This window comes from Hibiscus syriacus, unplaced genomic scaffold, assembly GCF_006381635.1.
Source record: "Hibiscus syriacus cultivar Baekdansim isolate YM2019G1 unplaced genomic scaffold, ASM638163v2 tig00008146_pilon, whole genome shotgun sequence".
Classification (NCBI taxonomy): Eukaryota; Viridiplantae; Streptophyta; class Magnoliopsida; order Malvales; family Malvaceae; genus Hibiscus; species Hibiscus syriacus.
This window is the reverse complement of record NW_024062154.1, coordinates 1,149,043-1,293,221: the sequence shown is the minus strand read 5'-3', so window position 1 is coordinate 1,293,221 and position 144,179 is coordinate 1,149,043. Positions and strand designations below refer to the sequence as shown.

Sequence of the window (144,179 nt, the reverse complement as noted above, 5' to 3'; positions counted from 1 at the left end):
ATCAAGTAATTTCCTTTCTTTCTTTCTGGCCATTTAAAATGTTTCCTTTTCGAACCCATCAAGTGAATGTTATTTTCCCTATAAATATCGGGTTTAAGTAACCGTGTCTGCAATTTGTGTATGTGTTATCAATAGTTAAGAAAGATTTTGAATATATGCTACTTTTAATCATTTCAAATTATTAAAAAAACGCTTGCTGATTATACCATAATCGAATTGGATTTAGATCAAGAATCTTTAATTTAAATGAGCACAGCTTGAATTTGAATAAAATAATAAAAATATTTTTATTTAAACCTGATTATAAAAAAATTAATTTATAATGAATCGAAAAAATAATTAGATCAGGCTAAAATGGAACGATTCAATCCATGAATGGACCTACGATGTTCTAGTGCTGCTAAGAGTACAGACCCAATGTCAAGGTGGATCAACTCTACCCCCCATCTGTCCAAATGGGCATAGCCCAATTTTTGTGCTGGGCAGTTTGTTCCCTATATACCATTATCCAGCCTCATTGTTTATTCAATTTGCATGATTAAAATTAAGAATATTGAATCCAAGAAAAGGGTGGTATGTTTCCCTTAGGTGACTTGGAATTCGAGTAATATAGACTATAAGACGTGTGTGAGTTTATCCAAGCTAAAAACATAGCATAAATCTTTGATTTTGTTACAAAATGAATACCATGTCGTTAACTGCCCTTAATCCATGTTAAAGGGATATGGTGACACAGTAAAATAATGAATAATATCTCATATGACCCCTTCATTATAACTAAAATTTTATTTTAATATTTTTATAACATTTTTAGATAATAATTTGAAAAAAATTAGAAAACTTTTAAAAATATAAGAAAATTCATAATTTATTTTTTAAAAATTATAAAATTATTATTTTGAGAATTTTTTTAAAACCATTAAAATTTTAATAAAATCCTTCATATTTCTCATTACTTACACTCCTACCCTCTCTATAACCTATAACAAAGTTTATGATCATTATTATACATTTCTTGTAATCATAACGGACTTATTCTTATCTTCTCTAAAGGTTTGATGAATCATGTCTGTAAAAACTAGATATATCGAATTGGTTGTAACAATACTTAATGATAAATCTAAGTGTTTGCTGCTAAACTTCTTATTATATTAGATTTTTCGAAAGATTTAGCATGTTTGTATGCAAACCTATGCACATATACATGGAATAAGGTTGAAATGAATAATCATTATAATTAATCATAAATAATGAACCAATTAAATCCCCAAAACATGCTAAAACTTTTCATTTTCTTTTGTGGTCAATATGTACGTTGTTAAATACTAAAATATAAGGAAATAAATAATTTGATATTATCTTTGTTCTTACTACGAAAAGTAAATAATTCATCGACATCATTACAATTAAAAGAGAAAATGAATGATATATTTACCAATTATTCAGTGCAACTAATTTAAGAGTATATGCTAAATCTTTTGAAAAATCTATTACAACTTAAAGTTTACTAATAAGCAACTACGGTTTATTATTAAGTATTACCATAATTAATTGGACATGTTAAATATTTACAAATAATTACAGGATTAAATAAAATATATGTCAAAATATCAACACAGATGTATTAATTAAATTTATATTATACTTTAATAAATGTTAGAAAGTTTAACTTGTAAACTTTAATAGTTTATTTAATGATGTTCTTTGCCTACAAAAAGACGCTTTATGCTAACTTTCAAATCACACCAAATAAAATCAAGTGCTATTCCATTCAATTTTTTGTTTCTTCCTCTAATTGTTTTGACTTTTGTTGGCATGTGTGATATTCAACAATTGATATTAGAGCCTTGGTGAGGGTCATTCGGATTGTTCGGTTATTGCTAGAGTAGTGTGATAGTGCAATCTAGGAAAATAATGGAAATACTTGGTATTTAAGCGATCAGTGTGATTCACTTCTCTTTCTTGGGGGACTTACCTACTGTATTGTTCACAAACTAATTCTACTATTTCATTTTGTGAGAATCATTTGTCGACAATATGACTGATTACATACGTCGATGGAATAAAGAAGCTTAACAATGAGAACTACAATACATGGTCAACTTGCATGATGTCATTTATACGGGGACAAGACCTATGGGAGATTGTCAATGGAAATGAAGGGAGAAATCATAAGTAGATGATGCAAATGGCATACTAAGAAAATAGAAGATAAAGGTAGACAAAGCAATGTTCGCCCTCAAGACAACAGTGAAGGAAGATATGCTAGAACATATTCATGGTGCCAAAACCACAAATGAAACCTGGGACACATTTGCCTAGTTTTTCTTTAAGAAGAATGATAAAAAGCTCCAACTTTTGGAGAATGAGTTGTTATCTATGAAGCAAGGCAACATGACCAACAAACAATACTTTCACAAAGTAAAGTTGTTATGCCGAGAGATTTCTGAGTTGGATCCAACAGCCTTGGATCATATTGGTTATACCAGGATGAAACGTATCATTATCCATGGAATAAAGCCAAAATTCAAGAGTTTTGTGGTTGTAATACAAGGATGGAAAAATCAACCATCACTTCTAGAGTTCAAAAATTTGTTAGCTAATCAAGAAGCCTTAGCTATACAAATGGGAGGATTCATGTTAAAAAAATAAGAAGAGGCACCCAAAATTTCAAGCAACGTGATAATGGTAGGTTCAATAGAAATCAAGGGGAAGAGACCTCTCGTGATGGGGGAGGTTCCAAAAACCATGACAATAATAAAAGGTTTGAAGGGAAGTGTTACAACTGGGGAAAAAAGGTCACATGACAAAAGCTTGTTAGTCGAAGAAAAGACTCATGAAGCGTAACGTTGTTACTTCCAACAATGAAGAAGAATGGGATGCAGAGGCATTCTTCGTAGTAGAAGAGGAAGAGCTAGCTCTCACAACGAAAACCTACAAAATTAATTATAAAAATATTTGGTTCATTGACTCAAGTTGTTCAAATCATATGACAGGTGATAAGGAGAAACTACATAATCTTTAAGAATACGTATAGTGGTCATAACAAATAACTCAACATTACCAATAGCACATACTGGTAACATAGTGGTCTCTCCCAGAACAATAATACTAAGAAGCCACATCAAAATGTCTACCATTTGCTAAGAATGAAAAAAAAATCTTCTTTAAGTAGCATGATTAACATCTTTGGGCCATGTTGTTCTATTCGGTCCACAAGATGTGAAGGCATGCCATAACCTTGAGATTACAGAATAACCAGTGATGAAGGGAAGAAGATTGGAGTCTATCTATGTGATTACTATAGAAACCGCATATGTTTACAAAACAAGAAGAAATGAGACAACAAACTTGTGGCATATGCGGTTAAGTCTCGTCAGCAACTTCAAGCTAGATATGATGATGATGAAGTCAATGTTAAATGGGCTTCAAAACTTGAAGTGAGAACAAACAAAATATATGCATGTTGTCATTATGGAAAAGCACATCAATTACCATATGAAGAGTCTAAATATAGACCAGAGGAGCCATTACAGTTGATCCACTCTGATGTGTTTGGACTTGTTAAACAAACTTCCATTGGTGGGATGAAGTACATGGTGATTTTCATTGATATTTTTACATATATGTGTGGATCTATTTTATTAAGGAAAATTTGAGACTTTTTCAAATTTTAAATAATTTAAAGGGGTTGCAGAAGCAGAAATTGGCAAAAAGGTTTGTTGTCTTTGAATATATAATAGAGGGGAGTATACTTCAAACGAGTTTTTAGACTTTCTTCAAGTGTGTCGAGTACGCCATCAATTCACGTGTGGATTCACTCCACAAAAATGGTATAGCTTAAAGGAAGAATAGACATTTGGTAGAAATATGTCGAAGTATGCTTCATGCAAGAAACATTTCAGGTCGTTTTTAGGTGGAAGCAATGAAAATTACAACGTTTGTGATCAACATACTTCCTCAACAAAGTTCCACTTTCTTTCACCTTTTAAAAAATTATGGAAAATGAAACCAACAATTAGCTATTTTTGAGTTTTTGGAAGTGTTTGTTATGTATTTTACCTGACCACTTACGTAGCAAAATGGACAAAAAAGATGTTAGGTGTATTTTTGTAGGATACAACAGCTAGAGAAAATGGTAGAGATGTTGTGATCCTACAACTAAAAAATTCTATGTGTCTCTCAATACAGTGTTTGGTGAAGCATCTTCATGGCGGTCCTCAGAAAAAGAGTTATTACCATACTCATATACTCTAAAAAAAGATTTACAATATTCTGAAGTTCAATTGAGTCTAAATAAAACTGAAATTGTTGATGATAATGGAGGAGAAGGCATAATTCAAAGTCCATGGCAAACTGGTGTTCACCAGCAATCAATCAAATATGGTGAGCGTAGTGAAATAGAAGAACTAACACCACTTAGAAGATCAAAAGGATCAGAAAGCCAAATCCAAAATATGCTAACACTGACATAGTTTAAAAATGTGACAGAAAAGAACTAGACACTTTTGAAGAAGCTTCTTAGAAGGTAGAATGGATTGAAGCAATGAGAGACTAGATTATTTCAAATGATCAGAATCAGACGTGGGAGCTGTAACATTTCAAAATCAAGGCTAGTGAATAAAATGTAAATTTTGGAAACTTTGTGCTCAATTTCGAAATAAATCAAAAGTACAAGGATTTAATCAGAAATTATGTGAGTAGGATTTATTAGTTAATATGGAAAGAAAGAAGGGTAAAATGGTCATTTGACAAGAAAGATTTTTATCTTTCTTTTATGGGCTATAAAAACGTGGGATTAAGAGGAAAAATGAGAGATTTCTCCAGAAACTTTCTTCTTCTTCTTCTTCAGCCGTGAACTTCAAGAGTAATAGGTAAGTTAATTTCAGCTGGTTAATTATTAGATTTTTAAGTTGAGTTTTATTCCTTGGTTGCTATATAAGCTTAGGGAAAGCTTTATAAGCTTAAAACGTCAAGAATGAAGATATAGAAAGGAAATTTTATTAAGTGTTTAGGAATGAACTTTTGATATAAAGAGGGTTTTTAAGTTCTAATGATGAATTTGACTTGTCAAGGGTCTAACTAAGAGATATGAAATGTTTGAATTGGATTTAGAACATGTTGGAAATTTAGTATGATTATTGAATTCTATGTAGATGATAGGATTTTGAGGTTAGAGATGTGATAAATGAGTAGAAATGAGTTTAAATATGTATATGTGAGTTAAGAATATGATAGGGGATGAAATATGAAATGTTTAAGTAAAATTGAAGTGATTTTCGGGCTTAGATGTGAATTCTGGGCTATGGTGTATCGGTACACATTCAATATGTACCGATACATCAAGAGTAAAATGCAGAAAAATATTCAAGTGTACCAATACATAGTAAGTGTATTGATACACCCATTATAATAAAAAACATGGAATGTAATTTGTGTATCAATATATAGGTAGTGTATCGATACACACGTTAAGGGATGTACCGATACACTATAGAGTGTACCGATACCTACCTTAAATAAAAGATGAAAGTAGCCTTTCTTTTAGTTTAAGAAATGAAAATTAGAGTATGCCAAGTGGAATACTAATATGTATCATGTATGATTATGTAGACATCGAGTGTAAGCAAGTTTCGGATCGAGCACCGAGTTAAGATTTGATCGAACGAAAGGAAATCATAAAAGTGGATTTGGAACTTAATGAGGCCAAGGTGAGTGCATACTAGCTAATATATGATGTGTGATGGAAATAAGACTTGTGATAAGTCTATTTTCCCTTTATGTGTCATATGTTATTGAAAGAGTTACATGATACATTATGTATGTTAAATGTGTGATGTGTTTGTTATGATTCATATGTGTACATGAGTATATATTGACATGTTACAGTATATATTACATGAGAAGTGACATATAAGTTAAAAGTATAGGGATTTAATTGAAATTATGTGAGTACGATTGATTAGTTAATATGGAAAGAAAGAAGGGTAAAATGGTCATTTGACAAGAAATATTTTTATCTTTCTTTTATGGGCTATAAAAACGTGGGATTAAGAGGAAAATGAGAGATTTCTCTAAAAACTTTCTTCTTCTTCTTCTTCTTCTTCAGCCATGGACTTCAAGAGTAATAGGTGAGTTAATTTCAGCTGGTTAATTCTTAGATTTTTAGGTTGGGTTTTATTCCTTGGTTGCTATATAAGCTTAGGGAAATCTTGTATAAGCTTAAACATGAGATATATGAATATGAATGAGATGATATGGTTATATGAATATGAGGAAAGGTATATGTGACTATGTGATCATATGAACATGTGATAAAGAGCTATGCGAAAGAACTATGGGATATGAATGTGTGAATGTGTAATAAGATAAAATTTAATGCCCATGATATGTGTTATGAGAGCTATAGATATAGTTGGCATGCCAAGAGTCGAGAGTTACCTATGTCCTTCGGGACATATGGACAGTTTACCTATGTCCTTCGGGATATATGGACAGGTTACCTATGTTCTTCGGAACATATGGATAGTGGTCCTTCGGGACACAGATTTCACATGCCGCTCAGTGGACCTTATACGAGCTGTGGTGACAACATAGTGCACAACCTCTATGTACTCATACATTAAGTTCTCAATAATATACATGGGCATTATAGATAATAAAGAAGTTGATATGAAATTATGTGTGTTCCTTTGTGCAATGGTATCTGTGCTATATGACGTGCATAAATGATAAGTTCAAGATCATAGAATAATAAACATAAAGATAATAATATAATTACATAGGTGTATTTGTTATATTAGGTTGGTAATGGTTCATGTATTGGTGTGATTTAGAGTTTAAATTATATGCTGATATGGTGTAAAAGGAAATTGGTGATGATAAAATAAGTAATGATAAGCATGTGAATGATGGGATTAAGTATGTATATACTTATGATGTTATGTTACATGATATGTGCATGTGTGTATATGTTATAGGGAAGAACATATGCTTTTGTATGATATGGTAATATTAAATGTTCATGCATTGTAGAAGTTACAATTGTATCATAATTTTATTTTTGCCTTACTAAGTCATCGACTTAGCGTGTGAGTGTTTCACACGTAGGTTATGGAAAACGAGAAGAGGAGCAAGACATGTTAGCATCTCCGTTACAAAGTTCAGATCAGAAAATTAAAGAGATTATTTAGTTGTATTTAGTTATTTTGAATATAGTTAGCATGTACTAATTGATTGAATTAAATACGCTCTGATATGTTTTGTAAACCATTTGATTTGATTAATGTAAAATATTCATTTTCTTGAAATGTGAATTTAAAATTTTAATCAGTTTGTAAAGGAAAATGCTTTGAAAAATCAATGTGACACCTCAGACTCGAATCTGGGTCGGATATGGGTTGGGGGTATTACATTTAATGGTATTAGAGCTAAAGTTTAGTTGATTCTAGGCTTAAACTGAAGGTAAAAGAGTTTTAAAAATGTGTACATACCAACTCAGAGTGAAAATTTCTGATCTAATAGTGTAAGGAGTATGTTATATTGCTAAAAGAATAAGATTAGTATGAGATAATTATGAGAATAGAATGGCTAAAGTGAATTGAGAGGCGATAAACCTGATGGTGGTAGTAATTCACCTGCCCTGGCTAGGCAGAATGAATAGCGGACACCTCAGGAAGTGTCTCATAAGATCAAAGGTTGATTTCAAAAGTTGAAATCATATTAGAATTGTGATAGAAGATTTTCACTGTTTTGATTTGGAAAAGTGATATGGAGTAGTTCTGTTATTAGGTAGATAAGATAGAATATGGTGTACAAGTGTCACCATAAGAACGTTAAAAGAGCAAATGATGTGGTGAGAATTGTAGAAGAGTTCAAGAATAAGTGAATCAGTGATAAGTGTATAAGATATATATAGTTAGAGCTTATGAGTTTGAAACATGGGAATTGTAATGTGTATGGATAAGAGTACAGTTTGATAAGTTAAGTGAATAGTTGTTAAGTTAATCTAAAGGAAAATGATGTACGTCAGTGGTTTGTGGAAGAGTTGTGCTAAAGTTCTAGAGAGAGAGCTCAGAATGATTAAGAGAATTAGTATTTCATAGAATCGATACTATTAAAGAGAGACAAAGATTATAATTTTTCAACTACAGACTCGGTTTGAATCAGTTGTATTCCATTTTAAAAGACCAAATTTGATGAAAGCCAGACTCACTTAAGTAGTAGAGTATGGTACTGGAAAAGTAAATAAGGAGTTAAATAGAGATATGAAGTTAAGATATGAAAGTGGGGGAATGGATTAAGAGTTCTGTTAGAAATGATATAAATTGACAAAGAAAAAGTATTTGAAATGGATCAAGAAATGTGAATATTATTTCGGAAGAGTTTAAGAATGTGTACATCGGTAACTAGCCTACAAGACAAAAGAAGCTGGAAAGTTAAGTTTGAGTAAAGGAAATTGCATAGTGTATGAGTAAGAATGTGGGTTTGATAAGTTAAGTAAATTATTGGTGGATTAATTTTGATTGGAAAAAATGTGTATAAATGGTTCGAGGAAAGTTTGCACTCTAGATTGGAAGTATTGGTGTTGGCTAACTAAATTATGTGATAGTAGGTATATTATAGTTAAAGAATTAGAAGATGATGTCAGGGTAAGTTAACCAAGTATGATGTGGATTTGGATATGGTGGTGTATTCTGAGTATGGAAATGTAAGGTAATAAAGGAGTTAAGAATTGATAAAGAGAAAAAGATTGAGTTTAAAGGATCAGATATGATAAAGGTTATATGGAAGTGTAAATGATAAGTTTGATATAGAAATAAGAAAAATGTGCAAGGTAATGTGAAAATATTGTTTGATTCCATAAAGTATATGTTTAATTACATTTGAAGAAGATTTAAGGTTGTGTGCTTGGTCAAATGATGATGGAATAAGAGTTTGGTTATTGTTGTAAGGTAATTAGAGATGAATTTATGATGTTGAGTGATGAAAATGGATGTTACTGTCTACGTGATGAGTGACATTATATGGATTTTAAAAAAGGTCAAAAGAAAAGGCAGAATCAAAGGAGAGGAAAGACAAAAATGGATTGAGTTTACTGTGTAGATAATAAGCGATAGTAGATGAATGTATAAAGGAAAGATTAAGTAAAGGAGACAACATGAGAACATTAGAATATATGTTTTAATCAATATGTGCAATGAAAATTTGAGGACAAATTTTCTTAAAAGGAGGAGAGATTTGTAACATTCCAAAATCAGGGCTAGTGACTAAAATATAAATTTTGGAAACTTTGTGCTCAATTTTGAAATAAGTTAAAAGTATAGGATTTAATTGTAAATTATGTGAGTACGATTGATTAGTTAATATGGAAAGAAAGAAGGGTAAAATGGTCATTTGATAAGAAATATTTTTATCTTTCTTTTATGGGCTATAGAAACATGGGATTAAGAGGAAAAATGAGAGATTTCTCTAAAAACTTTCTTCTTCTTCTTCTTCTTCTTCAGCCGTGGACTTCAAGAGTAATAGGTGAATTAATTTTAGCTGGTTAATTCTTAGATTTTTATGTTGGGTTTTATTCCTTGGTTGCTATATAAGCTCAGGGAAAGCTTGTATAAGCTTAAACATGAGATATATGAATATGAATGAGATGATATGGTTATATGAATATGAGAAAAGGTATATGTGACTATATGATCATATGAACATGTGATAAAGAGCTATGCGAAAGAACTATGGGATATGAATGTGTGAATGTGTAATAAGATAAAAGTTAATGCCCATGATATGTGTTATGAGAGCTATAGATATAGTTGGCATGCCAAGAGTCGAGAGTTACCTATGTCCTTCGGGACATATGGACAGTTTACCTATGTCCTTCGGGATATATGGACAGGTTACCTATGTTCTTCGGAACATATGGATAGTGGTCCTTCGGGACATATACATATGTCCTTTGGGACACAGATCTCACATACCACTCAGTGGACCTTATACGAGCTGTGGTGATAGCATAGTGCGCAACCTCTATGTACTCACATACCTTAAGTTCTCAACAGTATATATGGGTTTTAAAGATAATAAAGAACTTGATATGAAATTATCTGTGTTCTTTTGTGGAATGGTATATGTGCTATATGACGTGCATAAATGATAAGTTCAGGATCATAAATAATAAACATGAAGATAATAATATAATTACATACGTGTATTTGTTATATTAGGTTGGTAATGGTTCATGTGTTGGTGTGATTTAGAGTTTACATTATATGTTGATATTGTGTAAAAGGAAATTAGTGATGATAAAATAAGTAATGATAAGCATGTGAATGATGGGATTAAGTATGTATATACTTATGATGTTATGTAACATGATATGTGTATGTGTATATGTTATAGGGAAGAACATATGCTTTTGTATGATATGGAAGTATTAAATGTTCATGCATTGTAGAAGTTACAGTTGTATCATAATTTTATTTATGCCTCACTAAGTCATTAACTTAGCGTGTGCGTGTTTCACACGTAGGTTATGGAAAGCGAGAAGAGAAGCTAAGAGGAGCAAGACAGGTTAGCATCTCCCTTACAAAGTTCAGATCATAAAATCAAAGAGATGATTTAGTTGTATTTGGTTATTTTGAATATAGATGGCATGTACTAATTGATTGAATTGAATATGCTCTGATATGTTTTGTAAACCAATTGATTTGATTAATGTAAAATATTCATTTTCTTGAAATGTGAATTTAAAATTTTAATCAGTTTGTAAAGGAAAATGCTTTGAAAATCAATGTGACACCTCGGACTCGAATCCGGGTCGGATACGGGTTGGGGGTGTTACATTTAATCGTACTAAAGCCAAGAGATACGAAGTTTATTTCTTGTAAATGGATCTATAAGATAAAATGTCGCACAAATATATCAATTGAGAGACATAAAGCTCAATTGCTAGCTCGAGGATTCTCTTAACAATATGGACTAGACTATGATGAAACGTTTAGTCCAGTGCCAAAGCTTACAACAGTTTGAGTCCTACTAGCACTAGCAGCTAGTAAGGATTGGAAAATATGTCAAATGGATGTGAAGAATGCATTTTTTTCATGGGAATCTATATCATGAGATTTGCATGGGCCAAACAATAGGTTTTCAAAGTCAAGTCATCCTTATTATGTCTACAAGCTTTGAAAGGCGCTTAATGGATTGAGCCAAGCACCCAGGGTTTGGTATGGGAAGATAGCTGAGCACTACAACAAAACATATTTTTAGTGGCATTTTCTTAGCTCTATATCGGCGTTTTTAAACACCGCTAAAATCTTTCTCGGCGCCAGTAAAAGCACTACAAGAAGCACCACTAAAACCAATACTGCAACAGTTAGCAGCGTTTGTGAACAAAAAATACCGCAAAAGTCAAGCTCTATAGCGGTGTTTTTAAGAAAAAGGTCGCTAATTACCTTGTCTTCAATGGCATTTATTTTCTCAAACACCGCTATATGTTATGATATTTAGTAATGTTTGTGGTAAAAAAATGTCATTATTAATTATGTATATAGTAGCATTTTTATTTACAAGAGTCGGAAAAGTGTATACCATTAGTGGCGTTTCCTTTATAAAAAGCCGTAAAAGAACCTGACTTCTGGTGACTTTTATTTACAAAAGCCGCTATGATTAATTAATTTCGCATATATCATTTTCTATTTTATATTACCCAAATTTAATATCCTGTAGCATTATCTAATAACAATAAAACTTAAAATTTAATTATGACACAAATTATGTACTAAAATATATCAAAATTTCTAAAATTAAAATAAAATGTAACATAGTTCAACATTGTTCACTAGAATTTATTATAGGTTCTTTCTCTTTCAATTAAAAAAAACATTGCTCACTAGAATAAAAAAAAATTCTTCTAGTTGCAATTTCAAGCATTGATTTGCAACTTTAGTCGATTCTTTTCATTAGGAACGAACGTTCAATTTAAACAACAGAGAAAATAATGGATTTAGGGACAATATATTACAAGGAGATAAGCTGGAAGAAAAGTCATGATAAGATATTTACTCGTATACACGGGCAAGACAATATCATGACTTGGGTCCAACATACTCAGGCACGTTTACAATTTCAAGAATACTTGGATCCCTCAAACGAAGATGAACCAGCTGATCATGGCTATTAATTGTACAAGCACTCTGGTGCAAAATATTCGATATACTCATTTTTTTGGGATTTCTGCACAAGATATCAAACTTTTAAGTAAGTTTCTCAATATAACAACCAGTGAAATATATTAAAGCAGTTGTCTACCAAAACCATACCTACATACACAATAAGTCCAAAAAAAACTGAACAAGAACTTAAAAATCTCAGTTCTCACGCCAAGTTCTGTATCAAAAAAACTCATGTTTCAAAAGTCCAACAACGTGCAAAATTTTCAACAGCATAAACAACATATCATTATTTAGACATCTAGCAGCACAAATTTAAAGAACTTGTGACTGAACACAGATTATGACAACTAAGGGCTTAGTATAGTGTTTCGACGAACCCTTTTTGCTTCTATTGCACATTTAGTTTCAATTGGAAATCGAATTGCCTAACTGGGAAAAAGGAAGAGTATATAGTTCAAGTTTGTCAATTTTTTTCAACTATACAGGTGAAATCAGTGCCTTCTTTCACTCTTCAAGGAGGCAGGAAAGAGATCTAATCAGGATCACGATAAAACATCAGCAAATGTTGGTATTCGTAGGTGTTTACCCTCGCAACTTAAAAATTCAGATTTTCATTCATCAACACATATCAAGATATAAAGAAAAAGAAAACTAGAAAGTACGACACTAAATCATGAAAAACAAGAACAACTAGTGATGGCAAAAATGTCATCTAATCAAAATCTCAGAGGGAAAAAGTACGCTCTGAAATATGTAAGCTTAGCACTTACTCATAAATAACATGATGCAGCATGCTGAACCCAAATAATACCAAGGAGACCTAACAATGATCTCATCACATATTTTAACCGGTACTTATCTATCGTATATCAGCAGATGGACTCAAAACAGTATATTGTATAAATGTGTTTAAACCTCAATAGAAAAATGAAAAAAAAAACAATATTAAGGAACAAAAAGTTCAACTCATTCACCAACGTACTATCAAAATTTTAGCAAACAAGCAAGAGTTTCTCTAAAACTATTTAACCAAACACATTCCATTATCCAATGCTAGATAGAACAATGTTTTTTTAATTTTCTAGTTAACAAATAAACACATTACAATCCATATATAGTAAATATATATAAGTTTAGCGTTTTTCTGTGAAATGCTCAGATCCATTCTTTTGTGTCAATCATCTGAAAATTAAAAAAGAGAAAAAAGAATGTGCAAAATGAGAGATCTGCACCTGTAGAAATCGATGGATTTGATCTTGGTGGAAGAAATCATGGTTGTTGTTATTAATGAAAATCATATTTCTTTAGAGAGAAATGTATAAAAAATAAAGAATTAAAAATTCAATGGCAACCAGCATCATTTCACAACAGCCAACTTAAACTCAAACCATCAGCTTTAGCAGCGATCAATACAGAACAAGCAATAGAAATCAGCAGATACAAGCCGCAACTTCAATGTTAGTTCTCACCAGATGAACACCAAATCAACGTTAGCAAAGTGAATGCAGAATAATTTACAAACACCACCATCTACTAATTGCAGGCAGATCTAACAACTTAATGTTGCAAATTATTGAAAAACAGTGTTGTAGTATTATAATCTAAAAATTTCGTTTCAACAATAAAGTTAAAAAATATGAAATTAAAATAGAACCTGTAATCAGATGGAACTGAATAAATAGAAGAAGAGTTTTGTTGAGGCCTGAATGAACAGTTTCCTTAAGACAGATTCATCCTCTCCTCGGTACTTTGAGTAACGTTGGACGTCGGTCTCCCAGGATACAACAACAAACGTTCACAACAGTCATCACAATCGTAGAGAACAATCGAACACAATCTTTTTCTTTATCTATCACCGGAAAATGACTTTGGTAGAATCGGAGAATTGAAAGGAAAGTGTTTGAAAGAAAATAGTAAAAAGTTGTGTGTTGAGATGTGTCACAACTTAGCATTTTATAGGGAGAGGAATCTGTATTGAAAGGTTAAGACCTTTAAATGAAATGACTTAACCATTTGATTAAAAGTTATAACCTTTTGATCAAAAGGTTAACATGAAAATACATGACTTTTGGGATGAAATGAAATAACTATTTTTCATGAAAAGACTTGACTATTTTTCATGAATAGTCATGATTGAATAAATCAATTTATTCATATTTTTCCAATAATCCCCCACATGAATGAATTTGATTGTTTAAATTATCAGTTGGAATTCTTGCACCTGATTCACAATAGTTTTAGAATCAACCATTACAAAGTTTAAGAATTTGGCAACTAAGAATTTTTAGCACCAGCATCTTCAGTTTTGTATTTATGGTCCAATGATTCCCATAGTTCCTTAGCCGTTTTCATTACGTTGTATACTTCATAAAGTGCATCAGATAAACCATTCAAGATGTAGTTACGGCATAGGAAATCAGAATGCTTCCATGCTTCGGTAATGTTGAATGCGGTTCCAACATCCACTTCATCCTCTCTAATAGTAGGAGGATTATCCTTAAAAAATTTGGCCAGATTCAATGTCGTCAAATAAAACAACATTTTCTGTTGCCATCCTTTGAAATTCTCTCCATTGAATTTCGCAGGTTTTTCATTATGACTCATGGTTATAAGTAATGTTTGGCTCGCAGCCTGAGTCTATCTAGCGACAATCGCATTAGATTGTGAATTGGATGAAGTATCGGACATTTTTCTGTAATCGAAATCAAAACCGAAATAATAAATATAATATGAAACGAAATATATATTAACCTAAATATATTACCACGGTAATCTGTTTGAGTTTAGATTGAAGTATAACACAATAAATATGTCTTAATATTGTTGCAAATTATTGAAAAACAGCATTGTAGTATTATAATCTAAAAATTTTGTTTCAATAATAAAGTAAAAAAATGTGAAATTAAAATAGAACATGTAATTGGATGGAACTGAATAAATAGAAGAAGAGTTTTGTTGAGGCCTAAATGAACATATTACTTAAGACAAATTCGTCTTCTCCTCGGTGCTTTGAATAACGTTGGACGTTGGTATCCCATGATACAACAACAAACGTTCACAGCAGTAAGCACAACCGTAGTGAACAATCGAACACAATCTTTGCCTTTATATATCACCAGAAAATGACTTTGGAAGAATCGAAGAATTGAAAAGAAAATATTTGAAAGAAAATAGTAAAAAAGTTGTGTGTTGAGATGTGTCACAACTTAGCCTTTATATAGGGAGAGGAATTTGTATTGAAAGGTTAAGACCTTTAAATGAAATGACTTAACCATTTGATTAAAAATTATAACCTTTTTGATCAAAAGGTTAACATGAAAATACATGAATTTTGGGGTGAAATGAAATAAATATTTCTCATGAAAAGACTTAATTATTTTTCATGAATAGTCATGATTGAATAAATCAATTCATTCATATTTTTCCAACACTTAAACTAATTCTAAAAATTCTTGCTCAATACAGCTCTAAACGTAAAAATCGATTCACCATGACAGAATATCAATCACCAAACTAATAACCAAGTTTCAAATCAACTAATTAGTATTTTTTTAATTGCAAAGGAATTGAGAGAAATCTATTTTTTTTAATCACCAAGGCTCACAAAATCTCAAAGCTCACTAAGGCATTTTGTCAAACAGTTGTATGACTTGTAAAAAAATAGTTACACCAAATTACACATATCAAGTTGAACTAGACCCCAACGGAAGAAAACTATAGTGGTAGCGTAGAGAAACTAGGGAATTGGAATGAAAGATGGAGCAACAAACACCAAACTGACGCAACAAAAAGAATAATCAGTTTTAGATTTAAGATCTGAAAGAAGCAATCACAATTCATGAGAGAAGATCAATCGATGGTGAATTGAAATGGATGATAAAGTCGTAAAGTCAACTGAATATCACATACAATAACAATAAAGATAACAATCGATAAACGATTGAAATTACAACAGCGACAATGGAAAAAATGATGCAGTGAACTTTGGCGGCAGTGAAGAAGCAGTTATTCCAGTGATAAAGATTTATTGAAGATTTTCAGTTGGAGAGACAAAATAATCGGTGGCGAGACAATGGTGACTACCGACTAGTGAATAGTGAAATTGATGAAGAACCCTACTTAATAAAGTTGGTAGACTGAGGATAGAGGAAGAAGAGGTTAAAAAGAAAAATTAGGGATCAGGCAAGAGAAAAATGGGGATATGTAAATCTTATAGCAGCGTTTATAAGACAAAAGCCAATAATATATAAGGATATAATGGCGTTTGTTTGACAAACGCCACTATTATATGAGTCTCTAATAATGTAGTCAAATGCCACTAATAAGCATCTATAGCGGCATTTGTCTTACAAATGCAACTAATATTTGAGGATAAAAAATCGTTTGTTATAAAACGTCACTAATGTATGCATCTATAGCAGCACATTCACGTAAATGCTGCTAATTTCTCCATTTGGTAGCATTTTGGGTGTAAATGTCACGAGATGTACAAAATTAATGGTGTTTTTTTAGTAAATGTCGCTAAATACCAAGCTTCCTATAGTGCGAAGTTTTTACTTATAGTGGCTATTATGTGGTTCCTTCATATTCTAATTCGTTCGTGGAAGTATATGACGAAAAACTAGCTATCGTACTAGTGTATATGGATGATTTAATCATAACCGGAGATTATGAGGAAGAAATTCTCTGAATTAGGGAGAATTTATCAGTTCCCTTGCAAATGAAAGAACTTAGAAAACTTAGACATTTCCTTGGTCTAGAGATCGATCACGCTGAGGATTGAATTTTTCCCTATCAGAGAAAGTATTCTAATGATTTATTGAAAGAATTTGGAATGCTTAATTGCAAGCAAATTTCTATGACAATGGATCTAAATGCCAAAATTTGTGCTAATGAAGAAAAAGATTTAGAGGATGCTACAATGTATTGACAATTAGTTTGTAGTATTGTCTACTTAACTTTAACAAGACCATATGTAATATCCTAAAAATCGGGTTAGTGACCAAATTATAAAACTTCATAATTTAGTAATTAAAGAAGATAAATTGAAAAGTTCAAGGACTTATATGAAAACTTTTGTGTATGATTGAATTGCAAAGAATGATGAATAGAAGGACAAAGTGGTCATTTGGTAAAGAAAATAATTAAATTTGGTAGTGGTTATATTTAAACCACGTGGAATTAGGGAGGCAAGAAGCCAAGTTTCCAGAGAACTCATCTTTCTCTTCTTCCTTCAAGCGTGAAAGCTAATTGGAAAATGTGAGTTCCTTGCTAAGTGATTATTCAATGAATTTAAGTTCGGGTTATATTCTTTAGATGATACTTAAGATTAAGAAAACCTTAAGTTATCTTAAAACGAAAAGATGAGGGAGTTAGGAAGGATTAAAGATAAGAGGGGGATAAGAGAAATCTTGGAAAAGAGTTAGTAAATAAAGTTTGAGACAAGAATTGACTTGTCATCAACTTAATTAGGAAGAATGAAGTGTTAGAATTAAAATTAGAACATGTTGGAAATTTGGTAGGATTCTTAATTTCAAGATATAGGAGGAGATTTTAAAGATAAAAATGTGTTAGATGAATATAAATTGTGTGAGTATGTGTACTTAAGTTAAGAGTATAAAAGAGAATAATACATTAAGGATTTAAGCTGATATGGGTTAATTTTAGGGTTTAAAAAGTGAAATATGGGCTATGGGTATGATACTGCTTCATCCAGTACCGATACTTCAATCATAAAGAGTGAGATTTGGTATAGGCGTATCGATACCATAAGTCTGAATTTGACAAAGTTATTTATGGGGTATCGATACTTGGGTAGGTAGTATCGATACCAAGGGTACAGATACTATAAGGTTAGTATCGATACCATTTTTGAAACAAGGATTCCATAATGCAAATTGGGTTTCGATACCCAAGCTCGGTATCGATACCATAGCTAGGAAAGTATCGATACCCTACAGGGGGTACCGATACTACTTTAAATAGAAACTGAAATTAAGCCTTTCTTTTAGTTTAAGAAATTAAGTATCAAATCATGATATTTGGAATGTTGATATATATAAATGTATGATTATGTAGATATCGAGCATAAGCAAGTTCTGGAACAATCGAAGAATTAGAAATGGTCAAGAGAGAGATACAGTTCTAGAATTGATTTGATTCAAGTGAGGCTAAGGTGAGTGCATATCATAGTTAGTATAGATATTGTTTTATGGAAATAAGACTTGTGATAAGTCTATTTCCTATATTAGATTTCATGATTTCATATTCATGTACATGCATTTGTTATGATTATAATGAGTATATGCATAACTCATACATGTTTTAATATGATATAATATGTGATATATGCAACCATAAGAGAACAAATCCAAGTTATGTATTATAAGACAAGTGATCACATGTGAACATAGGAAGTATGTGATGTATTTATATGAAATATGATAGAAGAGATATGAAAATGTGAAATGTATCTATATTTAAGCCCATGTTATATGATAAGAGAGTTGTAGGTATAATTGGCATGCCAAGAGTCGAGGGTTTTATGTGGTCTTTCAGGATATATATTTAATCCTTGGGAAGATATATGCGATTCTTCGGAACACATATTTGATCCTTTGGAATATATATGTGATCCTTAAGGAGTGGTCCTTTGGGACATTTATGTGATCCTTAGGGACATATAAGTGTGGTATTTCGGGACAAATTTTAAGTGCCCCTAGTGGAAATTTATTTGAGTTGTGGTGACAACATATGTGCACAACCTCAGTGTACTCACGTACCTCATGTTCTCAATAATGTACATGGGCATCCAAAAGATAATTTAAATTAAAACCCTTAAAAGAAGATATGTTTCAATTGTGCACTTTATAATTATACATGTTATAGTTTAGTAAATATATACAATTTGTAATGTCATAATGGAATGATAGAAGTGTATGTTTCATGAATTCATTGTTACATGTCATCACTTCATAATTATATATGTTATAGTTTAGTAAATATATACAATTTGTAATGTCATAATGGAATGATAGAAGTGTATGTTTCATGAATTCATTGTTACATGTCATATTATGCCTCACTAAGTCTGTGACTTAGCGTGTAAGTGGTTTACACGTAGGTACCAAGAAACAAGAATACCAAAGTTAAAGTTTAGGAAGGCAACATCTTCTTTGATGCGATCAGATCATAAGTGATTTAAAATAGTATGCTATTTTGTAGTAATATTTATGTTGGCATGTAATTACAGTTTAAATCATATATGCTCGGATCGATTTTGTAATCATTTTGATGGTATTTATGTAAATTATTACACTGATGATTCAATAAAAGTTTTAAATTTTATGAGATTTTGTAATAGTAAACGTTTTGAAAAGTCAATATGACACCTCGGATTCGTATCCGGGTCGGATACAGATTGTAGATGTTACATTTTATGGTGTCAAGCCTAGGTTTAGCCGATTCAGGCATAAACTGAAGTTTATAATGTCTTTAGATGCATACATGCCAACAAAATAGTGAGAACTTCTGATCTGATAGAATAATGAGTATAATGTCTTATTAATAGAATTATATAGTTGTGTCTTATTAGATGTCCAGACATGATAGCTTTCGAAGTGAAGTGAGAGATGATAGGCCCACTGAGAGTAGTAATTCACCTACCCTGGCCAGGAAGGTGAAGGACAGGCACCTTCTGGAGTGCATATAGGAGATCAAGATGTTTTCTTTAGGACGTTGGACTCTATCCTAACGCGTTTCCAGTCTCTTACCTATTAAACTCAGAGAATGAATGTTGCGAAAGAGTTGAAGGGATTAGGAGCTCCAGAATTTAAGGGTGAAGCCGAGGAAGGTCCTGTTGTTACGAACCTTTGGCTCAATGATTTGAAATTGATGCTTGGTGGGATTCATTGTTCTAATACGGAGAAGCTGGATAGAGTTATCTCCTTTCTCCGAGGGCAAGCGAGAATATGGTGGACCAATGTTACCCTGAAGATGACTGGTGATCAGGTAGCTTGGTCCTTGTTGTTAGAAGAATTTAAGCATAAGTACATATGATATCAGTTTATCCGACAAATGAAGCAATAGTTTATGAATCTGAAGCAATGGAATCGTACGGTATATGAATATGAGTGTGAGTTCATCAAGTTAAGCCGTTTTGCTGCCAAACTTATTCCTACAGAGAATGATGCTTGTGAGTGGTTTGTGGAGGGATTGCGTCCTCGATTGAAAGAGATGCTGATTGTGTTGAACCTATCCTTATTTCAAGAAGTAGTAACCGTGCCAAAGCTCTGGAAAGAGCTCAGAATGAAAGGTTTGGAGATCAAAGAGCCCATACGTCTAAAAGAACGGGTGCTTCTTCGAGTTCTGCACTAGCAAAAAGGGGTAGAGATACTGGTTCTCGACCTCAGGCGAGATCAGAGTCAATTGCATCATCTGCTAGATGATCAAATCCGATGAGAGCTAGACAAACTCAGCCTGTGGGATCTGGAACTGGGAGATCTAACCAGGGCCAAGCTAGACAATGTCCACATTGTGGAATCATCCGGGGATTTGTTGAATAATTTCGGGAGCTTATTTTAAATGTGGGGACACCGACATTTTATTCGAGACTGTCCAATTATAGCCGGGGAGCCTATACAGCTGGAGAGGTTGCTTCTATGACTCAGAGATGAAGGGGTAGAGGTAGAGGAAGAAATTAATTTGAATTCTTGACTCAACAGGAGATCGCTCGACGGCTCGGGTTTATAATCTAAAGACTAATGAAGATCGAGATGACCTGAGATTATTGCAGGTATTTTTCAATTTTATGATAAGCGTGTCTTTGTACTGATTGATTCGGGTTTTACCTATTCTTACATTAGTAGTAAACTGGTGAGGGAATTAAAAATTCAGTTAAAAGCTACTAGTAGTGATGTGATAGTGACGAATCCATTAGGGTATAGTGCTCGAGTAAATAGGGTGTGTCGGGGTGTCTCATACAGATTCAGGGAATTGAATTCCCTACTAATATGATGGAATTACCCTTTGACGAATTCGAAGTGATACTGGAATGGACTGGTTATATCATTATGATGTTAATGTTGATTGTAGACTGAAAAGGGTAACTTTGCTCAATTAATAAAGTGTGGAAGTTATGGTATTCAGTAAGATGGAATCCATTGGCAAATGTAATATCATTGATGTCAGCAAAGAAATTAATGCTACATGGATGTCAGGGTTTCATTGCTAATGTGTTGGATATTAGAACCAGGGAGAAAGGGATTGAAGAAATTCCCATAGTCAGAGAGTTCCCAGATGTCTTTCCTGTAGAGTTCCCAGGTTTACCTCCGGATAGAGAGGTGGAATTTCATATTGAGATAATGCCTGAAACAGCGCCCATTGCAATGGCACCATACAAAATGGCTCCAAAAGAGTTGCAGGAATTAAAGATTCAATTATAGGAACTGATGGAAAAAGGGTTTATTAGACCAAGTGTATCACCTTGGGGAGCTCCAGTTTTGTTTATTAAGAAGAAAGATGGTTCAATGCGTCTATGCATTGATTATAGCAGCTCAATATGGTGACTATCAAGAATAAGTATCCCCTCCCTAGAATTAACTATTTATTTGATCAGTTGAAGAGAGCTTCAGTTTTCTATAAGATTGATTTGCAGTCGATATATCATCAATTGAAGATACAGGAGAAAGACATTCCAAAAATGGCTTTTAGAACCAAGTATGGTCACTATGAGTTTATCGTTATGTCGTTTGGGGTTATAAATACACTTGTTATTTTTATGGACCTAATGAATAGAATATTTCAACCCTATTTGGACCAGTTCGTAGTAGTATTCATTAACGATATATTGGTGTATTCGAAGTCAAAGAAGAGCATAGTATACATCTAAGATAGTTTTGCATATTTTACAGGATAATAAACTATATGCCAAACTATCTAAATGTGAATTCTGGTTAAATGAAGTGACATTCCTTGGACATGTAATTTCTGCATATGGAATTCGGGTTGATTCCCAAATGATAAAATTTATTCTAGAATGGGAAGTTTCAAAGAATGTGTCGGAAGTTTGAAAGTTTTCTGGGGTTAACAGGTTATTATCGAATATTCGTTAAAACTTTTCGATGATAGCTTTACCCTTAACTAGGTTGATGAGGAATGATGTAAAATTTACTTGGACTCAAGAATGCCAAGAAAGTTTCGAAATGTTAAAGAAGATTTTGATAGAAGCTCTCGTATTAGTTCAACCTGAATCTGGTAAGAACTACATGGTTTACAGTGACGCGTCCCATAATGGTTTGGGATGTTTATTAATGCAAGAAGGAAAAGTAGTGGCTTATGTATCTAAATAATTGAAACCATAAGAAAAGAACTATCCAAATCACGATCTAGAGTTGGTTGCAGTAGTGTTTGCTATTAAGATTTGGTGTCACTACTTAAATGGTGAACGTTACAATTTATATACCGATCATAAGAGCTTGAAATATTTGATGACCCAAAAAGAATTGAATTTAAACATAGGAGATGGATGGAATTTCTAAAATATTATGATGTGGTAATCAACTTCCATCCTGGAAAAGCAAATATGGTAGCAGATGCTTTAAGTCGGAAGACATTTGCAGCCTTACGAGCTCTAGATGCCAGGTTGTCATTAGATGGAGAGTGTGCAATATATGTAGAATTGAAGCTTAAACCATCATGGTTGAATCGAATTAAAGAGTTAAAAGTTAAAGATGAAAAGTGTTTGAAGAAATTACAACAAGTTAACAATGAGGAGATGAAAGATTATAGATCAAGTCTGATGGGAATCTGTATTACCGAGGGAGATTAGTGATTCTGAATGATGATGAGTTAAAGAAGGAGTTGTTAACAGAAACTCACTATAGTCCATTGACGATGCACCCTGGTGGAAAAAATGTATATGGATCTCAAGAGTCGATAGTGGTGGCCTGGAATGAAGAAGAATATTATGGAATTTGTATCCAAGTGTTTGACTCGCTAGCAAGTCAAACTGAGCATCAGCTTTCGTCAGGACTATTACAACCAATGTCTATTCCTTAATGGAAATGAGGGAATGTAACGATGGATTTTGTGACGGTATTGCCTTTGACTCGAACAAAAGAGATTATGTTTGGGTGATCGTGGATAGATTAACTAAGTCAGCTCATTTCATTCCGGTACGAGTTGATTTCTCTATGGATAAATATGTTAAATTGTATATCAGGGAGATTATACGACTGCATGGGGCACCTATTTCAATTGTTTTTGATCGAGATCATAGATTCATATTGAGGTTTTGGAAGACTTTGCATGGAGCGTTAGGAACTCGATTAAACTTTAGCACATCATTTTATCCTCAAACCGATGGACAGTTAGAGCAAACTATTCAAATTTTTTGAAGATATGTTGAGAGCTTGTGTAATAGAATTCAAGAGGTCCTGGGAAAAATATTTGCCACTTGCTGAATTCGCTTACAACAATAGCTACCAGTCAAGTATCAAAAAGGCTCCCTATGAGGCTCTATATGAGAGGAAGTGTTGTATGCCTACGAGCTTAGGGATCAAAAAGTTCTTGGTCCTGAGTTGATTCAGGAAGTGAAAGAAAAGGTTCTAATTATTCAGAACAATATGAAAGTAGTAGCTGATAGACATAAATCATATGCGGATCTGAAGAGGAAAGAAATAGAGTATCAAATTAGAGATAAAGTGTTTTTAAAAATATCTCCTTAGAAGAAGGTATTGAGATTTCGATGAAAAGGAAAGTTTAGTCCTAGGTTTATTGGACCCTATGATATCATTAAGAAAGTGGGACCAGTGGCATATCAATTAATTTTACCACCTGAAATGGAGAAAATACATGATGTTTTTCTCGTTTCAATGCTTCGGAGATATAGGTATGATCCCTCCCATATTGTATCACTAAAAGAGATAGAGGTTCAACCTGACCTGACTTATGAGGAAGAACCTATCCAAAGTTTAGCTCACGAGGTAAAGCAACTAAGAAACAATACTAATCCATTGGTCAAAGTATTGTGGAGGAATCACAAGGTAGAGGAAGCAACGTGGGAACGTGAAGAGGACATGAGAAATCAGTACCCTATCTCTTTGTGCAGTGAAAATTTGAGGACGAATTTTCTTAAGGGGAAAGATTTGTAACATCCTAAAAATTGGGTTAGTGACCAAATTGTAAAACTCCAGAATTTAGTAACTAAAGTAGATAAATTGAAAAGTTCAAGGACTTATATAGAAATTTTTGTGCATGATTGAATTGCAAAGAATGATGAATATAAGGACAAAGAGGTCATTTGGTAAAGAAAATAATTAAATTTAGTAGTGGTTATATTTAAACCACGTGGAATTAGGAGGCAAAAAGAAAAGTTTCTAGAGAACTCTTCTTCTTATTCTTCATTCAGGCGTGAAAGCTAATTGGAAAAGGTGAGTTCCTTGCTAAGTGATTATTCATTGAATTTAAGTTCGGGATATGTTCTTTAGACGATACTTAAGCTTAAGGAAAGTTTAAGTTATCTTAAAATCAAAAGATGAGAGAGTTAGGAATGATTAAAATAAGAGAAATCTTGGAAGAGAGTTAGTAAATAAAGTTTGAGACTAGAATTAACTTGCCATCAACTGAATTACAAAGTATAAAGTGTTAGAATTGAAATTAGAACATCTTGAAATTTGGTAGTATTCTTAAATTCAAGTTATAGGAGGAGATTTTGAAGATAAAGATGTGTTAGATGAATATAAATTGGTGTGAGTATGTGTACTTAAGTTAAGAGTCACTACAAGAAAATATACCTTTAATGACACACGAACGATGAAACACGCTAATTTATGACTTACAAAAAAGTGTATCATAAAAAAATGTCATGTTTTTTTAAATTTAAATGATTTATGACTTACAATAATGTGTGTCATATTTAATAGTCATAATCCAAAAAATTTACAAAATCACGGAATACACTTTTTAATTTTGTGTCATCCATAAAAATATCTTTTAATTTCCCCATTATTTTCATCCTTTCCCGTATCTTCCCCTTCTATAATCAGTTCACTCCTAATGTTTTCCACTCTCCTTTTCTCTCCTTATTATCATCCTGATTCTCTTCTTCTTGTTAGGCCGAGTTTGACTGTGATAAGCTAAAAAGTTCACACACAAACCCTATCCCTAAAAATTCCTAAATTTCAGATATCCTTTCATTTATATTTCTTTCAAAAAAATTTAAACAATGGTTGGAGAAGACAACATCTCGAATCTACTAATGGAGGAGATGTGTGCGAACGGCATCGGGGATGTAAACGATGCACCATCATCCTCAACGTCGACAACGGAGCGAAAGTTCTGGCCCATCATTAGTGGCGAACACCTAGAAATTGAGGCCTACGCTGCACTTTACTCTGGCCGTACCAAGATCATGCGGCTTATATTCATCACCGACCACTACGATAATACCGCAATACAATTAGAAGCCCTAAGGATGGCTTACGAAGAGTTCAAAAAGGGGGAGAACAATCAGCTATTCCGTGAAATAGTCCAGAAGATTGACTGTCGATTGGGTCTGAACTATTCGATGGATGCTGCCTGTTGCGCTATGGTTGATCGAAAAGCCGAGAAAAGGAAAGAGAAGCTCGAGAGTGAACTCAATGTCTACAGGGTAATTTTATCTTTCTTACTAAATTTATTTTCTAGAAACTATTTAGTTCTTTTAATTTGTTTGGTTTCTAACTTTCAGACTAATTTAATCAAAGAAAGTATAAGAATGGGTTACAATGATTTTGGAGATTTTTAATATGCTCATGGTGCACTGGGGGGTGTTTTTAAAAGCTACGTTCGAACTCGAGATTGCTGTACTACGTCAAAGCATGTTATTCAAATGTGTTTGAGCGTTATTCTTGTGAGCATTGAGATGGGTCAATTTTCACATTTGAGAAGCTACATTAGTAAGGCTGAGCAAACACCCAAGGCACTTGACCCTCCACTACTGCTAAGCTATGATGTGCCATCGGATTGCCTCATTTGGAGTCTAAGAAGTACAAGCTTGCTGCTCGGAAGGTTTTTCAGCTTATAAATTGTTTTTTGATCTTCCAAAATTCAAATGTTGCAATTTTTCATCCTACAATGATTTAGGATCGTTACATGCACTATCTTTTATTCCTGATATGTTGAATTTGAGATATGGCTGAAGTGTGTAGTATTTACTTATGGTCCTTTACTAAGTCATTTTCTAGAAGTGAGTTCAGAAGCAATTTAAGCCACACAATTTGGTTTGAAATCTTGTCCTATATGATCAAAATATATGTGACTTGATCTTGAGCTCAATAAGTTCAATGAACTTAGTGTAAACAATCTTCATTTTAAGCATGCCCGAAGCATTGATTTCCTCAAAGGAAGCCTGGAATCATTTATGGTGTTGGATTTGGTGGAGGACATTATGGTAGAAAACTTAAAGAGAGTTAATTTGATGGACTCAAAAGAAAACTAGTATTGTAGTGTCGTTCTGATGCTATTACAGTGCGATGGTTGTGTACCTCAAGGATTTAGTTATGCTTCCTTTATCTGGAGCAATCCCTAAAAGTTTGTTGGCCTGATCAATTCCTAGTTTGCCTACTATGCTTTTTGTTGCAGAGGTATCTGTCTGTTGGTCATCTTGTATTGGTTATTAATATGAAATGTAACAGGCGAGATTTTGTGATTAATTTTATTTTGAGCAATTACCATTTCATTGTTGGATTGATTGTCTTTTCTATGCGTGCAGTTCTAAGAAGTGGGTCCTGAATTGGGGAATTCAGACAGTGAAGTCATTGCTCCTCAAGATGTTGCTACTTTGGTGTTCTTTGTGCACTTGCAAGCTTTGGTCGAATTGAACTGAAGACATGAATCTCTCTAGCCCCCTTTCTTTATTTTCTGGTAATCTCTTACTGTTGTTTGATGGATTTGTAGTCATGCAATGTATTTTACTTTGCAGAACAAACTTATTGACAATATCAACTTCAGGGATTTCTTGGAGTTGGTACCTAAAGTAAGGGAGCTTATTAATTATTTTGATTCAAGGTATTATCTATCTTTAAGTAATATGTAGTGAATTTTCTGTGGTTAATATTATAATATACAATTTTTTGTCACGCGACTCTGCATTTCAGACTCCTTACATGTTCGCAATTGATGAGAAACACTTACTTTTAACTTGTGGCTTCATTTTTATTACAGCCATTATGCTTCCTACTTGGGTGTTGGCGGTGATAGATATGAAGCAACAAGTTATTATCATGATTTCTTGGGGCCCACCAATATCCATCAGCAGTTGAAGCAGATTATTAATGCGTAAGTAACATAAATTATCGAAACATTATAGTATATTCTTTGATATATTTCATCAATTTTTATAGGGCAATGATATTGTACACTGCTCAAAGTGGATCTAACAAAAGGGTTAGCCTCAATTGGATCAATGTTTTGGTGAGGACTTTGATCATTCGTTGTTTAAATTGCAGTTTTTATTTTGACTAATCGTTTATTGTAAATTGTTTGTAGTGTCTCCGTCAGTCGGGAGGTACCGAGTGTGGATATTATGTTTGTAAGTTCTTGAAAGAGATAGTCGAGAACGACTTCAAGTACTGGTCAATGAGAATTTAAGCAAACTTTTCTGATACACATCTGTCATATCATACATACACATTAGTCATACAACTATCATATGGACTAGTATATTTTCTTGTAGAATAAAGAATAAAAATATCACACATAAACATTTCTTGTATCATATACACATCTTTCATATCATACATACACATACTCCTGTCTCAACAATATATGCAAATGCAACTAGCTGTAGGAATGCCAATTAAGTTCGTCACAATAAAATGTGTTTTTTTTGTTACATTGTCCCCATTTTCAGAACTTAGTGGTCTCTTTATGACCTGAAACTAAAGATTCATTGTATTTTTTGTGCTTTGTATTTTACCTACAGAGGCGAAATATAAATTTGAGAGCATAGATATTATTTTTCTATGCAAGCTTCATTTTCCATTGTTTTGCCTAGTTTTGTAATGCATTTTCGTCTCCCTCAATCTTGCCATGCATGTTGTAGCTCCTATCAAAATGACATTTGAAATGTAAGTGTTATTATTTATCTAAATAGCTATTATTATTCTCAATTACTGCTTAGCTACAGTATCGATGTTCTCTTTCCTAAACAAATGTTCTCGGTGTTGTAGATATGCAACATGTGCAATACCTATAAGTGCCTTCTTTGCATCAAGTCTTTGGTAAGTATTTAATTGTGGTATGACTGGAATTTGTGTTTGGTGTGTAGTGTAGTGTTTTCCTTATTATGGTGTGGTTTGTGTTGTGCAATGAGTTACTTCTGTCAGCAAAAACTACATACCCGAGACTGAAAACAGAGTATTACTTGTGAACTTGTTGCTTGTTTCAGACTCTTTTTTGTTTTAAGTATAATATTGTTACTTAATGATCTGTCTTCTTTCCTATCCTAATGGTTGTTAAAGATTTACTGCACCCAAGTTGGTAGGTTAACTTGAGTTTGTGAAAATTCTCAACTAAATAAACCTGGATGATTATTGTTAAGCTCAAATCAAGTATAGATGTAGTAGAAATACCTGCTACATGTATTGTTTTATCCTTTATTTTGTTTCTTAAACTTGAACTAAGGTTAAGGGGGTTTCGCGGAGTGGTCAAGTTGTCTTCTCTGCATAATAAAGTTTCTTAATTAAGCAGGATCCTAATTTGTTGAATTACTGCCATTTGTCTTGCTTCGTGTTTTCATATCTTAATGCCTTGCCCTGAAACTGGTTCTGACAACACTAATTTGTTTTTCTTATACTTTTAATGAAAATTAAATTTTAAATGCATTTAAGCCGTTGAGTTGCCAAAAGGTTTATGCTATAGGCTGCAAATTGCTTACACGATATGGAGCTTATTATGTACTGGTTGTGCAAAATTTTGACATCTTTGTTTTATTTTCCTTACCTTTTGTTGATATTGTTTTTGCATATTCTAAGCATCTTAATTTTTTTTGTCAATACAGGTTTGGCAACACTGCTATTTGCACATATTTGTGACTTTTATCTAGATGCTCAAAGCTCTAAGTATGTGAAAACAAAGTGCATTATTGTATATATATAATGATTATATGTTCTTTCTCAATGTCGTATTTTCTTTGTTTTCTTTGACTAATCGTTTATTGTAAACTATTTGTAGTGTGAATATATTATATACAAATGGATTGCTTATATATACTATGATATATATATTTAGTATTATGAGGCATTAAATGTGATTTAGTATGATTATTTGTCAATCTAAAATATATATATATATAATTTATGAAATACAATTACGTCACACGAATGTGTGTCATCTTCATTTATGACAGGGGCTTCAATGACATGCAATGTAAGTCATACATGCGTGTCATAAATTTATGACACACAAATGTGTGTCATCTTCATTTATAACGGGGGCTTCAATGACGCTCAATTCGCATCATAAATGCACGTCATAAATGTATGTCATAAATGCGCGTCATAGATTTATGACACAGAATTGCGCGTCATCAAAATTTCATGTCGGTGGCTTCAACGACAAGCATTTGTGTGTCATCAGTACCATAGATGACGCGCAATGTGTATCATTAAAGGGGTTTTTTCTAGTAGTGAGTATAAAAAGGAATAAGACATGAAGGATTTAAGTTGTATGGGTTAATTTTGGGGTTTAAAAAGTGAAATCTGGGTTATGGGTATCGATACTGCGTCATCTAGTTCCGATACTTCAAGCATAAAGAGTGAGATTTGGTATAGGGGTATTGATATTGGTTGAATATTGATACCATAAGTCTGAATTTGAAAACGTTATTCATGGGGTATCGATACCTGGGTAGTTAATATCGATACCAGGGTACCGATACCATAAGGTCAATATCGGTACTATTTTTGAAATAAGAATTCTATAATGTAAATTGGGTATCGATACCCAAGCTCGGTATCGATACCATAGCTAGGGAAGTATCGACATCCTACAGGGGGTACCGATACTATTTTAAATAAAAACAGAAATTATGCTTTCTTTTAGTTTAAGAAATTAAGGATCGAATCAAGATATTTGGAATGCTGATATGTGTATAAATGTATGATTATATAGATATCTAGCATAAGCAAGTTCCGGAACAATCGAAAAATTAGAAATGGTCGAGAGAGAGATATGGTTCTAGAATTGATTCGAATCAAGTGAGGCTAAGGTGAATGCATATCATAGTTAGTATAGATATTGTTTTATGGAAATAAGACTTGTGATAAGTCTATTTCCTATATTAGATTTCATGGTTTCATATTCATGTACATGCATTTGTTATGATTATAATAAGTATGTGCATAACTCATACAGCTTTAATATGATATAATATGTGATATATGCAACCATAAGAGAACAAATCCAAGTTATGTATTATAAGACAAGTGATCATATGTGAACATGGGAAGTATGTGATGTATTTATATGAAAGATGATAGAAGATGAAAATGTGAAATGTATCCATATTTAAGCCCATGTTATATGATATGAGAGTTATAGGTATAATTGACATGCTAAGAGTCGAGGGTTCAATGTGGTCCTTCGGGATATATATGTAATCATTGGGAACATATATGCGATTCTTCGGAACACATATTGATCCTTTGGAATATATATGTGATCCTTAAGGAGTGGTCATTCGGGACATTTATGTGGTCCTTAGGGACATATAAGTGTGGTCCTTTGAGACAAATTTTAAGTGCCCTTAGTGGGAATTTATTCGAGCTGTGGTGACAGCATATGTGCACAACCTCAGTGTACTCACATACCTCATGTTCTCAATAATGTACATGGGCATCTAAAAGATAAATTGAATTAAAACCCTTATAAGAAGATAGGTTTCAATTGTGCATTTTATGATTATATATGTTATAGTTTAGTAAATATATGCAAATTGTAATGTCATGATGGAATGGTATTAGTGCATGTTTCATGAATTCATTGTTACGTGTCATATTATGCCTTAATAAGTCTGTGACTTAGCGTGTAAGTGGTTTACACGTAGGTACCAAGAAACAGAAAGACCATAGCTAAAGTTTAGGAAGACATCATCTCCTTTGAAGCGATCAGATCAAAAGTGATTTAAAACAATATGTATTTTGTAGTAATAATTATGTTGGCATGTAATTACAGTTTAAATCATATATGCTCTGATCGATTTTGTAATCATTTTGATGGTATTTATGTAAATTATTGCACTATTGATTCAATAAAAGTTTTAAATTTTATGAGATTTTGTATTAGTAAACGTTTTAAAAAGTAAATTGACACATCGGATTCATATCGGGTCAGATACGAGTTGGGGGTGTTACACCATATATTTCTTTTGTAATTGGCATTGTGAGTAGTTACACGAAAAATCCAAAGAAACCTCACTTGGAAGTAGTTTGACGGATTTTAAGATACGTGAAAAGTACAATTGATCAAGGTATTCAGTACAAAAAAGGTTGAGATTGCAAGCTTGTAACACCCAAACCCGTACCAAACCCGAATACGAATCTAAGGTATCACATTGACTTTTAAAACTTTTCCTCTTTGAAAATTCATTAAAAAATTAAACTTTTATTTGTATTTTTATGATGAACCCTTATATAAATATTTATTTTGAAAATTCATAATCACAATGAAAATAAATACATAATATATTTTTTATAAATTTAAAATAGTATAATTACAAAACGGATCAGTGCATCACAATTTAAAACTTTATGATACATGCCAACAAAATTTCAAAATAACAAGAAACCTACATTTCAAATTGTTCTGATCTGATCTTCTTCAAGCGTATGCTGTCTTTTCCTAGCTTTAATCATAGGATCTCTTTGAACCTATGTGTGAAACAATCACATGCTAAGTCGTTGACTTAGTGAGGCAATACGGAGCATAATAACACATTTAAAAACACTTGCATTCATAAAACAAGACGCACTTCATGAAAACCATGTATACTGTTACACATTGCTCAATTTATATCAATTTGTTTTATTAGCCCAACGCATATAACTGAGAACTCAAGGTATGTGAGTACATTGAGGTTGTGCACTATAATTGCAGTCACCATTGCTCATAAAAGTTACACCGAAGTGCCACATAGAATATGCACTGAAGTGTCACATAGATTTGTCCCGAAGAACCGCGTAGAATTTGTCCCGAAGGACCACGTAGAATATGTCCTGAAGGACCGCGTAGAACCCTCGACTCTTAGTATGCCAACTATACCTCTAATTCTCATACATGTACTTTGGGTTTTAACCATATAATTATTTTTCATTTCCTTATTCAAAGCATCTTTTATCCACATAGCACACATTCACATAGAACAATTTCCACGTAGAACACATTCATATATAACATATTCACATACTAATACAATTTAAAACAGTATTTCAAAAAGACAATTTATATAAAACATTATAAAAATATTGCAAAAAATAAATAAATTGTTTTCGATTGAAAAAAATTTGTGGTTGGCTTATCGCAAGCCGTCCTCCTATCTTATATAACATAAATAAATTGCACTCACCTTTGCCTCACATAAGTCCTAAACGAAATCCTTTTTCTTTCGTTCAATCTCTTACTATATTGATTCCTTCGGTACATTTTTTATCCAAATCTGCACATATACATGTCCAATATCAATACCAAATTTCCATTAACGGATAACCAATTAGCACTTACATAAACGGAACGAAAACTCTTAATTTAAATTTTAGACTGAATAGTATCGATACCCCTCCTACAGTACCGATACTTTTCTTCTATGGTACCGATACCCACTTCAGTATTGATACCATTTTGGCATTCTGGAATTTCATCTTCAATTATAGTATCGATATCTCACCATTGGTATCGATACCACCACATCAATATCGATACTACTTTAATCAGTATCGATAATGTTCATAATATACATATTATTTCATTCAGTTTAACCTTATAGTATAGGTAATGTTCTTCCAGTACCGATACCCTTGCTCATAATTCACCTATTTCACTTCGAATTTTACCAACACTTCACATAAATCTCATGCTTTTAGCTCCAATCAAACCCTTAAACTTACTAACATTGATCACAACCAACTTATATCCATTAATTACCTTTTAACATCCAAATTTCTCTATGGAACACTTAAAACTAAAAATCATACCAAATATTCAAACATATTCTCAATCATTTTTAATACTTCAAATACCTTAATTAGACATTTGACAAGTCAAATATGCCTTTAGAATCTAATTACTAACTAAATTTCATCCTTTCACTTAAAAACCCATTTTACTAATTCACCCTTAATTCACCAACTATTAGTTTCTATTCATCTTAAAGCTTTCCTTAAGTTTCTATACCACTCAAGGCTTCAAAACCAACCCAAAAAAGAAAAGATTAACCAACTTCAAAAGAACTCACCTTGGCAATGGAGTTTTACAGTGGAAGAGAAGATGAAGAAGAAGAAGAGAAAATATCCAAAGGTTCTAGGATTTTCCTTCCTTATTTCCACATGCTTTAATATCCTTTAAAATAAAATATTTTAAATTCATTTCATGCTAAAAGACCATAATTCCCTTCCATTATTCAATCTTTGATAATAAGTCCTAGACAAAAATTCTCAAAATCAGTCCTTGAACTTTTCAATTTATTCAAATTAAACCACTAAATTTTAAATTCTTACACTTTAGTCACTGACCCGATGTTTGGTATTACAAAGTTAGTTGGCTATTGTGATGCTGACCATGTAGGTGATCACGATACCTGACTCTCAACTTCAGGGTATGTGTTTTACTTAGATTTGGAGCAATTTCCTAGTGTAGCAAACGACAACCCACATTGTCTTTGTCAACCACTAAAGCAGAGTAGCGTGCATCAACAATGGAAACTTAAGAGAGCACTTGGCTTTTTCAATTGTTGAAGGACTTGCATCAACAAGTGGAGTTTCCATTCACCCTATATTGTCACAACTTGTCAGCCATACGTTAGCTGAGAATCCAATTTTTTATGCAAGAACTAAACATGTGGAGGTACACTACTATTTTGTTAGGGAAAAAGTATTGCACGAACAAATTAAGGTTGAACGTATGAACACAGAAAACCAAGTGGCAGACCTATTCATGAAAGGTTTGGGTGGCAACAAGCTCGAAAGTTTAAGTCTTTAGCTCGGCAAGAAAGTTGATGTTGAGGGGAAGTGTTAAAATATTAACACTAATGTATTAATTAAATTTATGTTATACTTTAATAAATGTTAGAAAGTTTAAGTTGTAAGCTTTAATATTTTATTTAATGTTGCAGGTTGTTCTTTGCCTATAAAATGATGCTTTATGCTAACTTTCAAATCAAGTGCTCTTCCATTCGATTCTTGTTTCTTCCTCTTATTGTTTTGAGCCTTTTTTTGGCCTGTGAGGTATTCAACAATATATGCTTTAGAATCACTACAGGTTTCATAAAAGCTTTAAAGAAGACAATAACAAATTTGCTATGGTCACAAGAAACACGAAATATTGATAATTAAACTTTTGTTATAGGTTGGAGGGAGGGTGAGTGTCTAAGTAGTGAGAAATATATAAAGTTTTTTTAAAAATATATAATTTGTAAATAATTGTCAAAATTATAATTTTAAAAGCAAATTATGATTTTTTATATTTTATGTTTTTAGAATTATTACTTAGATATTAGAAAAATATCAAAATAAAATTGTAGTTTTAAGTGAGGGATTAAATAAGATATTACTCATTAATTTAGTATGTCACATCATCCTCTTAACAACAGTTAAAAACAACTAAGAACGTAATGTCTATTTTGTAATTTTTAAAAGTTTAACGATTGAAAAGATCATTTTAACATAATTTAATGATTATTTTGAAATTTTATCCTACAAGTATCATATTCCAAATTTGATCCACTTTACATCAAGTCATAATCATTCATTTCATCCGTAGGAAGAAAATAAAGAAAGGTTGGATGGCCATTAAGATAGACTTGGAAAAAGTTCTCGACAAACTCGAATGAGATTTTATTGTTGACTCACTCCGAGATGCATATATTCATGACAATCTCATTGGAGTTATTACGCACTGCATCACATCATCTTCCTTTCGCCTCCCTTTTGGCCTGCAAATGGCATCCGTCATGGTGACCCTTTATTGCCTTATCTATTTGTCATCGCTATGGAATGGTTCGGCAATAGCATTAATCGGTCTTTCTCTTAAGATACATGGGATTTGTTTCAATTAGTTTGCCATGGTTTACATTTTTCTCATCTTTTCTTCGCGGAGGATCTCATACTATATGCTAAAGCTAGTCTTGGACAAGCCAATTTGATTTCCTCGTTACTTATGGATTTTCACAAATTCTCCAGTCAAAAGGTCAATGCGAGGAAAACTCAAATTTATTTCTCTCCCAATACAGAGAATACACTAAAGGGTCGTTTGGTTCACGGCATAAGATATTACCGGGGGAATGGAATCTTCATTCCCCCATTTGGTTGGCTGGTAATCTTATTCCGGTAATATTTTATTACCAACAGTGAATTTTTTGGGGTATATTACCGAGAATGTGATTACCCCCTTCCCTTAGATATTGTTGGATTATCGGCATTTTCGACTAAAATGCCCTTAATTTTTTTTTTCAAAATTATCCTTCTTCTATTGTTGAATAATAAAATTCTATGAAGGTTAAATTACAAATTTATCCTTAAACTATTTTAGATTTACAAAAAAAAATCCATAATTAGAATTTTATATGAAGTTTAGGGGTTAAAATAAAATTTTACCATTTCATTAAACCTATTTATCTTTTCAATTTTGTAAAAAAATTATATAAATTTTATGAATTTAAAATTTTTAAAGAAAATATATAAATTAATTATAGTAATATTATAGTAGAATTTAACTTGTTAAAAAAACAAATATATAATAAGAACAATTTGTAAAATATACATTCCAATAATCTTTTATTCTTTTAACCAAACACGATAATCTTACATTCCTACTAAACCAACCAAACACAAAATACAACATTCATAGTAATCCTATTCTCTGGTAATCTTTTATTCCCACTGGTAATCTTACATTTCGTGAACCAAACGCACCCTAAGGGATTCAATTTGTGCTTCGCTTGGATTTCAACAAGTGGATACTTTAGGAAAATACTTTGGGTTTCCTGTCATACATCGGCGTCTTCGTTGTTCGATAGAATGTGAGCCAAGCTAAATGGATGGAAAACCCATACTCTCTTAATGGAAGGATACACAACTCTCGCTAAATCAGTTCTAGCGGCTATCCCTGTTGAAAGCCAAGCCGAATGGGTTTTTTCAAAGTTTGGCACCTCACTTTGAAATTGGTTTTCTAAGTTTGGTATATGTCTGTTGAATTTAGTAATGGTTAAATCATACTTTTAGTCATTGCACTTTAGGGTATTTACAAGATTAATCCCTAATCTTCAACTATAAATACCCTAACCCATTTAGCTTCAAAATCATCCCAAGTCATTTCTTTCTCCCAATACTAGAGAGCTTTCTTGTGAGTAGTGAGTGTTTTGTAAACACCTGTAAATTTTCTCTCTTAGTAAAAGATCTACAGCAGTCTGGAGACATAGGCATAATTGGCTGAAATCCGTTATCAATTTCAGGTATTATTTTTCCGTTTTTATTTCGCATTCTCACTAATCTGGTTATAGGGAAATTACTCGTACTAGGTTTATTTCCTAACAACTGGTATTAGAGCTTTTGGTTGTGAATTTTGTCAATTTTTGTGAGGTTACTATTCATTACTATTCAGTAAATTTCGTGAATATTAAAAATTTTGTTGACGATACAAATTTATCGATGGAGGTGTTCTAATACATGGTGGTTAGCAAGAATTGTCAGAAATGATCCAAACGAAGCCAGAATCGAGTGGGAGCGATGGCTGCAGACGAAGGGAAGGTGAAAATTAAAAAGTTCGATGGTGCGAACTTCGACTTTTGAAAGATACAGATTGAAGATTTTCTGTACCAGAAAAATCTATATCAACCTCTCTTAGGAAAGCAATCAGAGGGCATGAAGAATGAAGACTGGGCTCTTCTCGACAGACAAGCCCTCGAGTTATTCGACTAACGTTGTCCCGCATGTTGCTTTCGACATAGCAAAGGAAAATACCACGGAGGGTCTTATGGCTGCTCTCTCCAGTATGTATGAGAATCCATCAGCCTCAAACAAAGTTTATTTGATGAGGCGATTATTCAATTTGCGAATGGCGAAAAGGCATTAGTGACTCAACACCTAAATGAACTCAACACAATTACAACCCAGTTGAGTTCTGTGGAAATTGAATTTCGATGATGAAGTTTGAGCTTTAATACTCTTATCATCTCTACCAGACAGTTGGAATACTACTGTTACAACAGTTAGCAGCTCGTCGGGAAATATTAAATTGAAATTCGATGATATTCGGGATCTGGTACTGAGCAAAGAAATTCGAGGAGAGAATCGGGTGAAACATCAACCTCCTCAGCCTTGCACACGGAGTCCAGAGGGTGAACTTCAGAAAGAAATTCAAATCGTGGAAGATCCAAATCCATAAGGGGAAAATCAATAACGGGAAAAAAAGATTTTACCTGTTATAACTGCGGCAAGAATGGTCACTTTAAAAGAGATTGCCGAGCACCGAGGAAAAATACCGTCGAACAGGAATCTGCCAACGTGACAGAGGAGACAGGTGATGCCATGATTCTAAGCTTCAACAGTCCAATTGAATCATGGATCTTGGATTCAGGGGCATCTTTCCACTCCACCCCATGCCGAGAAATCATGGAGAACTATGTAAGTTGTGATTTTGGGAAGGTTCATCTAGCTGATGATGAAACCTTGAAGATCGTTGGAAAAGGAGACATCCGATTAAAGTTGCCAAACCAGACCACCTGGAAGCTAAAAGGAGTGAGACGTATTCTGGCCTCAAAAGAAATTTGATTTCTGTATAACAGCTTGATGGATAAGGATATAGTACAACCTTTTCAGGTTGTGAATGGAAATTACCAAAGGAGCACTCGTCATTGCTCGTGGTAAGAAGACTGGTACTCTCTATGTAACCTCAAATTTAGAGAATATCATTGCAGCAGATGTTAATGGAAAATCAAACCTATGGCACCAAAGGCTTGGCCATATAAGCGAGAAAGCGATGAAGATACTTTTGTCAAAAGGGAAGCTGCCGGATCTAAAGAATGTAGATGTCGGACTATGTGAAGATTGCATCTTTGGCAAACAAAAGAAAGTCAGTTTTGCAAAGATTGGCAAGACCCAAGGCTGAAAAATTAGAGTTGGTTCATACTGATGTATGGGACCATCTCCAGTCCCATCTCTTGTAGGCTCACTATATTATTTTACCTTCATCGATGATTCTACAAGGAAGGTGGGTTTATTTTCTAAAGAAGAAATCAAAATTCTTTGATACCTTCAGAAAATGGAAGGTCATGGTGGAAAATGAGACTGGTTTGAAAGTCAAGCGATTGAGGTCTGATAATGGAGGAGAGTACAGAAACAGTAGATTCAGATATTTCTGTGCAAACAATGGGATCAAGATGGAGACAACAGTTCCCATGACACCGCAGCAGAATGGCATAGCAGAGTGCACGAACAGAACTCTAAATGAACGTGCCAGAAGCATGAGGATACATGCCAGATTGCCCAAATTTCTATGGGCTGAAGCTATCAACACTGCAAATTTCCGTGGGCCCTCAGTTCTTTTGGATGGCAGAATACCAGAGGAAGTTTGGAGCAAGAAAGAAATAAACCTTTTACACTTAAGAGTGTTTGGTTGTATTTCTTATGTACACATACCTGCTGAAAGAAGTAAACGTGATGCTAAGTCCAACAAATGTGCCTTTGTTGGTTATGGCGGTGATGAGTTCGGTTACCGGTTTTGGGACTATGAAAATTGGAAGATCATCAGAAGCAGAGATGTCATTTTCAATGAAAATGTGATGTACAAAGGCAGGACAACCATAGAATCAAGTAGCTCCAATACCAAAGCTGAAACAAAGGAATTTGCTGAGTTTAAGGAGATTTCTGGAAATGATGTTCAGATCAATCCTGAAGCAGTTCAAGAAGAACCACGCATACCAAAACTGAGACGCTCCTCCAGAATTCCTAAACTAACCCATCGTTATTCGCCTTCTTTGCACACTTGTTGCTGACTGAAAATGGTGAACCAAAGTGCTATGATAAAGCAATGCAGGTGGAGGATTCAGCCAAGTGGGAGTCTTCCATAAAAGATGAGATGGACTCGCTTATGTTAATCAGACATGGGATTTAGCTGAATTACCACCAGGCAAGAAAGCTCTCTACAACAAGTGGATTTACAGGATCAAAGAAGAGCACGATGGGAGCAAACGCTACAAAGGAAGATTGGTTGTCAAAGGTTTTCAGCAAAAAGAAGGTACTGACTACAATGAAATTTTCTCTCCAACCGTGAAACTGTTTACAATCAGACTGGAGTTGAAAATTGTAGCTGTAGAAAATCTACATCTTAAGAAGTTAGATGTAAAGACAGCTTTCCTTCATGGTGATTTGGAGGAAGAAATCTATATGAGGCAACCAGAAGGCTTCATAGGGGCAGGCAAGAAAAACCTGGTATACAGGTTGAAGAAGAGCTTGTATAGTTTAAAACAAGCTCCTAGACAGTGGTACAAGAAGTTCGATAGTTTCATGGGTAGCAGTGGTTTTACCAGATGCCAAGCAGATCATTGTTCCTACATCAAGAAGTTCGACAACAACTTCATTATTTTATTGTTGTATGTTGATGACATGCTCGTTGTAGGCTCATATGTGCAAGAGATTATAAACTTGAAGTAAAAATTTTCGAAGCAGTTTGCTATGAATGATTGGGCGCTACAAAGCAGATTCTTGAGATGAGGATTAAGAGAGACACAAAGTCGGGGACTTTGATGTTATCACAGGCTGAATACATCAACAAAGTACTCTCCAGGTTCAACATGCAAGATGCTAAACCAGTAAGTACACCTTTAGGTGTTCATTTTAGACTCTCCAAAGAACAGTTACCAAAGACGGAGGAAGAACGTGCACACATGGTGAAGGTGTCGTATGCCTCAGTAATTGGAAGTCTAATGTATGCCATGGTTTGTACTAGACCTATATTGCTCATACAGTGGGAGCTGTTAGCATGTACATGAATAATCCAGGCAAGGTACACTGGAAGCAATCAAATGGATCCTCAGATATTTGTGGGGTACTACAAACAAAGCACTTTGTTTCAAAGGTGGAGATAGATACTGACAGGCTATGTAGATGCTGACTTAGCCGGAAATGTTGACATCAGAAGAAGCACTACAGGGTATATCTATACTCTAGGAGGTACTGCAGTAAGTTGGGTTTCTCAACTACAGAAGATAGTTGCTCTCTCCACAACTGAAGCTGAATATGTCGTTGTTACGGAAGCCAACAAGGAAATGGTATGGCTCCAAAGTTTCTTGGAAGAATTAGGCAAGAAACAAGAAAACAATGTCTTGTATTGCGACAGTCAAAGTGCTATCCATCTAGCAAAGAATACGTCTTTTCATTCTAGGACGAAGAACATACAATTGAGATATCATTTTATCTGGTCTCTTCTGGATGATGGGATTTTGAAACTTGAAAAGATTAGTGGAGCTCAAAATCCGACAGACATGTTGACAAAGACGGTGACCACAGACAAACTGAAGTTGTGTTCAGCTTCAGTTGGCATGCTAGAATAACAATACTAGAAATGTTGATGCATTGATCAAGGTGTGAAGACAGATTTAAATTAGTCTTCAAGTGGGAGATTGTTGAAAGTCAAGCTGAATGGGTTTTTTCAAAGTTTGGCACCTCACTTTGAAATTGGTTTTCAAAGTTTGGTATATGTCTGTTGAATTTGGTAATAGTTAAATAATACTTTTAGTCATTGCACTTTAGGGTATTTACAAGATTAATCCCTAAGCTTCAACTATAAATATCTAACCCATTTAGCTTCAAAATAATCCCAAATCATTTCTTTCTCCCAATACTAGAGAGCTTTCTTGTGAGTAGTGAGTATTTTGTAAACACCTGTAAATTTTCTCTCTTAGTAAAAGATCTGCAGCAGTCTTGAGACGTAGGCATAATTGGATGAACTCCGTGATCAATTTCGGGTATTATTTTTCTGCTTTTAGTTCGCATTCTCACTAATCTGGTTATAGGGAAATTACTTGTACTCGGTTTATTTCCTAACAATCCCGGTCTACTTTATGCAAACTACTAGATTCAAATATGTTCTGAAATTGATAAAAATGTTCGACGTTTTATTTGGGGCTCATCCCTCGTTAATTGGGAGACTATACGCCGACCATTGAATCGATGAGGCCTTGGTATCCATCGAACTCAAGAACATAACATTGCTTTTATTCTTAAAATCGACTATGCACTAGTTTCACAGCCAGTCGATTACTAGGTTCAAGCAAATAAAAATATCGAAAATATTTAAACATTTCCTAAAATTATAAAATTTTAAGTTTTTTAAACTGAATTTTAATATTTTTAAAAGAAATTTTTATGCATATTTTATGATTTTATTTAAAAAACAGTTTTTTACACACGATAATTTTTTGAGTAGATCATAAATAATTTTTTAAACAGAAAGTGTTCAGAAACTAATATGATAACAAAATTAAAAATTGAAGGATCAAAGTGATTGAAAAATAATAAGAAAATCAAAGTGAAATATTGACTCTAGATGGTAAACCTAAAAATATTATCATATCTCCTCTATACTTGTATGATTGAAAAGCCAATATGAAGATTCAACTTATTTTTTCTGTGCACAAATTAAACGATTTGGTGGTTAAGGAATTATTATTATTCTTTAAGGTCCTCTCATTCGAACACGACATATGTAGAGATATATAAACATTCATTGTCAAATGATTGAAAATCTTTTGAACATATACTATCTTATATTCTTCTCATACTAATAAGAAAACTCCCTTTCTCCGTAATTAAAGCAACGACACAACGTAGCTTGAATGAGGATCAATATTCCCCAAATAAACAACGACCATTCAAGTCATCTTCCTACTCGCTTTCATTTTATATATCAGCATCAACTCTTACAACTACAAGCTTCCTACCGAAAATTACTATTTTCATACATATAAATCTAACACTTTTAGCACGAATCAAGCGACCTTAGTGGTAAAAGAATTATTGTTATTTTTTTAGATTTCATGTTCGAACACCATAAATATAAGAGGTGTAAGTCATTCAATATAAAAAAGTTAAAAGTTATTCTTAACATATAATAAATTTTACTTATCCAGATTAATAAAATAAAAAAATAACAATTATAAAATACAATAAATATTATATTGATTTCTAGTTATCTTATTCATGCATATAGTGCAGAAAAGCACATCCTGCTGTTCTACATAATAAATTTGGTCCTACTCTCGCTGCTCCATTCATTTCTGATATTACTTAACAACTACCACTAACAATTCGTTCATTTCCATATCAGTATTATAGGCTTGCAGCATATACACCATTCATATCCCCTCCCTCAGTCTCCAAAAACTAAAAAAAAGACTTAGGGTTGTTAATTGTATGGTATATTTGGCCAGAAAATGTGGGGGTAAATTACCTCACTTTCGAGAAATTATTATATGGACTCTTCCTATCACGTCATATATAGTCTTATTAATTAAAAAATCACATTATTTATATTTTAATAGTAATATTTATTTTAAAGATTTTCAATCATTTGACGATAAAAGCTTAAATACATTTGCAGTCTCTTTGGTGCTCGAACCTATGATCTCTAGAAATAACACTCATCTTTTTAACCACTGAGATAGTTTGATTCGTGCAATTGTTAATGGCTTTATCTCTTAAAAAAGTGTTTTGATTATTATACCCAAAAATAATAGATGTAATGAAAATAATAAATATGGAGAAGGGAAATGAATCTACAAACACTCTTATTAACTGCATATTTTTATTCATTTTTGTTATTCAAAGGTTTTGTTTGAGATTTAGTTTATTAAGAATCCTGTAAATTTGCTTTTAATTTGTCTTTTTTCTTGATATCAGAATTAATTCACAATCCTTTTACCAATTATTTTTCTTGTAATCAATTTTATTATGTGTTATTGGAGAAGATGATGATTTGGAAAGTATAATATTAATATATACATTACATAGAATAATTTTTGGTTTATAGGTGGTTTGTGTCATGACATGATTAATGCCATGTTAATGTTGTAACTTTGAACTCATCGAGTGGTCTTAGTGATAAAAGAGAATGTTGTTCTTTCTAGAGAATCCAAGTTTTGAGCAACTATGTTTGTAAGATATGTGTACATTGTTAATTGACTACTAAAAATTCCGAACACATATTATTTTATAATTACATCATACTATTAAAAAATAATATTACAACTTTTGACCTTGACTTCGGTTTTTGCTTCTATTTTAATATATAATTTCTGCTAAAAATATTTTAGGGACACCATTTTCCTCTTTCTACTATCCAAATTGAGTCTATGTTTGATTTTCGTTTATGAATGATTTTTTAAAAGAGGCTTATCTTCAATAAAAATACTAAATTATTTTTAAAAAATTAAATAAATAGGACAAATCTTTGATTGTTTCTTGACATCTTGAGTATCAATTTTTCCCTTAAGTATTATTTTGGATCTCTAGTTTATTTTTAGAAGTAATCGATATAACAAGAGGATGTTGATTTGAGTTTCTACATTACCATTTAGTCAATTATAATTTTTTATTATTTTAGGCGAATATATTAATAAGAATTTAATTTTATTGTGGAGAAATTTAAATTAGTGTTATCTCATTATATTGATTACATTTGAGAATACAGAAATTTGAGATTCATTCATGAATACCATTTTGGTACAAAATTCTAATATTTTTAAACTATACGAAGGAACCTTAAAAGCTATTGGTACTTTAATACAAGTTGATTCTATTGAAAATATGTTCAAGAAATAGCAGCAGACCTAGGCTGACGAAAGAAAATAAAGACTTTTTTTTATGAAAATATTCAATTCTTAATACTTTATAAATATGTTTTTAAATTTCGATTTTTATATTATATAAAATTTAAATTAATTCCTCAATTTTTTTTAAAAAAAAAGTTAATATTGCCATCGAACATCTTAAAACCTCAAATGTTATTCTTCTATCACATCGACATCGTTAACAATCACATTAATACAATAATAGTTAATGTTAATTTAAAGCAAAAAGGCATACGAGACCCTTGTAGTTTAAAAAAAAAACCAATGTGTCTATCGATTTTTTTTTTCATTCAGTGTGGTCCTCCAACTCAAAAAACAAACTCAATGTGACATTTTGATCAACGTTTTCCATCATGACCATTACAGTACTTACATGACAATCCACGATACAAATGTGGTGGTTCACAGTGCTACCGTGGCAATCCACGATAGATGATGATATGACAAATGAACTAAATTAGTTTTTTGTCTTGTTCGAGGGTAAAATTGGGTTTTTAAAATTTCAAGGGATTATTTATTTTTAAAAAAATTAAAATTATTTTAAATTTTAAATATAAATATAAATATAAATATTCAAAAAAATACTAAAATAAAAATACTAAAATTATTATTAGAAATTAAACAAATGAATACATAACATAAGTTATAAATTGATAAAATTATAAATTATAAAAAAATAAAAACTATTTTTTAGAAATATATATTATACCTAATATATACATGTAAAATATAGTTTATTATCAACACTGTAAAAAAATACTCTGACTGAATTAGTTGAAACTTATAAATTTTATATCTAAATATATCTAGGAAGTATAATAAGTTACACATATCAATATACAAACACTATAAGTTACAAAAATTGTAAGTCTTTATTAATTCAATAACAACACTTTACACAAGTATGAATGATATAACTATACTTTATATGTATATATCATGTATAAATATTTTTAAAAAAAATCAATCACAATCATATTTTCTTGATAATCTAATTCTTAAATCAAACGTAACTACATTTAAGCGATCAAAATACAATACACATATACAAGGAAGGACATTGAGGCATGATCTATGTCCACTTTCAATATATGCTTATATTACAAATAAGTACTTAAAGCATATCATTTTTTTTATCAAAGTATTTAAAATATTTTTTTATCAAAATAAATATTTAAAGTTATCTTTTTGGTCAAATTAGGTACCTAAAATATTTAATTTTTTTATCTAAGTACTTAAAATATTCTTTAATTAATTAAAATATTCTTTAATTAATGTCACGTGGTAACTTTTTCTTTTTAGAATTTAGATTGAATACTTTATGTATTTATTTTAACTTATTTTTAGATATTTGATTTGATCAAAAAATAAATCTGAGTATTTCTTTTGACCAAAAATACTTTAAATACCTAAATGAAAAAGAAAATATACTTTAAGTACTTATTTGTGATATAAGCCTTCAATAAAATACCATTGTAATTCCACAATGAATAAAGGGCATAGGTAGGAATTAGGTGCCTTACACTGATAAGAAAACAACCATAGTTATAACTTATGGGACTCCCAAACCCTCTACTTTAGCCAAAACAAACCACCTCTCCCTTTTTCTCTGCCAACTTCAAAGCTTTCAGCATCGTTATCATTTCCAACAAATTCAAGGCCATGGAAGCCACAACTTCCACCACTACTACTACCAACTGCTCATATTTCTTCAATCTTCGATCGAATAACGTTCAGCCATCATCACCCTCCGCTCATGGCTCACAACCAGCTGCTGCCGGGTCTGGGTGCGGAAAGCTTGACGGTGTTGTTATGTGGTTGATCAACGGCGTATCAACTGTATTCTTCGCATCATTGGATCGATGTTTCTGCATCCGTATAGTGACGGCGGACGATGGCGAGGAAGCAAACGATGTGCCGTTGATTCGGAGTGATGGGAGCGTGAGGCGTGGATATAGAACCTCTAGCAGGAGGAGAGGGAAAGGGGAGAAAGGAGCAGCAACTTTTATTCAAGAATAAAGCTATTCCGATCGATGTATGGTAGTAAATGATGATTGGTTTCTTACATGGATAAGCTACAAGTTTAATAATTAAATTATTACTTTTATTTCGTTTTTTTGTATTCAAACTCTTTTTAAGAAAATCATATATAATATTTAATTTAGATTTTAATTTGATACCTACTATTTAAAAATGAATAGAACTGTTGTCGTGATATTTTTTTTTACTTTTTCAATGATGATTTGATATTACCTTATGGTGACAGTTAACATTTCGTTAAGTTTTTAACGACGTGATACTAAAATAAAACATAAACTAAATGTTAGACATTGTTTTAAAAAATTAAAGTTTAGATATTAAAATAAAATAAAAATAATAATTTAGATACTAAACTTGTAGTTTATCCTTCTTAGATTTATGAGAGTTTTGATGGGGATTTGGGCTATATGCTGAAGTTCCAAAGAAATTAATAATTTTGTTTTTTTATGAACAAGAAATATAAAAACAAAAGGATTTCTCATATCATTTTCCTTGTATGTTTTAACTGATAAGAATCCTCAGACTTAATTGTACCGTTAGTCCTCAAACTATAACTTTTGATTTCAAGTTACTCCTAAACTATAAAATATTCTAATTTCATCTTTAAATTATCAATGTTATACCAATAAAATCTTTTCGTTACTAAAATCGTTAACTTAATTGTTAAATGTCAGGTCACATATGATGTGTATCATGCTATAGCCAATGCGAATGTGAAATATAAAAAGCAATAAAAGAATTAAAGAAAGAAAAAAATGTAAAAAATAAAATTAAAACAAAAATAACGAAACAATCATTTAAATCAAATTAATGGAATATGTAAATTTAGGGACTAAAAATGCTAATAATCCAAAGGTTTAAAAATATTTTCCCTCAAAATTTTGAAAATAAATCATTTTAATCTTTAATTTTTTTATTTAATTCTTCGATTTCTTTTTCTTCATAAAATTAAATCAAATGAATAAATGGATTAAATTAATGTAAAATATTTTGTATTTCATTATTTTTTTCTCATTTTTAATAGAATTTATAAATTTCATTTTTAATAATTTAAATGAATAAATATAAATTGGTATTAACTTCGGTATTTATGTCCAATGTGACACTCAATTTTCTTTGGTGTAGTTAGGTATCGAACATTTTCGTAATCATGTGTGCTCATAGTTGAAATTTAACACCTAATTTTTTTAATAGTTTGAAGTGATTACAATGTAATATTTGTTCATATTTTTTTTAATCAATTAACAACACGCATCATATGGATACAACTACTCAAACCTAGGACATATAGAGAGAACAACATTCTTTTTTATCATTGAAATCATTTCATAAGTTTTTAACACCCAACTTTTAATATAAAACACATATTATCTCTTTAACTAAACTATGTTAAAATTATAAGTAAGAAACTATCATAATTGACAATGTGTAATTAAAAAATGATAAATAATGTCGCAACCGTTTTTCGGGTAGACCCGGAATTGGGCTTCGACTTGAATGAAATGGGTTAGAGTCGCCACCAATAATTTATTTTAAGAACAAAATATAGAAATGTTAGATTTGTAACGAAGTGCATAATCAAATTAAGATAGAAAATGCATAAATATGAAAATAATAAACAAAACGAAAAAAATAACAAAGTCAAATAATAAAATAAATAAAAATAAAAGAATGAAACAAGATAAATACAATGGTAAAATAAAAAAATAAAACAAAAATAAAATGGATAAAAATAAAACAAAAATAAAAACGAAGGGAAAAAGTAATGGAATTAAATTAAAAAAATAGAAACAACAATAAAACAAAAGAAAAAAAAGTAAAAGTAAAAGTAAAAGTAAAAATAAAAATAAAAATAAAAATAATATATATATATATAATGTAGTGTTTAATAAAAATAATATATATATATATATACAAAAACAAATATGTTAAAAAAGAAAACAGGAACAAACAAAAACCGAAAATAAAAATAAAGATGATATATATATATATATATATATATATATATATAATGTTAAAATAATAAAATAAAGGAAGAAAGGAAATATATATATATATATATATATATATATATATAATAATAATAAAGAAAATAATATATATAAAATGTAATATAAAAAATAAAAAAAAATTAAAACACGCAGGGACTCAATCGAAAGATTAATAACTTGGGGGTAATATTTAAAAGTAAATTGGGGTAAAATTCAATTTAAGGGGCAAAATGAAAGCATTAAAAAATGAGGGGACCAAAACTGCAATTCCCCCTTTAACAAAAACATGCGGATCTAGTGGGGTCAGATCGGGTCACGGGTCGGGCGGCGGGTTACTATAAATGCCAACCCCATAAACAAAATTTATAATTTTCCCCCTTTCAAAAGATCAAAACGAAGACCACTATTTTCTCTAGGTGTTCTTGGTGTTCTTCATTTGATGAAGAACACCACCGCCCCAACCCAGAAACCGATCATTCAACACCTCGCCGGCTGCCGTTCATCGGCGACGAAACCCAAAAATTTTTGTTTTTTTAGAAAACTCTTCGTATCCCCATTTCAAAAATTTACTTTGTTTTTGCAAAGCGACCTCAGGGGAGGCTAGATCTGAGAATGAAAGTCTCGAAATGCCTCCACTTCGTTCCTCGATCTTTTATGTTTTTACGAATCCAAAATGAAAGAAAGAAAAAAATATGCAAGCCTCAAAACCAAAAATAAGGTTCGAACTTTTACCTTTATTTCTTTTCGAAATGTTTACAAAGCTTTGATTTTTCTCTTGCAACTGCTTCGTATTTTTTTGTACATTTCGTATGTAATTTCTGAGTATCTTTTTTACTTGCATTTACATCAATTTATAGCCCTAAAAGAACCTATTTTTAGTTCGATTTGTTTGGTTTTAGACTCCTAATAGGATTAATCTACTATTGTTTGTTTGTTTTTGTATCCCACGAGCACACGTCTCCGATGGCCGAGAAATATGGGTGGTTTATGAGTTGCGGCTGGGATGAATATTGTGACCTGGATCGTTGGATGGGTCCAGATATGACGGTGGAGATCAAAGGGCGGCTAACATTGTGAAAAACCCTAATCTATTCTAGGGTTTCAAACTAGGTCGGTTTGAGCATCTTGGATCTCGGGTTGGTTCGTGGGTTACTGGTTCGGGCTGCAGCTTGGGTCTTTTGTTTTGTAATTTGGTGGGTTTGTAACATTTTTGTAATTGGCCTTTTAGATTGTGGGGCCTGTAAAAAACAAAAATGTTAGTGTAATAAAAATAATTATAATAATACATATATATTATAATATATATATATATATATATATAATATATATATATATATATGCTCCTAATTGGTCATAAAAAGTGTGTCTACGGCTGCCCCTCTTTGCCCATAATCGTGTAACGAGAATAGGGCAAAGATTAAAAGACACACTTTTCGTTTAACATGAATGTATCCAAATTCAACACCATCTGTTATAGGGGTCAATCTCCATCTTTATCGAATATCCTCTATTGTAGAGTTGACATCTGATGTCCTAATCATTCTGTTGATTTGGATTTGAATCACATATGACTCACTCGCTATAAGGTTGAGTCGAACTGGAGAATCCTGAGCATGAATTTCTTTATTGTGAAGTTGAAACTGAGCTTAAAGCACTGGAAAGTAGCTTCCAGATCGTCTTCTAGCCCAAGATGCTTCGTTGTGAAGCTGAAACTCGACCTGAAGACTTTGGCATAAGACTGGTTTTTTGTCGTTTTGCTACAAAAGACTCATTCGTCGTGAAGTTTGGTCAATTTTTTTGGTACGATATCCTTCGTTGTGAAGTTGAAATCGTAGGAATCGGAAAGTTGACATTTTTTACATTGGCCTTCTTCTCGGCTTGAAGACCTTGGTGTGAAAATTTTGACCGTAAAGTAGTTCCTTGATGCTACCTTGCGATGAATATGTCCTCGAGCTGAATGATATCGAACTAGACAGTGTTTGTTGATAGATAACTCTTCTTGCCCTTGAGTTATGTTGTACTTGGCTGGGGAATAAACCCATGTTGTTGCAAATGACTTATTTGTTGTGAGATTAAGTCAATCCATTAGGCACGATGTCCTTCATTGTGAAGTTAAAATCGTGGATAGCTCCTTCGTCGTGAAGTTGAGCTTTGAGTTGAATATCATTGGTTGTGAAGTTGAAATCCAAGTATTGTTTCACCAAATTGGCTTTGAGTTGGATATCCTTCGTTGTGAAGTTGAAATCTAATCTTGAGTAAGTTTCACTGAATTCGCTTTGAGTTAGATATCCTTCGTTGTGAAGTTGAAATCTAATCTCTTGTAAGTTGTGTCACTTCGAGTTCATTATCCTTCACAGCGAAGTTGAAATTGACTCTAGCATGAATCTGCAAAAATTATGAATATATGCGATGCTATGGATGCAATACTCTTAGGTGTGCCTAAAATGCATATTCAACATATGTTATTTTGGGCTCTGGAGAGAAATCTCGATCTCCAGTTGCCTGTCTTGGTGACTCTTGATTCTGGAATCTTGAATCTCTGATTCTCGATCTTGAATTTTTCAAATGTTTAAATCTGATGTACATATTTTATTTTTTTCTCCTTGATTTGGGAAATGTTTCTTAACCATCTCAAGTATGTGTATGAGCCTTGATCAGCTTCCGAGTACCTGTACTTTTCAAAAATCTTTGTACAGTAATATGTAATTATCTTTTTCAGAAGTGAATAAATCATTAGGTTTAAATTCAACCCAAGATGCTCAAAAGAAATTGGTTTAGAAAAACGATCGTCTTTATTCATATAGAGTAAAAGAACCAACAATACATGACAAACATTTTGGAAAATGAATACACAAGTGAAGGATGGATGTCTTAGATCTCAATAATGCGGGCGCTTCTGAGCTGATAAGCCGTTAGGCGACCTTAAACACAGCCTTTGTCAAGGGATCTTCGAAAATGCGACAATGTTAAGGAGAGTGCAACCTTTCTCTGACTCGTTAAGTCTGTAGAAGATTCATATCTTGATGCTTTACTATCTGGATTAGGGACCTTTCTTGAATCAATATCCAAATCACCCTTTCAGGTTTTAAATTTGGACCCATCATTGGTTTCAAGATGTGCTTTGCGGTTTTTCATCTTGAACCCACCTTATTTATTTTTTATTTTCTCTTTTCTTTTTCTTTTTCTTTTTCTTTTTCTTTTTCTTTTTCTTTTTTTCAATTTAAGGCGTCCTTTCGGGTTTTTACCCTAAACGTTTTTCTATTTTTCTTTTTATTTTTTCTTTTTCGACTTGGGACGCCCTCTCGGGTTTTCATCCTAAGCGAAGTACTTCTTGAATGCATCCAAATTGAAGGGATTTGGCAGTTTTGGCCCATCCATTTCAGCCAGGATGAGTGCTCCTCTAGAGAAGGCCTTTTTCACGACGTAAGGCCCCTCCCAATTTGGCATCCATTTTACTCTGAAGTCTTTTTTAATTGGCCAAATTCTCTTAAGCACAAGATCTCCTTCACATAATACTCTTGGGCGCACCTACTTTTCATGTGCTCGAATCATTCGTTTCTGGCAAATTTGACCATGATGAATGTCTTTCAATCTTTTTTCCTCTATTGAGTTCAGCTGATCATATCGGGATTGTATAGATTCCGCATCATATAATTTAACTTCTGTCAAGACACGGAATGATGTAATTTCTACCTCAATGGGAAACACACTACTTCCATCCCATATGCCAATGAGAATGGGGTTGCCCCAGTCGAAGATCGTACCGAGGTTCGGTAGGCAAACAAAGCAAAAGGTAATTTCTCGTGCCAATGCTTGTAGGTCTCAGTTGTTTTCTCCACTATCTTCTTGATGTTTTTATTTGCTGCTTTTACTGTTCCGTTCATCTTTGGTCTATAAGTAGTAGGGTTGTGATGCTTTATGTTGAATTGCTCACAAGCAACATCCATCATCTTATTATTCAAGTTTGTAGCATTATCGGTGATGATCCTTTCAGGTAAATCATACCGACATATAATCTCTTTCTTCAAAAGCTTGCAAATAGTGGCTCAGTAACACTATCATATGATGCAGCCTCTACCCATTTCATGAAATAATCAATTGCCACAAGAATGAACCGGTGACCATTCGAAGCCTTCGGATGGATTTTCCCGATAACATCCATGCCTCACATAGAGGAAGACCATGGTGACGTCATCACATGAAGGGGATAAGGTGGAACATTTATTTTATCCTCATAAATTTAACATTTATGACATCTTCTAGTATAGTTGATGCAGTCACTTTCCATTGTGAACCAAAAATATCCGCATCTCATTATCCGCCTTGACATCGTTTATCAATTTGCATATGTTCCACATACTCGTCATGTACCTCTTATACTATCATCTTTGCCTCTTCTGCATCTACACACCTTAACAGGACTTGATCATGGCTTTTCTTGTGCAAGACCTCCCCGTCAAGGATATATGCAGCTGCCATCCTTCTAATGGTTCTTTTGTCAGTTTCGGTGGCTTCCTCTTGATAACTTCGATTCTTGATGTATTATAGAATATCGTGGTACCAAGGCTTAGTGTTTTTCACTTCCTCAATTTGGTAACAATGAGTCGGGTACTCATATGACTGCATGTCAATTGGCATCATTTCAGACTCCCCGACAGCCTTGAATGTGGTTGCCAAGGTGACAAAAGCATCAACCATTGATTTTTTTTCTCTAGGCACATAGTGGAAGGTGACTTCATCGAATTCTTCGAACATATCCAATATTAGTTTTCGGTACTCCACTAGCTTTACATCCTTGGTTTCTCATTCTCCATGGAGCTGATAGATTACTAAAGCCGAATCTCCATATACTCGTAAGGTATTTATGTTTTGCCTCATTGCAACTCGAATTCCTAAAACACAAGCCTCATATTCTGCCATGTTATTGGTGCAATCGAAAATCAGTTTGCTAGTGAATGGGTAATGATTCCCTTCTGGGGAGACCAATATTTCCTCGATTCCATATCCTAATGCATTTGACGTACCATCAAAATGTATTTTCCAGGAATTATCTGTGGAAGTACTTACTTCTTCAACAAACATGGCCATCAAGTCTTCGTCTGGGAAGTCAAAGTCTAGTGGCTCGTAGTTTTCATCAATTCTGCTTGCTAAGAAATCTGATACGACACTTATTTTGATGGCTTTCTGGCTCACATACTCAATGTCAAATTCAGATAACAACATCTGCCATCGGGCTAACCTTCCAGAGATAGTAGACACACCAATTATGTACTTTAGTGGATCTAACCTGGAAATCAGCCAAGTGGTGTGATACAACATGTATTGTATGAGTCTTCTTGTAGCCCAGACTAAAGCACAACAAACCTTTTCGATGGGAGGATATCTGACCTCGCAATCGGTGAACTTCTTGCTCAAGTAATAAAAGGCCCTTTCATTCTTTCTGGATTCATCATGTTGACCTAGGACACACCCCATCAAATTCTCGAATATGGATAGATACAAGAATAGAGACTTGTCATGGATGGGGGACATCAGGATAGGGGTACAAGATAAGTACTCATTTATCTTCTCGAATGCAGTTTGGCAGTTCTCATCCCATTCTCCAGGGTTGTTCTTTCGTAGAAGGTAAAAGATTGGGTTACATTTGTCGATTAACTGAGATATGATCGCGCTATGTATTTCAATCTGCACAGAAAACCTTGAACATCCTTTTACGTTTATGGGGGAAGTAGATTCTAGATAGCCTTAACTTTATCAGGATCGACTTCGATGCCTTTCCTGCTGACCACAAAGCCTAATAGCTTCCAGATGTTACTCCAAAAGTACACTTGCTAGGGTTTAGTCTCAACTGGAACTTTCTTAATCTCTGTAAGAGCTTTCTTAGGTTCTTCACATGTTCATTCTAGGTTTGTGCCTTGACAATCATGGCGTCGACACAAACCTCAATTTCTTTATGCATCATGGTGGAATAGGGTTACCATAGCTCTCTGATACATTACCCCAGTATTCTTTAATTCGAAGGGTATCACTTTGTAGCATAAAGTTCCCCACATTGTGACAAACGTGGTCTTTTCCATGTCTTTAGGATGCATCTTAATCTGATTGTATCCTGAAAATCCGTCCATGAACGATAAGAAAGTGTTTCCGGCTGTATTGTCCACCAAAGTGTCTGTGTGTGGTAGAGGGAAGTTATCTTTAGGGCTTGCCTTGTTAAGGTCCCGATAATCGACACACATGCGTACTTTCCCATCTTTCTTCGAAACCGACACTACGTTGGCCACCCAATCTAGATACTTGACCACTTGAAGGAAACTAGTATCGAATTGCTTCTTGACCTCTTCTTTAATCTTAAAAATCATTTCCGGTCGCATTCTCTTTAGCGTTTGTTGCATGGGTTTGTATTCTAGTTTGATAGGCAGTTTATGGACTACCATGTCTGTGTCTAACCCCGACATGTCTTGATACGACCATGCGAACATATCTCTGTATTCCTGAAGTAAGACTATCAAGTTTTGTCTTGCTTCACCCGAAAAGGTTGTGCCGATTTTAACCTCCTTTCTCTCCTCTTCAGTGCCCAGATTCAAGATTTCGATTTCCTCTTCATGGGGCAATATTTTTTTATCTTCTCTTTCTACCATTCTCAACAATTCGGTAGGCAAGTTGCACTCCTCTTCATTATCTCATTCACCAACTTCCCTGAGACAAATGGCCGACTCAAAATCTACCTTTGGATCAGTATCATCAGTGCATGCATTATCGTTATCTGGGGACCTGAAGGAAAAAGAAAATGTGTATGTGTAAGAGGAAAATATCCCACACAAAACAGCTGAAAATTAAATTCGAAAGAGAAATGAAATGGAGTACTGAAATGAAGAAGATAGAAAAATGAATTCAAAATAAACGAGATAAGAAAACTGTTTGCCATGAATGAAAGAAACTTGCATCTTTTATTGAATTTAAATCAAAATATTTATTCACTCTTACAAAAGATCGCTTATTGCCCCGGGTATAGACAAATAAGGATAGTTTAAATATTACTCTGAAAGACATTTGAAAATCATAAGCAGTTCCTCCACCGACCAGTTGCTAAGCACAGACCCAGGTGGTAGTGGGCAGATTTCGAATCTATCCCCATCTTCAGCATCTTCTGTGTATACGACATTGATACTTAAATCTTTCAGAGCCGCTTCTAAATCTGATGAGGTGGTCTCAAACACATAACCACCTTACTTAAATGTGTCGTAAAGATGTGGGAGTACCATGAGTTCCTGTTGAAATTTAGTTCCAATCAATTCAGCCAATCGTCTCTCTCGGTTCTTATGAATTTCCTTCCTCTTTTCTTGGTGACTGGGCTGAAAACCAAGCCCAAACTGATCGAACTTTGATATAGAAAGGATGAGATTAATCTTTCCTTGCAGTTGCTTCCCAAACCCTCTTCTTGCCTTGACACCTCATCCCAAGGTCTGCTTGATCTCCATCTTGGTATACTCGGAGATCTAGGGTTCAAAAATCTTCCTTCATTCAGCCACAAATATGGCATTCACAAACTCTAAGAAACGGATTGAACATTCTACCACCTCGTCATCTACCTCGATGTATGGAGCGTCCATGGTCACACTCACCACAATGTCTTTCTCAGTGTTAATAATCACCAGGGCTTCATTGATAACAAATTTGACTTTTTGATGCAGCGTGGATAGTATTGCACCATCTTGATAAATCCAAGGCCTTCCCAAAAGACATTTATAGGAAGTCATGATGTCCATCACTAAAAACTCAATGTTTTAGGTGGCCGGTACGATAGTTAACGACACTTAAATCTTGCCAATTACCTCCTTCTTGGTCCCATCAAAGGTTCGGATCACATTCTGGCAGGTTCTCATATGAGATGTATCAATTGCAGCCTTTTCAGTGTAACTAAAGGAATCACGTTCAAGGCTGAACCGTTGTCAATTAATACACTTGGTAAAGTGTGCCCTTTACAGTGGGTGGTGATATGTAACGCCTTAGTTCGGCCTCTCCTTTCAGATGGAATCTCATCATCTGAAAATAACATGAGATTATCGGCTTGAATGTTGTTTACCAGTCAATCCATCTTGTGACTGGTATGTTTTATGGCACGAACGTCTGATTCAAGACCTTCAATAGTGTCTCTCGGTGCTTCTGAGTTCAAAATAGTGCCAACATTGAAGTATGTAGTTCGGCCTCTCCTTTCAGATGAATCTCATCATCTGAAAATAACATGAGATTATCGGCTTGAATGTTGTTTACCAGTCAATCCATCTTGCTGACTGGTATGTTTTATGGCACGAACGTCTGATTCAAGACCTTCAATAGTGTCTCTCGGTGTGCTTCTGAGTTCAATAATAGTGCCAACATTGAAGTATGTGTCGACAAGCTATGCAGCTATTCTACAATGTTGTATTCGCTGTGTTTCAAGAATTTGAGGAACTCTTTAGCTTCTCCATCCTTTATGGTCTCGTTGATAGCTAGCACGTCTTCTTTGAATGGTTCAAGTAGTCTCTGCCCCACTTTGTTATTATCTTTTCTAAAAGTGCTCACCTAACATTCATACTTCCATGGCACTTGTCGGCTGTCCTTTTAAGCAAAAGGTCGGGGTGCTGTGATCACCACCTTTTTTTTGTCATTTCTACTGTCTTTGCTTTAGGGGTAATTATCAAAGGGCTACCACTGTCGTATTTCCTTTCAAATGATTCTCGGTAGCACAAACATCCACTTCCAGAGAATCTTTAACTTTTTCATAAAATTCCAGCTCATTTCTATCCATTATGAGCTGTACCAAAGTTTTGAATTCTGGGTAATCCTGCACCTCATGCCCTTCTTCATTGTGGTAACAATAGTGGTTACCATCTTCATTTCTCTTGTATCCGACTATGGTGTGAGAAGCCCTGTCTTAACCATTTGGCTCCATATCCAAGCCAAACAATATTTTACTTTTGAAACACTAGTTTTGACTCTCATGCCCTTCTCGATGGTGAGTGCGTTAATCCTAGTCTCTTGATGATTAGGCAAGGGATTTTGTGCAACGTTTAGTGCTCCGAATTTAAAGTGGATCCAATTCTGGTTGCATATTCATTGTACAAGTCTCTTGATTGCGAGACAATTTTTGATCGCGTACCCCGACACACTACCATGATATTTGCAGTGAGCGTTCTCATCATACTATCTGGGTTAAGGGGCATCATTGGTTCCATAGGGTAAGGTGACACCACATGAGTGTCAAAAAGTTGTTGGTATAGTTCCTTGTACGTCATGGGAATAGGATTAAATTGTTTCTTTTCTCTTTCTTTTCTAGGTTCCCTCTTATTTTGTTTAGAAGTACATGATGGTATAGCTGCAGTTATTTTTGTGCCAGAGATCGTAACACCTTTGTTGGCACTGTAGGTGTTGACATTGTTGATCTCTCTATCTTTGTTCTTCATGGGAAGATTCTTGTTTGATTCCCATCATTCCATTTTGCCTTGTTTTATGGCCAACTCAATCATTTCTTCGTCCATAACTAAGTCTGAAAAGCTTCCTGATGTGATCGCGACTAAGTGCCTGAAGTAAGGAGCCTTCAGGGTCTGTATAAATATTTTACTGGTTTCTTTTTCATCCAAGGGTGGATGAACCTGCACATCTAAATCCCTCCATCTCTGTGCATACAGTAACATCCTCAATATCGGGTTAGTGACCAAATTGTAATATTTCAGAATTTATTGGTCAAAATAGATAAATTGAAAAGTTTGGGGACTTATATTGTAAATTTTGTATATGATTAAATATCAAAGAAGGATAAATGGAAGAACAAAATAGTCATTTGACCTAGAAATGAATTAAAAATGAATATTTGCGTTATATAAATTATACGTGGGAGATGAATGAGGAAATGAAAGCTTTATAGAGTTCTCTTCTTCTTCTTTCTCTGCACCGTGAAACCCAAAGGCAAATGTGAGTTTCCTTGTTTGTTGTTTATTTGTTGAATTCAAGTTTGGTTTATGATCCTTAGGTAATACTTAAGCTTAAGGAAAGCTTAAGTAGTCTTAAAACCATAAGATGAGGGAGTTGGGAGAGATTAAAGATAACGAGTTTTTAAATGAAATTCTAGTAAAGAGTTGATAAGTGGATTTTGAAACTAAATTTGACTTGTCAATAGTTGAATTAAGATATATGAAGTGATAGAATTGAATTTAGAACAAGTAGAAAAATTGGTAGGATTCTTGAATTCCATATGGAAGATAGGATTTTGGGGTAGAGATGTGATTAATGAGTAGAAATGGGTTTAAGCATGTGTATATGAGTTATGAATATATAAAGGGTTGAATCATGAAGTGTTTGTGAGGAAATGAGTGAACCATGTTATATGATATGAGATTTAGGGATATAGTTGGCATGTCAAGAGTCGAGGGTTACATTGGTCCTTCGGGACATATACAAAGGTCCTTCGGGACAAATTTCACATGCCCCTTGTAACACCCCAACCCGTATCCGACCCGGATACGAGTTCGAAGTGTCACATTGACTTTTCAAACATTTATTCGTATAAAATAGTGAGTATTTTAAAAACTTTGATAACATTTAAATTATTTCAAAACGTTTACAACAGATATCAGAGTTCATACCACATGCATTCTTCGTATCATATAAAATCATATCAGATTAATTGCAAAAAATACATACATACACATAATTCATCATTAACAGTTTATCATGTAATCACATACTTTTATGGTTAACCTTTTCAATCAAACACTATACACACACAACATCATATCATTTCTATAACATTTATCATACCACTAACATATATTTGTTCATATCTCTGGATTAGCCCATGTACATATGTGAGAACTATCGATATGTGAGTCTATAGAGGTTGTGCACTAATGCTGTCACCACAGCTCGTATAATTGCACCGAAGTGTCGCGTAGAATTGCACCGTAGTGCCATATAATAATGTCCATAAGGACCACATAGAATTCCTTAAGAATCATATACATATCCTAGGGATCCAGTATGTGTCTTTCAAGACTTCACACATGTTCCACAGAATATATATATATCCTAAAGGACCGCGTAGAATTGCACCGTAGTGCCATATAATGATGTCCATAAGGACCACATAGAATTCCTTAAGAATCATATACATATGCTAGGGATCATATATGTCTCACCAGACTTCACACATGTTCCAAAGAATATATATATCCCGAAGGACCGCGTAGACCCTCGACTCTTGGCATGCCAACTATACCCCTAGCTCTCATGACACATAACATGGGCGTTATCATTTATTTCATTTCAAATATTCACATAAACTTGTAATTCACTTTCACATATCACGTATCACATAGCTTCTTTTCATATTATCACATAGTCACGTAGTCACTTACACGTAGATCATTTCCATAATTCACATGTCACATATATCATGTTTTTAGATAATTCCATCATTTCTCACCCAATCACATTATTCAGGTAAACATACTTATCATATCTTGTTCACATACAATCATATACTTCATATAACATATAGAAACACATAGAACACTTTCACGTAGCTTATAATCATAGGTCTTATCTCATAACATATACTTGTTTTCACATATATATTCATATCAATTCTTATACCATCACATTCCTTTAACATACATAACATATATGTAACATTTTAATAGAAATACCTATAAGTCATATCACTTAGAGCACATATACTTATAGTCACATTGCTTATATCTTAATCTTATGCCTTCTCTTAAACATATATATATTCACATGTTCAGGTAATCCACCATTTCATCACATAATTATGTATTCATATAATTCATTTCATTTCATTTCATATCTATCTATATATATATCCTCAAGATTTATCCTAATATAATCATATAGCACTCTTATAATTCATATTCATATTCATCTAGGGCAGACTTATAAACATATCTCACTTCTATTATTTTTTATATATAATCTAATATGTTTACTTAATTCAATTTCATATAACTCCTATAATCTTCTCATATAACTTCATAAATTTCTATCATACAACCCATGTGTTATAGTTTTATTTAAACATATGAATCTTTCCCATCTAGCTTATCTTATATGTTCATCTTATCATTTATGTTCAAATCTCCTAGTTAGTGTACTATTCTCACTTCATCCTATAGATCAATATTATCCAGCTTATTTCACTTATCATATAATCATAATTATATTTTACTATGATCACATAGTTTATATCTCATATAATTCATAACCTTTCTTATGTAATTACTTATACTTTATCATCTAACACATAAAAGAACAGATCAATCCATATAATCAAGCAAACATACATGCATATTCCACTCATGCCTTTAATCATGAATTCATGTGTAACACTTTAGGAAATAGACTCATCGCAAGTCTTATTCCCATCGCACATCGTATACTATTGAATATGCACTCACCTGGCCTCACTAGTCAATTCCAATCTCTTATCTTTCCCCTTGATCGATCTTACTTGCCAAACGTTTCGAAATTGCTTTATGCGTAGAATCTACATAAATGTACATTTTGAGGCAATCATTAGATACCTACACCTTGTAATTGGATACTAGCAACTTAAACGAACTTATTAAACCCATATTCACAATTTCCTTTAGGGGGAATCGGTTCCCTACTATGGGGGTATCGATTCCCTAATGACATTCTGGAAATGTTGTTCGTTTGAAGGGGTATCGGTTCCTCTTGAATGGATACCGTTTCCCCTTGCCCAGAAATCATATTTTAGCCCGAAAATTACTTCATTTTCTCTCAAACACTTCATATATCCTCCCCATTTTCATTCTTAACTCTAATACACATACTTAAACCAATCTATATTCATTTATTTCATCTTAAACCTCAAAATCCTATCTTTCATATGAGATTCAAAAATCATACCAAATTTTCAATGTGTTCTAATTCCAATTCTAACACTTCATACTTCTTAATTGGATTGATGACAAGTCAAATTCATCCATAAAACTTCAACAACCATACCATATCAAAATTTCATCTTAAAACTCATATTGCAAATTCCTTCATAATTCCTTTATCTTATTGTTTAAATCCCATATAAGCTTTCCTTAAGCTTATTTAATACCCAAAGAATCAAAACTAAGCTTAAAACTTAAGAATTAACCAACTGAAATTAAACTTACCTTTGCCTTGCTCTCCCACGTATGAAGAAGAAGAAAGGAGAAGAGAACTCTAGATGCTTCTCAAATTTCCCACGTTTATATTACCTTAAAAAGAAATATAAAAATCTTTCTGGTCAAATGACCATTTAACCCTTAATTTCCTTTAATAATTACTAATTAACCTTCATCATATATATCCAATAATCATTGAACTATTTCATTCTTATACTTTAGTCACCAAATTCTAAAACTTTACAATTTGGTCACTAACCCGGTATTGCGGATGTTACAAATCTCCCCTCCTTTTAAGAAAATTCGTCCTCGAATTTTCACTGAACATCTTAGTAAGAACATATCTTCTAATGTTCTTATGTTGCTTCCCTGACTTATTTTTTCTTGTCATCATAAGAAACTTACTTTTTAATCCTTTAGTTTTCGACTATCTTTTTCGTTTATACATTCATCCTCTGTTGCTTATCATATAAAAAATAACCAGTAATACCAATCCATTATTGTCTTTTCTCTTATTCGATTATTCATATTTCCTTTGACCTTTCTAAAATTCAATATAATGTCACTCCTCACGTTGACAGTAACATCCATCTCTATATCATAAATCCATCTATTTCTTCATAACTCTCTAATTACCTTATAACCATACCAAACTTGTATTTCGTCATCATTTGACCAAAACACAACTTTAAATCTTCTTCAATGTGATTAAACATATACTATAAGGAGTCAAACAATATTTTCACATTACCTTGCACACTTGTCTTATTTCTATATCAAAATTGTCCTCTGTACTTCCATATTTATCGTATCTGATTCTTTTAAATCAATCCCTTTCATTTCTTTATTCCTTATTCCTTATACATAAATCATATATTTCCTTTCATGTTCACATACTCTTGTCTTATCACTTATACTCATCTTTATGTACCAATCTTCATTGCATCCTCATTACTCTGATAACCCATTTCTTATACATAACTTCATTCTTTATCATTTCTTATACTTGTATTTTCCTTCCTGAAGGTTCCATGCAAATACTTATCTCTGTTTCTACATCATAGCTATCTGCTCAGAATATACAACTATATTCAAATTCACATCATAATCAATTAACTCCACTATATCTTTCCTCCAATCTTATAACTCTAGCACCTTTACTCTGACAGCTAGATAATAACTTTTGTTCAGTCTAGGGCACAAACCCTATTATACCAATCATATACATCCTTTCCAATCTAAATTATCTCAAAATTCGCTTACTCAACTATCAATTTCACCTCTATTCTCATACATCCTGAAATTTCTTTTGCTCAAACTCAACATTCTGACTTCCTGTGTCCTATAATCTGATCATCGATATATACATTCTCCAACTCTTCTTATCAATCCTCAGCTTTACTTAAATATACAAATTCTTACTTCCTTTTCCTTTACTATACCACATTACTATGATCCAAATATGCAACTGTATCCAGATCCATTGCAGATCTGGTTATCATATCCTGACAATATCTTATAATCTTATAATTCCAGTACATTTTTATCACATACTCTAGTTAGCCCATACTAACTCTTCCATCTTAACTGCAAACCCTTATCATAAACATACTCTTGTTTATACGCAATACTATCACTTCGTTTCAAACTCATAAGCTCTGACTTTATACATCTTATACACTTGTCACTGATGCACTTATCCTTGAGTTCTTCTATACGTACTCATCACGTCCTTAGATCTTTTTAACATTCTTATGGTGACACCTGTTCACCATATTCTATCTTATCCACATAATAACAAAACTACTCTATATCGTGTTTCTGATTCCAAACGATGAAAACTTTCTATCATTATTCAGATATGATTTCAGCTTTCTGAAATCAACTTTTGATCTTACTAGGCATTTCCTGAGGTGTCCGCTCTTCATCCTGCCTGGCCAGGGCAAGTGAATAGCTATCACAATCAGGAATATCACCTTTCACTTACTTCGAAATTATCACGATCGGATTTCTACTGTATTAAACTATTCTTATTCTATTAGCAAGACAACATATTCCTTACACTATCAGATCAGAAATTTTTCAATCTAGGTTGGCATGTACACCTTTTATGACACTTTAGACTTCGGTTTATGCCGAGAATCGGCTAAACCTTAGCTCTGATACCATTAAATGTAACACCCCCAACCCGTATCCGACCCGGATACGAGTTCGAAGTGTCACATTGACTTTTCAAACATTTATTCGTATAAAATAGCGAGTAATTTAAAAACTTTGATAACATTTAAATTATTTCAAAACGTTTACAACAGATATCAGAGTTCATACCCTTTATATCTTTAGACTACATGCCAACTACACTCTATAAACAGTACATACATTTTCTGATCTGACATTTGGTAAGGAAAACTGACCTGTCTTGCTCCGCATTACTCTTTACTCTTCTCGAAACCTACGTGTGAAACAATCACACGCTAAGTCGAAGACTTAGTGAGGCATAACCACTTATAATGCACTTTATAACATATATCAATACATGTATGTTCTGTTCTATCATGTTATACCAATTCCATGCATTCTTCGTATCATATAAAATCATATCAGATTAATTGCAATAAATACATACATACACATAATTCATCATTAACAGTTTATCATGTAATCACATACTTTTATGGTTAACCTTTTCAATCAAACACTATACACACACAACATCATATCATTTCTATAACATTTATCATACCACTAACATATATTTGTTCATATCTCTGGATTAGCCCATGTACATATGTGAGAACTATCGATATGTTAGTCTATAGAGGTTGTGCACTAATGCTGTCAACACAGCTCGTATAATTGCACCGAAGTGCCGCGTAGAATTACACCGTAGTGCCATATAATAATGTCCATAAGGACCACATAGAATTCCTTAAGAATCATATACATATGCTAGGGATCAAGTATGTGTCTTTCAAGACTTCACACATGTTCCACAGAATATATATATATCCCGAAGGACCGCGTAGAATTGCACCGTAGTGCCATATAATGATGTCCATAAGGACCACATAGAATTCCTTAAGAATTATATACATATGCTAGGGATCATATATGTGTCTCACCATACTTCACACATGTTCCAAAGAATATATATATATATATCCCGAAGGACCGCGTAGACCCTCGACTCTTGGCATGCCAACTATACCCCTAGCTCTCATGACACATAACATGGGCGTTATCATTTATTTCATTTCAAATATTCACATAAACTTGTAATTCACTTTCACATATCACGTATCACATAGCTTCTTTTCATATTATCACATAGTCACGTAGTTCACTTACACGTAGATCATTTCCATATAATTCACATGTCACATATATCATGTTTTTAGATAATTTCCATCATTTCTCACCCAATCACATTTATTCAGGTAAACATACTTATCATATCTTGTTCACATACAATCATATACTTCATATAACATATAGAAACACATAGAACACTTTCACGTAGCTTATAATCATAGGTCTTATCTCATAACATATACTTGTTTTCACATATATATATTTCATATCAATTCTTATACCATCACATAATTCCTTTAACATACATAACAAATTATGTAACATTATAATAGAAATACCTATAAGTCATATCACTTAGAGCACATATACTTATAGTCACATTGCTTATATCTTAATCTTATGCCTTCTCTTAAACATATATATATTCACATGTTCAGGTAATCCAGCATTTCATCACATAATTATGTATTCATATAATTCATTTCATTTCATTTCATATCTATCTATATATATATATCCTCAAGATTTATCCTAATATAAATCATATAGCACTCTTATAATTCATATTCATATTCATCTAGGGCAGACTTATAAACATATCTCACTTCTATTATTTCTTTATATATATAATCTAATCTGTTTACTTAATTCAATTTCATATAACTCATATAATCTTCTCATATAACTTCATAAATTTCTATCATACAACCCATGTGTTATAGTTTTATTTAAACATATGAATCTTTCCCATCTAGCTTATCTTATATGTTCATCTTATCATTTATGTTCAAATCTCCTAGTTAGTGTACTATTCTCACTTCATCCTATAGATCAATATTATCCAGCTTATTTCACTTATCATATAATAATAATTATATTTTACTATGATCACATAGTTTATATCTCATATAATTCATAACCTTTCTTATGTAATTACTTATACTTTATCATCTAACACATAAAAGAACAGATCAATCCATATAATCAAGCATACATACATGCATATTCCACTCATGCCTTTAATCATGAATTCATGTGTAACACTTTAGGAAATAGACTCATCGCAAGTCTTATTCCCATCGCACATCGTATACTATTGAATATGCACTCACCTGGCCTCACTAGTCAATTCCAATCTCTTATCTTTCCCCTTGATCGATCTTACTTGCCAAACGTTCCGGAATTGCTTTATGCGTAGAATCTACATAAATGTACATTTTGAGGCAATCATTAGATACCTACACCTTGTAATTGGATACTAGCAACTTAAACGAACTTATTAAACCCATATTCACAATTTCCTTTAGGGGGAATCGGTTCCCTACTATGGGGGTATCGATTCCCTAATAACATTCTGGAAATGTTGTTCGTTTGAAGGGGTATCGGTTCCTCTTGAATGGGTACCGATTCCCTTGCCCAAAAATCATATTTTAGCCCGAAAATTACTTCATTTTCTCTCAAACACTTCATATATCCTCCCCTTTTCATTATTAACTCTAATACACATACTTAAACCAATCTATATTCATTTATTTCATCTTAAACTCAAAATCGTATCTTTCATATGAGATTCAAAAATCATACCAAATTTTCAATATGTTCTAATTCCAATTCTAACACTTCATACTTCTTAATTGGATTGATGACAAGTCAAATTCATCCATAAAACTTCAACAACCATACCATATCAAAATTTCATCTTAAAACTCATATTGCAAATTCCTTCATAATTCCTTTATCTTATTGTTTAAATCCCATATAAGCTTTCCTTAAGCTTATTTAATACCCAAAGAATCAAAACTAAGCTTAAAACTTAAGAATTAACCAACTGAAATTAAACTTACCTTTGCCTTGCTCTCCCAGGTATGAAGAAGAAGAAAGGAGAAGAGAACTCTGGATGCTTCTCAAATTTCCCACGTTTATATTACCTTAAAAAGAAATATAAAAATCTTTTTGGTCAAATGACCATTTAACCCTTAATTTCCTTTAATAATTACTAATTAACCTTCATCATATATATCCAATAATCATTGAACTATTTCATTCTTATACTTTAGTCACCAAATTCTGAAACTTTACAATTTGGTCACTAACCCGGTATTGCGGATGTTACACCCCTAGTGGGACCCCATACGAGCTGTGGTGACAAAATAAGTGCACAACCTCAATGTACTCGTATGCCTTAAGTTCTCATAATATGCATGGGCCTATAAACAAAATAAAGAGTATGTATATATTTTATATGATATCATGTTTATATTGGGTATTATGAATCATATGTAAGGTAAGCCAATCATGACATGATAGTGATGATCTGTGTGGAATAGTTGCATTGCATGTTTACATTTATAAGAAATGTATTATGGTATTTTTATGCCTTACTAAGTCTATGACTTAGCGTGTAAGTGTTTTTACACATAGGTTCAAGGAGCAAGAGGATCAAGATTAGGATTTGCATATCAGCATAGTTTCACTCGAAGATCAGATCAAAAATACTTTATAAAGTATGTATTTGTGTAATAGAAATGTTGGTATGTACATAAACTTGTTAAGTATATAAGCTCTGATAAGTTTTTGTAATGTGGCAAAGGTTTTATGTAAATTATTAACTTATTTTAATGAAAGATTGAAATTTTCATGATTTTATATGATTTAAAGGTTTTGAATAGTTAAAGTGACACCTAGGATTCGTATCTGGGTTGGGTACGGGTTGGGGGTGTTACACATACTGTAGAAAACTTTCGTTATGCTTCTTCTCCAGGCTTTGTAATATAACTCGCTTTGGTCTCATATCGTTAATATGTTTATACTGTTCCAGGAAAGACTTGGCCAGGTCTTTCTAGGTCTTGATATGAGATCGGTTCAGCTGATTGTATCACCGGATAGCTAAACCGGACAAGCTCTCCTAGAAGTAGTGGATCAAGAGTTGGTCGTTTCCTACATACCCCGTTATCTTCTGACAGAACATAGTGATATGGGCTGAAGGGCAGCTGTTTCCATCAAACTTCTCGAATTTGGGGACTTTAAAATTAGTGGAAGCACCAAATCTGGGACTAGGCTTAGTTCTAATGCATCCACCCCATAATAGTCATGGTCCCCTTTGACCACTTTCATTTGGTCTTTCAGCATTTTAATTTTCTCTTCCATCTTCTTCACCTTATCCTCCTCATCAAAATCCGGTATGTGGTAATCATTCGGATTATTGTCAGGGTTGGTTGTAGAAGTTTGTATCTTTACAGTAGATGTGGTTTTCACTTTGGTAGCAGATGAGTCCCCGGGTAAGATTCCGGGTGAAATAACCACCTGTGGGGTCGGTGGTATAGTTACCCCATCAGACGAACCACCCGTGGGTGTAATGGTTTGATGTAAGCCAGATAACTTGGCCATAATCTGATCAATCAAGGACTCTTGGCTCTTTGTGATTGTATCCAAAGTACTCTGACTGTTATGATTTATCTTTTCTTCCAGCTCTCTTTGTAGCTTCAACATGTTCTCCTCGATTTGAGCGATTATGGCCTCCATTTGTCTTTTTTTTGTTCAAGCGCTGTGCGGATGATGCACATCTAGAGCTTGTGGAGGTAAACTTGGCGTTTGTTCTTTCTTCTGATTAGACATTTTCTGTTAGTTAATATGAATATAAAAACATGGAAAATAGAAAAATAAACATAGAAAATAAAATGCAAAATATTAAATGCATGATGTATGTGATTTAGAGGCATTGATCAAAAAATGTGCATATTATTATAAATAATCCTTATTTGGACAAAAGTGTTTTATCTTTTAAGAAACAAAGAGTAAATTAAAGGTACATTCAGACTAGATCTTCTAAACCCCGAACAGCTTCTAATAGGTTGACAAGTATTCTTTCTTCATCTGTCACTGGTTGAATGCCCTGTTGAACCACTCCAGCTTCCCTTGCTAAGCTATGCAAATGACGAGCTGCCTTTTGTATTTGTTCCAGGAAATCACAGATGACTGTGTCTCTAGCCTTCACCCTTTGCTGAGCTTGCTCCCAACAAAATGCCACTGTAATACCCCATTAAATGGTACTATCTAATCTCGATTGCTTGCCTCTTGAATCCGTCCACAATGGCTTCTTACTCAGATATAGTTTTGACAACCCATTCTTGTTGTTTCTGAAGAGACTTCTCTAAGTCAGCTATCTGGATTCTCAAATGCTTGTACTGATGTTGGCTGTCTATCAAACGTCACTGAGCAATCTTTAGTTGTTCTTTCAAAGTCTCTCTTTCGTCGTGCCCTTTAAAATTTATTTTCAGGCTGTTGGCTTCATTTTTCCAGTACTCAGAAGTCCTTTTCAGATTAGAATTGCTATGGACTTGTTCTCGATACCCTTTTCTCAAGTCTTCAAGTTAAAAACAAGTTTTCTTCTGTTCTTTCTCTGACTTGTCTGCCCGATCCTTCTGAGTATCGGCATCTAACTTCCACTGGTATCGTTCAGCTTCAAGTTCCCTTACCCTCTATTTCAGCTCATTCTTTACAGTTTCAAATTATTCCTTTGCTATTTCCAGTTCGAAAGGGACAGGCTTGAGATGTTCCTCCATGGTCAAAGTGTCCTCATGATCTAGCACTGGATGTTGTCATTTTTCCTTAGTCTTGGCCACTCTAAATAATCCGAAGTAACCATATCCTTGGCAGCCACAACATCCATTCGGAATACTTTCTTCCATGACTCATCTACTTTCTTGATCATTTTCTTGTAGTTGTCACCATGGTATACAAATTCTGATCCCGATAGTCTATATGTTGCTGGGACAAACTATCATGCCACATATTTTCAAAGTTCCAAGAGTGAAGAATACCCAACACCTCCCCATAGTCCAAGTAGGGTCATAGTGTCTGAATCCCCACATTTTTTCATTCATTTTTCTTTCGAGGCATCTTCATGCCACTTCAGAGTGATGAATTCTCCCAAAAATGAATAAGTGGTGTGAATCGGCGGTAGGCAATCCCGTTAGTCTTCTATAAATGACTGTGAATTCGACTTGGAGAAGCTGAGCACACCCAATGAACATTCCTCAACTACTCTTTCTGCATTGGTTGAGAGAGCGAAATGTCTTAGCTAAGATTGTCGGTGCTGGATTTACTCGCCTCGGGAGTTGTTCAAACAGTTCCACCATAGCTACATCAATGTATCCCAAAGTCCTTAGGAATATAATCAAACCATACAGACCCAGGGTGAAGAGATCTATTGCCTTCCATTCATTGGGATAGTTTTTCATGAGTTGCTTGATATGAAGCCAAAAATTTCCTTCCCCACTGCCTTTATGTCGAGCCCGGTCGGTTACCCATTTTTCGTCAACCCCTGTAACCTTGGCCTGTCCATTCTTGAAAGGATGACTTTTGATGTGTTTAATGTAGGCCCACTCAAGTCTGATGCTTTCGTAGTGTAGCAGTGTAGTACACTCTTCGATTGTGGGAACCATGTCCTCCTGGTTAAAAGTGAAACAATTGTACCCCAGGTTCCAGAATTGAACCAATGCTCTGATTAGGGGCTCATCAGTCTTGACATAAAGCAAGAGTGCAATATCACCATACCGTTGACTGAACTTCTATTTCGGTCACTCTTCCAACTGTCCCAGATGTTTCGAAGCTCTTTACATCATTCTGCTTTAGGCTGCAGAGGCGTAGCTAACCAATTCTGACACATAGCTTCCTTGACGATTATCTCCCTTTTCTTTATGGGTCTTTTCGGACCATAGTCGTACCTTGGCATTTTTTTACCTTTTGCATTACAACCCCTTTGTCCTTTAATACAGATTATTTGTGTATAACTAACACCTTTTTATGGATCAATAGCCTCTTTTTATGATGAAATGCTAAAAACAAAGACAAACACGAAAGCAAAAAGTTAGTAATATAAAAATATAAATGCTGAAGAAAAGAAAAATAAAAATAAAGATGGCAAACTGTATGAGTAAAAAAATCATCCTAGGTTTTGAAATGGGGTTTTGGGGTAGGCTCTAATTCTTTGTCGTCTCCCGGTTTTGGTTTAAAAAGGTATCCGAGTTCTCCTTGCTGGTGCACCCTTGGGCTTGCCAGACCCTTAGTCCTAAGCCCATTACAAGCTTGTGTCGACTAAGTTAAACTCGAGAGGATACATTCCCTTATGTCTGTGCGGTGAATAAATTCACACGAAGACATAAGGTATATGAATCTCGAAGGCTACTTGCTAGGCCTGTGCGGAGAATAAATTCTCATGAAGGCGTCGCTTTCACCCCCACTTAAAAACGGGTTTGGAGCTCGGGTATAGAGCCTTAGATGAAAAAGCTTAAAAGGCTGAAATCTTTGAAAGAAATCATCAGTACAACTATTTATTTGAAAATATAATCAAAAGTAAATAATAATAATCGAAAAACTACCTTAAAATTTAAACTTACCATTTTCATTAAAAAGACAATCCGAAATTAACCTTAGCCTGGCTCACTTACCTGTCCCCAACGGAGTCACCAAGCTGTCGCAACCGTTTTTCGAGTGGGCCCGAAATTGGGCTTCGACTTGAATGAAATGGGTTAGAGTCGCCACATATCATTTATTTTAAGAACAAAATGGGTTGATCAGATACCTCGATTTCTTACCTGGTCTGCATCTTACCAGATATATGTTGGATTCGGGAGTCGGTTACAGTCAATGAAGGATTAGCACCCTTGAACTGCCCTTTCGATACTAATTAATTCCCAGTTGTCTTTAATTAAAAAATTATAAGTTAAATTAAAAGGTAAAATTTTGATCCAAATTACTTACCACTGACGGATTTGAAAGTATTCCCTTAAAAAGATAGAAATGTTAGATTTGTAACGAAGTGCATAATCAAATTAAGATAGAAAATGCATAAATAATCAAAATAATAAACAAAACAAAAAAAGGAAAAATAATAAAATAAATAAAAATAAAAGAATAAAACAAGATAAATAAAATGGTAAAATAAAAAATAAAACAAACCAAAATGGATAAAAAAATAAAAACAAAACAAAACAAAAACGAAGGAAAAAAGTAATGGAATTAAATAAAAAACAGAAACAAAATAAAAATAAAAAAAAAATAAAAATTAAAAGTAAAAAGTAAAAAGTAAAATAAAATAAGAATAAGAATAAGAATAAAAATAATGTATATATATGTAATGTAGTGTTTAATAAAAATAAAAAAATAAATATATATACAAAAATAAAGATGTTAAGAAAAGAAAACAGGAACAAACAAAAAACGAAAATAAAAAAAGATGAAATATATATATATATATTAATATTAATGTTAAAATAAATAAAATAAAGGAGGAAGGAAGGAAAAAAATATATATAAAATAATAATAAGGAAAATAATATATATAAATGTAATATAAAAAATAAAAAAATTAAAACACGCAGGGACTAAATTGAAAGATTAATAACTTGGGGGTACAATTTAAAAGCAAATTGGGGTAAAATTCAATTTAAGGGGCAAAATGAAAGCATTAAAAAATAGGGGGACCAAAACTGCAATTCCCTATTTAACAAAAACACGAGGATCTAGTGGGGGTCTGATCGAATTACGGTCGGGTGGCAGGTTTCTATAAATGCCAACCCCATAAACAAAATTCATAATTTTCCCCCTTTCAAAAGATCAAAACGAAGACCCCTATTTTCTCTGGGGTGTCTTGGTATTCTTCATCAAATGAAGAACACCGCCACCCCAACCCAGAAACCAGCCATTTACGACCTTGTCGGCCACCGTTGATCGACGCCGACCGCCGTTAATCGGCGGTGAAACCTAACAAATTTTGCCTTTTTAGAAAGCTCTTCGTATCCCCATTTCGAAAATTTACTTTGTTTTTGCAAAACGACCTCAGGGGAGGCTAGATCTGAGAAAGTCTCGAAATGCCTCCCATTCGTTCCTCGGTCTTTTAGGTTTTTTGAATCCAAAACGAAAGAAAGAAAAAAAATATGCAAGCCTCAAAATCGAAAACAAGGTACGAATTTTACCTTTATTTCTTTTTGAAATGTTTACAAAGCTTCGATTTTTCTCTTGCAACTAATTCGTATTTTTTGTAAATTTCGTATGTAATTTCTGAGTATCTTTTTGACTTGCATTTACATCAATTATAACCCTAAAATAACCTATTTTTAGTTCGATTTGTTTGGTTTTAGACTCCTAATAGGACTAATCTACTGTTTTTTTGTATCCCACGAGCACACGTCTTTGATGACCGAGAAATATGGGTGGTTGACGAGTTGCGGCTGGGATGAATATTTCTCTATGCGTCGTTGGAATGGGGCCTTAGGGTATCGAAACCCTAATTTCTTATGCTATTTGGACCGTTGGATGGGTCCATATATGACGGTGGAGAATAAAGAGCGGCTGTTATTGTGAAAATCCCTAATATATTCTAGGGTTTCAAACTGGGTCGATTCGGGCTTCCTAGATCTCGGGTTGATTCGCGGGTTACTAGTTCGGGCTACAGCTTGGGTCCTTTGTTTTGTAATTTGGTGGGCTTGTAACAATTTTGTAACTGGGCTTTTAGACTGTGAGGCCTGTAAAAAACAAAAATGTTAGTGTAATAAAAATGATAATAATAATACATATATATATATATATATATATATATATATATATATATATATATATATATATACATATATATATATATATACATATATATATATATATATATATATATATGTATATATATATGTATGCTCCTAATTGGTCAGAAAAAGTGTATCTACAAATAACTATTTGTACAAAAAAATTAGATAGCTAATTGTATAAAAAAAATAAAAATTGAGTACCACACTACCCATAAATACCAAAGATGAGTATAAAAGCTATAGTTAACCAAATTAAATATATTTATTTATATTTTTAAAAATTATTTTATATCTTTATTTTTTAAACAAAATAATAAAATAAATTTTGTATTCAACAAAAAATATAATACTTCATATCAACTTAACGAGTCTAATATTTTTCTATTAATTGATCTAATTTGATAAAAGAAAGTTATTCAAAAAGTAAAAAAAAAAACTTAAGGGTGCATTTAGTTCACAAAATGTAAGATTACCGGTTGGAATAAGATTATTGGGAATGTTGCATTGTTGTGTTTGGTTCGTTTAGTAGGAATGTAAGATACAATGCTTGTTTAAAGGAATAAAAGATTATTGTAATGTATATTTTATCAAATTGTTCTTGTTTTATACTTGTTTTTTTTTAATAAGTTGAATTCTACTATAATTAATTTATATATTTTCTTTAAAAATTTTAAATTCATAAAAATTATATAATTTTTTTACAAAATTGAAAATATAAATAGATTTAATGAAAGAGTAAAATTTTATTTTAATCCCTGAATTTCATATAAAATTCTAATTATGAACTTTTTTGTAAATGTAAAATAGTTTAAGAATAAATTTGTAATTTAACATTCGTAGAATGTTTTTATTCAACGACAGAAGAATGATATTTTTTGGGGGGAAATTAAGAGCATTTTAGTTCAAAATATCGGGAATGTAATGATACCTATGGAATAGGTAATCACATTTATGATAATATACCCACAAAATACCATTATTAAGAATAACTTATTACCGGGATTGAGAATGTTTGTCGAGGAAATATTTTTTATTCCCCGATAATCAAATATGACCTAAACCAAACGCCCCTAAAAGATCAAAATATTTTTGAATAAATTCAAAGATAAAAATATCATTACGCTAAATATTTTAAAATCCATAGGTTGATCTCATCCAAAATTAATTCGGAGTTATTCAATTGCCAAGTGTAGTATCAGATCACGAAAGAAACGACACCGTTGGCTATCTCTCTCTAGCCTTTTACCGTTTTTCAAGTAAAGAATTCTCTCTCGGCACTCAAACGTAACTGGCAAAGAGTTACTGCTACGGCGCAGCATCAGAATCAGCCATTGTTTCAACTACCTTACAATTGTCGCTATAACTCCCCTCAATCTGTCGCCGAAGTCTTCTTAAAAGGCTACTTGATTTGACGTCGCCTTAAAGTGATTCAATCGAAAGAACAGCATCGCATCAACCGCCACAAAAGGAGGAAACCATGCTCCAAATTGGAGAAGAAAACCCTTCGAGGTACGGTCATTGAACTTAGGGCTTTATTTTAGCTCTTCCATGATTTTGCATTCGAGTAACAACGTGTAATCGATGTTTTTGGTAGGTTTGAGTTACTGAGTGTTGTAAGAAAGCACTCGAATCTATTGGGGAAAACGAAGGCGGACGACCAAGATGCTTCTGACGTTGAAATGGACGGTAAATTTTGGCACGACGTCTTTGATTTGTATTTCGTTCGGGGTAAGGAGTCTAGAGGTCGCCAAGACGATGATCTTATATTTTTCGTCCGGAAATGGGTATCAGATCTCGATCACTTCTTGTTATCTCTAAAATAATAAAAACAATTACTTGGAATATTAAGCTAATTGTTTCGGTTTATGATGCTATAGAAGGGGCATGGTTTTAACGATAGTGACGAAAGCGTTGCTCCTTACTTTGTACGCAGGTGGGCACCTGAGGTAAAAGAAAGTTAAAACTAACTTGAATCTGAATTTATGTTTTCTTGTTTAAGTTGATTTCATTTCACTTTATTAGTTTGCGTTGCTTTTTGTTATAATGCCATAGCTTCAAATTGTGGGCTATCTATGAATTATGATTCCATTTAGTTTGACTGTCTTTACTCTCTCTTTTTTTCCTTTTTTTTTTTGACACAGTTGGATAAGCTAGTTGGAGACAGCTTATCAGTGGTGGATTGGAGGCGCTCATTTTACTTGAACATGATTGCCCATACTTCATTCTCTGTAACAGTGGCGATTTGCAGGCAATTTCTACACTTCGATGTGTTGTGTCTTATCTATAAATGTGATAACACATTTTAATTATTTTTCCGAATATTAGCTTCATGTTGTGTCTTTGTTTCGTCCTTCCCTCCCCGGTTAACAAACTTTTCTGTCTTTAAATCTGAAGTTTGAACCATAACAAAGAAAAGAGATATTTATTTTCTGCAAGTTTTTTTTTTGAGAGTTCACTTTGTTAGATTATGATTTGATTTTAACTATAAGTTATTTTCCCCCTTTTACAGTCAGAGTGTCCTTAAAAATCATCAAATGGGGCAAGACACACCATTGTCTGCTATCTACAAGGTAATTCCCGCTCCAATGGTTTTAATGATGGCAATCACGAGGACATTTACATCATTTTGTACTTAAGATCTTTCATCATGAAAAAAAAAATCAGACCGGATTGTTGCTGATAAGTGTAGAAATAAACATGTAACTATTGCTTCCAACATGCTGTATGAATTACTGAATTCATCCTCCTTGTATATGCTATACACTGCTAATTTTTGTAATTTTAATTCTAGACCTTCAATTATTTTTATGTTAAGCCAAATGCTGCTACCTGAAAGGATTGTTTAATGTCCTTGCCGACATTGAGTGCTGCATTATTTAATTGTCAATCTTTCATTCTGCTGTCCTGCAGGTTGTGAAGACTGTTTATGCATCTCCCAGTAGAGTAAATTTTCATTTGGACTCAAAAAAGGCAAGCCTTATTATTTCCAGGAAATCATGGTGATAATGGGATTTTCTTCAATTTTATGACATATTCACTAATATGCATGCAGGAAGTTGAGACAACACCTGCCTATCCAGACATCTGTTTTGCAATAGATGATTTTGACTCTACTTTTGATGCAGTGGTAAATGCTTTCTTTTTCTTTATAAAATTACCAATCGTTGTTGTTTATGATCATATTGTTGCATAAATGCACATCATAATATTATCTTTTTTCTAAAAAAAAATACTTATGATGAACTTTCAATTTAAGCAAATTATTGCACATTTTCCCAAAGAGTAAGATTCGAGTGGTATATGGCTTTCAACTTGGCTAGTATCACTGCCTTCCTCTTGTAACCAATTTTTTTTTTTGATAGGACTTGTAACCAATTTTAAAAGCACTGAGCTAATGAGAAGTTGGAATTTGCTATTTGTGAAGCATGTATAAGGACCAAAGCCACTTCTTTTATTGTGGCTGTGCATCCTTTTTCATTTTTATTGTTATCCTGTTGTTCTTTGTTATTTATATATATAAAAAATGCTGGATTTCATGAAAAGCAGATATTTTTGTTAACTGTCGGACTTCCAATATATCACTGACATTTTTATCCTTGTGCAGGTCTTGACCGATACGGATCATTGCTATTGTGTGCTTCTTAATGCACTTGATGGTGCAGCATTTCCTAGTGAAAAGGGTACAAATGATAACAGTTCCAGTAACAAATCACCATTAAGAGTAGATACTAATTCTGTGAAGACGAAAAATAGTAAGGTTTGGGTCCTTTCTCTGCTTTGTGATAATTTATGCGTGTATTGATTCCATGGTCAACCAGAATCTTCACTTTGAAGGAGGTAATTAGAACTTTTTGGTTTTTATGTTGCTTTAAGATTGTCAAGAGTACTAAATTTTACTTGGTTGAAAAAAAATTGTACAGAACATGCCAAAATGATTTTGTTCTTTTGAGATATCTATTTTCCTTGAATCACTTGTAAATATTTCCTTCCGCCGTTCTCAGAATCCTGAAATTTTTGTTTTGTTTTTGCCTGTAATGGATGTTACTTGTAGACAAGACACCAATATAGAGAGTGCTTTTTGAATTCTTGCAATTGTTTTCTGCTGTGATCAATGGATTGATCATTAAGGCGCTAGTGGGGTGGTATAGTTGACTAGGACGTAAATGGGCTGTCCTTGGAATTCTAACTTCTAACAATGATGCATTTCAGTGAGAGAGTCTTTACATTTTCCCTGTGAACATTCAAAATATATTAACATAAACGATGAAAGTGGTATATTGTTACTTTTCCTAATGTTTGTTGCATTTTAGTGATGCCAACTAGGAATATTTTATCATCGTGAACAAGTTTTGTAGATGTAAATAACATTTTGTTAGCTTCAAATGAACTGGTACCATTGGTTCTGTAAGCTGCTTAGGAATTATATAGGTGCAACTGTTCTTGATTGGAATATCGGTTTGCAGACAACATGACATGCTGCTAATTGTTATTGCAGCTCACACTTTTTTCTGGATTTGTCAGCTATCAAATGGTTCGGGATGCATATGATGGTACACTATGGAATTAATCTTCCTAAGAACTGCCTTTGGTTTTTTGTTCATTCAGAATTCTGCAAAAACCTACAGCATCATCCGATAAATATTTTTCTGCTTTGTGTTTATGAAAATGTGATGAAGGAATTGATTTATACGTGGAATACACGAGTGGCGTATTTGGAATTGAATTTAGTTCTTTTGATTAAGCAACAGCTAAGTTACCTTTTAGTATAATCTTACAATGGGTTTGAACTCCGTAGGTGCATTTTGATCAACATTTGTAGAGAAACACGCACTTTCAGTTTATTTCATGTTGAGTGAGCCTGGTCTAGTTTAAAGGTGCTAGAAATGTAGACTACTTAAATTATGTTCTGAACAGCCTGACCTTGGCGTTTATTTTATTCTTCATGTTTATTTAGTACTCATTTCATATCATTTGCCTTTCTTTCTCAGCTGGGAGCTCTGGATTTGGAAGTCTTCTGTCAATTGGTCATTCCTCTGGCAAGAAAGATAGACTTTACATGAAAGGTCCTGGAGGACGTGGGGAAGTTGAAGTGGTTGTTTCAGGTGTCGTGGGTCAGTAAGAAACTCGTTCTTAGAATCTATCCTCTAAAATTTACTTCTTTGTCCCCTTTTTCCTCAATGCTAATGTAGATTAGATGTTTCAACAAAATGTAAATCCACTGTGACCCTGACCCATGTTTTTCAAGTTTAACATGTCTGATTCATCAATCATTATGTTAACTTCAAAGTAATGATTATTGTGGGGTATTGAGGATATTAGCTGACTGATGAAATTAAGTGAATGATGCATGCAAGTGTTGAGTCAAATATTGAATCCACCTTTTCTTATCAGATCAAAGCAAGCAGGACTCAGGCCCCTTTTCACCCATCATATCAAAAAAGGGTTTTGGGTTTGGCTCAATTGTTCGTAAAGCAGCTTCGGTTGCATCTGTAGCAGCAAAGAATGCTTATGCAGCAGCTGCTGCCACTTCATCTTCTGATGAGGAGATTATACCCCTCAAATGCTGCTTAATGTCTATAACATTGCCCTGGGAAGACATTGCTTATGATCTTTTGTTCAAGGTAAGATCATATTTCACAATCGCATTTGCTGCAATACTGATTTCGCGCCACATGCCAATGACTGGGCTAACTTCATTTTTCATTTATCACCGAACTCAGGGTAGTCCTCCCGTGAACTTGTAGATGACTTGTAATCATGTTGCCAAAATCTACAAAACATGAGTAGGTGCAGAAGGGAAAAGCGTTGTAGAAGTGCAAATGCAAACTTGGAGAGCATGAAAGAGGGGGATTAGCATTATCTCTCTCTATATATATTGGCGTTGGGGGAATCGTTGTACATTATTAATTGTAAATACTAGTTTGTTGTTTGTGATGCTTTCATTGTATCAGATTCATTTACATTCCTAGTGGATTTGTGATCGGCTTTCCTATCTCTTTATTGTTTGCAGTATTTAGTTAGTTTTATAAAGGCTTAATATTTTGATATTTAAAATATTTTAATATTTTATTAAAAATATTTTTTATATTTTTAAAATTATATTTAAAATCAAGTATTTTTAATTATCTGATGAGGTTTTGGTAAAGTTGACGAAAACTGAGATCTTAGATCCTTGAATGCGTAGATATCATGTGTGTGTGATTTTCATTTGTCATATAAGCATATTGTTTGTAAATTATTTTATAAAAAATCGAGTTATTAGACCAAATTAATAATTATATTTTTTTATTTGTTTATAATGTATGTATATGATTAATTTTGATTTTAATCATATCTAAATATATTGTTGATAATATATATATATATATATATATATCAAATTATTAGTTCTAAAATATATTTATTTACATATAAAAGCATTTACATGTTAGATGGTGATAAGGACGAGGATTATCTTTTTAATTACTTCACACCGTTTCAGTTCACAATTTTAACTAATGATTTTTCAATTCACTATTATAATTTATAGATATTTGTGAAATTCATGAAATGATTAAGTTTATTGTTATGTATATGTATCTCATTATTCTTTTTAAATAGTATGCCTTAATTATAAGATAATATTTATTTATAATTTTTTATGTCACACTCTACAGACATATATGTTCAAACCCGAATCTTCCAAGAAGAAAACTATTTTCTTTTATTATTGAGATTATCTAATAAGTTCTTTTATATATATTATTAGTAAGAAAATAAAAATTAGATTATGAATAAAAATATTTAAAATATAAATAAATTTGAAACATTCTACATCAAATTAAGAGTATTAAATTAATATAAATTAATGATTATAATTATTTAGTATTTTTTCATAAAACTCATAAATTTTAATTTTTACTTTTAATCTCGTCTATCAATTTAATACCGTTATTAGCCCAAAATATCTGGACTGTGATGCCCAGTGGGTCATGAAAATTCCAACGAGCTCAAAATTTTCAAATCCCATTCTTCATTCAACAAAGAATAAAGATCCCGATTCCCGCCTCTTCAGTCTTCTCTCTGCAACTCAACGTTCGAAAGTACGATGGCCGAGAATATCTGCGTATCAGTGACATTAAGACCTCCCATCTCCCAAGATTCTCCTTCTGCAACTTTCTGGAGAGTAGAAGATAACCGAATCTCTCTTCACAAGCTTCATGGCACCCCCATTTCCGGCATTTCTTATGCTTTCGGTAAATCTCTCTTTCCCTCTCCCCTTGTAGAAAAAATATTATTAAATAATAATATTATTATTACTACTATATTATTATTATTACTATGAATATTTTATATTCATGTAGGCTATTCAAGCCCAGCAAATTTGGATCCCAACACTCAAGCCCTAGAGTCTAATTACAAGGTGCCAGTTCGGATACAAATACCCAATACCCAAACTGAAGCCACCGTCAGTGAATACCCTTCAACTCCAGTCGGCGTATGGTCCATCGTGCCTCTTCAACGTCGAGCCGTCAAGCCTCCGAGACACCAGACATCGTCATTGCATACATCAACAGCAACCAAATCCTTACAAGATAAAACAAAATTCACCAAATCCACCATTATCTATGTTTAAATAACACTAAAATCAAAAAGCAAATTAGGTATTGTTACCTAACGAATTATTCAAAGATCCCATACCCCACTACATGCAACGATAAAACGAAGGGGATTTGCGAATAAGGGGGGCAGGCAGCAAAACACAAAACCAGAGGAAGGCACGTCTTTTCAACAGTAACAAAGAGCAAGTATGAAACACGAAAAGAAAGCTTTGTTCTTGTAACGAGGGTATTGTGAAACCCACATAAACAGTGTAACCGGGGTCTTCCCCGTTTTCATCGAAAGCAATACAAAATTTATAAAGGTATTCTCTCATTTCATTTTTTACTTTACAGTGCTTGTGTGCGTGTGTATGGAATTGAAACACAAATAATAAAACAAAATAGGAGATAAAAGCTCACCGAAATTGTCTGAGCCTTAAGCGTTAGGTTGGCATCGTCGGATTCCATAGTTTTAGATTTAGGTAAATAAAAAAGAAAGGGTTAGAATAAAACCAAGAGTGAGCCAGGTTAGGGGTGTCATCTCGTTTAAGGTTGTTTGATCGGGCTTCTCGGTCTGGTTCGATGTCGGTCGGAGTGGCGGCGTTTGGAGGTAGTTGTTGAAATCCACGACTGTGTGATGAATGTTGAAAAATAGGAGGAAGAGAGCAAAGAGGGGAACGACGCCTCTTGTGAGCGTGAGGGAGATGACAGGGGAAGAGGAGAAGTGGCGTAGAGAAAAGGGGGAATGCTTTGAGTTAATGCTATGGTAAATATTAGTTTTAGGGTTATATTTGTTTAATACGCTAGTTGTTTGTCCCCAAATATCCTTATATTTTAATCACTTTTTTCCTGTTTAAGTATATAAATCTATTATATATATATATATATATATATTTATGCGTGCATATAAATAACCTGTGCTATGATTACATATTATATTATTTGCTGCATAATGTGTAAGCATTATATGTAGGCATATAAAACACGTGTAGCTTCATTATGCCATGTTTCAATGACATATATAAACCATTTAGATTATATTTATTATTTTATAAACATGATTTATTATTTTTGTAAATGTCATTCTTCTTTCTAAAAGATTGGTTTTCAATGACAAGGTATAGAGTTTGATTGATTAAGTTTCTCGTATGTTTTAATCAATTATGATTTTATTAAGTTCATAATAATTAATTAGTTTTTTACCTTAATTATTATTGGTTTTACTGTTTAGCCATTTAAATTACTGTTATATATATATATATATATATATATATATATATATATTTGTTTGTCTTTTGAATTATAAAGTGTTTAGATTCCTTTGTTTATACTATAATCTGTAAAGTTTCATAGATCTAATTTTAGTCCTTTGTGTCTCTATTTACATACTTGTACATGTGTGCAACCTCATTTGTATATTATGGTTTCAATGTTTTATGTGGAATAAATGTAAATTATATTAAATTATTATTTATTCCTATATTAACTTAGGTTGTTCAATCTTTATTATTTTGTATTCTAATTCTTCATGTTTGTAAATTATCAATTATGTTCTTATTATGTATGTTAATACGTATATTCGTTCGAAGTACATGCTAGGATCTAAAGGTTTTGTGTGATAATTGTGTTTCTTGTATGAGTTTTGTTTATTTCAAATCATGTATATATGTATGCATATTATGTTACTTTCTAAACTTTACATATTCATGTGTATATTTGTTGACTATTATAAAATTCTTATTTATTAATTAAATTCAAATTCATTTTCTTTTATTAATTAAATATATTTATATGAATATGTATTTTGATTAATTCATTTTATTGTAAATGTCAATATTCATTTTTATATGCGTTAGTCGAAGATAGAATATTTCTTTATGAATAAGAAATAGATGAAATAGTTTTCCCGACAAAGGATTGCTAATGTCGAGATTTCTTTTCATATTAAAGAATTTTCTCTTTTAATTAATAATTTGAAACAAATTAAGCTTTAATAAATGTATCATATTTTGACTTGATATTTGGTTCAGGATTTCCACCATATACGAAAATATGTAAGCAATAGAGTACCAATTTTGGGCGTTGTGGGAGTGCTAATCCTTTCCCACGCGTAACCGACTCCCGAACCCGTTTTAATCGAATTTTTGGTAAACGCATACCAACTTTTTTCTTAAAAAATGATTTTTCTTAAAATTATTTTTAAAAGACACTTTTTTAGGTATTCGACCTACCTAACCCAAAGGCCGATGACGACTCTTTCCAATTTAATCCAAATTAATTCAAAATCAACCATTTTCCAAAATTAAAATCGTAACTATTTTCAAAACAATTAAACGATTGTCCCGCTGAAAAACGGTTACGATAGCTTAGCAACTCTACTGGGGATTTTTTTTAGAGTAAGTCTGTAAGTCGTTTACACATTGTCGTTTGGTGGAAATTATGAGTTCAAGTCTTTAGTTAACTTATGATCCTTTTATTGAAGTTTTTAATTGCTTCATTTTATTATTGTTATACTAACATTTTGATTTTTGCTTTCAGATCTGTCCAAGTTTTTTTCAAGAGGTTTTGTTTTTCTTTTGAGTCAAAGGGTTGAATGTTCCTTCTCACACACATCAAGCGCATTTGGATAATATAAGCTATATACCCGAGCTCTGAAACCTTTCTAAGTGGGGGCGAAAGTGACGTCTTCATGAGAATTTATTCTCCGTGCAGGCCTAGCAAGTAACCTTCGGGATTCATATACCTTATGTCTTCGAGGGAATTTATTCTCCGCATAGGCATAAGAGAATGTATCCTCTCGAATTAAACTCGTTCCACTTGAAACCTGTAATAGATGAGGATCGAGGGTTTGGAAGCCCAAGGGGGCACCGACATCAAGGACAATTCGAGTATCTTTTCTTGATAGAGCCGAAACTATGCATATAGTGAACCGTAGAATGGTCACCTTATGTATAGACGTACCGAACCTGTATGTCAATAGGTACCCAAAATAAGTGTACACAAAGGAGGAGTGTTTATGAACCTTTACCTTTTTTATGTTCATAGAATATATTTGTTCTTTTCAAACAAGTATGCGAATTAGATATCAGGCGGTTAGGATTTTTTGTAAATGACAAAGCATGGGGGTAGATATCATGTTGGGTAGGATCTACTAAAGCATGATTGGGTAGTCAGCAAATGAGGGTAGGTTTTATTTACTTATTATTTTGTTTATATTATGTGTACTAACCCATTTTGATTTTATGTCTATTTTTTATTTTGGATTTATTGCATTTGCATCCTCATGTCATCCAAAGGTGTTAATTCGCAAGTGATTGACTAATAAGAAAGCTGGTCATAATGAGACAAGAAATTCTTAACAATGTAGTCAAAATCGGGAGATCCAAAAATGTTCAAATGATCCATGAAGAAGGTCATCCGATGAATGAAGAAATCTAAAGATGATTGAAGACTTCCTTTAAAGGTGAAATGGTCGAGATGCTCCCTCAGAGATAGATACAGTCATATCAAGGACGAGAAGACCCTTCATAAGGACATGAAGACCAATTCGCATTGGAGGTAAGAATGAGATTTCAAGATTCAATTTAAAGTTATCCGACGTCATCAAAGATGATGAAATACGCCGACAATTGTTTGATGCAATGTTAGATTCCATGAAGAGTACGACTCAAGGAAATGAAGAGTTGCAATTGTATTTTGATTACATGGTGTACTTACTGAATTCTTGTCGTCTAAATGAAGGTTGTTCTATAAGTGGTCACTTTCGGAGTTAACACCTTATGCATTTGCATTTGCATTCTTATTTTTGCATTGACTTATTTATTTTTCTATTGTTGCTTTTTGTCATTTTGCTATCCTAATTGTACTACCTTGTTTTTTATGTGTTTTTTTCTTTGTCTGATTGCATGATCATGACATAATCAAAAGGTGTCGATTTGTGAGTGGTCAGCATAGTAGAAGGCTTTCATGATGGACAAGGGGTTTTGTGATCAAGCAGGCTATAATACAGTTGAAAAGTGGCATCCTAAGAAAGCGTCGAGAATAGTGGAGAGATCTGCACCCAAATATCCCATGGTTGAGAAAGAGCAAAATGAGATAAGAAAGATAAAAGAGCAGATGTCCAAGATGATGGATAGGATAGATGTTTTATCCAAAGGAAGTGGGATTTCTACATCAGAAAAGAATGAGCTCGACGAAAGCAACCTTGAGGTGTCAAATACACAAGGGACTACTTTAGAACTTGATGATTCTAGGCAGTATGAGAAGCCACGCACAGTCACCATTCGTATCAACAAGTTGTTTGGAAACGACAAAAAAATAGTGGAAACTGTAGAAGTCCAGAAAGATGAAAAGAAATCATGCAATCATAACTCGTGGGCATTTGAGAGGATACTTACAGCGTCAGGAGAAATAAACCTGAAGACTCTAGTTCCATCCAAGCCGAGAGGTGGCTCTCGTTTTGATTTTATCCCTATAAAATATAAGGAGTTGTATGATAAGCTTTTAAAAGCTCGGGAGGTGTCCCCGCAGTATGTGAAACCTTTACAACCTCCATATCCGGAGTGGTACGATGCCAATGCCAACTGTGAATATCATGTAGGAGCTCAATGACATTATATCGAGACTTGTGTTGCCTTCAAGCATCGAATTAATTGCTTACTAGAGCATGGAATATTGGAATTTGAGAATGAGGGTCAACCGGGTTCAATAGTCAAACATCTGGTCGAGGCGAAACCGAGTGAGTCCAAGGACAAAAGCATCAGTAAGAGTATCCAAAATGAAGAGCGTCTATTGAAATATGAAGCTCAAATACTTCAATTGCAAAATGAAAAGGACATTCTGAACAGAGAATTAGAAGCCATGCAAGATGGTTTTCAAAGAATCAATCAAACCTTTCAAAGTGTTGGGTTAGGCAATACTCTAAAAGAGTGGGCAAAAGAAGCCTCTAAATTTAAGAGTGGTATCGAACAATGGAAAAGAAATTGTAAAATGCATGAAGAACGAGCTAAGAGGTGCTCTCGTGATCTACAGATTGCTGAAAATGAACGTAAAATAGCCTTACAAGAGTTAGGGATATGGAAAGCAAAGAACGAAATGTTGAGAACAGCCCTTACTGACGCAGAAGCTTGGTTTCAAAACCATAATCATAAGAAATATATTGAACTCGAAACAAGTAGAGCCGATAATAAAACAATGACAGAGTTAGTACATGATTATAGAAATCTTGCACGAGAAAATTTATGACCACATCGAGTCTCTTACTAGAGAGAATGGTCAATATTGCTTACAACTTCAAAGGTTGAAATGTAAAGTGGAGAAAAAAGAAAATGTTATGAATGAGGCGGTTATTCAATTAAGCAAAGTGGCTCATAAGTTGGTTGAGTTAGCTGTCTTTGCAAGAGATTTGAAGCAGATTGATGGCTCATCCCGGATCATGCTTGGAAGATAACCTGGCTTCTAAACGAGAAAAAAAGCTAGGAGCCAAAGCTATTTATTATTTGTAGTTTGGTTATTTGATGTACCGAGACCTTTGTGTTCAATGAAAGTTGTTTTAAGATGGTCACTATGGAATGAAACCTTTTGCATTTGCATTTGGCATATGCATTTACATTCTGCATAACATTCATTTAAGCATTTTTACATGCATAATTCATAAAAAAACATATAGTTAATTCATAGAGGATTCCATAAAGTGGTCCTACCACGTGACACTAAATAAAATCAAGAAGCTAAAATAAGTACAGTTGGAGCTTGTTCAGTTGATTGTAGGACTGAGCCTTCCAGAATGATCTGAGAAAAGAGCCCCCATATCCTGAGGGTTACGATATTGATATCGTGCAAAGTTATCACATAAGAAGCTCATGACATTCCTCCGAGATTTGTGAGGCACTGAAGCTCAAGATCCAAAACTTTATTGATTCAAGGGAATGGATAATCGAAAAAATAATGGGGGTATTGCATCTACCATTGCATTGAGTGCATTGTTTGTTTGAAATCATTTTTGTTCTATCTTTTATTCTTGATTAATCTTTTAAGTGACTGAACTTATGCTACCTTCTAAGGTTGAATAATTGAGCAAATTTTAATCTTTAGTTCTTTGAATATCGAACGAATTAAAGATTCTTTTAATTCTTCTTAATTCTTCAAGAATTATAGATTTTTTAAATATGGCAAGATCAGACATTTCTTATCCTGTCCCAAAAAAAATCCCTCTATTTTTACCCAGAATAATACATGGAGATACAAAGAGTTATACCGATACCTTTGAGTTAATAAAGTCACATCATCGTCTTTTTAGACGCAAAACAACATTTTTCTACCAATAAAACCTGCAGATATTAAGTTCAAGATGTTCACTTGAGCATGAACCTTCCTACCAGAAGACACAACTTGGGACATTTCGTATCAATTTTATGAAGTTGAGCCTAAACAATTGAAACATGTTGGGAGCAAGAAGCAGAAAGGAGAATGAATTCGAAATAACTCTATCATGCATTAATTATATTTTTTCATGTGAATAAAATTAATTCTGAAAATCTATCCCCCTGGGGATATCTCTTCTATGAGGACTTTTGTGTATGAGATGATGAACGACTTTGTTTCATTTATCCATATATGTATATATATATATCCCTTGTTGTCCCCTTTTGAGCCTATAATATTTTTTCTTCTGATTCAACCCTAACCAAGGATCACCCTCCACACTGGGGGGCAAGGTGGAATAAATCTGCTCACGTGAGTGAAGACATCAATCCAGAGGAGATACCAAAAGTTAATCAAATGCCAAGTGTGAAGATCCAATCAGAGCAAAAGGAGGAAAAAATTAAAGCATGGATAATAAAGAAAAAATAAAGAGCAAAAAAAAGCAAAGAAAAAAGAAAAAAAAGTAAAGAAAAAGGGACGAGAATCAACTCAAATAGCGCATCAAACTTCAAACTATGAGATTGATCAAGCACAATCATTCCAAAAGAACATGGAGTATCCAGAGACCATCAATAGAGAGAGACACATACGAACATATTCAAATTGAGCAAGACAGGATTGAAGCCATCAAAATGAATTGATCCTTGGTTCATTACCCTGAAACACTTATTTGGGCCTACTTATCCTTTTCTTTCATAACCATGAACCATGGCCTACATTACGTGCCTTAAAAAGTCTTTTCTAATAATACATGGATTTCTAGACAGAAGAGGCTATCTTCATATTTCATCCCGCCCATCAGGATTAATCTTTATTTGCAAAATGTTTTCTAAAATATTTAATGCATGATATGGAAAAATGACAAAGGGGGGTTCAAGACGTAAATTCTGAATAACGTCTTGAAACCAAAGGAGGATTCGAGTTAAAAACCTGAAAAGGCTGCTCGAATGTAAAAATTATGCAGCTGAGGCGATCGCACAAATTTGTTGATAAGGCTTCGCACAATGCGTGACCATGAGAGCTGGGAGCCGAAGAACACTTCCAGTAGAGGAGCATACAAGCTACCCCATCAAATCAGTGAACATCAAAGAAATAAGAAAGCTAAACCATTGACCAAAAACAACCTAAGACATTCAAACCATTGACCAAACACAATAACCTATCCATTTCCCAAAGATAGCTTTGATCTTGACACTTGTCAAAAAGTTATAATTTATTGAAGGATTAACAGTGTAATTAATTATTTGATATCCAATGAACTCTATTTTTATGATTTGTTACAATTATAAAACTTAGAGAGGGGCAATATTTTCAAAACTTTTGATTAAACATTTTTCAAAACTCTTCTAATTGATATTTTCAAATTGATATTTTCAAAACTTTTGAAAATAAAAGAAGAAGAAAAACACTTTTCAAAGAAGACAATCTCTCTAGAGTGGATCTTGGTCTTTGACTTGTGACTCTCAGACACAAAGCTCAAGCTTAGAATCAGTGTTGAAGCAATAGAGGGCATCTTTGAAGATTCAACATCAAATGTTGGGGCATCTTTGGAGATTCAACATCAAATGTTGGGGCATCTTTGGAGATTCAACATCAAAATATTGGGGCATCTTTGGAGATTCAATATCGAATATTGGGGCATTCAATATCCTGATGCGAACGATCAGATCTTCTGAAGGTATTTCCTCCACCAGCAGGAACAAGCAAATTATCAATATCCTCTGATGTTGTTTCTCTTAAAAAAAGTTTTTTTGTCTCACTTGAGATAATTTCTCAAAACAAATTTTGTCTCACTTGAGACACTTTCTCAAAACAAATTTTGTCTCGCTTGAGACAATTTCTCAAAACAAATTCCGTCTCGCTTGAGACAATTTTTCTCTGAGATACAAATTTCGAGTCTGTTTTACTTGAAACAAATTTTATAATCTTTGAGTCAGTTTTTTTGAAACACCCATCTGTAAGATCGTTTCTTTTGAAACAAATTTTGTCTCTCTTGAGACAATTTCTTTTAAAAAAATTTTGAGTCTGTTTCATTTGAAACAAAGTTGTCTCACTTGAGACTGTTTTACTTGAACGAAGACATTTCATTTGACTCAAGATTTTTTTTCTCAAAACAAGATTTGTCTCGTTGGAGACATGTTTTATTTTAAACAAGACATTTTATTTCACTCAAGATAGTTTCCCTCGAAACAAAAAATTTTGTCTCCCTTGAGACAGTTTCCCTTGAAACAAATTTTGTCTCCCTTGAGACAGTTTCCCTTGAAACAAATTTTGTCTCCCTTGAGAAGGTTTCCCTCGAAACAAATTTTGTCTCTCTTGAGACAGTTTCCATTGAAACAGATTTTGTCTCCCTTGAGATTGTTTCCCTTTAAACAAATTTTGTCTCCCTTGAGACAATTTCACTTGAAATAGAAGATTTTATCTCGCTTGAGATAGTTTCACTAGAAACACAATATTTTTAGAAACTAAGCCTGATTTTCAGGGGTTTCTTGAAGAAAAGCTTGAGAAACCATCGTGATATGTAGGGGATTCTTGATGAAAAGCTTGAGGGAGCGTCGTGATATGTTGGGGTTCCTTGATGACAAATTTGAGAAACCATCGTGATATGTAGGGGTTTCTTGATGAAAAGCTTGAGGGACCGTCGTGATATGTAGTGGTTCCTTAATGACAAATTTGATGACAAGCTTGAAGGACCATCGTGATATGTAGGGGTTCTTTAAGGACAAGCTTGAGAAACCATCGTGATATGTAGGGGTTTCTTGATGAAAAGCTTGAGGGACCATCATGATATGTAGGGGTTCCTTGATGAAAAGCTTGAGGGACCATCATGATATGTAGGGGTTCCTTGATGAAAAATTTGATGACAAGCTTGAGAAACCATCGTGATATGTAGGGGTTTCTTGATGAAAAGCTTGAGGGACCATCGTGATATGTAGGGGTTCCTTGAAGACAAATTTGATGAACACTCGAGGGACCAACGTGATATGTAGGGGTTCCTTGGTGACAATTTAGAAACTGAGCTTGATTTTCAAGGGTTTCTTGATTTTTAAGTCCTTCGGGCCATCCATAAGACTTACAGGATGTTTCAAATTAGATCTAAGAAACTGAGCCTTCGGGGGTTTCTTGATTTTTAAGTCCTTCGGGCCATCCATAAGACATTCAATGCAGGATGTTTTCAAATGAGATCTAAGAAACTGAGCCTTCAGGGGTTTCTTGATTTTTAAGTACTTCGGGCCATCCATAAGACCTTCGTGCAGGATATTTTCAAATGAGATCTAAGAAATTGAGCTTTTGGGGGTTTCTTGATTTTTAAGTCCTTCGGGCCATCCATAAGACCTTCAGTGCAGGATGTTTTCAAATGAGATTTAAGAAATTGAGCCTTCTGGAGTTTCTTGATTTTTTAAGTCCTTCGGGCAACTATAAGACCTTCAGGCAAGATGCTTTCAACATTTCCATTTCTTGATTCACGACATTTTGAATCAGAGACGAACCTACAAAAAAGACTGGACAAAAAATGGTTTTCGTTTTCATCTTTGCTCTATTCTTGTTAACACAAGAATGTGCAAAGAGGGGCAGCTGTAGACACCCGTTTTTGTCCGGGTTGAAAAAATATTATTAAATAATAATATTATTATTACTACTATATTATTATTACTATTAATATTTTATATATGTGTAGGCTATTCAAGCCCAGCAAATTTGGATCCCAACACTCAAGCCCTAGAGTCTAATTACAAGGTGCCAGTCCGGATACAAATACCCAATACCCAAACTGAAGCCACCGTCAGTGAAGACCCTTCAGCTCCAGTCGGCGTATGGTCCATCGCGCCTCTTCAACGTCAAGTCGTCAAGCGTCCGAGCCACCAGACATCGTCATTGCATACATCAACAGCAACCAAATCCTTACAAGACAAAACAAAATTCACCAAATCCACCATTATCTATGTTTAAATAACACTAAAATCAAAAAGCAAATTGAAGACACTAGTTTTTTATTTCATTTGTTTTATTTATTATTATTTTGTTTTAATATTATTATTATATTATTATTATTATTATTATTATTTTATTATATTACAGGCCCAAATTACAAACCAGACCGGAGGCCCAATTACAACCTATACTGGCCCAGACCCAACAGACCTAACTTGGTCCAGGCCCAGTTACAAACAAAAACCCTAAATTGATTAGGGTTTGTATCACAAGCTTCTAGCCGTCGTCGATCCTGAAGACCCCAGCCGTTTCCAGATACTTCCAGCCGCCTCTGATGATTCCAGGTGTCTCCTCTCACCATTGCCGACGGTCAGTCGGCCCACGTCGACGCTTCAACTTCCAGGTGACCCAATCCGCTGCAACCACGATGACGCCGCCTCAAGGAACACTCCAGAAACGCCTCGTCATCACCCCACGTCGAGCTTTATGGTGAGTCACCACCATAGCTATGGTGACTCACCGAGAAACCCTTCTATGAACGGTCCGAGGAGTGTTTCATCGAGGCTATAAAAGCCTCGACTCGCCTGCAAAATAAAAAAACGAAGAGGAAGAATCGGAGAAAAATGGAGAGCAGGAACAAACAGAGAGCTACGACAGAGAAAAACAGAGAGCAACCACCAAACAAGAAAAAACAACAACCAAATAAAAGAGGAGAAGAGAAAATGAGACTTACCGAGGAAATCACCGTCGTGAGAGCTTCCACGAGTCATCGGAAAATCAAAAACCGAAGGTAGTTTTTTAAGATCTACGTAAATCCGGGACTATTTAAAGGAAACGGAGGTCTAAATCGGTTTTAGGTAGTACCGATCTATATTTTAAGGGGTTTTTTTCTTTTCCGGCCATCGGAGGCGGTGGTCGGCACCGGAGCACGGTTGCCGGCCGGAACTTTTATCCCTCCGATGAGGGAAGCTAGAGAGAGGCGAGAGATAGTTTTATAACTCTCTCTGTTAGAGAGAAAAAAAGAAAGGAATAAATGAGAGAGCTGGCCCGAAGGGCCAGCCGTTTCGGGTTTAAATACCCCTCCCCGAACGACACCATTTTAGGGAGGGGTCTGTTTGTAATTTATTAAAAGTTAAACCCTGTACGCAATCCAGTAATTTTGTAATTTTATATTATAGTCACTAAAATCAAATCATGAACTTTTTAATTTGATCTCTTAATGTTATTTCTTTATAATTTAGTCACTGACATAAATATTTTAGACAAATAACCGATTTAGTCCTTTAATTCTAATTAATTTTATGTTAATCCCGAATACATGTTTTAAACTTATTTTAATTTGGTATACGAATTTGATATAATTTTTAATCTAGTCACTAAATTAATAAAAAGTAAAATAACATGTTTAATCCGTGTAATTTTAAATAATTAATTATAAATTAGGTATTTAATTCTATTAGGTTATAATTTAGTCACTAATTTCAATTTTTATTTATTTTACAAGTTTTATATATAGTTTTAATTTTATTTATTGTTAATATGTTTACTTTTAATTATTATTACTACTATTATTATTATTATTTAGCCATAAATATATATATTTATAATATTTATTTTATTTATTAAAATCTTATTTAATTACTTTTAACTTATTTTAATCCTGTTTTAATATTTATTTATTTATTTTTCAATATTAAGAAATGGCAGTCTTAAAACAACTGGATATCCATTTTCTGATATTTTTAAATAAATAAATATCTTACTTTTATAAATTATATCTATTTTTAAAATTTTTTTTAATATCGAAGAAAAGAGCTGTCTTAAGGCACCTAGAAGTCATTTTCTGATATTTCTAAATAAATAAATATTTTATTTATAAAAATATATAAATTAATATTTTTTTAATTATAATTTTGAAATAATAGGATTATAAATTAAATATATTTTGAATTTTTAAATTTCTAATAATAGAGACAATTTATAATTAAAAAGTACCAATTTTGGGCGTTGTAGGGGTGCTAATCCTTCCCTAAACGTAACCGACCACGAATCCCTTTTTATTATTAAAAAGAACGAATTTTTGGTTATAACGCAGATCAGTTTATCTTTTAATCGATGTTTTCTTAAAAACTCTTTTAAAGGATGATTTTTAGATATTCGACCTACCTGACCCAAAAGGCCGATGGCGACTCCCAAATTATTTTAAAAACCATTTATTCACATCATTTTTCCCGTCAAAATAATAATTCGTGCCCGGACGAAAACCGGTTACGACAGCTTGGCGACTCCGCTGGGGACTGTTCAAACTTTTAAAATCAATTATAAATTATCTATATTAATTATAAATTAAAAATTAATATATTTTATAATTCTTTCTTTTCAAATTTTTTATTATTTTTATAGTATTTATATATTATTTCATTTTATTTGCAAGTATTTTCATTATTTATTTTTCTGTCAGAGGTTTAAATATTTCTCCTCACACACAACACTTGCATTGCATAACATAAGCTTTCTAATCAAGCTTGTCCCTTTTAAATGGGAGTGAAAGCGACGTCTTCGTGAGAATTTATTCTCCTTGTAAGACCTAGCAAGTAACTTTCGGGGTTCATATGCTCTATGTCTTCGTGAGAATTTATTCTCCGTGTCAGGCATAGAGAAATGTGTCCCCTCGAATTGAACTCGATCCGCTTAAGTCTGTAATGGACTAGGATTGAGGGTTGACAACCCAAGGGGGCATCAACAAGGACAATTCGAGTACCTTTACTCCTAGAACTGAAATTCTCAATATAATAAACCCTAGAAATTCACCTGATCTAAGACAGTACTGAACCTCTGTTCATAGGTATACACAAAGGAGAAATGAGTTTTAATTTCTTGTCTTTGAATAAATGCCTGCGAACTAGAAATCTTGCGGTTAGGTTAATTTTTTCCAAACAAAGCATGGAACTAGAAAGCATGAAGTTAAGATTTATACCTTGATAGATAGATTTTTTTCCATTAGTTGGTACTAACTATTCTTTTTTTTTCTCTTTCTTATTTTTTTCATGCATATTACATTGCTCTAATCTGTTCATATTGATTTCTTTTGTTTACATTGCATAATCATGGCATAACCAAAAGGTGTTTACTTGAAAGACTATTCATCATATTGGAAAGAAATCGTAAATGGACAAAAAGTTTTATGATCAAACAAAATATGATGCGGCCAAGAAAAGACATCCTGAGGGAACTCTGAAGATAGAGGAGAGCTATGCACCCAAAGATCGTATGCCCATTGAAGAGCAAAAGGAGATACGAGAAATAAGAGAGCAGATGTCCAAGATGATGGATAGAATATCTGTTTTGGCCAAAAGAGAAGAGATTTCTGCACAGAAAGAGAGAGAGCTCAATGAACTTAACCCTGCAATGTCAGATACGCAAGGCACTTCGGATCTTAACCAACTTGAGAAGTTGCAGATAATCATTATTTGTATTCACAAGTTGTCTGGAGATATTCAGGAAATGGTGACAAATGTAAAAGCTCCCAGGGATGAGAAGAAATCATGTAATCAGAAATCATCAAAGTTTGGTCTGCTCCAGACGTCTAAAACTCAGGTTCAATTCAAGACAGAAGGTGGTTCTCATCTTGATACTATCCCCATATCATATAAAGAGTTGTATGAGAAGCTACTTGAAGCACGAGAAGTGGATCCATATTATATAAAACCGTTCCAACCTCCGTATCCGAATTGGTATAACATCAACGTTTATTGTAAATATCATGCAGGAGCTCAAGGACATACCATTGAAAATTGTCTTACATTCAAACATCGAGTCCAAAGTCTTTTGGATCAGGGAATCTTGCAGTTTATGGTAAATGATCGACCTAGTTTGGTAACCAAAGATCCTGCTAGATTAATACCAAAAGTCTTCAAAGGTAAGAGTATCAATAGGGGCGCCCAGAAAGAAAAAGATTTGCTGAGGTTCGAGGCTCAAATACGTCATTTGAATGATCAAAACGATAAATTGAGCACCGAAATGGAAAGCATACAGGAAGATTTCCAGAAGGTCAGTCAAGCCTTTTAAAATGCTGGTATAGGGAACACCCCAGAAGAGTGGATAACAGGGGTCACCAAACTGAAGAAGAACTGTAACATTCATGAAGTACGAGCCAAGAAGTTTTATCATAATTCACAAGTTGCAGAAGAAAGATACAATACGTCTGTTAGTGAATTGAAAAGATGTCAAGTCGAAAATCAAAGGTTGAATAGTGCTATGACCAACATGGAAGCATCATATCAGATTCATCAGCTTGAGATAGATACTGAATTAAAAGCCACTATGGCCAAGAACAAAACATTGAAGAAATGTGTAGATGATTATGGAGATCTTGTACGAGAACTTCTTGAACATAAAGATTCTCTCACAAGAAAAAATGAACAATATTGTTTACAACTTCGAGAGTTAATGCAAAAGATGAAGGAAAAAGACAATATCATGAAGGAAGCCGCTGCTCAAGCAAACAATGTGGCTTATAAGCTGATGGACTTAGCTAGTTTCACGAGAGAATTAAAGCAGATTGAGAACTACACACCTGAGCATGAGTGGAAGTTAGTTTGGCTTTTAAGGGAAATAGAGAAGTTAGGAGTGAAAGTTATCCCCTACATGTAAAAGTTTTGTTCGATGTACCGAAGATTTTATGTTCAATGAAATATGTTCTAAGATGATCACTCTTGAGTAATACCTTTTCATACATGCATTTATATTTTGTATTTGTGCATTTTCATTTTGTATTCTTACTTTTTATATCTTTGAATTGCACATTTTGCATTTTTATTTTTGGCATTTATGCATTTTCGCATTTACATTACATTTTTTTATTTAAAGTATTGTTATATACATTAAATATAAAAACATGTAAGTAATTAATGAAAGGTTTTGTAACAGTAAAACCAAGGTCATTCATTCATTTTACTTTACCATCATCATGAAAACAATGGAGCAATCTTATGAGGGACTACAAGATCAGTGGCCAGAACAATTGACAGGGTTATCTCAGGATATAAGGAAACAAACATCAGATACCAGATGGATCAAATAAAATTATTCAGTGTATGGCATCTGATAAAGAAGAGATAATTGATAAAGAGCAACCATGCTATCAGATTGAAGAGTCGAGAAAGATAACATACTCTGGGGCATCCCAATTGAACCCAAAGAATAGCCTCATTAATTATTCACAGTATGAGGAAAGATTCAAGAAGATGGATGAAGCAATCAGAAATATGAAATGTGTTTATACTTTCCACAAAGAACTAGAAGCAGGAGAACTCAGCTTGGTTCCAGACTTGATTATTCCCCATGAATTCAAAATGCCAAATTTTGAAAAATATGATGGCACCAGTTGTCCCTTAATTCATTTGAGAATGTTTTGTAGAAAAATGGAAGGATATTTAAGTTCTGATGATCTGTTAATTCACTCTTTCCATGATAGCCTTATTAGCCCAGCAGTAGTCTGGTACAATCAGTTGACCCAAGAACAGATCAATAGATGGGTTGATCTAGCTGATGCATTTTTGGGACAATATCTGTATGTTAAAGGCTTAGCTCCAACACATATGGATCTTCGAAGAGTAAAGAAGAAAACCAATGAAAGATTTTAATAATATGCCTTAAGATGGAGAGGAGTGACAGCACAAGTTCCACCACCCATATTAGAAGAAGAAATATCACGTATGTTTCGTGATTCCCTTCCAGTGCCTTTCTTCGAGTTAATGTAGGCAAATCCGACAAAGGAATTCAAGAATCGTGTGACAAGTGGAGATTTAATTGAGAATGTAATCAATGAAGAAAACTCAAAAGTCACATCCAGGAGCCCAACGGATCAAAAAGCAAAAGCTGATCATGTGAATGAGTGTCGTATCCAGAGTTCCCGCATTTGCAAAAGAAAAAGAGCAAGTAACTGTTCGAATCGACCAAAGAAAATCATGCGATCAAGAAAAATTTTGAAAGTGTTTCAAACTTCCATTTTAGACTTGTATCCTCATTTGGTTAAAGGTCAATACATCACACCAAGACCAACTAAAGTGACATCAAACCCTTCTGCTCATAGCTATGATCAAGATAATGTTTGTAATTTCCACTTGGGGGTAAAGGGGCATTCTACAGGCAATTGTAGGCCACTGTTAAAAGAAATTGAGATGCTTGTTGACAAAAGGGTTTTGACATAAGAAATGATCAAGAAATGGGGGCGAATGAAGAAAAGAACCCTGATCCTATTACATACCCAACATTATAGGAATAATGAGGCATGATGCATAAACAAGTGGAAGTGTTATCTACCACTATAGTACTTTCTATTTTCAGCATCTTGTTTGAACTTTTTTTTGTTCCTTTCTCCACCTTTTGTGTAGTAAATAAATGTGTATTGCTTTTATGGTTATGAGCATTGAGTCAATTTTGCAATCTTACGGTTCTTTGAATATCAGCTGGATTAAAAAGTTCTTCATGATTAGAGTTATAATCTTTGACAGAATATCAGGATTGAAAACCAGAAAAACAAGGACCATTGACCTTACCTCAGAAGAAATACACCCAAACACTATCCTATTACAAATATGAGATAGCCTACTACTATTGAAAGGAATTACAAAAAGGCTTGGTATTTATATATAGGAGCGTACAACATGGGGCATCATTGGTGTATTACATTACAAAACTGACTAGATTATTTTTCTATTGATGACGTTCAATGATGAACGTAATCTTCACAAATAGGTAAATCTAGTTTAAGTCAGTTGCTTAAGAATTGAATTCTAACAAAGAGATTTTCTGAATTCCACTAAAACACCTAGACTATAACATGTTCTTCTTAACAAGCTTAAGAAATTGGATTTGAACACCCATGTTATATTATTATACCATAAAGCTTGAGTTGTCCCTCTAGAGAAATTGTTAATCGCCCTGGCTTTATGGATAATATTCAGCTAGTCTATTATACTATTATATGCAATAAAACTGTCCCTCTAGAGCAATTGGTTAATCGCCCTGGCTTTATGGATAAGTTTCAATTAACCTGATAAAGGTGATTATTATATACAATAAAGCTGAATTCAGCTAGCCAAAATGGCAAATGTGTTAACAAATGGACTAAGGGAGTTACGAAACACTTGTTATAGTCAACTTCATACAAGCACTCAGAAATTTCATTTTTAGACCGATATTTTCTCACTACTTTGATTAGATGAGTCTAAATGAAAGATTCCAGAGAATTGAAATGGAAAGACTCTAGAAGGTCTAATAATTGGCAATCCTAGTTGTGTCATTTTGTACGTATTCGGTTAAAATACCAAGTCCCCAAAGTGAAGCATATGACAAAGTTCACAAAGAACGATAGATGAGTGACATCTTAAATAGATGTAACCATAGAAAATAGGAAAGCCATCCTGAAACCAAACCAAATCTTGATACTTGTCAAAGAACTATAATTCTCAAACATTAAAGAATTGTTGATTCTTTTGATATTCTTTGAATTCATGCTTATGATTTGATTTTATTGTGAACCTGTGATAGGCAACATTTTACAAAATTCTTTCATTCTTCGATAAAGAAAGAAGGAAAAACATTTTCAAACAGGACAGTCTCAAATAAGGAAGGTCCTTGAAGCAAGTTGTTGTTTATTTTACCTCTATTGTAGAAAAAAGGAGACTAGAATGATGAAGCATCGCACTTTCTTAAAAACAAGTGGTCCAAAAAGCCAGAAAGTCTGGAGAATTGAACTTGTAACGCTCTTTTGTGACATCATTAGCAATCCATCAAGAAAAATTATCACTTATCTCATGCTGAAGACGATAAGCATCACCAGACAAATTATTTTCCCTAGCCATCAATCCATGTCTCTATCAGATTCTCCAATCACAGAGTCATAAGTCCCATTAAGTGTATTATGGGAATGAACAAGTCACCACTTTCACTCCGGTTATACCGTGATACTGGCTCAAGTCTTGGTACATCATTACTACTTCTTCTATGTCGATCATTTTCCTTGTCAAGATTATATCCATTATGTCATTCAGAAGATTTTTGAACTTAAATAAGACATTGGAACAGAATCTACCCTTATAGGCCTTTTATATAGGGTAACATTGGTTACAGGATTCCAAAAGTTGAAGATGACCAGTTTTACTGTCAACTAAACCGTTCCATGATTCAAAAAGAGTGGGATATATTGGAGCAGTAGAAGAGACATTTGTCATAGCAGTCATTGTAAGAAAATGCACCAACAAAAATCTTCTAGTTCATCCTGATGATGTTTATTTCTTCCAGTAAGGTTGTTACGCTGGATGCCACTGACAACAAGGTCGAATTTGACAAATCTACTCATCAATTGCTCTAACCGATCATCATTCAGTTCTTGCACATCTATTTTCAAAGATATGCCAAGACAGTAGAAGGCGACCTCTGCATCACTGATTCCAGAAAAAAGAGACAGGACATTGATATCACTGGGGAACTTGTCTCTAGCAGCTCCTCATGTATGGTTTTTAGGGAAACCTAGAAGCATTTCCACCTCATCAGGTTCAAGTGGAGTAACGTTATTCCTTCCAACCCATACCAGATTCCATTTTCAGCACTAATCAAGAACATACTTCTGGACACTCGAAGGTGGCTCACCGTCATAAGCTTTAAGAGCCTTACAGATCATTTCTGTCAATATTGGCACTTCCTGTACATGTTTGTAAACAGTTCAAATTTATCCCAGGAAGGTCACCAATTTGTTGTCAATGGAAAAAGCATCATGTATGGGGTGCAATGAGTAAGCATAATAAGAGGAAATTTGTTCTCGATTGGAAGATTATGAATATAACCCCGTTTTCGGGTAGCAGCATGAAAATGCTTCGAGTCTACAAATTATAGCTCTACATCGAATAATTACTGTGATATTCCAGTCCAAACATCAACTAGAGCAAGTGCCATATTCTCTTAGTAGAAATAAGGAGACCCAATAGCATCTTCTGGAAGTGTTATTTGAGTTATCTGATCTGGTTTGGAAGGAAAACCAATCATCGGATTTGGAAGATGAATTGCATGATTGTCTTCATCAAGAAGCTTCTTTTTAAGCTTCCTCTGCTTCTTCATTTTCCAAATATCATAGCCCAAGTATCTCCTTTGTTTGTAATTGGGATCATTGCATAATGGCTTCCTATCTTTTACCAGAAGAAGTGTATCAGTAGCCTTAACCATTTGAGCAGCATATATAAAATTTTTCAACTCTGTAATTGATGAATTCGGACCACATCTCTCCATGGCTATTGAAGCCTCAACCTCTGAATATCCTATTTTTTGTCAAGTATAACAGTTTATTCTCCTCATCAGAATCAGAATTCAGGATTTCCTCGGTATTAGAAAGAACTATAAATATCTGTGAAATCATCCTGAAAGATCGATTCATAATCAGATGAGTTGTTATCAGAATCAACATGTTGCATGGGTGTGGATTTTTCAAGAGCATGTACCATTGTATATGTAGTCTTGCTATTGCATCAGATTACTGTTTGCATAAATTGGTTTCTCTCCCACAGAAAAGTATATTTCAGAGATGGCCTTCACTAAAAGATGATAAGCCACTGTGTCATCCTGGAACGGATTACCAAGCTATTTTTACTTCTCTGTCTGATTAAATCCCTCCAGATACAGAAAATGGTCACCTCATTCAGAAGAGGCACATATCTCAGACATTTCTGTCAAAATGATTGATTGCTTCTTAAGTCTGTGACAACGTGAAGAGAATTCCTCCAGTTACTTGACAACACTGTTGTTTAGTGACACCATAATAAGAGCATTTAAGATAAACAGTTTTGGAGCACGAATAAATCCACATGTACCCATAATAATTCATTGTCAAAATTGGACCTCATAGGGATCATGAGATTCAAGTCAAACAGACATTGAAAAATAAACCAGAATTAGAATGTTGGGGGTATTTTGAAGGCCCAAATCAGACAGATCCATGTGGGACGTCTTGAGGGCCAAATTCAACCAGAAATAGAATATTGGGGTATTTTGAAGGCTCACAACAATATGAATATTTGGGCATTCTTGGAGGCTCATCTCAACAAGAAATAATGTTAAGCACACTTTTAACATCTGTATTAGCAAATGTTGGGGCATTTTAAAGGTTCTTTCAGACAGATCCATGTGGGGCATTTTGAAGGCTCAGATTAACAAGAAGCAAAATGCTGGGGCATGATGAAAGCCCCTTTTAATCAGAATCAAGAATGTTGAACATTCGTATCAGCAATTGTTGGGGCATGCTGAAGGCCCATATCATCCTGTGTCAAGATCATTGACTTGAACAAATATTTCCAATGAGACATAAAGATATGAAGAATGAAAATGATGAAACAGTGACAGTCGAGCTGACTACACATAATTGCTTCGTTCATCAGGCAGTTGTATTAGGTTCCTGTTGTTGAACAAATATTTATTCAGCAAATATAGTTTCAAATACCCAATCTTCTTAAAACCATGTGTCACATGATAGCACGATCTTTGTTAAGCTACATCACAGTTGCATGAATAAAAATGATCCCCAGGAGACTACTCAATCCAGGGTTTAGTTCCTCAAGATCTCATCTTTGAATTTTGTATTCTCTGTATCAGTGATAATTGAAAATATTTCTTTGAAATTCCTATCAGTTAATTTCAACCATACTGTTGAGGTTATGAAGCTGTTTTTCACATCAGTTTTTGTTTACTTGATGACATTGAAAATGGAGACTCGACTCTCACTTATATTACTGTTATTCCTGTTGTTATTGGGAACATCATTGCTAGCCAGGGTGAACTGAGTTTTCATCTATTTTGGTTTTATCATGGGTGTTTCATCCCCAGCGGCAAGAATTCCATGAACCTCTTTCTGGACATGGCCCCTATAGCTGATGTGTTTCTAATTCCTACAACGCTCATTACAGAAGAAAACGTGATCAATATCACACTTACCCTTGCCTGAGACAATATCAAGATCAATGGTATCTCTTATTCAATTCATCACTAGCACATCTTGATAATTTGATCAACTTTTTGGTCACACCAGCATCTCATTTGTATTCCTATTAAGTTTTGTTCTCAAGTGGTCTTGTGACGTTATATGAAAGTTCTGAGCGCTACGAAAGAGCCTCCCTGACCAGAAATCCGGGCAGAAGCCACAAGAAAGGAAGAATGTGTTTTCAAATGTTTTACATCTCGACAGAAACCACAGGAAAAGATGAATGTATTGTCAAATGTTTTACGAACCAGTGATTATGGTGCTGAACTAATGTTGCAATCATATGGTTTCCATTTATTGATCCAAGATGAAGTTTGTCTTCTTCAACCCCAAGATTAGAAGTGTGATATGATGAAGATTTCTTTCCACAGAAGGAGAGCTGAAATTTTAACAAGAAACTAGTGGAGCCAACTAAGGTTGAACGATAGGTTGTTGTTAAGCATCTCGACATGATATGGTCCAAGTTGCCTTATTCGAGATCTTATTAGATGTAAAGACATGAAAGGAATTGGAATAAATCTTCCTTGTGATATGTTTCAAGAGTTAAATTGGAACAGACTCTACTCTCCTAATTAATCCCTGCTGAGTCAGACATATCTACATCTACACTCTTCAAAGATGATAGATTCTCTTTTTAAAGATGATAGATTCTCTTTTCAAAGATGAAAGCTTTATGGGATTTATACACAAGTCCAAGCAAATAAAGTTGGTTTTATCCAAGACAAAATGGGGCATCAGGGTCATAATTTTGACTACAGCAAGAGTTCCACAAATGAAACATTTCTTCTGAGACTTTCACGAAACAAAGAAGACGCCAAGATACAAGTTGATCAGATGATTCTGCAGAAATGAAAGCTTGATAGCATAAGTTTCTATACTGATATCCAGAGATAACCCTGGCAATAAATGATGAAGTGAAGGAAGACCAAGTTCACCACTTTGAAGTCAAATGAAGATTGCATCAACATTCATGCATTCATAAGAATATCATTTACACAATAGACAATGCATTACATTGATACATCTGAGTGCATTCAAACATGAAGTTTTACAGATCTTCAGAAGAACAAGAAGATTCATGGAAAAAAATACCTTACACGAAGAAGGTATTCAAAACCATAAATACATGAATCACGCAAACATCTGAAGAAGAGATGGATGCAATCCACAAAAATGAACATTATCTTGAGATTGGGGCATGTTACCTAATCGACATGTTATTTCAAAAAATAATGAGAAAATGATTTCCATAGTTTCTTATTTTATCTTTTCTAAAATGAAATTGTTGAAAAGTAAGAAAACGATTTTCTTAGTTTTTTACTTAGTAAACTATTTCCAATAGTCTTATCTTTAGATTGGGGCATGTTACCCAATCAACATGTTATTTTGAAAAATAATGAGAAAACAATTTCCATAGTTTCTCATTCAATCTTTTTTAAAAATGAAATTGTTGAAAAGTAAGAAAACGATTTCCTTAGTTTTTTTACTTATTAAACTATTTCCAACATCTGTAAGTCCTGCAGTGCATGATGTTTCCAAAAAGCCTTCGGGAGCTTTTTGATGTTCTCAAAGCCTTAGGGTCATCTGTAAGTCCTGCAGTGCATGATGTTTCCAAAAAGCCTTCGGGAGCTTTTTGATGTTTTCAAAGCCTTAGGGTCATCTGTAAGTCCTGCAGTGCATGATGTTTCCAAAAAGCCTTAGGGAGCTTTTTGATGTTTTCAAAGCCTTAGGGTCATCTGTAAGTCCTGTAGTGCATGATGTTTCCAAAAAGCCTTCTGGAGCTTTTTGATGTTTTCAAAACCTTCGGTTCAGCTGTAAGCTCTACAATGCAGAATGTTTTTTTCTTAAAACATTTCCAGGTAGAGTTCATAATGAGAAGAACTCATCTGAAGAAGGAAGAAGAAGTTCATAATGAGAAGAACTTGTTCAACTTTTTGCTTGAATTCATCATTCGATAGATCAACATTACCAGGTCAAGTTCATAATGAGAAGAACTCATCTGAAGAAGGAAGAAGAAGTTCATAATGAGAAGAACTTGTTCAACTTTTCACTTGAATTCATCATTCGATGGATCAACATTACCAGGTCGAGTTCATAATGAGAAGAACTCATCTGAAGAAGGAAGAAGAAGTTCATAATGAGAAGAACTTGTTTAACTTTTCGCTTGAATTCATCATTTGATGGATCAACATTGCCAGGGCGAGTTCATAATGAGAAGAACTCATCTGAAGAAAGAAGAAGAAGTTCATAATGAGAAGAACTTGTTCAACTTTTTGCTCGAATTCATCACTCAATGGATTAACTTTTCCAGAGAGAGTTCATAATGAGAAGAACTCATCTGAAGAAGGAAGAAGAAGTTCATAATGAGAAGAACTTATTCAATCTTTTGCATGATTCTATCACAGAAAGAGATAGATCAGCATCAACATTTCCAGATTACATCACAGAAGGAGATGAATTGTCATCCCCAGTGAAAGAGTTCGTAATGAGAAGAACTTGTTCAACATTGCCATCATAATCAAGTGAAGTCAAATGAAAAAAAAACTTATTGTCTTTTAGTCATTGCCCTATTCTCGTTAACACAAGAATGAACAAAGAGGGGCAGCTGAAGACACTAGTTTTTTATTTCATTTGTTTTATTTATTATTATTTTGTTTTAATATTATTATTATTTTATAATATTATTATTATTTTTTTATTATTAATTTTATTATATTACAGGCCCAAATTACAAACCAGACCGGAGGCCCAATTACAACCCATACTAGCCCAGACCCAACAGACCCAACTTGGTCCAGGCCCAGATACAAACAGAAACCCTAAATTGATTAGGGTTTATATCACAAGCTTACAGCCGTCGTCGTTCCTGAAGACCCCAACCGTTTCCATATGCTTCCAGCCGCCTCTGATGATTCCAAGTGTCTCCTCTCGCCATTGTCGATGGTCAGCCAGCCCACGTCGACGCTTCAACTTCCAGGTGACCCAATCCGCTGCAACCACGACGACGCCACCTCAAGGAACACTCCAGAAACGCCTTGTCATCACCCCACATTGAGCTTTATGGTGAGTCACCACCATAGCTATGGTGACTCACCGAGAAACCCTTCTGTGACCGGTCCGAGGAGTGTTTCGTCGAGGCTATAAAAGCCTCGACTCGCCTGCAAAATAAAAAAACGAAGAGGAAGAATCGGAGAAAAATGGAGAGCAAGAATAAACAGAGAGCTACGGCAGAGAAAAACAGAGAGCAACCACCAAACAAGCAAAAACAACCAAATAAAAGAGGAGAGGAGAAAAGGAGACTTACCGAGGAAATCGCCGTCGTGATAGCTTCCACGAGTCATCGAAAAATCAAAAACCGAAGGTAGTTTTTTAAGATCTACGTAAATCCGGGACTATTTAAAGGAAACGGAGGTCTAAATCGGTTTTAGGTAGTACCGATCTATCTTTTAAGGGGTTTTTTTCTTTTTCGACCACCGGAGGCGGTGGTCGGCACCAGAGCACAGTTGCCGGCCGGAACTTTAATCCCTCCGATGAGGGAAGCTAGAGAGAGGCGAGAGAGAGTTTTATAACTCTCTCTGTTAGAGAGAAAAAAGAAAGGAAGAAATGAGAGAGCTGGCTCGAAGGGCCAGCCGTTTCGGGTTTAAATACCCCTCCCCGAACGACACCGTTTTGGGGAGGGGTCTGTTTGTAATTTATTAAAAGTTAAACCCTGTACGCAGTCCAGTAATTTTGTAATTTTATATTATAGTCACTAAAATCAAATCATGAACTTTTTAATTTGATCTCTTAATGTTATTTCTTTATAATTTAGTCACTGACATAAATATTTTAGACAAATAACCGATTTAGTCCTTTAATTCTAATTAATTTTATTTTAATCTTGAATACATGTTTTAAACTTATTTTAATTTGATATACGAATTTGATATAATTTTTAATCTAGTCACTAAATTAATAAAAAGTAAAATAACATGTTTAATCCCTGTAATTTTAAATAATTAATTATGAATTAGGTATTTAATTCTATTAGGTTATAATTTAGTCACTAATTTCAATTTTTATTTATTTTACAAGTTTTATATATAGTTTTAATTTTATTTATTGTTAATATGTTTACTTTTAATTATTATTACTACTATTATTATTATTATTTAGCCATAAATATATTTATTTATTTTATTTATTAAAATCTTATTTAATTACTTTTAACTTATTTTAATCCTGTTTTAATATTTATTTATTTATTTTTCAATATTAAGAAAGGGCAATCTTAAAACAACTGGATATCCATTTTCTGATATTTTTAAATAAATAAATATCTTACTTTTATAAATTATATCTATTTTTAATATTTATTTATTTTTTTTAATATCGAAGAAAAGAGCTGTCTTAAGGCACCTAGAAGTCCTTTTCTGATTATTCTAAATAAAAAATATTTTATTTATAATATAAATAATATTTTTTTAATTATAATTTTGAAATAATAGGATTATAAATTAAATATATTTTGAATTTTTAAATTTCTAATAATAGAGACAATTTATAATTAAAAAGTACCGATTTTGGGCGTTGTAGGGGTGCTAATCCTTCCCTAAACGTAACCGACCACGAATCCCTTTTTATTATTAAAAAGAATGAATTTTTGGTTATAACGCAGATTAGTTTATCTTTTAATCGATGTTTTCTTTAAAACTCTTTTAAAGGATGATTTTTAGGTATTCGACCTACCTAACCCAAAAGGCCGATGGCGACTCCCAAATTATTTTAAAAACCATTTATTCACATCATTTTTCCCGTCAAAATAAAAATTCGTGCCCGGACGAAAACCGGTTACGACACAAATTAGGTATTGTTACCTAACGAATTATTCAAAGATCCCATACCCCACTACATGCAACGATAAATTGAAGGGGATTTGTGAATGAGGGAGGGCAGGCAGCAAAACACAAAAACCAGAGAAAGGCACGGCTTTTCAAAAGTAACAAAGAGCAAGTAAGAAACGCGAAAAGAAAGCTTTGTTCTTGTAACGAGGGTATTGTGAAACCCACATAAACAGTGTAACTGGGGTCTTCCCCGTTTTCATCGAAAGCAATACAAATTTAATAAAGGTATTCTCTCATTTCATTTTTTTACTTTACAGTGCTTGTGTGCGTGTGTATGGAATTGAAACGCAAATAATAAAACAAAATAGGAGATAAAAGCTCACCAAAATTGTCTGAGCCTTAAGTGTTAGGTTGGCAGCGTCGAATTCCATAGTTTTAGATCGAGGTAAATAAAAAAGAAAGGGTTAGAATAAAACCAAGAGTGAGCCAGGTTAGGGGTGTCATCTCGTTTAAGGTTGTTTGATCGAGCTTCTCAGGCTGGTTCGATGTCGGTCAGAGCGACGGCGTTGGGAGGTAGTTGTTGAAATCCACGACTGTGTGATGAATGTTGAAAAATAGGAGGAAGAGAGCAAAGAGGGGAACGACGCCACTTGTGAGCGTGAGGGAGATGATAGGGGAAGAGGATAAGTGGCGCAGAGAAAAGGGGGAATGCTTTGAGTTAATGATATGGTAAATATTAGTTTTAGGGTTATATTTGTTTAATACGCTGGTTGTTTGTCCCCAAATATCCTTATATTTTAATCAATTTTTTCCTGTTTATGTATATAAATCTATTATATATATATATATATATATATGAATATTATGCGTTCATAAATAACCTGCGCTATGATTACATATTATATTATTTGCTACATTATGTGTAAGCATTATGTGTAGGCATATAAAACACGTGCAGCTTCAAAATGCCGTGTTTCAATGACATGTATATAAACCATTTAGATTATATTTATTATTTTATAAACATGATTTATTATTTTATAAACATGATTTATTATTTTTGTAAATGTCATTCTTCTTTCTAAAAGATTGGTTTTCAATGACAAGGTATAGAGTTTGATTGATTAAGTTTCTCGTATGTTTTAATCAATTATGATTTTATTAAGTTCATAATAATTAATTAGTTTGTGACCTTAATTATTATTGGTTTTACTGTTTAGCCATTTAAATTACTGTTAATATATATATATATTTGTTTGTCTTTTGAATTATAAAGTGTTTAGATTCCTTTGTTTATACTATAATCTGTAAAGTTTCATAGATCTAATTTTAGTCCTTTGTGTCTCTATTTACATACTTGTACATGTGTGCAACCTCATTTGTATATTATGGTTTCAATGTTTTATGTGGAATAAATGTAAATGTAAATTGTATTAAATTATTATTTATTCATATATTAACTTAGGTTGTTCAATCTTTATTATTTTGTATTCTAATTCTTCATGTTTGTAAATTATCACTTATGTTCTTATTATGTATGTTAATACGTATATTCGTTCGAAGTACATGCTAGGATTTAAAGGTTTTGTGTGATAATTGTGTTTCTTGTATGAGTTTTGTTTATTTCAAATCATGTATATATGTATGCCTATTATGTTACTTTCTAAACTTTACATATTCATGTGTATATTTGTTGGCTATTATAAAATTCTTATTTATTAATTAAATTCAAATTCATTTTCTTTTATTAATTAAATATATTTATATGAATATGCATTTTTGATTAATTCATTTTATTGCAAATGTCAATATTCATTTTTATACGTGTTAGTCGAAGATAGAATATTTCTTTATGAATAAGAAATAGATGAAATAGTTTTTCCGACAAAGGATTGCTAATGTCGAGATTTCTTTTCATATTAAAGAATTTTCTCTTTTAATTAATAATTCGAAACAAATTAAGCTTTAATAAATGTATCATATTTTAACTTGATATTTAGTTCAGGATTTCCACCATTTATGACAATATGTAAGCAATACAGTATCAATTTTGGGCGTTGTGGGGGTGCTAATCCTTCCCCATGCGTAACCGACTCCCGAACCCGTTTTAATCGATTTTTTTGTAAACGCAGACCAACTTTTGTCTTAAAAATGATTTTTCTTAAAATTATTTTTAAAAGACGCTTTTTTAGGTATTCGGCCTACCTAACCCAAAGGCTGATGGCGACTCTTTCCAATTTTAATCTAAATTAATTCAAAATCAACCATTTTCCAAAATTAAAATCGTAACTATTTTCAAAACAATTAAACGATTGTCCCGCCGAAAAAAGGTTACGACACCCCTCCAATTTCCCCTTTTAACTCCAATTCTTTCTCTTTGCTCGTAGATCATGTATTCGATGAAACTTGCTCTAATGCAAAGGTTTATGACCTTCTTACAAAGGATGTTATTCATGCCGCTCTCGACGGCTTTAACGGTTTGTTTTCATCTTTTCTTTAGCCCTTATTTTGATGCTATGTTTAAGAATCGATTAATTTCTAAGATGTTTAACTTTTTTATTAATGTTTTAGGGACTGCATTTGCGTACGGGCAAACGAGCAGTGGCAAGACATTAACTATGAATGGTTCACCAAACGATCCAGGAATTATTCATCGCGCTGTTAACCATATATTTCAGAAAATACAGACGGTGAGTTAAATCAATTAGTTTTTTCTTTTCTTTTAAATTGAGATTATATATTTCAAAATTGAATCTTTGACTTTGATTTTCTTGGGGTTGAATTGCGTTCCCAGATTACTGATCGAGAGTTTCTCATCCGAGTTTCCTACATGGAAATTTATAATGAAGAAATTAACGACATTTTCGCGGTAGAGAATCAGAAATTGCAGATTCATGAGAGTCTGGAGGTCCGGCATTGATTAAACTTCGATAATGTTTCAATTGTTTATCCATCAACCATGAAATAACTGGGGTTTCCTGTTTTTTCAGCGTGGGATTTTCGTCGCCGGTCTCAAAGAAGAAATTGTGAACAATGCTGAACAAGTGACAAAGCTCCTAGAGTCGGGAGAAGGTCCTTTAAATTTCTTATTTTTCCCCCTTAGTTTTATATGGCAGATTTTTTGCTAATATTTTGTACTCTTCTAACAGTTAATAGGCATTTTGGTGAGACAAATATGAACACACGAAGTAGTAGGTCTCATACAATATTCAGAATGGTATGTTCTTTTAACATATTTCTGAACATGAATGTTTATTAACTGAATGAATTTCACTTCTAATATTTGCTACCTTTCTTTTCCATTGCTAGGTGATAGAAAGCAAGGGAATTAATACACGCTCTTCTGGTGATTATTCAAGCAAAGGTGCAATACGCGTCTCGGTTTTGGTTTGTGTCTCATCGTAAACCTTGTTTCTTTTTTGAAGCCCTACTTTCTCCTGTTAATCTATGCATTCTTTTTTTTCCTGGTAGAATTTAGCAGATTTGGCTGGTTCTGAGCGGATTGCTAAGATTGGAGCTGGCGGAGTACGTCTGAAGGAAGGAAAGTGTTGAGATTTTACAGAAGTTCGAATCGACAACCGAAACGATTTACAAAGAGGGGTCTGAATTGTTTTTGTGTTTAGGGAGTAAGGAGATTGAAAGATAGAAAATTGCACAGTGATTTATAGTGGTTCGACTTCTCAACCAAGTCTACATCCACTACCTTAGCTCCTCACCAAGGATTTTCCAACAAATTCACTAATTTGTTCTTTCTTTTTCACGAATAAAGAGATAACCTTTACAAACTCTCTAGTTTTTTCACGGGCTAAACTAGAACATTTCCCTAGCTTTTCACAAGATCAGCTAGAACCTTTCCCCTTTACAAAATGATAAAAGAAATAAACAAATAAACCTCTCAAAGGTAGGTGTTTACAAGAATTAAGCTCACAAGAAAAAAAAATATTTACAAGGGAAAGATGAAATAATATTGAAAAACTCTTCTCCTGTGTTTGGTAGCTTGGATAGTTGTTCTCTTCTTTCTTCAAGTGTCATTAGTTTGTATTTATAGCTTGAAATGAGTTTGAAGTCATATATGCCGTTGGGGATGTTTTGGAGCCGTTTGGGGATTATTTTTCTGCAAAACAAGGTTGTCCATAACAGGGGTATTGATAGGGGTATCGGCACCCTTCATTAAATTCAAATCAACTAGCCGTTTGAGCCTTAGGGTATTGATACCTCTAAAGGGTTATCAGTACTCATTTTGCATTCTGTAATTTGAGCCTTCATGGGGGGTATTGATACCTTTTCATAGGGGTATCGATACCCATTCATAGCGGGTATTGATACTCATTCATAGGGGTATCGGTACCTCTTAATATTTTTGCTCAAATCCGAATTTAATAGACTTTAAATTATTTTTGAAATCTTTTCAAAACTTTGGATAAATTCAATTCAAGTCCAACAACATTTTGCCTTAAATTTTTTATATCGAAACATAGTTCTACAATCTCTCCCTTTTTGATATAACAAAACATTTGAAAAATCGATTTAGGCAAAACTCCCCCTTAATAAAATGTTTAATGAAAAAGATATCAATTGTTTACAAAAGGATACCAATTACAAAAGGATACCAATTGTTACCAATTGTTGGAAAATGTTTGAAAATGTTAAGCTCCCCTTTTTCATTAAGAAATCGAATTTTTTAAACCATACTTCTCCCCCTTTTTGTTATATAAAAAATAATTCAATCTTTGAAGTTCTAAAATAACATTGGAGAGTAAGTGATAAATTTGACATTTACAATTTATTTGAAAAATCAAAAGCTCCCCCTTAATAAATGCATTTCAAACAAAATTTAGCTTTAAGAACTTGACACTTAAACAAAATTGGATTTCAACAAAAAATAACAAATATGTTAGTAGTACATGAAATTCAATATATCCAAGTCTAAAATATTTTATGCAATATCAATTGTTGAAATTAAGTTCATATGCATAAAGTTTTTCAAAAATATTATGCATTTGAAAAAACAATTGATATCAATTGTTAGAGAGATATCTTATACAATTTTAAGTACATGCATAAACATTTAAATTTAGGTCAAAAAATTTAAAATTTTGATATCAATTGTTAAAGAGATATCATTTGCATTTAAAATCAAAGTATTTGAAAAGTTGATATCAATTGGTAGAGAGATATCATTTTCATTAAAACCAATTTTGACCAAAATTTTATTATGATGAACTAAAAATTCTGAAAAATCATTAAAAAGTTCATCATAAAACCTTTTTAACATACATGAGATTAAAACAATAATGCATAATCATTTAAAAACAAAAACTCATGCATGATTAAAATCAAATGAGGAACCAAATAACCAAAATTAAAAGCATTAAGCTTAGAGGTTACTCATTCCTTTTTCATGTGTGGCTAGAGCATCTTGAATATCATCACTTTCATCACCATTGCTCCCATACACCTACAAGAGACATTTAAGTAGATTTTGGTATCCAAATTGCTTTGGATCCTTGAACATTAGTTTTAATGTCCCTTGTTCCCTTGGGAACCCATACTTGTATAATTTTAAAACGTTTTCCTTTCTTCAAAGGACAAGTATGTTCCTTATGACAATGATAATGGCAATGTGAGCATTTTTGCCATTTTTAAACATAATAAGTTGTTTTTAGAAATTAATTCTTTTTTTATTAAGCTTTCAAGCTTAACTTTTAAATCAAAATTTTCTTTTTCTAAATCATTTATTTTGATTTTTGAAAGCTCTAAATCATTTTTCAAAATTTCATTTTGTTTTTCAAAATCAACTTTTGCTTTCAAAATCGATTTATTTTCAAATTTGAGTTTTGAAATTAATTTTAGATATTTGGAATTCATGGTCTCAAATCACAAATACAACTTATAATAAGCATCTTGTAACTTGTCAAAAGAATATGAATTAAATTCATTTGAGTTAGAAGATACCTCGGGCTCTTCACGAGCCATTAGAGACACCACCTTTATTGGTTCTTCTTTCTTGTTTCCATGAAGCTTTTTGAGCTTATTCCAAAGCTCCTTGGCACTAGAAAAAGAGGAAACTCCTTCATATATATCTGGACTAAATGCATAAAATACCATGTGCATGGCCTTGGCATTAAGTTGATCTTTCTTCTGCTCTTGGTCACTCAACTTCTTCTCCTTCTTCTTTAGAGAAGAGTAGCCGTTTTCGATCATCTCTCATGCATCAAGATCATTGGATTATATGAATAACTGCATTAATTTCTTCCAATGATGGTAGTTTACTCTATTTAAGTATTGAGGCTTGTCGATCAGTTGGGAGTCTTACATGTGGAACGAGTCGGAGGAGGAAGCCATCTTCTCGGTTATGTCGGGAATTAGTAGAGCGTCTTCTAGGATCATCTCAAGGATATTAATCCTTCTAACGAGTTAAGCTCTGATGCCAATTGTTGGGATTTTGCGGAAGCTTGAATCGATAATCGAAACGGTTTACAAAGAGGAGTCAGAACGTTTTTTGTGTTTAGGGAGTAAGGAGATTGAAAGATAGAAAATTGTACAGCGATTTATAGTGGTTCGGCTTCTCAACCAAGTCTACATCCTATACCTTAGCTCCTCACCAAGGATTTTCCAACAAATTAACTAATTTGTTATTTCTTTTCAAGGATAAAGAAATAACCTTTACAAACTCCTTAGTTTTTCACGGGCTAAACTAGAACCTTTCCCTAGCTTTTCACGGGATCATCTAGAACCTTTCCCCTTTACAAAAGGATAAAAGAAGTAAACAAATGAACCTCTCAAAGGTAGGTGTTTACAGGAATTAAGCTCACAAGAACAAAAATATTTACAAGAGAAATATGAAATAATATTGAAAAACTCTTCTCTTGTGTTTGATTGATTGGATAGTTGTTCTCTTCTTTCTTCAAGTGTCATCAACTTGTATTTATAGCTTGAAATGTGTTTGAAGTCGAATATAGCCGTTGGGGATGTTTTGGAGCCGTTTGGGGATTATTTTTCTAAAAAATAAGGCTATCCATAACAGAGGGTATTGATAGGGGTATCGGTACCCCTTCATTAAATTCAAATCAACTAGCCGTTTACTAGCCGCTGAAGCCTTGGGGTATCGGTACCTCTAAAGGGTTATTGGTACCCATTTTACATTCTGTAATTTGAACCTTCATGTGGTATTGATACCCTTTCATAGGGGTATCAGTACCCATTCATATAGGGTATTGATACCCATTCATAGGGGTATCGATACCTCTTAATATTTTTGCTCAAATCTGAATTTAATGGACTTTGAATTATTTTTGAAATCTTTTGAAAACTTTGAACAACTTCAATTAAAGTCCAAAACATTTTGCCTTAAATTTGTTATATCGAAACATAGTTCTACATAAAGTATATTAACAAGAGCTTAATGGTTCTTAGTAATGTAATTAATAAACTTAGTAATGGTGCAAAACAATAGTATTACTTATCATCTAAGAAGTAACCTTCTTTGTGTAATAAATATGTTCTAATCATATGACTTATTGTCAATTACGGGCACATATTCCTTATCGTGATAGTAAACTAACCCGTATACTCCAAACCACTCTGGATGGCTTTGACTTTGTCTGGGTCAACTTCAATGCATTTCCTACTAACAATGAAGCTCAACAATTTTCTAGATGTTACTCCGAAGGTACACTTATTTGGGTTCAACTTCAATTGAAATTTTCTCAATCTTTGGAAGAGTTTCCTCATATTATTGATATGTTCATCTTCAGTTTGTGCTTTGACAATCATGTCATCAACATAAACTTCAATCTCCTTATGCATCATGTCATGAAACAAGGTCATCATAGCTTTTCGGTACGTTGCCCCAACATTCTTTAACCCGAAGGGCATCACCTTGTAATAGAATATTCCCCACATTATGACAAATGTAGTCTTATCTATGTCATCTAGATACATCTTGATCTGGTTATATCCTAAGAAATCATCCATGAATGAGAAGAAGAAATTTCTTGTTGTGTTATCCACCAGAGTATCTATGTGCGGTAACGAAAAGTTATCTTTAGGACTTGCTTTGTTGATGTCTCGATAGTCAATGCACATGCGCACTTTTCCATCCTTCTTTGGTACTGGCACTATGTTAGCCACCCATTTCGTATACTTGGCCACTTTAAGAAAACCAACATCAAAATGTTTCTTGACTTTTTCTTTTATCTTAAGGAGCATTTCAGGTATCATCCTCCTTAGCTTTTGCTGTATAAGTTAGCATTCTGGTTTGATTGGTAGTTTATGGACTACCATATCCGTGTCTAGCCCAGGCATATTTTAATACGACCATGCGAACACGTCCTTGAACTCTTGAAGTAAGTTTATCAAACTTTGTCTCGCCTCAAATGAGAGTGTTGTGCCAATTTTAATTTCCTTCTTTTCTTCTTCAGTGCCCAGGTTCAAAATTTAAATTTTCTCTTCATGGGGCAATATTTGTTTGTCTTCTATTTTCTACCATTCTTAATAGTTCGTAAGGTAAGATGCATTCTTCTTCATTGTCACGTTCAATGGTTTCCCCGAGACACTTGAGCTGCTTAAAGTCAACCTTTGGGTCAGAATCATCATCGTCCACATCATTAACATCCAAAGGCCTGAAAGGAAAAGAATGGAAAAATATATATATGTAAGAGGAAAACATCCCACATAGAAAAGAGAAAAAATGTACTATATGGATATAAATAAGAAGTGAAAGAAAGAAATGTTTGCCAGAAAGAAAAATTGAATCTTTTATTGAAATATAAATAGAAATAATTCATCAACCCTTACAAAAGATCACCTATTGCCACGGGTATAAGCAAATAGGGAAAGTTTGAGTATTACTTTGAAAAAGATTTGAAAACCACATGTAGTTCTTTAGTAGTCTAGTTGTTAAGCACGAACCCTGGATCTATTAACATCCTTGGTGTCATCCGCTGTTATAGTATAGATGCTTAAGACCTTCAGAGCTTCTTCCAGATTAGTTAAAGTCATCCTTGCTTCCTCTTCAAAAACATAACCACTAAATCTGAACGTGTTGTGGAGGGGAGAAAAAGACATTGGTTCCCACTGAACTTCTTCTCCAGTTAATCTTGCATTCATCTTTTCTTTGCACCTTTGAATCTCTCTCCTTCTTTATTAATGATTGGACTGATATCTAAGCTCAAACTAGTCTAGCTTGATTATAGGAAAAATGGGGCATATTTTCCCTTGTAGAGAACTCTCGAATCCTTTTTCTATCTTTGCACCTTTCCCCAAAGTTTGCTTGATTTCCATCTTGGTGCAATATGAGAATCTAGGTTTGGGAATATTACCCCTTTCAGCCACAAATATGGCATTGACAAACTCCAATGATCGGAAAGAACATTCCAAAACTTCCTCATTCACATCTATATAAGGGACCTCAATGGACACGCTTGCCACTATGTCTTCTTCAGTATTGATATTTATTAGAGTCCCATCAATAACAAACTTGACTTTATGGTGCAGTGTTGATGGTACTGCCCCAGCTATAAGAAGGCAGTTGTAAGAAGGCATAATGTCCATCACCAAGAACTCTATGTTGTATATGGCAAGCCCAATGGTTAATGGTACTTCAATTTTGCCGAGCACCTTCCTCTTTCTCCCGTCAAATGCTCGAACCATACTCTGACATGTTCTCATATGGGAAATATTAACTAGTAATCTCTTAAGAGTGACCAAATACATTACATTAAGGGAAGAGCCATTGTCAATTAATACACTCGTCAAAGCATGCCCCTTGCAATGAGTGGTAATATGTAACGCTTTAGCCCCACCCCTTCCACCGGATGGAATCTCATCATCAGAGAATGAGATTAGATTATCATCCTAGATATTATTAATCAGTCAATCCAACTTATTGATCGGTATGTCTTTTGGCGTAAATGTTTTATTCAAGGCCTTCGGTAGTGTCTTCCCGTGTGTCTCCGAACTCAGTAATAGTGTCAACATTGAAATATATGCTGGAAGACTATGTAGCTGTTCTATAATGTTGTATTCATTGTGTTTCAAGAACTTCAAAAACTCCACAGCTTCCTCCTCTCTTATAGGCTCGTTCATTATTAGTTCATCTTCTTTGAATGGTTCAAGCATTCTCTGGGGTAAGCTAGACTTTTGGGAATAGTATTTCCCAACAGAATACCTCACTTCGTTAACATCTTCCTTCAAAGAACTCACTTGGAATTCATACTTCCAAGGTAGTTATTTGTTGTCTTTGTAAGGAAAAGTTATTGGTGTCACTATCACCACCTTTTCGGTGTCTTATTCGTCATCTTCGCCTTAGTGGTGATTATCAAAGGGTGGTCCATGCCATATCCCTTCTTAGATAAATCTCTAGTCGCACAAACATCAGCTTTCGAAGTGTCCTTGTTTGTCTCATAGAATTTCAACTTCTTCGTGCCTATCATAAGATGGATCAAATATTTAAATTCGAAACACTCGTGCACATCATGTCCCTCTTCATTGTGATAATAACAATGGTTACCACATTCGTATTCCGATGTGTTAAAATGTGGTAAAAGAAATTATGTCTTTACCATTTGCTTCCATACCCAAGCAGATGAGACTTCACTTCAAAAACACTAGTTTTGACTATATTACGCCTCTCCTCGATGATTGCATTAACCCCTCTTTCCTGGTTGTTAGGTAGAGGGTTCTGTGTAATGTTAGGTGTTTCTGAGTTGTTGAAATGAATCTAGTTCCTGTTGTGCATCATTTGAATGATCCTCTTAAAGGTAAAGCAATTTTCAATAGCATGCACCGGGACACCACCATGATACTCACAATGTTCGTTTTCATCATACCAATTGGGGTATAGAGGGTTTAGTGGTTTTACTGGTATAATGACACCACATGTGTGTCGAAAAGCTGTTGGTAAAGTTCTTTGTATGTAATGGGAATCGAATTGAAATTTTTCCCTCCTTGGTTCCCTCGTATCTTGTCTAGAAGTACCTGACGGTACAACTGTAGTTGATTTTAACTTAGAGATCGTAATAGTTTTGTTGGTATTAAAAGTGTTGATTTTGTTGATCTCTCGTTCTCTTTTCTTTATGGGAAGTCTTCTGCTTGACTCACATCTCTCTATCTCCACTTGTCTTATGGTCGTTTCTACCATTTCTTCAGTTATAACAAGATCAGAAAAGTTCCCTGATGTGATTGTGACCAGGTGTCTAAAGAAAGGAGCCTTCAAAGTGTGTATGAAGAGCTTTCATGTTTCTTTCTCATCCAAAGGTAGATGAACTTGAGCAGCTAAATCTCTTCATCGTTGTGCATACTGCTTGAAACTCTCATTATGTTTCTTCTCTATACTTTGTAACATGACACAATATTGTCTCATGTCATTTACATGCTTATATTACTCCAAGAATGCCTTGGCGAGATCTTTCCCTGTCCTGATGTGTGAACTGTTCAGCTGATTATACCACCGGATGGATGGACTCGCCAGACTCTCATAGAAACAGTGAATCAAGAGTTATTAATTTCCCACATATACTGTCCTTTTTTTACAGAACATGGTAATATGGGCTGAAAGGTAACTATTCCCATCAAACTTCTCGAAATCATGGACTTTAAACTTCAGAGGAATAATGAAATTCGGGACCAGACTTAATTCCAAAGTGTCAACCCCATAATAATTGTCTTCTCATCTGATTATCTTCATTTGATCTTCAACTGCTTGATATTCTCCTCCATATTCTTTTTTTATCCTCCTCATCAAAATCTGGAATATGATAATCATTTGGGTTATTCTGGGGGTTGGTTATAGAGGCATGTTCTTTTGCAGTATACGAAACTTGTGCTTTTACAGTAGATGAAGCTTGTGTTTTTACAGCAGATGAGTCCCCTTGCAGTCCTGGTAGGATTCCAAGTGAGATAACCAGCTGAGGGGTAGATGGTACAGCCACCCCTTCAGATGCCCCTGGCCCAGGGGCACTCATTTGATTTAGGTCATACAATTTTGCAACGATCTGATCAACCAGTGACTCTTGGTTCCTGGTGATAGAATCCAAGGTATTTTGATTATTCTGACTCATTTTCTCCTCAAGTTCTTTTTGCAATTTTAGCATATTTTCCTCAAACTGAGTGATCTTAGCTTTCATCTTCTTCTTCTTTGAACACGTATTGTGAGGATGAGGTGTGTTCAATGTTTGTTCCTTTTTTAATGAGACATTTTCTGTTAGTTAATTTGAATGTAAAGAAATGAAAAATGCAAAGAAAATATGAAAACAAATGCATGATATAAGAAATTTTTTAGGCATTGATCCAAATCATGTCTATTATTATAGATAGTCTTTATTGGGACAAAAGTGTTACTTCTAAGAGACCAAAAACAATTCAAAGGTACATTCTAGATAGGTCCTCTAGACTTCAAATGGCTTCTAATAGGTTGACAAGTCTTCTTGTTTATTCTGTCATTAACTGAATACCTTGTAAAACCACCTCAACTTCTCTTGCCAAACCATGCAAGTGGCGTGCCACTTTCTGTACATACTCTAAGAAGTCTTAAATGATTGTATCTCTAGCCTTCACCATTTGTTGAGTCTGTTCCCAACGGAAACGCCGCTGGATTCCTCCATCAAAAGGAATAATTTGGAGTTTATTTGCATGTTTCTTGAATTTGTTCATAATGACCTCCAATTCTGTTATAGTTTTTTCATATGGTTCTTGTTGTCATTGAAGAGACCTCTCCAATCAACTACCTTGGTCTTTAACCGTTTGTTATGGTGTTGTCTTTCTAACAAACATCTTTGGGAAAGCCTTTAACTGCTCTTTTAGTGTTTCTCTTTCATCTTTTCCCTCAAACTTCCTTTTCAGGTTGTTGGCTTCACCTTTCCAGTACTCGAAAGATCTTTTTAAGCTATATTTTTTTTGAACATGCTCTTGATACCCTTTTCTTAAATCTTCAAATTTAAAGCAGATTTTCTTCTATTCTTTTTCTAGCATGTCTGCTCTGTTCTTTTGAGTATCATCATCTAGCTTCTAACTCTCTTAATCTTTGTTTTAATTCTTCTTTTTCATCTTCAAATTCCTTTTTTGTTATCTCCAATTCATAGGGGACCAGCTTAAGGTGCTCTTCAATGGTCCGAGTTTTCTCATGGTCTTGTGTGGGAATGGTTTCATTCTTCCTCAACTTTCATCATTCCGTATAGTCTAGAGTGATCATATCTTTTTCAGCCACAACCTCTATACTAAATATCTTTTTCCATGACTTAGCTACATCTTTGACCTTCTTCTTGTAGTTGTCCTCACGGTATGCAAATTAAAATCCAGATATCTCATGTGTGACTGGAACAAACTTACGTACCCCAAACTGCCAAAGCACTAAAAGTGGAGAATACCCAACTCCTCCCCATAGCACAAGTAACGTTACTATTCCTGAGTCTCTGCATCAGTAAAGAATGTCACTATGAGTCAACCAAGGGGCTCTCCATATGATGTTCTTATCTTGTAGGTACGTGAATACCTTTACCAGTTCTCCTTTGGAATACCTTTTCACCATTTTTGTTTAAGGAATTCCTCCAAATAAGAGTAAGTAGTACTGAATCAGAAGTAAAAAATCTCATTTTTTTCATAAATGATTGTGGATACAAACCTGAGTAATTGCGTGCACCCTATAAAATGCCCTCTGCCAGTCTTTCTGTAATAACTTAGTGAACGGAATGTCTCAGCTAAAATTGTTGGAACATGATTTACTCTTTTGGGCAGTTGCTCAAATAGTTCCACCACGGCTGCCTCAATATATCCCAAAGTTTTGAGAAGATAACCAGTCTATAGACACCCAGGGCAAAGAGATCGATTGCCTTCTACTCATCAGGGTGATTATTCATTAACTGTTTGATGTGAGTCCAAGTAATTCCTTCACCTTTTCCTTTGTGTTGAATCCGGTTAGTGATCCAATTTTCATCAACCCCTACAACTTTTTCCAACCCATTTTTGAAAGGCTGACTCTTGATATATTTGATGAAGACTCAATCCATTCTGATTCCTTCACAGTGTAACATGGTGGTATACTCCTCAATTGTAGGCACCATGTCTTCTTGTTGAAGGTAAAACAGTTGTATCCCGGATTCCAAAACTACACAAGGGCTCGAATTAAATGTTCATCTACCTTGATGTAGAGCAGGTGTGCGATATCATCGTATCGCTGGTAAAACTTATGTTTCATGTCAGCTTTCCAACTGTCCTAAATATTGCGCAATTCATGGGTATCATTTTGTTTAAGGATGATGGAAGCGTAGCCAACCAGGTGTGACTCATAGTTATCTTGCAGATTGTCTCATTTTTCCTTCTAAGTCTTTTCTGACCATAGTCGTACTTCTGCATTTCTAACATCTTGCATTACAACTCATTTGTCCATTAATGCCAACTATTTAGGTTTTAACGTACACTTTGCGGATTAACTCCTCTTTATATGATGTAAATGAATGTAAAATGGAAATAAAACAAAAATGAAAGGAAATAAGTTAGAAAAACAAAAATCAAAAAATCAAAATAATAATGGAAATAAAAATAAAAATTCCTACACCACATGTTTTTATTCCTACCCGGGCATGATCTCTGTTTCGCATGTTATTTTCTTGAACAAATCCTAATCGCATATATTTCTAATTTGCATGTTTTAAACAGAAAATAAAACAGTAAGTAAATCAAGACATCCTAGGCTTTGAAATGGAGTTTTGGGTGGGCTCTAATTCCTTGCAACATCACAGATTGGTTCTAAAAAGGTACCTGAGTTCTCCTTACTGGTTCCCCCTTGGGCCTGCCATATCCTCAGTCCTAAGCTCATTACAATCTCATGTAGACCAAGTTAAACTCGATAGGATACATTCCTTTATGTCTGTATGGAAAATAAATTCACACAAAGACATAAGGTATATGAATCCCGAAGTTTACTTGCTAGGTCTATACAAAGAATTAATTCCCACGAAGACGTCGCTTTCACCTCCAATTAAAAAGGGTTTGGAGCTCGGGCATAGAGCCTGAGATTGAATTTTGAAAAAGATGAAATCATTGAAAATACATCAATACAACTATTTATTCAAAAAATAAAAACAAAAAGTAAATAACAATGATCGAAAGGATAAATTAGAATTTAAACTTACAATTTTCGCTTAAGAAGACAACCGAAAATTAATTTTGACCTGACTCACTTATTTTCCCAGTGGAGTCGCCAAGCTGTCGTAATCGTCCTTCAAGTGGGCCCGAAATCGGGTTTTGACTTGATTTGATGTGATGGAGGCGCCACCGATCATTTAAAATTAGGTTGACCGGGCACCTTAACTTACCATTTTTCTAATCTTCGTTTCACCAAAAATTAATCGGATTCAGGAGTCGATTACAGTCTAAGAATGATTAGCACCCTTGTATTGCTTTTTCGACTAATTTGATTTCTCGGTTGTCTTAATTGTGAAAATTAAAATTTAAAATTTGATATAAATTACTTACCTTTGACCAATTAAAATCGTCCTAAAAAGAAGCCAAAATAATGTTAAATAATAAAATTAAATTAAATTAAATTAAATTAAATTAAATGAAAAATAAAAAAAAAATATTAGATTAAAATAAATATTAAAGAATAATTAAATTTAAAAAAATTGAAATAAATTGAAGTTAATTGGAAGCTGCAAGGAGGAAAATAAAAGTTGGGGGAGTTAATTTGCATAATATAAGAAATATAAATAGGGATCAAATTGAATTAATTCAAAATCTAAGGGAAAACTTACAACAAGTGACCAAAATGAATTACGCATCAAACTTTCAAGGACTACGAAAATAATTAAACTATTTTATAATTTCACTAAGGCCCTCCTTATATAAAGCCCAAAAACCAGGAAAAAAATCACCAATTTCCTTTATTCAAAATAACACTCCCTAAAAACTCTCTCAATCCTCTCTTCCCCTCTCTTAAACGGCCACACATCGTAGCCTAAAACCACCGTCCACCGTCGCTCCGGCAACCACCTCCGATGGCCAAAAAATTCAAAATTACCCCCAAAAAATCTTTTTGTCCTCGTAATCTTAAAATCGGGACCCTTACAACCTCAAAACAACCATGCATTCATATATCTAGGATTATCATTCTAGTGATTACCTATTTTTGACGAAAACCTTTCGTTTTCTCAGTGATCGTTCCTCCTCCTGACACTAAAAACTGAAGGTTGCTTTAGTTTTTGTATTTTTGTGGCTTATTGGTTGCTTCGAACGTTTTTTTTTTTGCTAGATTTGCTTTCGGTTTTGCTATCTTTTTCTATATTTTTCCATGTCCCTTTCGGCTTCATCGGAGGCCCTTTTATAGCCCTTGGAGAGGGGTGAAATTCTCTTGAATCGGGTTGTTAATCCCAATCTTGTTGGGATTCATTGTTGCAGTCATGGCCGATTCTCTCGGCGTGTTGTTGCTAGAAAATAAGGGACGTTTTCCCCTTCAACTTGCTCCGTGATTTGCTCCGATTTTACTGTTTGACTTCGGTATGGCATCGACGCGTGGCCTTCACGCGCCCTGTAATGCTTCCCTTGCGGTGCCCTTGCTTGATACAAAACCCTATCCCCTATTGGGTCACGCAGACGGGATTGAGCCTTACCGGGCTTGCTTGGTCAAGCTTGCTTCGATTGGGCTTCCTCATACCCTTGCTGGATTGGACTCTGGTTTGGACCACTTAATTGCACTCTGAAAAAAAATTAAAAAAAAATATTCATAAATATAACTAAATAATAATATAAAATATATAATATAATAAATAACACGTACACCATATTTATTTTAAAACTATATAACATACATTATATTTTCAGAAACTCTATTATATATATTTTTAAAATCCGTTTTTAAAAACTGTATATTATATGTTTAAAATAATTTCAAAAACTATATATTATATATTTTTGAAATTATATATATATATAACATATATACTATGTAATAAAGACCCTTGGAGTCTCGGACGAAAATGAGTGTCTACAATGCCAAAAAAGTAAAATGGTGTTGGACAACTGCATAAATTTTTAATTTACTATATATGGCCTGCATTTTCAGGATTTCTCAAATGATAACTACAAAGAACAAGTCCAAAATCTCAAGAGACAGCTAGAACTTGTCATGACGAAAAGAATGAACTCGAGGTCAGTATGTGGCTTACATTCCATTTTTTTCTTGATAAGCATTAATGGGTGTTTCCGGTAAGTTAGAAAGTTAGTTAACTGCATGAAGCTATCATTTCAGAAAGCATTTTCTTTCCATGTTTAAATGCAAACTTCTACTTACTGATACCAGACCCGTCGATTCTGATTCAGACCTGAAAATTTGATCCAATCAACTTAAGTCTAAACCCGACGCAATTCGGTTTGGCAATGAAAAAGTCAACTACTAAAATTTGAAATGATCCAAACATGAAATGACATGAAACTAAACTGGAACAAAATGACTCGAAACTAAACCAGCGTAGCGAATTGGATACTTGTACGTGATGAATCTTTTAATAAAAACATGTTTTACACCGTAGCGAATTGACGTTTATTACCACTTATGATTCATACTATTGTGTGCATTTCTTTGCTGTAACTGCTTTAAGTGTGGCATTCGCAGAGAAAGCATGAAGAAGCAACACAATTAAATGGCATACTAATGGGAGAAATATCTGAACTTAAACAAGAGTTAGATGTGAGTAACAACTTGCTGGAGGTTTCCAAAGAAAGATATGGTAGCTTGGAAAGAGAGTTTCAGCTGTTGAAAGAAGAAGAGAATTCATTGCGGAAATCGGTCTCCGAATCATCTCAAAAGCTCAAATTTGTAACTGATCAAAAGGAAAACATTTTGAAGGAAATGAAATATGAAGTTCAAAGAAGGAAAGATCTGGAAACGGAGATTAAAAAATTCAGTGTTGCTTTCGCTTCTCGACAGAGATCACTTGCGTCGATTCACGGTGAGTTCAAATCTAAAATCGAGAAATTGGGAGCTGAAAATCCAGTTCCCCTGCACAAGTCTGTACAGTATTAAAGCAAATCAATTTCATTTCTTTCGTTCGTCCGGTAGCTTGAATGCTGCTTATCATTTATGATCATTACATGGACATTGGATCTATCAGTAGCTTTGCTTCCAAGTTGCTTGAATGTGTTCTCAGAATTGCCAGTTTTCATTTCAAATATCTACTTCCTCTTGGAAGTTAAAACTGCTACAATCGGTTAATAATAATAAAGAAAAGGAAGTTTGAATCTTCCATAGAAAGAAATGGCGTAAAGTCATATATATATAAAACACGACAGCAAAGGATGATATTTTGGCCATTAATAATAAATATGGCATTCAGCCAAGGGATATATCAATGCTATTCGGCTATTGACTCAAAACTTATAGAATTCCGCCAGAAAGATAATTGGGTTAGTATAATTGGATAGATAATCAGATAGTCGATTCGAATTTTTTAAATTTTCTGAAAAATAATTTTAGAGTCTAAGAGGATTTTAAAATTTAAAAAAAAATGATTAAAAGATTAAATTCAGATTTGGGATTAGAGGGATTGAGAGTGATTTTGATGATCTTAGTCAATATTTCAGTTTGAAGAGGAAGCTAGATTGATGATATAATTTATTGATTTTTGGATATATTGTTTGTGGTTAGTGATAGATTTTTGTGTCATTTGAGGTGGATTTAAAGTGTTGGATTTCCATTGATTCGATTCATTAGAGGTATGCATTATGTTCTTGAGTATGGAAATCAACATGTAAGCATGTATGTTTTGTATTGATGCACAAATTTTGCATTAAAATAATATGAATCTGATTTGAATATGTTATGAAATGAATCCGACACTTATTAGTGTACACGTTGGATTAAGAAAGCATACTTATATGAATATGATATGGATTATCAATGACAATCAATTTTGAAATCAAAATTTTATTTATGATTATGAAAATGACGTATACCAATTTGGACTTTGCATAAAGTAACATTGATTTGTTGACCTAGTGTTCTTTTTGAGACCTTTGGATATGTAGGACATGCTTTATGATTAAGTATACTCATTGTTAGGGGTATTTAAACTTCAGTTTTAACCTATTTAATCGATCAAAACAAAGTTTTTTTCGATTAATCAGTTGATAATTTTTTGTTCAATTGGTTAACGGTTAATGATTTTTTCAAACTTCGATTATCGATTAATTCGGTTTGAAATCGATTAATTAATATAATTGACCAAAATTATAAAATATTTAATAAATTATATATTAATTAGTCTTAGTATTGTTTAAACTTCGTTTTTAACCGAATTAACCAAAAATATTAAATATATCATATATCATATATATTATTTATAAATTTTGATTAATTCATTTAACTGACCGAGTTAATTAAACTTTGTTAGGTTTAGTTAATAATTTTTGAAAAAAATCGATTCAATTAACGATTAAAGAAAAAATCCGATTACTAAATTTTAAGTAGTTCGATTCAGCCGTTAACCGAATCGATCGATTGAACATCCATACTCATTGTTTTTAAAAATTTATCGATGTGTTTAGACCTCTGGGGTAAACAGAGAGAACGATGTTGCTTGAGCCTCACTCTTTTAAGTGATGGACTGGTGTGGTGTAGGGCATTAGTTTATGCTACACATTATAGGACTGAACTTGACTCTTTGATTCCATAAAAATGAGAGTTAAAAGGATATTCATTTATTCTATGTGTATTTGAATTTAATTGTATTTCAAATTGAACAAAGGTAAATAAATCATTAATGATAACGAGCATTTAAATTGTGTCACATGAATAAGGAAGCATGAGTAACTTGTCACATGAAAGATGATAGCATGAATGAATGCATTATATGATCAAATTCTGAACTTTAAGTAGGATGTCATTTCATTTGCATTATGGTAAGTTTAATTTGTAGCATATAGTGTGCTTTGGTTTGGTTTAATTTAGACTTGTGCATGGAATATGGACATTTTAATATATATTTTTTTGAGTATGTTATGATTGATTGATGGTTTGATATGATGTTAATATGCATGATTAGACAATTAGATAAATATGCAAAATGATTAAGTATATTAAACCATTTGATAAAAATGTGGTATACGGACGTTTCAAAAATGTTGAAGGGAAAAAAATAAGAGTATTGCATTACATAATCATATAAACCAACATCTATTTAAGACATGCATCGAAATCATGTTGACATAGGATACATCTGCCTTTCCATATTGGAGAAAGAACATGATTTTTAGAAAAGAGAAGAAATTCTAGGTGAGTGTTAGTGCATGTCAAACCAATCCAAATTCCTGGACATAATGATTAGAAGAATGATATTAAAAAGAAGAAAGAAGTTTTAGACAAGTGACATCAAAAACATATGTTTGAATCTCATGTATGATAATAAGTCATCTATATCATCAATAAGTCTTTCGAGTATGGTGAAATATCTTTAAACTATAAGTTTATCTTTAGAACATGATGATAAGTTCTTCAAGTCATCTATAATACCTTCGGAAAAGATGTCAAAACTTTCAGACTATCAACAGTCTTTAAAGCATGATGAAAAGACCTTTGGACAATCTATAAGACCTTTATGCCCTCTGTAAGATATTTGAGTGTGATGTCAGATCTTTGGGCTATCAATAAGACTTATGAGCATGAAGAAAAGAACTCTAAAACCATCGGTAAGTCTTCTGAGTGTGATGCTAATACCTTCAAGTTATCTATAAAACCTCTTAGTATAATGCTAAATCTCTTAAAATTTTATAGTAAAAAAGATGAACAATTTATCATTCAAAATCTCATTATTTTAAATTTAAATGAAAAACATCATTCAACACTTCAATTTTAAAGAGTGATTCATTCGAAGTCTCGTCACCTCAAATTAAAGGAGAAAGATAACTTTCATCACATCAAGTTGAAGGAGATATTCATTTATCATTTGAAGTCTCATTGCCTCAAGTTGAAAGGACATTAGATCTCTCTCTGCTTCAAGTTGAATGAGAGATTCATTCAAAGTCGCATTGTCTTAATTTAAAGGGGCGCTATATCTCTCATTGAAATTACACTTTCTGTCATCTCGCCTTTTTAGTTCTTGTAATTTAATCTTTTTTTTTTTGTATGATTTCGTTGCTTTCTAGGCTCTAGCCTTGTAGTTTTGGAACTTGTTCGATTAGGTCATTGAAATTAAAATTGGTTTATAAACTTAGCCTTATTTCTTAATTGGATTCAATTTAATCCATAATTTGAAATTAGTTACTGAATTTGACTTAAATTCTTAAAATCTTCAATTTTAGACCAGAATTTGATATAAGTTGATGAATTTGGCCAAAATTTCTTAATTCAGTTCAATCATTAAGTTGAATTTGATTAACAAAAATTTTGACATGAATCTTTTGATTGACTTTAATTTGACCATAATGTAGCTTCTTAACAAGTTTCTAACCTCATGCAACATATCTTACAATTTAATTCTTATGCATGTTTATTATTATTTTTATATTATTATTTATCATCATTAGAAGTGTTATTAATTATGTCTTTGTAATCTCCCTTTATAAATAACATAATTCTTTTAAGATATCAACTTTTGAGTATGGGGGTAATTCAACCTTTCTTACACGTAATCGACTCTTAAATACAACCATGATTTTGATATAGACGCAAACCAGACTTATGAATGTTCGATAATACCTAGAGTCAGGGGCGGGGCTCTGTTGGTGCCCAAAAGGGCCCCAGACCTGTTAAAAATCTAGTATATTCGATATAATTTTGGTCTAATAATAATTTGGTTCATGTAAAAATAAATATTTAAATTGAAAAATATAAGAATTTATTAAATACTTAATTGAATAGGGGTTGGACTAAAGAATGATAACCTCGTTCTCAAATTTTTGGTATAGTAACAATTTAAGTTATTGTAAGTTTAAATATTAAATAAATTAAGTGTTGTCTTGTGAATTTTGAGTTTTTTATATATAAATATGAGGTGAATACAACTATATGTACAAACTCTCAATCATTTGACAATGAATGCTTATTCTCTTAAACACACAATGCTCAATTTCGAGAACTCAATGATAACAACAATCCCTTAATCATTAAGGTCGCTTGGTTCGTGCTGAATTTTGAGTATGAATACCTAATAAGTCATTTTATTTTTCTTGAATAGTCTAATATTTTTCCATCTGTCAATATTTAATACTAATTCCGTCCCTGCCTAGAGTTTATGGAAGACTCAACACGTCTGAGCCACTGTAAGATGACTTCTACACTAAACAAAACATTAATAAATTAATTAATCATTATTAAATTATTTCAAATGATTATTGAATTATTAAGAAATTGTTAAATTTAAATATTAGATATTAATTGATTTATTTTGAATTATGAATATTTTGACAAAATGCATAAGTTTTTAGGTCTAAAACTGTTATTATACCATGTTATATCATCGTTAATTAAGTCAACAGTAAAATTTAATGGCAAGTGATAAAAAATAAACAAAATTTCATGTATGATTTTAAAAAAATAGTTGGTAACCAAAACAAAAACACAAGAATAACTAGATGGCCTAATAAATAATTTACCCAAATTATTATACAAAAAATTCACATTATTTAATTGTTACAGATTTTATCATTTTACTCGTTTTTTTAATGTAAGTTTTTTTTCTTTTTTTTTTTTTTGTTGCTTATTTTAAAATATAAGAATCAAAATGATAAAACAGTAACTTGTAAAACATTTTGTGGTTTGTTTCAATAAACAAACTTTAATATCCTTTTATTTTTTTTAAATGCATAATCTGATAATAAACAAATAATTAAAATACTTTTTTCATTCTGAAAAATGAAACCACATAAATTCAAAAAAAAAAAAAACTCATGCAGAGACCTTATTCTTCATTACAATCCTGGTGACTCTCCTTCCCTTGAAGGTAACATGAGAATAGTGAAGAAGCCTGGACCTCCTAAACAACCTAAGTATGTCCTTCACTTCCTTCTCATTACACTCCTCCACAGCCACCACTATCACTCCACCTTTTCTCACAGTCCTCTCCATCTCCCCTGCACACTGCAAAGGATACAATGCCTCTTCCAAATGACCGGTGATTACGACATCGAAAGTCCCATCGAAGAAAGGAAGATTATGGGGATCGGCACGGCTAACCAAAGGCAACGACTCCACCAGTTCAACACCTGTGACATCCTCTACACCCATTTTGGTTAGAGCCATGATCTCATGACCAGCCCCAGCTGAGACACACAGCACTCTGGAGTGGTTCTTTAGGACACCCAATTGGTACAGTTGGGTGAAGAATCGAGTGTAGGAAGAAACCTTGGTTGTCCAAGATTTAGAGGACCAGAGGCGATCGTTCTTCTTGTGAAGAGGGAGGTAGTAACGGGCGGTGAAGTCGCAGGTGGATTTCGGGAATCTAAGGTGAGGCTTTTTCGGAGCTTTAGCTGGGATGCATGTTTCTGGGACATGGAGTAGGAGCAAAAGGAGAATAAGTGTTGCTATAGCGGTTGATAGGAATGATACTTTGTTTAGGACTCTCTGTATGTGCCTCTCCATTTTAGTTTTCTTATGTGATTCGAGACTTTTACCACAGAATCGGGGCAGTCTCTTTCTCCAATAATGAGCAGAATCTGAGCATCAGAACAGGATGTTTATGAGAGAGGATTGGTTTTATGTCTCTGTTTCTGCGTTTCCTCTTCTGTTCACAAAATGGTGAGCTTTAGAATTGTCAGAGTAAGTATACAGCACATCTTCCCTTGAACTGGAACCAATTCCGGTGAGAATCTTTGTATTCTATTGCACTTGTAAACTGCAATACAATAGACGATACATGCACGAACCGTTAGGCTAAATTTAAACTGCAAAGTTATTGCATGAAAGACGACAAAATGGCCCTAATCATAAACAATGCAAATAAAAAGATATTCATGAACTAACCAACTGATTAAATGTCTTGAAAAGGGTTCCCAAAATCCATGACAAAGAGAAGTTGAATTCATGTTGTCTTGTATAGACCATTATTCATGTAATAGGGAATTTTTAAGCTTATGAATTGCTAAATAGAAGCACAAACTGACCATTACAAGACCAAATCAAATGATAAACACGATGCTGGATTTGCATCCAGCAGCTGCAAAAACCATCAACATGTGAAGAATAACAAGCTAATCTAGATGGCATTTTTTCGAACTATCAAGAATATCAGGAAATATGACTCAAGCCTTGAGGCCTTGACATATAGATTATGAACAAATAAGAGTACACAACTGGGCAGCCATGGTCCAGGCCTGTGGCCTATAACCTATTTAGAGAGTATCTCAACATAGTAATGATCATATCAAATACTGAAAAGCAGGATATATTGCTCTTAACGTAAAGGCAAATTAAATTTGAATTATATCTGAACTTCTGCAAACTCCTAATTGTTAAATCAGAAACTCAAAATTTACCAACTCAAGATAGACCACAAAAATATAAGAACCTAAAATTGTCTTTTAGGTGAAAACTGAAACTTTTAGGTAAAGCTATGTGTTTTCACTGAATGATTACACAACCAATGCCAGTGTCATGCACTGTAATTAGACTATAACTCATAATTCTAAAAAGTACAATAAAATTGAAAATACACAAGTAAAATATATATGTAAAACTGATCTTCGAAATAGGCCTCAATCAACTGCAAATATTTAAAACTTGTTAAAACGTCTGAAACATGGATATGTGTATATGACCAAGGGTCCTCCAAATACATGGAAAAACTCATAGATTTACCAATGGTGAATTGTTAGAAGTTTTTCCACCGACGAGGTTGGTTCAAGTGGTAAGCAGCTTGATATGGACTAAGCAAGTCTCCAGTTCTAGGCCTTGTCTATATAGAAAATCCCTGCTTGGAGACTCACCCACCAAAGTCAAGTATGCGATGTGGGTCAATCCAGATTAGTCAAGACGAAACCCTGAACTGGGAGGGCAACAAAAAAAAATCCATAACCGTATAGGACACCTACCCAATCCAGTTGAAAGGTTTATAATCCAGGTGTTGCTTTATGGGAAAAAGTAATATCCTCATATCTCATCAATCTCATGATTGATGACTCAAGATCAAATGATAGTGAAGTTAACGATTTCATAAAAGCTAATGCACAATTCCACCTTCAGGGATAGACAACAATATGAACCGGTTGGTAGCAGCAATGATAATGAAAATCAAGGAAGCTACTGAAAGCAACGACTCTTATCATGGACAACATATCGAACCAGGTCATATTCATTAAGCATATACTATGTTAGATAACCAACAAAATATACAACTTGCTAAACTCAATAGCACCAAAAGTGAAGCATGAGGGTTAACAGAAAGCACACATAAGAGCAAGCTTGGATTAAAAAAGGTACAAATTGACAAGCCTAGCTTGCAGAAGGCATTGGTTAAAGGAGATGAAGATGCTAACCTTGAAAGAACAACATATAATGCAACCAATTGATATGATCAAGCAAATTTGTTGAGCATTCAAAAAAGATTCAACTTCTATTAGTCCCAACTACCGGGGAAAATTATCCGCATCAATATTCCTAGAATGTAGCCAATTTAAAACACATCTCTTAAGATTTTCATGGTAGACTACTGCTAATCACTTAATTGCAAAGAAAATCATACGGCACGGAAACAAAGGTTGAAACAGCATAGCATTAAGAAAGAAAAATAGAAAACCATGCAAATGGCCTCTGATCTCAGAATTATGAGTGGGCACTCGTAGTTTTAACAAAGCTATTTCCATTAAGAGCCTACATCAAAGCAGCTTGAGTGAGAAATATTCTTCATATAAACAAAAAATAGAAGATATTGTCGATATCATAGCTGATAGCAAATGCAGGAATTGACAATCAGAAATAGCTGATCCACTTCAATGAGTTCCTAATCATTACAAAAAAGAAAAAAAAAGTATGCTGCAAAACGAATTTGCAGAAGAAGAATGAAAAGAAATTACAGTTTCCAAACATGAGAATTAGAAATATAAAATAGAACATGCAGAATCTTGAAGATAAAAACCAAAATTTTAACCTTGGAGCAGGAACAAGCATCCCGTCGTCGGCTTCGTAAGCATCAGATGGACGTATAGGTGGAACAAATATATGAAGTGGGCTTCCTCATGAGGCCTAAATTTAGTGTGTTTTAACTACTAATTAAATGAAATTAATTTTAAATATTTAAAAACAATAAAAGTATAATATTATTTAAATTTCAGTGAAGAAATAACAAAAGATATCACGATTAGAATAATAATATAATTGATATCACGATTTACCTTATTATTTAATGTATAAATTGAGTCTTGTACGTTTTAAATAGTTATAATCATGGACAGTGTTGGTTTCCTCCCTTATTACTTTTCCAGAGAAAAATATTAAAGGTGACACTTGACAACATTTATAATAATTCATAATATTAAATTTATATTTATTTTAAAAGGTCATCTTCCTAATTGTCTCTATGGTAGTACTGTTAACAATCATGAAAATATTTAAAATTTTATTTTTTATCTTTTAATAATTTAGAGTCATTATTTATAAGATATTATTTGTTCAAAAATATTTAGTTACGCAGCTTGTACACCTATACATACAAACATAAATTTTTTAAACAGGACAATTTTTTTATCATTAAAATTATGAGTTCTTACATTTTAGAAAAATGAATTTATTGCATTTACTATAAGTATAAAATAATTTTGTTAATTTGATTTTTCTTTTTGAAAAGTCTACATTATTTTTTATGATTTTATTTCAATTCAATACCTGCTACGAAGGAAACCAATTATAAATTTAATGGATTATTTTTTCCCATTTTTATTTTTCAGCTTTTAAGACATATTTTACATGTTCAAACTATAATATTCTGTCGTAATTTTACGCTACTATCTGTCTTATTTTTTTTTATTTGGAAAAATTCACACCAACTATACTAATAATAATCTTATTTAAATTCAAATCACTTAAAAAAATAGCATCCTCTATCACAATGACCACTTCTTAATATATATTTTAAATCATTTAATTGTCTTTCAAGCAGCAAGCATAAAAGTAATATTTATGTTATTTTCATGAATAAATATATCATCTCCAAATAATTTATTTTTATTCATATAGATATCTTTAAATAAACAAACATAGAAGTAAACACTAAAATTATTTGGGGTTGAAAAATTAAGAGAAAACTATGTCTATATATATATATATATATATATATATATATATATATAACTAGGGCAGATCAATAAAATTTTAATTGCACCGTCCACTTTTCAAAACATTTTGTTTTTACTTTTTATGTCCATTTTTAAATAATAATTTTATGAATTTACTTAACGATAAAATAAAATGTTTTTGCCTTATAAGTTTCAAATTTGAGCAACTGCATTTGTAGGGTGTGTGCTTAACCAATGACAAAGAAATACTCTTAACATATACTACATTGTAATCACCTTGTAGACAGTAATTTTTGTCCAGTTAATATATATTATACTACTACTATTATTATTATTACTTTTATTACAAGCCCAATACAATAAACCCAATTTGGGCCCCGAAATAAACAAACCCAAAACCCCAAATACAACAAACCTCAGTGACTCACCGGACTTCACCTCTTTTACCGGTTCAAGAGGAGCACCACGGGGCCTATAAAAGCCCGAACCTGCAAAGAAGAAGAACACACAATAACAACAGATAGAGACCAACAGAAACGAACAACGAAGAGCAAAAAACAACAACCGAAAGAAACCACAAACAACAACTACAAAAAAAACACATAAAGGAGAAACCGAAAGACTTACTTGTTCGTTAAAGAAGCCAAACGTCATCGGAAATGTCATTTCAACGAAGGTAAAACACCTATATCTAGGGTATTGGAGGGAATTTTAGGGGGGGGGAAGATCGAATCCGAGTTTGTGGTGTTGTGATTTTTAGTTTGAGGTATTTTTCTGAACTCCGTCCACCATGAACGGTGGCCCGTGGTGGTCACCGGCGTCGATGTATGTTGTTCCCTTCCGACAACTGAAAGTAGAGAGAGGGCAGAGAGAATTCTTTCTCTCCTTTTAGAGAGAGAAAGAAATTGAGAAAATGAGAAATTTGGCCTTAAGAGCCGGTTAATAGCCTATTTATATCCCTCCCCAAAAGATGTTGTTTTGGGGAGGGGCTTCTGTGTAATTATTATATGGGTAAATCCCATCTATGGTCCCTATACTTTGCAAACTTTACAATTTAGTCACTGGAAATTGATTTATGTGTATTTTAATTTGACTTTCAAATTTTATTTTATGTCTATTTTAGTCATTAACCGTGTTTATATCTGTTTTAGGTAAAATAACCAGTTTAGTCCCTATTATTTTAATAATTTACATTTTAATCCTGAATTGTTATTTATTGTTAAATTACACTTCTAATACCTAGATTTTGTAATATTTTTGTTTATGGACATTGATTTCGATGGTTTACAATTTAGTCCCCGAATTTTAATGTTTTTTAATTTTAAATATTATTATTGGTTTATTTATAATTTTAGTACTTAATATGTTAATTATTTAATATTGTTGTCATGATTTTTTTATTTTTATAATTTAATCATTAAATTTAACATGTTTATTATTTTAATCATTTATTTAAATATTTTGCTAATTTTTGTTAATTATAATATTTTTAAATATTATTTTACTCGAGTAATTTATAGAAGCATGCCTTAACTAACAAGGAGTGTGTTTCTAAGGATTATTCTTATAAAATAATATCCCATTTTTAATTTGCAATTATCATAGTTTAAATATTATTCAAATTTGCCAATTTTAATAATTAAGATGACGTATAATCGTGTAAGCACCAATTTTGGGCGTTGTGGGGGTGTTAATCACTCCCTACACGTAACCGACTCCCGAACCCTTTTCAAAATGAATCCCTGGTCAAACACATATAATTTTTTTATCTTTTAAAATTATTTTTCTTAAAATTATTTTAAAATGTATTTTTAGGTATTCGACTTACCTAACCCAAAAGTCGATGGCGACTCAAAATTTGTCTATTTATTTAAAACCCGACATGTTCCCAATATTAAGTCGGATCAATTCCTGAAAAAGCCCTAAAAAGTCAGCGAGGACCATTTCGACAGCTTGGCGACTCCGCTAGGGACATCATTTTTTTAGAGAGTCAAGCTGTAACCGATTATACATCTTCTTTTTAAGTTACAAATAGAAAATATGAATGATATTTAAATTTTGATAATTAATTATTTTTAGTTATACTAATTTATTTAGTTTTTGTGTTTCAGATTTATAACTTTTTTTAAGTTGATTGTTCTGAGATCGAGGTAAAAGTTTGTGAGTTTCCCCTCACACACTACAACTGTTTGATATTGAGAGCCTTTTAACTGTGCTCTGTCCCATTAGGTAGGGGTAAACGCTACGCTTACGTGAGAAAAATTATTTTTCTCCGCATGAGCTTTATCAAGTAACATCTAGGATACATATGCCTTATGTTTACGAGTGAAACATCACGTTTAATCGCATGGATATGGGGAAATGAATCCTCTCGAATTGAACTCAATCCGTTTAAACATATAATGGGTGACGATCGAGGGTCTGGTAGGCTCAAGGGGCACCAGCAAAAGACAATTCAAGTATCATGTTAGTAGTACCGAATTTATGCCCGTTTTATATTAATTTTTTGTTTGTAGGGGAAACTCAAACTAATCTTTTCCTCGAATTTATTTATTTCGTAAGAAGCATGAGAACTAGAAAATTATGCGGGTAGGTCTCTGTGCGAAGCATGCGAACTAGAAAGCATGAGGTTAGGATTTATATGTTGAACTGAGCATGGCAAAGTAAATACCATAATGAATATGATCTTTTATTTCTATTAATTCGAATTAAAATTTCCTTTTTGACTTATTTTTCTCTGTTTTTTATTCTGTATTTACATTTATGTTTTGATTTTGTTATTTGTACTAACTTGTGTCTTTATGTTGCTTTCGTTTTACTTGCATTACTTGACCATGTCATAAAGGTGTGATTTGAGAGTGGTAATTAAAGTGAAAGGTTTTCATAATGGGCAAAGGGTTTCATGATCAAACAAACTATAACACATCTAAGGAATGGCATTTTAAGGAAACTCTGAGGATAATGGAGAGCTATGCACCCAAAGATCCAGTTAGATTGATACCAAAAGTATTCAAAACTAAAAGTATTAGTAGGGGCATCCAGAAGAAAGATGATTCGCTAAAGTATGAGACTCAAATTCATCATTTAAATATCGAAAACGATAAATTGAGCGCAGAGATAAAAGCCCTGCGTAATGATTTTCAAAGGATTAGTTTAGCCTTTAAAAATACTGGAATGGGAAACACCCCGGAAGAATGGACAACAAGGGTCATTAAACTGAAAAATGATGCTGAGCAATGAAGAAAAATAACAAGGTGAAAGAAGGTCGAGCCAAGAAATTCTCTTATGATTTATGGATTACTGAAGAATGGCGCAATATAACTGTAATCAACTTGAGAATATGTCAAGACGAAAATCAGATGTTGAATGTATCTATAGCCAACATGGAAGCTTCATATCAGATCCATCAGTGTGAGATTGATGCTGAACTAGAAGCCACTAGGGCCAAGAACAATACATTAATGAAGTTTGTAGATGATTACGGAGATCTTGTACAAGGACTTCTTGACCATAAAGAATCTCTTACAAGAGAGAATGAACAATATTGTCTATAACTTTGAGAATTAACGCAAAGGATTCAGGAAAAAGACAATGTCAAAAAGAAAGTTGTTTTTCAACCCATTAATGTGGCTCATAAAATGGTTGACTTAGCTGGATTTGCAAGAAAATTAAAGCATATTGACAACTCAACATCCGAGTATGAGTGAAAACTAACTTGGCTATTGAGAAAAATAGAGAAATTAGGAGTGAAAATTATCCCTTATATGTAAAGTTTGTTTGATGTACTAAAACCTTTTGTGTTCAATGAAAGTTGTTTAAGATGATCACTCTTAAATAACACCTTTTGCATATTTGCATTTGCATTGCACATTTTGCATTCCCATTTCTGCATTTTCTTATTTGTATTTCCTGCATCTTTACATTCACATCTATATGTCATACATTGCATAGCATATTAAAACGAGTCAATCATGAAAACGCGAGAGTAATTTGTGAAGAATATTATGAAAGAAATTCTGAAAGAAAATTAAAGTAACCCGGAGCGTATCTCTAAAAAGATCGAAAGCGATGAATGAAATATCAGCACGTGTTAGTATGATCGAGAGAACCTAGGAGCAACTCATAAAGACTCAACAAATTTTTTTGATGAAACAAGAAAGTTCCAAGTTGAGTCCAAGGAACAGATGTCCAAGCTAATGAGCATGATGGTTGCAATAATATATGGGGAGAAAATATTAGAGGACCATATTGAGAAAGAAAAGATGAAAACTTCGAGTGAGGATCGGAATGTTAGTGGTGCAGCCAATGCAATGATAACAAATGATCAAGAACCTGTTGGGGAATGTAGAAATCCAATTCAACTCCAAAAATCGGGTATGCTTCCAGAAAATGTGACAGAGGACATGTTGGAAAAAGCAAAAATAGAGAGTGAAACTTCTAACACAAAAGTTGAGCCTGAATCAAAGAAAATAAGCATGGAAAAGGTTCAAGTGCCATTGAAGAAGGCTAAACATCTCAATGATCAGTCACATTGTCTTCAGGATGGGCATAGCAATGGGGAAATGAGGTCAAAAGAGTTTCTACCCAACTTTTCTTCATTTTCGTATGGCAAGTTATATCCCAAAGTTGCTCCAAGCTCAGCTGATTGCTCCACGTTTTGTTAAGCCTCTGCTGTCCCCTTTTCCTAGTTGGTATAATGAGAAAGTGTCTTGTGAAAAACACAATTAGAAGAATAATATAATTGATATCACGATTTACCTTATTATTTAATGTATAAATTGAGTCTTGTACGTTTTAAATAGTTATAAGCATGGACTGTGTTGGTTTCCTCCCTTTTTACTTTTCCAGAGAAAAATATTAAAGGTGTCACTTGACAACATTTATAATAATTCATAATATTATATTTATATTTATATTTATTTTAAAAGGTCATCTTCCTAATTGTCTCTATGGTAGTACTGTTAACAATCATGAAAATATTTAAAATTATTTTTTTATCTTTTAATAATTTAGGGCATTATTTATAAGATATTATTTGTTAAAAAATGTTTAGTTACGACAGCATGTACACCTATATATACAACGTAAATCTTTTAAAAATGACAATATTTTTTATCATTAAAATTATGAGTTATTAAATTTTAGAAAATAAATTTATTGTATTTGCTACTAGTATAAAATAATTTTGTTAATTTGATTTTTCTTTTTGAAAAGTCTACATTATTTTTTATGATTTTATTTCATTTCAATACCTGCTACGAAGGAAACCAATTATAAATTTAATGGATTATTTTTCCCATTTTTATTTTTTCAGCTTTTAAGACATATTTTACATTTTCAAACTATAATATTCTGTCGTAATTTCATATCACTTATAAAAAATAGCATCCTCTATCACAATGACCACTTCTTAATATATATTTTAAATCATTTAATTGTCTTTAAAGCAGCAAGCATAAAAGTAATATTTATGTTATTTTCATGAATAAACAGATCATCTCCAAATAATTTATTTTTATTCATATAGATATCTTTAAATAAACAAACATAGAAGTAATATAAGTTATTTTCATGAAATACACCAATCCCGGAATGAAAAAGACTATTTAAGTCCAACCAAATTAGACCAATGAGAAGTTAGAGTTTAAATTTGATTTAAAATTCATTATTTGAATTTTAGTCCAATTTTAATGGAAAACATCAAAATCAAATAAAAATTATATATTTTGTTTAAGTTAACTTAGCAATGAACAAGTCAATGGAGGCTCCGCTCAATGCTGCTGCCACTTATTTATTGTACTATCCCTTTGTTCATTCATTAGTCATTTCAAAAACATCGCCATAAAACTTTGTAAAATCAATCCATGTTTCAGTTCAAAGGCCTGCAAAATACGCCGAGCAGCTTAAAGTCTCGTCTGAAGATAAAATCAAGCCAACCCATGATTTTAAACACCTTGAAATCTCAAACAAGGTCGACAGAGATGGATCCTGGAATCTGGAGCAAGCTGCCACAAGAACTCCTGGAGCACATACTCTGTTTTTTGCCTCTTAAAACCTTCTTGAATTTGAGGTCAACTTGTAAGAATTTCAACTCCCTTGTATTCACTCCTTCTTTCGTTTCCAAGCACTCTTCTGGTTCTCATTTGTCTTCGTTTTTGTTGCTTTCTCATCCACATTTTTACTGTCATTTCCCTCTCTATGATATCACCATTGGGTCTTGGCATAACTTGGTAGTTCCCGCCTCTTTGTTCCCTTCTTTTGTTTCTGAGTTAAATCTCGTTTCATCTTCCAATGGACTTTTATGCTTTTCCCTCTCAAACTCATGTTCTTTCCTCGTATGCAACATGTTGGGTAAATCTTCTAGGGTTATTCAACACCCTTTCTTCCCTTTCTCTTTCGGGCTGCTCACTTTGGTTTCAACTCCGAAAGGGTACAAAATCTTCATGCTCTGCTCTAAATTCCTTACAAATTACGCTTTCGTGTACGACTCAAAGGACCATTCTTGGAGAAGACACGATGGTTTTCAACCTCTCTTGATCGATAATCTTCACCAAGAAGGTGCATTCTACAAAGGGTCTTTGTGTTTCAGCACACCAGAGCCGTTTTCGATCGTGTGCTTCAATTTGGAAACCGGAAAATGGGGGAATCTCTACACTGAAATGCCGAGGGGGCTGACGTTTGTGAGGCTGGTGAGTGATGCCGTGAAAGGGAAGCTGTATTTGGTCGGGGGGGTGGGGAGGAATGGGATTTCGAGGAGCGTGGAATTGTGGGAATTAGGGGAGGGAGGAAACTGGGAGGAACTTGAAAGATTGCCTGAGCTGATGTGCAGGAAATTTGTGTCGGTGTGTTACCATAACTATGAACAAGTTTATTGCTTTTGGCATGAGGGGATGATCTTTGTTTGCTGCCTTACTTGGCCGGAGATTTTGTATTACAAGGTTTCGAGGAGGAGCTGGCATTGGTTGCCCAAGTGTCCTTTAATACCCGACAAGTGGAGCTATGGTTTTAAGTGCTTCTCTTTTGCCCCACGCTTGTATGCTTTTGCCTGACTCGCTTGTTTTACTGTTTACCTTGTGTTTGAGAGGGAGCTGCACTTGTGTTTATCAATTCTAGATAATGTGATAATTTGTGTGGGAATTATTTGACAGGATCTGTGTTTAAGCAATCTGATTTTGTTTCGGAATTATTTGGTGTTGATTTGACAGGGTCTGTCTATATATATATATATATAACCAGGGCAATCAATAAAATTTTAATTGCACCGTCCACTTTTCAAAACATTTTGTTTTTACTTTTTATGTCCACTTTTAAATAATAATTTTTATGAATTTACTTAACAGTACTAATGATAAAATAAAATGTTGTTGTCTTATAAGTTTCGGGTTGAAGCAACTGTATTTATAGGGGGTGTGGTCAATGACTAAGAAAGATTCTTAACATATATTACATTGTAATCACCTCAGATTATTTTTTTAAAATAAATAATATTTTCGATTTTCGATTTTTTTAAAAATTTTAACTTCTGTCACACCCCAAAATAGGGCATATAATTTTTCTTAAATTTTATTTTGAGGACTAAATTGAAATTTAAATTAAATTCAGGTATCATAGTGAAATTTTGATTAAATTTAAATCCAAATTTAGAAAGCATAAAAAATAGAAGACCTATGGCATAATTTTACCATTTTCCTTTTAAGGAATATGTAATCCCAAATTTAGAAAGTTTCCTTGTTTAAAAACCCCATTCCTCTCTTCAAGCTTTCCTCCTTTAGCAAAAAACTTCAATCGACGTTTCGTCACCGACCATTGTTCTGTTTTCAACACCTTCCGTACCATCGTGTTCCTTGCATAATACCGAGTCCACCGTTGTCCATCTTGTCTCTGTTGCCATCAACGTGGGAGGGGTGAGGAATATTAAGTTTTCGACGTTGCGAAATCGAGTCTCTGTCGTTCACCTTTGTGAACCGAGCCTTCGAGAGTCGAAAAAAATAGAAGACCTATGGCATAATTTTACCATTTTCCTTTTAAGGAATATGTAATCCCAAATTTAGAAAGTTTCCTTGTTTAAAAACCCCATTCCTCTCTTCAAGCTTTCCTCCTTTAGCAAAAAACTTCAATCGACGTTTCGTCACCGACCATTGTTCTGTTTTCAACACCTTCCGTACCATCGTGTTCCTTGCATAATACCGAGTCCACCGTTGTCCATCTTGACTCTGTTGCCATCAACGTGGGAGGGGTGAGGAATATTAAGTTTTCGACGTTGCGAAATCGAGTCTCTGTCGTTCACCTTTGTGAACCGAGCTTGATAAGTTCTCAAAACCCCTTAAAATGCATCTAGAATTTTTTTCATATTTTTTTCGACTCTCGAAGGCCCCGCACGCAGCCCCACTTACCGTCACTGCACGTGGGGAAGGTCCACTGCCTAGTGGACTTCTAGAAGATGCCCAATCCGACCTGCCTCCCTCTCCGACCCGCCTCTCCGACCTTATCTGACTCGACTCGGTCCAACCCGAACCGATCTGGTCACCCGTTGATCGTTGACCCTTGACTGTTGGTCGTTGACCGTTGATCGCAATTGACTGTTTCCAAAAACCTTTATCCTAACGTTTTTTGACGTTTTGCATCCAATTTTGTGATCCGTTTTGCCAAATTCTGATTGAAAGCTCTGATTCGAGCCCGTTAATCCAAAAATGCTTTGTATTTTTAGTATTTTTGCTTATTTATTTGAGATTTGTTTAAGGAATTCATTTGAGAATATTTTTATGAAGGTACTCGTGTTTCTCCCGCCGATGGTCGATTAGACCCGGTGCTTCCTGTCTGTCAGATCCGCTCAATTCGCGTTCTTCGAGAGTTACTCGTGGTTTTCGTAAATTGATTAAATAAAGGTTATTATTATTATTCATATTAGGATTCCGATATATATTTTCTAATTCGTAGGATCTAGCCCTGCTGTTGATCGTGATCGAAAAACCCAGTAGTAGGCTTTCTTATCAGACTACTTAGATCGATACAGGTGTGTTTCCTGATGGTGTTTCATTACTGTTTTAAACTCTTTATCTGAACTGCTTAAATTTCTAATGATACTAAATATTTTTACGACATGATACCTGATTTTCTGAATATTGTTTATCTGATATTTGATTTACTATATATTTCTGATATGATCTCTTATTACTGTATTTCTGTATCTAATTTCTAAGTATAGAATATTTTCATGTTTTAATGGATTAAACTACTATTTTCACTCGAATACATACATGTTTATACTGTCATTGGGGGTATTATTGGATGAAGTATATCAGGCATAGTCTATGACTTGTAAGACCTTACCGCATACTACTCTGTTTTGTACTCAGGGTAAGTCCATACCTCAAGTCCTTATGTTATATGCATAAGGCCTTTACCGGGTGTACAGGTGGGTGTATGGTTATGGTGAACCTACACATTCTGGTGATAGGATAGAGGTAGTGTTCATATTTTTAAAACATGTTTGATGAACTGATTTTTACTGAAGTATTTTATCTTTATAGTTTTATACACTGTAAGGAGCACACTGGGCTTTTTAGCTCATTCTGTAAATTTTAACATTTTCCGTAGGCTCGTAGACTTGGCATCAGGAAGATCGACTACTCCTATTTTTGTACCATTGTATATCTCTATATGCCTTTAGTTATACTTTGACAACATGTGTTTTTACTACTGTTTTGATATATATGTATTACCAGTATTTTATATGTTTTATACGGTTTTCTGATTATATATATATCATATGAATCTTTCTTATGGTTAATTCCATATTATACT

The 144,179-nt window shown here is 33.4% G+C and overlaps 4 protein-coding genes and 1 pseudogene across 6 annotated transcripts; all 5 read left to right on the top strand.

Moving 5' to 3' along the window:
- The first annotated feature begins 25,226 nt into the window (after window positions 1-25,226).
- LOC120202053 lies at window positions 25,227-29,268 on the top strand (annotated as a pseudogene).
- A 45,447-nt stretch (window positions 29,269-74,715) lies between these two features.
- On the top strand, window positions 74,716-79,257 carry LOC120202103 (uncharacterized protein KIAA0930 homolog). 3 transcript variants are annotated; one of them, XM_039202581.1, is made up of 12 exons: window positions 74,729-74,880; window positions 74,966-75,155; window positions 75,249-75,317; window positions 75,513-75,619; window positions 75,881-75,941; window positions 76,282-76,341; window positions 76,424-76,498; window positions 76,976-77,128; window positions 77,867-77,921; window positions 78,360-78,482; window positions 78,763-78,992; window positions 79,092-79,255. In XM_039202581.1, the coding sequence occupies exons 1-12, from the start codon at window positions 74,849-74,851 to the stop codon at window positions 79,113-79,115; spliced, it is 1,179 nt and encodes a 392-aa protein (XP_039058512.1). In that variant the 5' UTR covers window positions 74,729-74,848; the 3' UTR covers window positions 79,116-79,255. The 3 variants fall into 3 exon arrangements, with proteins under 3 accessions (XP_039058514.1, XP_039058513.1, XP_039058512.1); XM_039202583.1 differs by lacking the exon at window positions 79,092-79,255 and having other exon boundaries at window positions 74,716-74,880; window positions 78,360-78,486; window positions 78,763-78,980; XM_039202582.1 differs by lacking the exon at window positions 75,513-75,619 and having other exon boundaries at window positions 74,725-74,880; window positions 75,249-75,304; window positions 79,092-79,257.
- A 1,201-nt stretch (window positions 79,258-80,458) lies between these two features.
- On the top strand, window positions 80,459-114,632 carry LOC120202074 (kinesin-like protein KIN-7N). Its single transcript, XM_039202559.1, has 9 exons — window positions 80,459-80,606; window positions 109,547-109,636; window positions 109,731-109,849; window positions 109,954-110,067; window positions 110,150-110,231; window positions 110,309-110,376; window positions 110,469-110,546; window positions 110,631-110,704; window positions 114,546-114,632. Exons 1-9 carry the CDS (start codon window positions 80,459-80,461, stop codon window positions 114,613-114,615), a joined length of 843 nt encoding a protein of 280 aa, XP_039058490.1. The 3' UTR covers window positions 114,616-114,632.
- Window positions 114,633-124,257: 9,625 nt separating this feature from the next.
- LOC120202052 (kinesin-like protein KIN-7N) lies at window positions 124,258-125,208 on the top strand. Its single transcript, XM_039202543.1, has 2 exons — window positions 124,258-124,304; window positions 124,768-125,208. Exon 2 carries the CDS (start codon window positions 124,807-124,809, stop codon window positions 125,176-125,178), a length of 372 nt encoding a protein of 123 aa, XP_039058474.1. The 5' UTR covers window positions 124,258-124,304; window positions 124,768-124,806; the 3' UTR covers window positions 125,179-125,208.
- Window positions 125,209-140,218: 15,010 nt separating this feature from the next.
- On the top strand, window positions 140,219-141,546 carry LOC120202051 (F-box/kelch-repeat protein At5g43190-like). The gene has a single exon (XM_039202542.1). The coding sequence runs from the start codon at window positions 140,240-140,242 to the stop codon at window positions 141,422-141,424; it is 1,185 nt and encodes a 394-aa protein (XP_039058473.1). The 5' UTR covers window positions 140,219-140,239; the 3' UTR covers window positions 141,425-141,546.
- Window positions 141,547-144,179: the final 2,633 nt, after the last annotated feature.

Excerpts from the sequence above, each read along its gene's own strand:
- LOC120202052 (XM_039202543.1), top strand. The coding sequence starts at position 124,807 with ATGGGAGAAATATCTGAACTTAAACAAGAGTTAGATGTGAGTAACAAC.
- LOC120202103 (XM_039202581.1), top strand. The coding sequence starts at position 74,849 with ATGCTCCAAATTGGAGAAGAAAACCCTTCGAG. Across the intron at positions 75,620-75,880 it reads GTAACAGTGGCGATTTGCAG|TCAGAGTGTCCTTAAAAATC; the intron begins GCAATTTCTACA and ends CCCCTTTTACAG. Across the intron at positions 77,129-77,866 it reads TGAAGACGAAAAATAGTAAG|CTCACACTTTTTTCTGGATT; the intron begins GTTTGGGTCCTT and ends TTGTTATTGCAG.
- LOC120202074 (XM_039202559.1), top strand. The coding sequence starts at position 80,459 with ATGGCCGAGAATATCTGCGTATCAGTGACATTAAGACCTCCCATCTCC. Across the intron at positions 110,377-110,468 it reads CTCATACAATATTCAGAATG|GTGATAGAAAGCAAGGGAAT; the intron begins GTATGTTCTTTT and ends TTCCATTGCTAG. Across the intron at positions 110,705-114,545 it reads GTACGTCTGAAGGAAGGAAA|GTATATTAACAAGAGCTTAA; the intron begins GTGTTGAGATTT and ends GTTCTACATAAA.
- LOC120202051 (XM_039202542.1), top strand. The coding sequence starts at position 140,240 with ATGTTTCAGTTCAAAGGCCTGCAAAATACGCCGAGCAGCTTAAAGTCT.